This window comes from Marmota flaviventris, chromosome 9 (genome assembly GCF_047511675.1).
Source record: "Marmota flaviventris isolate mMarFla1 chromosome 9, mMarFla1.hap1, whole genome shotgun sequence".
Taxonomy (NCBI): Eukaryota; Metazoa; Chordata; class Mammalia; order Rodentia; family Sciuridae; genus Marmota; species Marmota flaviventris.
Genome location: NC_092506.1, coordinates 13,126,524 through 13,265,351, shown reverse-complemented (window position 1 = coordinate 13,265,351; position 138,828 = coordinate 13,126,524). Strand labels below are relative to the sequence as shown.

Here is a 138,828-nt window from a genome sequence, read left to right as displayed (position 1 = left end):
TGTTAAGTTTTTTGAGTTGTTTATATATCCTGGAGATTTAAAACTTTTTTTTCTTTAGCTGTAGATAGATACAATGCCTTTATTTATTTATTTATGTTGTTGTTGTTTGTTTGTTTGTTTGTTTTTTATGTGGCACTGGGGATAGAACCCAGTGCCTCACACATGCTAGGCAAGCATTCTACCACTGAGCCACAACCCTGGCCCCTATATCCTGGAGATTAATGCTCTATCTGAGGTGCAGGTGGCAAAGATTTTCTCCCATTCTGTAGGCTCTCTCTTCGTGTGCTGGATTGTTTCCCTTGCTGTGAAGAAGCTTTTTAGTTTGATAAAATTAATTGATTCTTGATTTTACTTATTGTGCTATAGGAGTCTTGTTGAGGAATTTGTTTCCTAAACTGACAAAATGGAGATTTTGACCTACTTTTTCTTCTAGTACGAAGACAGTCTCTGGTCTAATGCCTAAGTCTTGATTCGCTTAGCATTGAGTTTTGTGCAGGGTGAGAGATAGGGGTCTAATTTCATTTTTCTACATATGGATTTCAGTTTTCCCAGCACCATTTGTTTAAGCGGTTATCTTTTCTCCAATGTATGATTATGGCATCTTTGTCTAGTATGAGATAACTGTATTTATATGGGTTTGTCTCTGTGTCTTCTATAATGTAGCATTGGTCTTCATGTCTGTTCTGGTGCCAATACCATGTCATTTTTGTTACTATAGTTCTCTGGTATAATTTAAGGTCTGGTATTGTGATGCCTCCTGCTTCATTTTTCTTGCTGAAGATTGCTTTGGCTATTCTAGACCTCTTATTTTTCCAAATGAATTTCATGAGTGCTTTCTATGAAGAATGTCATCAGAACCTTAATAAAAATATCATTATCTGCAAAGTGCTTTGGGTAGTATGGCCATTTTGACAATATTAATTCTGCCAAGAACATGGGAGATTATTCCATCTTCTAAGGTACAAGGTAGGTTTCTTTCTGAGATCTCTTCTCTCTGCTTGTATGTGTATGGTACTTTGCTGTGTTCTCACATAGGGGAGAGAGAGAGAGAGAGAGAGAGAGAGAGAGAGAAGAGAAGAGAAGAGGAGAGGAGAGGAGAGGAGAGGAGAGGAGAGGAGAGGAGAGGAGAGGAGAGGAATACTACCTCCCTTCCTTTTCTTAGAAGAACACTAGTTTCATCATTGGAGCTTCACCCTGATGACTCAATCTAAGCTTAATTACTCCCCAAATGTCTCACCTCCAAATACCATCACATTGGAAATTAGGGATTTGACCCATGAATTTGAGGGGGACATAAATATTCAGTGCATAGCAAGGCATTTTTGAAATAGCACAAAGTTTAAAAGGATGAAAACAAGATATATTAGGAACTCTTAAACTGAAAGCAAAGTAATGACATCATACCAAGCCAAGTAGGACTTAAAGTGAACACATGATAAAATACGGAACCTTCCCACAAAATGTGTGACAAGTCTTCTTAACAACAGAGCACAAGAAGACAAATTATATATATCAAAAGATGATAGACATACAAAGAGACCCATAATCACAAAGGGCTCTTCCCTTAAGATGGGAAGCCAATAAACAATAAAGATAATCTGGATTTACACAATACCATTATAACTGGATTTATTTATTTATTCAGTAATCTTTTTATTATCTGCTTATTCTTTTCATCCTCTTGTTCATCTGTTTGTTTACCATTGCTGCCAATAAGGATAATGAGATGGGAACCCGTCCATAAGGAGAGAGATGGCTCAATGAGTTGGGAGAAGTGACTCACAGGACCTGCCTGCTTTGAAATTCAGCAAAGGCAATTTGGGGCACAGTAAAAGACCTGGAGTTTTGGTTTTTAGCACGAGTTAAAATTATCCAAAGACAATCCTTGGGCAGTGTAGTTAACTTGGTTCCTAATCTGTGAAACAAAAAGATGATGAAGTCAGACAACCCGATGGAAAATGCCAAAGCAGAATGCCTGCCTTTGAGCGAACGCTACTACCTGTTGCATCTCACCCAGATCTCTGCCCCAGCGCAGCCACTTCGCGTTGTCAGAGCCAGAAATGCTGCTTTGCTAGGAAAATGAAAAGCGCAGCTCTGGCTTTCCACAAAACTTCTAATATTTAGAGTGATGGTGAGACAAATTTGCCCAGAGACAGGTGAGAGGTCTTAGTTAACTGAAAGATAAGTTGACAAAAAAAAAAAAAAAGTCTGAGTCAATAAGAGCTTTAGCAACCTCAGAAGAACAAGTTACCCTAGCGGAGCTTGCAACGCGGGCATCTCCCACTCCATCCCTCCTGCCACCTAACGGGACGGGCAGCTCTGGCGGTTGTCAATCAATATTGGCCCTGCTTTTCCCTACCTCTACGTCCCTACCTTTTGCAGCAAGCCTGTCTTCTGACAATATCTAAAGACAGCGTGCAGACGACTAGCAGCACCAGGAAGTGCCTTTGGCCTGCGGCGAGCACCTGCCTCACCTGCCCTGAGCGCGGTGCTCCTGGAAGGGCGCCCCAGGAAGGTCACTGAGGGGCAGGAGGAGCCGCCAATCAGCAACTGGCATCATCTCTTGAGAAATGCAGCTCCAGGATGGAGCTGGAATGGGCGTTTTGACGAGTTCTCCAGAGGACTCTGCTGCGGAAGATTTCTGAGCATTCTCCTCGTAAGCAAAGAAGCGCTCGCTATGCTGGGTTTCTTAGGCAGTTCTGTCGCTGCCCTCACTGGATAAAGGATGCACTTAACTGGGGCTCATCCTAGACCTACAGAGCTTAGGCATTGAAATGGATTCCCAGGATCCGCACTTGTAAAATCACACAAGTGATAAGTTTGAACATTAATGTACGATCATAAACTGGCACATCTCTAACTCACAAGTAGGAGAATAGGACCCCCAAGACAGGAGGGAACTTGCTCAAGGTCACCCAGGAACCTGAAGCTATAAGTTAAACCTCACCTGGGGTGGAGTCCCTCTCCCGCCCCAATCCTGTGGCCTTGGGCAAACTATCCTGTATATTGATATGTGAAATGGGGTAGCAGGACAAGGCTCAACCTTGTTCTCCCAGAGGCTTGGGAGGCTGGGGGCAGAAGAATGGCAAGTTCAGGACTAGACTGGGCATTTTAGGGGCACCTTGTCTCAAATCTCAAGATGAGAAATAAAAGGAGCTGAGTATGTAGCTGAGCAGTAAAGGGCCCTTGAGTTCAATCAAACCCCAGTACCAAATACATACATACATATATACATATATATATATATATATATATATATATATATATATATATATATAAATGTATATATGTATTTGTGTGTGTATAGTGTATATATGTCCAAATATATATGTATGTATGTATATAAATATGTGTGTATATAATTATCCTGGAATGTTGAATGAGACAAAAAAAATGAATCCCAACTACCAAGCACTGCCCCACCATGAATAGATGTTGAATTAAAATGCGACATTCCCACCCCCCAACACACACACACACACACACACACACACACACACTGGGACCCCATCCTTCTGGGAGTTCCACTGGCTGGAAAGGGAACCACCCAGCCCACTTGGTGGCGCTGTGGGAATTTCTCTTCCTGAAGACAGAAAATTCCCAGCTGGAAGGTGGCCTCCTCCTGGGAGACTGGGGAGTCTCCAAGGAGAGCTCTGGGGGTCTACATAGAAAGGTTTAGCTGTGGGAGCTTCTGGCCAGGAACTTAGAGACAGACCCCATCCCAGTGCTCTCCCAAATGGAGAAGGATTCTCAGCAGGGGTGAGACTAGTCCTCAGTGAATTCACTATCCCTTCAAGCTTTTGAAAATCCATGCAAGCTCTGGAATAGGATGCCCAGACCCTCATCCCAAATTCATCTCCAGAAGCTAATTCTCCTTAATCCTTCCTTCACTTTTGCCTTTGTTCACAGTCCATTCTGTTTCTGTCTTCTCCTTCAGACCATTCATCCTGTACATACCAAGTCCAACTCTAAATCTCTTTCTCTGCAATAGACTCCCCAGGTACAGGCAGAGGTGCCTTCCCTTGTATTCTCAGAACAAGGTTGATTGCAACTGTAAATATAGAAGTGAGCCTGCTCAGTTAGAAGTGGAGAGCATCTCTCAGGGACTCATGAAGGAGTCACTATTCAAAAGCATTGGCCTTATCCCCTAAATCCTCCGGATCCATTTTCACTTGAGAGATGCTCAAGTCAGAAGTCCAAGAATCCTCACTGAGCTCTCCTTTTCTCCCAATTATGGAACACCCAATCCATAGCAAATTTTGTGGGTTTACCCTCCAAAATAAATATAAAATCCAATCACTTCTAACCCCCTACCACCACTATCACCAAGACCTCTGACATCTCTGGAATCCTTAGACTCCTAGTCACCCTCTCTTCCACTCTACTTTTGCACACACATGCACACCCGCCCCAGAGTTTGTTGTACACACAGCTGCCAGAGTAATTTTTAACTATATGGATTAGGTTACATTGCTCCTCCAGCTTCAAGTTCCCCATTTAGAATAAATTTCATACATCTATTAAAAAAATCCAGACTCTACTATGGCCTGCAAGGTGCTTAGTGTAGATATGTGCAAATGTTCCCTCTGTGTGGTTCTTCCCAGGGCAAGCTCTCTGTCCTCAGAGATGTCAGTCCATTTCATCTCTGTTCTGTACCATCTTTTGCTTTTCACGGCTTTCTGGTTCCTCCAGATTGTACAATGAAAAGAAAATAAGCAAGTCCCAGTGAGTAATGATTTATTCTCCACCAATGTAGTGGGTGCTAATCATGTGTGCAGCTTGCAGATGATTTAAGGAATAATATTGATTAGCAAAAGCTATCATTTCCCCTTATTTTTCTTTTAACCTTTCAATTATTTTTACAGTTATACTTCCACAGTTTTCTCTCTCCAAACTCCACAAAGCACCTGGAATTTGGGCAGTGATTGTAGCTAATCTGTAAGTTTTTATGATCATCCAACACCATCAACTTTTACATAACATCTGTTCTATGAATTACAAAAGAGTTACCGTTGTCACCTTGTTCAAATGCTCATATTTCCCCAGCTTCTCCAAAGCAGCATCTGATACTGAAGGAATTTTCTCCTATTCGAATTCTTGAACAATAAGACGTTTGCTCAAGCCCGATGTGAAGCACTTCTTTGACCCTCAGTTTGGGGACTGCTTACTCCGAAGTCCTCCAGCACGACTGTAAAGTCCTACACTTTCTAATGCTCACCCTGGGAACCAGGGATTGCAGATGTTGGCTTCTTCCTCTTGGTTGGCAAAGCCTGCTCCTCAGTTCCTCCCTCGTTTAACCCAGGCGCCAAGCCCCACTAGACCCCACGGCAGGAGCCGGCAGCAGCCCGCTGTGGGCGGTTTTGTCCTCTGAAGGCTGGGGAACTTGCAGCGCCCTGTCCCACGGGTTCAGAGCCAAGGCTTCCACGAGGTCTAGGTGGAGCTCTGCAGAGGCAACTTGGTCTTGCCTGGATACTCAACCCTCGCCACCGCCCACGCCAGCAGCAGAAGGGCAGCGACCGCCACGCGTGAAGCTACACAGGACTACCTCGGTTCCTCTCCAGGATTGTACTGTCCCCACCCGGAGACAGAGGGCGCCAAGGACTGGGGAAGGGACAGAGGGAACTGATTGCTCAAAGTTTATCCATCTGGCTATGGACTGATTGTGCGGGTAGTGGGTCGCTAGGGCAGGGCAGGGTCATCTGGACAAACAGGGTAAGGGGGGCCCACAATCCTCCTGCCCCGAGCCCGGTCCCTCTGCACATCTGAGTATGCAATGAGGTTCACCGTTCTTGCTGCTCTACTTGGTGTCTGGAGCGCCGCCAAGAACTGTTCAATGAAGACAGAAAGTCTCGGAACCTCTTCATCCATTGGCCAGAAAAAGTATCAATTCGGGGTCAGTTTCCCAGAGCGCGGGCTTGCCCTTTGCAAGGCGCGGGAAAATTCCCCAGAGAGCGGGCACCTTCTTTTTTTTTTTAATTGTTGGCTGTTCAAAACATTACATAGTTCTTGATATATCATATTTCACACTTTGATTCAAGTGGGTTATGAGCTCCCATTTTTACCCCATATACAGATTGCAGAATCACATCAGTTACACATCCATTGATTTACATATTTCCATGTCTGTTGTGTTCTGCTGCCTTTCCTATCCTCTACTATCCCCCCTCCCTTCCCCTCCCCTCCCCTCTTCTCTCTCTGCCCCCTCTACTGACATTCATTTGTTCCCCTTGTATTATTTTTCCCTTTCCCCTCACTTCCTCTTGTATGTACTTTTGTATAACTCTGAGGGTCTCCTTCCATTTCCATGCAATTTCCCTTCTCTCTCCCTTTCTGCACCGCGGGTTGCGGCAGACTCTCTCCTTCTGAGATTGGTTCTTCGGGTCTGGGAGGCACTAGGATTTCTTAGGAGGGTGACTGGCAAGAGCACGAAGCAGAAGGACTACAGCCTACAGTCAAGGAGGCTTGGGATGAGAAGATGGGCAGCTAGCCCTTGTGGGTACTCCTTGCTGCTCCTCAACTAAGAAGGTCTAGGGTTTTACTCCTGGACAGACACTTAGAGAATAGTCTAGGCAGCTTAAAAAAATCTTCTTTTTAAGAAAACAAGTTTAGAGGGCTGGGGCTCAGTGGAAGAGCGCTTTAACTGGCATGTGTGAGGCACTGGGGGGTTAAATCCTCAGCACCACAAATAAGTAAAATAAAGGTCCATCAACAACTAAAAAATATTTTTAAAAAACAAGTTTAGAAAGAATAATACACAGCAATGATAAGAATGAGATCTGAGGGGAAAAAACAAACAAACAAAAAAAAAAACACCTTAATTTATAAATAAGGAAGAAGCTCCCTAAGAGAGATGGAGAGAAGTTACCCTCTCATCTACTCTGCACTGGTTTTGGGGGTGGCTCTTTCCTGGCCTCAGGAAGCTTCCTGAATTTAACTCTGATTGTTAGGCAGTTGAATACCTCAGGGGAACCTTGTCATATATACAGAGTTCTCTCTGCCCAAGTCTCCTGCTCTGTGTCCCCTGACCCCTGACCACCCTCGTCTAAGTTCTCAGGAATTGCAACAAACTATTTGCCTTGCTGCCCTTCATGCATCCTGGCCAGGAATCTCAAAGCAACCAACTGGACTGCTTTGTAGGATGCCTTACTTGTCCTTAGCTGAAGGGTGTCCAGTTCACTGCAAACCATTGTTCCATGGTTCTTAAACTACAGGCTATACACAGTCCTTGGTAGTCCATTTTGACCAGAAGTCTAAGGTAATTACTATTTTAAAGTCCTTTATCTACGTCCCTTCTGGGTCTGTTTCTATTCACTGGTTTTTCTCCTCCTTACGGGTGATATTTTTCTGCTTTGGATAATTTTTATTGGATATCAAGCTTTGCTAATCTCACACTTTTGAGTGCTACATTTTTACTTCCTATCAATATTCCTGAGCTCTGTTCAAGTACACAATTTGTTATTTGGAAACCATTTTATGCTTTAAGGCTTGATTTTATATTTTGTTAGCTGGAAATTCAAGTTTTCCATTCTGACTGAAATTTAGCCTACGGCTCTGCCATGTTTGGATGTCAAATGCCCCTAAAGGTCCATGTGCTAAAAGCTTGGTCCCCAGGTTGGCACTGCTAAGAGCTGGTGGGACCTTTGAGTGGTGGGGTCTGTGAGAATTCCTGAGGCCACTGGAGGTGTGCCTTCAAAGGGGATTGTGAGACCCTGTCCCTATCTTCTGTCCCTTTGTTCCCTGGCCTAGAGATGTACGTGGCTTTGCTCCATTAAGAACCGCCACCATGATGTGCTTCCTTGTCACAGGCCCAAAGCAACTGGGCCACGTGATCAGCAACAGGAACCTCAAAAACTGTGAGCCAAAATAAAACTTTTCTCTTCATAAGTTAATTATCTTAAGTATTTTGTTTTACAGTGGTGGAAAGCTGACTCGCTCATCTTGTCATACTAGAGAAACAGTGCCTCTCTGAGTTTTCTACCTGATGTTTCGTAAATTATGACATCTTTTTATTCTGACTTTTGGGACAGAAACTATTTCCAGCCCTAGATGAGCTTCAGAAAATGTTCCTGAAAATGTTTAGGAAATCTGCTCATTCGGGGGAGTTTTTTTTTTTTTTTCTGACACTTAATTTGCTTTAATTTTGAGGTGTACCTACTGCAGATCTCCTAAACTCTAGTAGTAGCTGTAGCTCTGTTCTCTGTAGTGCCCCATTCTGCAAGCTCCAGCTTGTCTTCCTAACTCAGAGAAACTGCCAGGTCAGGCAGCCGTGCCCTAAGATGTGCCTTAGAAAATCTGTCCACACAGTAAGCTAGACAACTATAGGACTTACCTCATTGTCCTGCATGCCCTGGTGTCTGGTATTTGAAAGTTGTTGTTCCATATATTTTGTCTTTGTTCCTTTAATCATCCCAGGTGTGTGTGTGTGGGGGGCGCATTCCTTGTTTCTTCATTTTAGTCAGTAGTAGAAGTTAGTTGCGTTCTATTTGAACTCATGAATTCTATGAAGCCTAATGAGACAAAGTCATTCTGTGCTACAGAAAATAACCAGAGTACCAGACCTGAAGTTTTAAAAGAATGCTTTTTTCCAAATGTTCACTGGAGCAGCACTCTCTACACAGTACCATCTTTGATTCTAGGAAGAAGATAAATTCTTAAAGAATCATGTTTATAATCCTCTCTCTTGTGTTGTTTTAAAATGTATTTGGGGAGACCAAACACAGAGCAGGCCCAGCAGCCTGCTGAGGGGCAGAGCCGCCCCCCACCCCCCTCGCCTGCCAGGTAGGGGAAGGGTGACCACCGACAGAAAAGGCCCAGTGGCCCAGGGCGGGACAGAGCTTCCAATCACTCCTGCAAGGTAGGCGGGCCTGCGACCCACCGGCAGAAGAGGAGCAGTCGCCTGCTGAGAGGCTGAGCCGCCCCCTCCCACTGCGCCAGCATAGTAGAGAGAACTGGGACCAAACACAGAGCAGGCCCAGCAGCCTGCTGAGGGGCAGAGCCGCCCCCCACCCCCCTCGCCTGCCAGGTAGGGGAAGGGTGACCACCGACAGAAAAGGCCCAGTGGCCCAGGGCGGGACAGAGCTTCCAATCACTCCTGCAAGGTAGGCGGGCCTGCGACCCACTGGCAGAAGAGGAGCAGCCGCCTGCTGAGAGGCTGAGCCGCCCCCTCCCCCTGCGCTGGCATAGTAGACGGAACTGGGACCAATCACAGAGCAGGCCCAGCGGCCTGCTGAGGGGCAGAGCCGCCCCCCACCCCCCTCGCCTGCCAGGTAGGGGAAGGGTGACCACCGACAGAAAAGGCCCAGTGGCCCGCGGCGGGACAGAGCTTCCAATCACTCCTGCAAGGTAGGCGGGCCTGCGACCCACTGGCAGAAGAGGAGCAGCCGCCTGCTGAGAGGCTGAGCCGCCCCCTCCCCCTGCGCCGGCATAGTAGAGGGAACTGGGACCAAACACAGAGCGGGCCCAGCGGCCTGCTGAGGGGCAGAGCCGCCCCCCACCCCCCTCGCCTGCCAGGTAGGGGAAGGGTGACCACAGACAGAAAAGGCCCAGTGGCCCGCGGCGGGACAGAGCTTCCAATCACTCCTGCAAGGTAGGCGGGCCTGCGACCCACCGGCAGAAGAGGAGCAGCGGCCTGCTGAGAGGCAGAGCCGCCCCCTCCCCCCCGCGCCTGCAAGGTAATCGGAACTGAGACCACCATCAGAACAGGTCAGACCTGCAACCGAGAGACAGAACAGGCCCAGTGGCCTGAGGAAGGGTAGAGCCGCCCCCCCCCACGCCTGCAAAGTAGGCGGACCTGCGACCCACAGGCAGTACAGCCCCAGAGGCCTGCAGAGGGGCAGTGCCTCTGCCTGCGCCTGCAAAGTAGGCAGAACGGCGACCACCGACAGAACAAGCCTAGCGGCCCGCAGAGGGACAGAGCCGCCGCCCGCGCCTGCAAGGACGGCGGACCTGCTACCGACTGGCAGAGCAGGCCCAGCGGCCTGCCGGCGTGGTAGGCACATTGCCCCAATTGGCGGAGGGGCAGAGCCGCCGCCCGCGCCTGCGAGGGAGACTTTGCAACTATACAAGACCAATATAAATATATAGGGGGAAAATTCAATAGCACAACAGTTTCACCAAGAAGAAAGGAACGCGAACAGTATGAAGAGACAAGGAAAGAAAGGACCACAAGCATTGCAGGTCAACTCAACTTTAGAAGAGGTAATAGCTGCAGCTGATGGAATGTCAGATAAAGAATTCAGGATATACATGCTTCAGATGATCTGGAGTCTCAAGGAAGACATCAGACAGCAAAATCAGACAATGAAAGATCACTTCAACAATGAATTACATAAACAAATCCAAGAAGCAAAAGATCAACTATACAGGGAAATAGAGGTTATAAAAAACAAACAAACAGAAATCCTAGAAATGCAGGAAGCAATAAGCCAACTTAAAAACTCAATTGAGAATACTACCAGCAGAGTAGAACACTTAGAAGACAGAACATCAGACAATGAAGATAAAGTATTTCAACTTGAAAAGAACATAGACAGCTCAGCAAGACTGTTAAGAAACCATGAGCAGAACATCCAAGAAATATGGGATAACATCAAGAGACCAAATTTAAGAGTCATTGGGATACAGGAAGGAACAGAGTTTCAAACCAAAGGAATGAGCAATCTATTCAATGAAATAATTCGAGAAAACTTCCCAGACTTGAAGAATGAGACAGAACCCCAAATCCTAGAAGCCTACAGGACGCCGAATGTGCAAAATCATAAGAGACCCACACCTAGACACATTATAATGAAGATGCCCAACATACAGAACAAGGAGAGAATTTTAAAAGCTACAAGAGAAAGGAAGCAGATCACATTTAGGGGTAAGCCAATCAGGATAACAGCTGATCTTTCAACACAGACTCTGAAAGCTAGAAGATCCTGGAATAACATATTTCAAACACTGAAAGAAAATGGGTTCCAACCAAGAATTGTGTTTCCAGCGAAATTAAGCTTCAGGATGGAAGATGAAATTAAAACCTTCCACGATAAACAAAAGTTAAAAGAATTTGCAGCTAGAAAACCATTTCTTCAAAACATCCTTGGCAAAACATTACAGGAAGAGGAAATGGAAAATAACAATGAAAACCAACAGTGGGAGGTAGGACACTAAAGGGGGGAAAATAATCAAAGTGGAAAACAAACCATGTTTAGTAACATAAATAAACAAATATGGCTGGAAGAACAACCCATATCTCAATAATAACCCTAAATGTTAATGGCTTAAACTCACCAATCAAGAGACACAGGCTAGTAGAATGGATCACAAAACAAGACCCAACAATATGCTGCCTACAGGAGACGCATTTGATAGGAAAAGACATACATAGGCTGAAGGTGAAAGGTTGGGAAAAATCATATCACTCATATGGACTTCGGAAACAAGCAGGAGTATCCATACTCATATCAAATAAAATAGATTTTAAGCCAAAGTTAATCAAAAGGGATAAAGAGGGACACTACATACTGCTCAAGGGAACCATACACCAACAAGACATAACAATCATAAATATATATGCCCCAAACAATGGTGCAGCTATGTTCATCAAACAAACTCTTCTCAAGTTCAAGAGTCTAATAGACCACCATACAATAATCATGGGAGACTTCAACACACCTCTCTCACCACTGGACAGATCTTCCAAACAAAAGTTGAATAAGGAAACTATAGAACTCAATAACACAATTAATAACCTAGACTTAATTGACATATATAGAATATACCACCCAACATCAAACAGTTACACTTTTTTCTCAGCAGCACATGGATCCTTCTCAAAAATAGATCATATATTATGTCACAGGGAAACTCTTAGACAATACAAAGGAGTAGAGATAATACCATGCATCCTATCTGATCATAATGGAATGGAACTGAAAATCAACGATAAAAGAAGGAAGGAAAAAGAATATATCACTTGGAGAATGAACAATAGGTTACTGAATGATCAATGGGTTATAGAAGACATCAAGGAGGAAATTAAAAAATTCTTAGAGATTAATGAAAACACAGACACAACATATCGGAATCTATGGGACACATTGAAAGCAGTTCTAAGAGGAAAATTCATTGCTTGGAGTTCATTCCTTAAAAAAAGAAAAAACCAACAAATAAATGATCTCATACTTCATCTCAAAATCCTAGAAAAAGAAGAGCAAAACACCAGCAAAAGAAGTAGAAGGCAAGAAATAATTAAAATCAGAGCTGAAATCAATGAAATCGAAACAAAAGAAACAATTGAAAAAATTGACAAAACTAAAAGTTGGTTCTTTGAAAAAATAAACAAAATCGACAGACCCTTAGCCATGCTAGCGAAGAGAAGAAGAGAGAGAACTCAAATCACTAACATACGGGATGAAAGAGGCAATATCACAACAGACACTTCAGAAATACAGAAGATAATCAAAAATTATTTTGAATCCTTATACTCCAATAAATTAGAAGATAGTGAAGGCATAGATAAATTTCTTAAGTCATATGATCTGCCCAGATTGAGTCAGGAGGATATAGACAACCTAAACAGACCAGTATCAATTGAGGAAATAGAAGAAACCATAAAAAGACTACCAACTAAGAAAAGCCCAGGACCGGATGGGTATACAGCAGAGTTTTACAAAACCTTTAAAGAGGAACTAATACCAATACTTTTCAAGCTACTTCGGGAAATAGAAAAAGAGGGAGAACTTCCAAATTCATTCTACGAGGCCAACATCACCCTGATACCTAAACCAGACAAAGACACTTCAAAGAAAGAAAACTACAGACCAATATCTCTAATGAACTTGGATGCAAAAATCCTCAATAAAATTCTGGCCACTCGGATACAAAGGCACATCAAAAAAATTGTGCACCATGATCAAGTAGGATTCATCCCTGGGATGCAAGGCTGGTTCAATATAAGGAAATCAATAAATGTTATTCACCACATCAATAGACTTAAAAATAAGAACCATATGATCATCTCGATAGATGCGGAAAAAGCATTCGACAAAGTACAGCATCCCTTTATGTTCAAAACTCTAGAAAAACTAGGGATAACAGGAACATACCTCAATATTGTAAAAGCAATCTATGCTAAGCCTCAGGCTAGCATCATTCTGAATGGAGAAAAATTGAAGGCATTCCCTCTAAAATCTGGAACAAGACAGGGATGCCCTCTCTCACCACTTCTGTTCAACATAGTTCTCGAAACACTGGCCAGAGCAATTAGACAGACGAAAGAAATTAAAGGCATCAAAATAGGAAAAGAAGAACTTAAATTATCACTATTTGCAGATGACATGATTCTATACCTAGCAGACCCAAAAGGGTCTACAAAGAAACTATTAGAGCTAATAAATGAATTCAGCAAAGTGGCAGGATATAAAATCAACACGCATAAATCAAAGGCATTCCTGTATATCAGCGACAAATCCTCTGAAATGGAAATGAGGACAACCACTCCATTCACAATATCTTCAAAAAAAATAAAATACTTAGGAATCAACCTAACAAAAGAGGTGAAAGACTTATACAATGAAAACTACAGAACCCTAAAGAGAGAAATAGAAGAAGATCTTAGAAGATGGAAAAATATACCCTGTTCATGGATAGGCAGAACTAACATCATCAAAATGGCGATATTACCAAAAGTTCTCTATAGGTTTAATGCAATGCCAATCAAAATCCCAACGGCATTTCTTGTAGAAATAGAGAAAGCAATCATGAAATTCATATGGAAAAATAAAAGACCCAGAATAGCAAAAACAATGCTAAGCAGGAAGTGTGAATCAGGCGGTATAGCGATACCAGACTTCAAACTATATTACAGAGCAATAGTAACAAAAACAGCATGGTACTGGTACCAAAACAGGCGGGTGGACCAATGGTACAGAATAGAGGACACAGAAACCAATCCACAAAACTACAACTATCTTATATTTGATAAAGGGTCTAAAAGCATGCAATGGAGGAAGGATAGCATCTTCAACAAATGGTGCTGGGAAAACTGGAAATCCATATGCAACAAAATGAAACTGAATCCCTTTCTCTCGCCATGCACAAAAGTTAATTCAAAATGGATCAAGGAGCTTGATATCAAATCAGAGACGCGCCGTCTGATAGAAGAAAAAGTTGGCTACGATCTACAGTCGGTGGGGTCGGGCTCCAAATTCCTCAATAGGACACCCATAGCACAAAAGTTAATAACTAGAATCAACAAATGGGACTTACTCAAACTAAAAAGTTTTTTCTCAGCAAAAGATACAATAAGAGAGGTAAATAGAGAGCCTACAACCTGGGAACAAATCTTTACTCCTCACACTTCAGATAGAGCCCTAATATCCAGAGTATACAAAGAGCTCAAAAAATTAGACAATAAGAGAACAAACAACCCAATCAACAAATGGGCCAAGGACCTGAACAGACACTTCTCAGAGGAGGACATACAGTCAATCAACAAGTACATGAAAAAATGCTCACCATCTCTAGCAGTCAGAGAAATGCAAATCAAAACCACCCTAAGATACCATCTCACTCCAGTTAGATTGGCAGCCATTATGAAGTCAAACAACAACAAGTGCTGGCGAGGATGTGGGGAAAAGGGTACACTTGTACATTGCTGGTGGGACTGCAAATTGGTGCAGCCAATTTGGAAAGCAGTATGGAGATTTCTTGGAAAGCTGGGAATGGAGCCACCATTTGACCCAGCTATTCCCCTTCTCGGTCTATTCCCTAAAGACCTAAAAAGAGCATGCTACAGGGACACTGCTACATCGATGTTCATAGCAGCACAATTCACAATAGCTAGACTGTGGAACCAACCTAGATGCCCTTCAATGGATGAATGGATAAAAAAAATGTGGCATTTATACACAATGGAGTATTACTCTGCATTAAAAAATGACAAAATCATAGAATTTACAGGGAAATGGATGGCATTAGAGCAGATTATGCTAAGTGAAGCTAGCCAATCCCTAAAAAACAAATGTCAAATGTCTTCTTTGATATAAGGAGAGTAACTAAGAACAGAGTAGGGTCGAAGAGCATGAGAAGAAGATTAACATTAAACAGGGATGAGAGGTGGGAGGGAAAGGGAGAGAGAAGGGAAAATGCATGGAAATGGAAGGAGACCCTCAGAGGTATACAAAAGTACATACAAGAGGAAGTGAGGGGAAGGGGAAAAATAATACAAGGGGGACAAACGAATGTCAGTAAAGGGGGCAGAGAGAGAAGAGGGGAGGGGAGGGGAGGGGAGGGGAGGGGAGGGGAGGGGGGATAGTAGAGGATAGGAAAGACAGCAGAATACAACAGACACTAGTATGGCAATATGTAAATCAATGGATGTGTAACTGATGTGATTCTGCAATCTGTATATGGGGTAAAAATGGGAGCTCATAACCCACTTGAATCAAATTGTGAAATATGATATATCAAGAACTATGTAATGTTTTGAACAGCCAACAATAAAAAAAAAAATAAATAAAAAATAAAAAAAAAATGTATTTGGGGAGATCACACATATAAGCATTGTGAAAAGCAAACAATAGTGTATTAATCAGCAGTGCAAAATCTTAAAACACAAGATAACAAGGTAACTTAAAAATGATATCAACACTTAAAATCATTGGAAATATAGACAGGCAAAAATAATATGGGTAATATTTCCTGGGGAAACACTTTGTACCTGGACTTATGTGTGTCGCTTTTATATGAATCATCTTATTGAACAACTCAAAAAAATGTACAATAGTTATCATTATCATCCTTTTTTAAAAAAATAAGTGATGAAATTGAAGCCCAACTTGCTTCAAGTCACAAAAGTCATGAATTTCAGCACAAAGATTTCAATGCAAGCACTGAGACTTCAGATACCAGGGAATTTTAAAAAATAATTTTTATTGGTACATTATAATTATATATAATAGTGGGATTCATTGTTACATATTTTTACATGCACATGATATAATTTGCTTAATTTTATTTTCCAGGACCTCCCCTTTCCCTCTCCTCTTCCTCCCTATTGCCACCTTCCTCTACTCTTACTGGTCTCCCTTCTATTTTTATTAGATCACCTCATTTTTTTTCCTTTTCTTTTTCCTGTCTGGCTTCCACATATAGGAGAAAACATGCGCCCTTTAACCTTCTGAGTTTGGCTTATTGCACTTAACATAATGCTCTCATGTGCCATCCATTTTCCTGCAAATGTACAATATCATTCTTTCTGGCTGGATAAAACTCCATTATGCATACATACCATATTTTCTTTATCCTTTCATCTGTTGAAGTACACGCAGGCTGGTTCTATAATTAAGCTAGTGTGAATTGTGCTGCTATATACATGTAGATAGGTGTTTTTCACCAATGCATTATTTTACTCAAAATAAGCCAAATGATAATCCTTCCTCCCTCCCTTCCTTCTTTTCCATGCTAACTAAATTTGTGTTGCTTTCTTTCCTATTTCATCGGCCTAGTATATATATAAATTTCTGAGTTAAGGAAATTCAACACATTCAAGGAGTAGAAGTTTGAAATGAACATTTCAATTAAACTGTGTCTTTAGAAGCAATGATTCTGTGGCTATGAGGAGGCTTTAGCTTGTGGAGTTGCAATGCTTGCTAGTTGCAATGCTTTTTGATCCTCCAGTTAGGAACCAGGGAAAAGGAAGGAGATTTTCTGCAACACATCTCCAGTATTAATGAACTTTGGCCCCAAGCTGGGTCTTCAAATTTGCTCAACATGGACCAGATGCAGGACTTCAGATTCCACTGCCACTTGTTTTTCTCATTTTGTTTTAGAACTTAACTTTAATAAACATAATGGGGGTGTCCTTTAATGATGCCTAATGAGAATGAAAAAATAAAGTTATAGACTCAGAAAATATGTCTAACATATGATATATAAACAATTTGTATTCAGAATATATAAAATACTTCATTATGTATTCAGTATAATCAGTGATATAAAAGGAAAATAATCTACTAGAACAGTAGACAAAAAGCATAAAAAGGTAAACCATGAAAAAGGGGTTCAACCCCCATTCTATTTAGAAACAACTGATCAAACAATCAATAAAGTACCATTTCACATCCGCCATTATTAGCCAGCATTAAAAGTTGAGCAAAATATTGATGTTAAGTAATGAGAATGGTCATTTCCCACTGGTGGAAGTGAAAACTGGTACCACCATTTAGATACCACTTTGGTGGTATCTAATAAAGGTGAGTATGCATTTGTCCTTCAGTTGAGTGATTCCACTTCTATGCTCATGCCTGGCAGACACGTGTATCAGGAAGCATGTTCTAGGATATTCCTAGCAGAACTGCACCACTGTTTTTAGTAACAGAAACTCAGAAACAACTAAAGAATGCATAAAATGTTAAGTTTCTTCAATGGATTCTGTTAAAGTGAAAACAGGATTTCATCATCAAGATGAACCTCAAAAAACTAGTGAAATAAATCACAGAAAATATGTTATACAGGATGCATTTATATAAAATTGAAAACAGGCAAAACTAAACAATATGCTACCTATACTTTTTGATGTATAGGTCTCTTAAGAAATATAAGGCAACAGTAATTTTAAGACAATTCAAGATGAAGGAGGGGCACATTGGAGGCTTCTAGTGATTTTGATAAATTAGATCTTAAGCCAAAGGGTACAGACATGATGTTTATTATTGTTATAACATATACTGCTTTTTCGTGTATAATGTCTCATAATTTTAAAAACCCAGTTGAGTAAGTGAAGACACCATTATCACACAGGGAACACATGACAGGGTACAAGAGCAGAAGTCAGTTAATGACTTTGGTTTTGAAAGTTTTGAGGGTGAAATAATGCCACTAAGTACTCCCAGAGTTGGTGTCAAACAGGCTACAAAGTATTATTATCTAGAGCTCAGAAGTGAGGACAATGCTGCAAATTAGATTTGGGCAGTGATATTTGAAAACAGGAGGGAATCGGGAAGTGCCAAGAGAAGAAGAAACTCAGCATTAAGTGATTGTACACGTAAATGATATATGAATATGTATATCTGGTTTTGTCTGTATCCAGTCGTGTGCTTTATCAGTAATTTGAGTATATTTCCTTAGTGCTATACAGACCAAGTACAGGATAGAAACTAAACAAATGTTTAAATCACCTTTTTAAAAGATGATTGTTTTCTTTCCCTTTCTTCTCTCCGTCCTCTTTCTTTCTCTCTCTGAACTAGGGATTGAACCCAGGGTCATTTTACCACTGAGCTACACTCCAAATCTTTTTAACTTTTTTCTTTTTTAAATTTTGAGACAGGGTCTTGCTAAGTTGCTGAAGCTCTCACTAAATTGCTGACGCTGGCCTCAAACCTGAGATCCTCCTGTCTCAGCCTCCTGACTAGGTTATTATAGGCATGTGCCACCAGGGCCCATGTGATTCTTTAAATATCCAAAAGATATATAAGAAGTCCAGCTTCACTGGGAAGTAAATAAACACAAATTTTCAAATAGTGAAGTTAAATGGCATTTCATCTATGAATTTTCAAACATTTAAAATAATAAGGCCGAAATAGTTTTAAACCATATGTTTGGTCTCCTTGGACAACAGGAACAGGGTGAGTTGGTACTATTTTCCTGGAAAGTCATACATTGTGAGATGTATTTCTATCTCAGCAGTGGTATTTCAACTGCTTGAAATATGCTCTAGGTAACTATTAAGATGAGTAGAAAAAGCATGTTTGGAGTAGTTTTAAAAACAAGCAGGGCTGGGGATGTAGAAGTGGCTTGTTCATGTGTGAGACCCTGGTTCAATCCCCAGTACCACAAAAACAGACCAACAAAAACTGGAAACAGGGCTGGGGTTGTGGCTCAGTGGTAAAGGGCATGCCTAGCATGTGGGAGGCACTGGGTCCGATTCTCAGCACCACATATAAATAAATAAAATAAAGGTCCATTGGCAACTAAAAAAAATTTAAATAACTGTAAACAATCTAAGTATTCAGAAATAGAAGAATGGATTAAAATTATTTATTACAGTGAAATAGTATATGTATTTCCAAAGGCTGGCAAATGACATGTGAAAACAATGATATATTGCTTAGTGGAAAAGAAACTTATATGCATCACAGTATTTAAGTAACATAAGACTGGATCTGTATATAAGATAATAGAAGCAAATAAAGCATAGAATTATTATCTCTGGTGCTAGAAAAATGGTGGTTGTTTTTTTTTTCCTCCATTGCTCAGTAGCCATTATATTATCCTATTTGTACTCAAGAAAATCTATAATTTTTATCATTAGAAAACATGGAACATGTTACTAAAAGTGATTCTTACTAAGTAATCTTTTGTTTTCTTTATAAGGATACTGTCACGAAGCAGAAATGTCCAGGCACACCTATGGGTCAATGTCTGTGGACATAAGAGCATGTAGCAGCACCTCTAAGTTTGAAGCAAGGTCAACAAGCATGAGAGAGCCCAGAATCTAAATCTGAACACCAGTGAAGAATATTACTTCACCTTCATTTTGAGTAAAAGCTCAGGAAATTGGGCCATGGTGGGTTTACAACCTATGAGCCCAGTGGGAGTGTCCATTCGGCTCTGAGATGATTGACAATTTCAATGAAGGTATGGAGAATCACTTTATTTATTTTATTTTTTTTAGTCATACATGACAGCAGAATGCATTTTGACATATAATACATACATGGAATGTACATACATCAATCATATTGTCTATTCTATTCTGCTGCCCTTCCAAGAATCACTTTAATAAGGACAGTATTGTTTATGAAGAAAATGCAACAGATGGACATATATATTTAGGAATGCCTTTAAAGTGGATGCCTAGAGGTTCTTATTTTAAAATAGCATTTGGTCAAAGAAAGAGTAAGCAGGAGGAAGATGGTAAGATACCATGCCAGTGTGAAAATACAAATATCAAGGGCATTTTCATTCTTCTCCACGTTGCTGCTGTGGCAAGAGCACAGATTCTTGAACTCAATTACCCTCATTAAAGAAGAAACACACTTGCATCTATGCCTCCCTGGTAATGCTAATTAAACCACCTCACTGGTGAGATGACAGAAGGATCTATATTGTGCCAATAGAGCAGACCAGATCTGGGGACACCTCTCTGGGTGAAGAAATGCTCTTCCCAGTCTTGGTTTTGGGGTGTTGCACTCTGGTGTCCAGATAGGCCTGCAAGGGTGCTGCTTGCGCTGACCTCATGACTGGGAGCTGCTAGTCAAGGAACCCTGAGGACAGTGGGCGGGTAAGTGTCAAGGCCAGAAAGTTCATGAGGCTGAGCTAACAATGTAAAGTAAAGCCTAGGAACAAGGGTACAGGTGCCAAACTCCTTTGCTACAATATGAGGTTAAGAATTGCCCTACTGTAGAGGTATGATAATTAAATGATTTAATATTTGTAAAGTGGTTGCAACAGTACATAAAGAGGACTTTGTGTTTGTTAAAGTTAACAGTTGCCTTTACTAGTGGTCTAAATAGAATTCTCACCAGCATCATTTTGGGGTGGGGGTGGAGTGGGTAGATTGAACTCTGAGACACTTTGCCACTGAGATATACAGCTAGCCTTTCTTTAATTATTTTTATTTATTATTATGATGATGATGAGATAGTGTCTCACTAAGTTGTTAAGGCTGGCCTCAAACCTGTGATCTCTGGCCTCAGCTTCCCCAGTTTCTGGGATAACAGGTGTGCCATCACAGTGAGCAGCGTCTGGGTCATTTTTGAAAACTGCAGTTTCCTGGACCTTGCCCCGGGACCTGTAAAACCATATGACAGAATAGGTTGGCTCCAAGAAAAAGCTTTTTTTTTTTTTTTTAATGACTACCCTGTGTATTTCTTAAGGACCCTAAAAGGGGCGAAAACATAGATCTGCGCTAATCTCTTTGATTTGCAAATGAAGGAATTGAGACTTGCCAAAAGTCTCCCTGCAGGATCCTAAGAGAATGTTAACACTCCAAGGTTAAAATCCTCCCCAACAATCCCTTTCCCTTTTCAGCTATTTCCGTGTCCTCCAGCAAATTAATCTGTTATATAAAAATACGTGTGAAAGGGGTCAAAGTCACACATACTTCAAAGAAGTGGGTGTGAGGATCAAATAAGACCAAGGCCAGTTAAACACACAAAGGATGAATACGCAAACTGCCACCACCCCTTCCTCGGGCAATTCTCTCAGGCACAAGACGGAATTTTTCTTGACTGGGAGCAAATTGCGCTGTGAGGTTTTGCAAACTGCAGTACCAGGAACTGCAGAAGCCACTCAAGCCTGCATGTCCCCTACTGATTGATACCTCTGCTGCTGCAACTTGTGGCCACAACTACCCAGAGCGCTGCTGACATGGCCTTTCCTACAAAGGAAGGTCCCAGCTTGCTGTCACCCTGCTGCTCAGAGCCTCCCCAAATACCAGTGGGAGGAGTACTGCCCCTCAGAGGTCTAAGCCACGCCCCTTATAGTGGACAGAGCTCCAGCTGCTGAGCTGTAGCTCCTGGAACTCATATCTCCCAATGCCTTTGAACTCTAATTGAAATGAATACCACCTCTTCCTGGTGTCAGAAGAGTGATTTGTTACATCCCTCTTGTGGAATTAAGATATAAGGATCACAAAGAACCCATGCTAAAGTAAGATTCCATCCCTAAAAGAAAGCCATTCCCCTATTACCTAAAGCCATGATATAGTTTATTGCAAATATGTAAGGTTTCAGAATTATCTGTTCATTTTATAACCTGTCCCCCATAAACCAATACATAATTTACAAAGCCAGAAATGTTTAAAAATAAAATGTTCCAAAATATACAAAATTATATGAAGATTTCGGAAACAATGTCATAGATATTTTGCTACGTAAGTTTAGTTACACAGGTGTTAGAACAGGTTTTATGTTTTCCGTAAACCTCCTATTATCTTTTCATGAACTAACATTTTATCTATCAAAATCATTTGAATAAGATTTCCAGTGAATTTTAATTTTGTGGATTGAGAATTTTATGAACATGTTGACTTCTTAACATCCATGTTCTAGAAAGCGATGTTAAGCTTATTGTCTATTAAATCACTCCTTTGCTTATGCAGTGAAACGTAAAAATGGCAGAAAGAGAGAAATAAATTTAAAAGCCACCAGAGAAAACACTTTCAGTGGCAGGAACACATTCTTAGTGCTTTAACCACTTGTTATTCTACCCTCATAAGTCTTACTCTAATGTCTACAATCACAGGCTTCGACAATAGTGTTTGTTTCAAAAAAGACAACTTCACTTCGTTTCAGAGTGTTCTGAGCCTCTTAACTTCTGGCCAATATCTCAAAAGCGCATGAAATACTAGCAATTTAGCTCAAATGGTAGGAAGTTCTTTAGTACTTGGGACTACCAGGATAGCTCTTGAAAAGTGTCTTCAGATTGATGGACAATTACAACTTCAGTATTCTTTACCATCTCTTAATGGGCATTGAAGTTGTCATTGTCCCAGAACACAGAACCCGTGACAGGAAAAAAAAAAAAACCCACAAACCAAATCCTTATTATTTGGTAATCATGGCTTGCCTTACTCACAAGAGTGTGAAAATCGCTGAAGATTCAAAAAATGACAGTGAGTGAAGAAACTTTTATATAATTGGGGGATTTTTTTTTTTTTTTTTTTTTTTTTGATAGAGCAATCTTTCTTAAACCCCAGACCCACAGAAGACAAAACAGTCATTTTATCTACTCTGGGTGTTTGTGTATACCTTTGGGTCAGTTTTCTAAAACTCTCACAGTATTGCAGTTAACTAAACACACCTTTTAAAACTGTTACTTTATATGCATCATATATCTTTCTGTCAATTGCATAAAGAGTTGTCACTATTGTAACCTTTATTCTCTTCTCCAAAACATCATCGAGTACTTACTTGCACCTTTGAATGCAGGTCCTGCATACAGGCTGCCATGAAAGTTTTACCCAATCTTCTTTGGTCATCAGTTTTGATGCATATTTCGGGAGTCCATACCATCTTCTTGTTCAGGATTGTAGATGTCTGAACACGTTCGGAAAATCAATTTAGGACAAGGGTATTTACTCTGTCTTCATCTGTAGCTTCTTCTTGGTTTTCATATTCCTGGGACCTGTCTCTTAAGCTGGGGCTGTTGACTCCTGGGAAGGGCCCAAATAGCTCACGTTTCCTGCTTCCCACCTACCCACCCAGCCAAGTGCCTCCTGAGTGTTGGAGCAGATGATTCTGCGGTTACCCAATCCTCCTGCCTAGCCATGGCTGCGGGCACTTTGGAGCCACTTTCCCGCCGCCTACTAACCCAGCTGCTTTCCTCAAGTTGTTGCAATTGCTGGTCCAGGACAGTCCAGTCCGCTCTGCTGGCTGCCCCTGGCGACCCACGCCCTCTAAGCCCCGCCCAACCCAACTTCCCTCTAACCCCATTGGGGTCCTTTTTAATACTTCCCGAGGAACTGGGAGAAAAGAAACAGGTGCAGTAGGTAATAAAGTTATGGGGCGTGGTCATTCTGGCCGGAAAAAGTAGCGCTTAAGGAGAGAAAGGGGGAGCGCTCCCCCGCCTGACCTTGCCATCTACTCTCACCCGCCAATTACGCGGAAGCCGTGGAACAGCTCCACGTCGTGGCCAGAGAGCGGCCAACTGGCTTCCGAGGAGGCGAGTTGCTGTCTGAAAAGAGAAGACGAGCTCAGGATCTCTCTGTTCATTGGCCAGGCGCGTCATTTCTACCGGGAGAGCGCGATTCCAGTGCTGGCGGGAAAGGTCCCTTGCAGTGGTGCTGGTGAGTTCATCGCTGGACTTGGAACGGACTCTTCCTCTTAGGTATGTTACCCCTTTGGTTCTGGGCTAACTGGGAGAATTCATTGGCAGAAAAATCTCGGGCTGGTAGAGAGCAGGAGGAAAAATCCTCTATTCCTGGATGCTTGCTATCTTTTCTAGAGAGGGTACCACGTGCAGTCCCTGGAAACAAAAAGAACAGAGATGGGTGAAACGATGTATTTCTTTTGCAGTGCTTAACATGATGTGCTTGTCTTGCTTTCATCAACGTAAATTTACTGTTCCAGGCATGTTCTGCCAGGAAATTAAAAAGTTGCAAGTGTTTTTATTATTTATTCCAGTAACGTCCTCAGAGACCCAACCAGTCTTCATTAGAAGGCATCAAAGAACAGGTTGCAACTCAAGAATTCTTGAACCTTCTCCTCAAAATCCTAACTTTGGTATATCCACCAACCCTAAACTGTTATCCAATCCTATCTAATCCCCCACTCCCCAAACACACACACTAAAGACCAGGTTTAAACCAGACTTCATAATCTCAATATTAGCCCAGCTTTGCTTTACCCTCCCCAGGAAACTACCAGAATGCTGTCAAGCTATTAGTCTCCATTACCTCATAAGCAATAAGCTTGGCTTTGTCTTATCAGCAGGTTGCTTTGATGACATTTCTGAAAGCAGACATTTGCCATTCTTGAAGACCCCTGCAAGACCGAATCAGCCTCTTCCACCTTAACCAACACCCCCCAACCCAGAATCAGTGTTCCCTGCTGAGGTCCCTTCAACCTCTAAGAGCCCTCTGCCCCCAAAGCTGGGTAAAGTAGCTGTTTCATTAAGTTGAAATCCAGTTCCTTTTCGTTGTGTTTCCCAAGTGCTGAATCTATTTTGTTCCTAGGAGTAAGGAAACCTTTTAAGTAATCCTTTTGAATTATCTGCTCGGATTAAAAAAAAAAAAATCTTATGGTTGGCGAAAATCTGCCTTATTTTTTAGCAACAATGCAGTTTGTCTCTGTTATTGTAAAATATCATCATCATCATCATCATCATACTTCAGTAAAAGAAAACTTCGTGGAGAAGAGAACAGGCATGGGCTCTGATAAATGTGTTTCCCAGGGCTCGCCCTGACGACCGAGACATGCAGAAGGTTTTGTTTTAGACTGATGGCGCTGTCTGAAATAAATACAAAATCAGATGCTTCCCTGGAGAGCCACCCGAGGCCAGGAACAGCCAGTCTCCCCCTCTTCCCAGAGGTCCAAAAAAAGCAAGGAACTGAGGGGGATGGAGGTGGGAGATGGGGTAGTTTAGGAGAGAAGAGGCCTGACAGGCAGAGAAGGCAAAGAAAGTAACTAAATGGCAGGGGCAACAGCCACTCACAGAAAGGTGGGCGGTCCTTTCAAGCCCTTAGTCCCACCTCCATCCTTTCTTGTCCAATCCGAGTTTAAGTGGGCGCACTCTCATTGGCCAGACTAGCTGCCTCTCTGTGGAACCCGGGCTGCTGACGTGCATTGGCGCGGGATTTGAATGCCAGCCCTTTGGGTGTGCCAGGCGCGCAGCAGCCAGGGAGCCCGGGGAATTGGTGAGCCAGCCTGGTGGGCGAGCGCTCGGGGTGGGTGAGCCCACCAGTTGCTCCGCAGGGTGGGCGCGGGCGCGCTGGAGCCTCTGGGTCTGGAAGGGGATGAGGCTGGAGGCCCAGAAACCTGGGCCAGAAGCGTCGTCCACCTGGAGGGTCCGAGGGCTCTGGATTTTCTTAGAAACTCATTACCAGTGTTTCTTGTCCCACTCTGTGCTGGAGAGAGGAGAGACGTGGTGGACAAGGACCAGGCTCGGATCGGCCGTGATCCCAGTTTCTGGAAAGCGTGGCTGAGCCAGAGAGAAAGTGAAAGCAAGCGAGCGCGCGCAGGAGCGAGCCGGGTGCGAGACTGTAAGAGAGGGAAGCGGGGGGTGGGGGGGTGGGGGGGGAAGGTGCGGGGGGGGGGGAGGACGGAGAAATAAGAAGACGCTAGAAGTATATCGAAGGAAGGCAAAGGAGAGGGGAACGGGGAGAAGGGAAAGGAGAGGGGAGAAGAAAAGAGAATATGAGAATGAGAATTCCAGGAGAGCTGTCAGGTGGAGATGGGATCCAGGACAGGCTGTATTACTTTTATCCCTTTAGTGTAGGAAGTAAAGCAAGTCCTTTAGGTGAGTAGAACCTAGACATATCCCACTATAACACAGGGTTGGAATAGGAGAGCGGTAAAGTCCTTCACATTTTGATATAACACAGTTTAGTGTATATACTGGAACCGATGTGTGGGGCGGGGGCGGTATTGGGGAGTATTCTTAACATCTTGGCCTTTTCCACTGCAGCTGCTCATATACAAGCCAGTAATCCTAAAATTCATATTTCTTTCTGCTTGATTTGTTTTCCTTTTGTAGTGGGTGTGTTAATTACTTCTGAAGCAATTTCTTTCTCAGACATCATTAGATGAGTCATCATCAACAGTGACACCCCACCCAAATTTTCTGCCTTCAAAGATCTTACAGCTCGGCTCAGTTCCTCAATTGTTTGTCTATTTTTACCACCTCCACCCCTTCTTTGATGTTTAAAAAGTATACCTTTGGTTAAGTGTTTACTGATAATAGTACTGGCAGTAATATTTACTGGGCAGCCTATTAAATGGCATTCACTGTTCTAAAGGACACTTTTTAATCTTCACAACACCAGAAGTTAATTCTAATAATGCCCTCATTTTAGATAAGGAAAATGATACAGGAAGTAGTTAATTGTTATTTCACAGGTCATGAAACTGGGAAGTGGCAATCTTATAGTTGAGCCCAGATGTTCTTATAAATACTGTCATTGATATAGTACATTTTCATATTCATATCTTGTTTAAAACAATTGTCTCTTTTTACAAACAGGAAACTAAGGTTCACATAGGCTAACTGGATTTCCTTAGAAACTCATTACCAGTAATTGAGAAGTTCCTGCACCATAGTGAAGTGGTTACAAGAATAAGCACAGTCTTTAGATGACTTCCACTTGCCAAAGAGTGCAGAGGAGAGTGCATAAGTAAAATGACAAGGGAAAGAAGCAATCCAAGAAGTGAACATTCCACAGCTTTTCTGTCCACTTTGACAGATCAATGCTTTTTCTAGAATGAAAGAGACTTAAAAGCCATAATTAAAGGCAACTTTCATACCTCATCTGGATTTTGGGTTTAACAAATTAGTGTTGTGATTATAAAAGAAAATGTCCTTCATTTTAGAAATAGAATATATATTTTTTACAAATAGCCAAGTAATAGAGATAGTCTAGGTGTCCATCAGCAGATGGATAAGGAAAATGTGGTATATAAACACAATGGAGTTTCACCCATCCATAAAGAAGAATGTGATTATGTTGTGTGTTGGTACATGGATGTAACTGGGGAACATCATGCTAAGTGAAATAAGCCAGACTCAGGAAGTCAAGGGTTGAATGTTTCCTCTCATATGCAAAAGCTAGAGAGAAAACAAGGAATTAAAAAGGCAGTGGGGGGGGGAGGGTCTTATGAAAACAGAAGGGAGAAAAGTAGAGTGGAAGCTTATGTAAACTTTTCAGATTACTTTATGAAATCCCATTCCAAATTTCTTTTATCTTCAGGGTATTAACCAGTTCCTTTCCTACCCTTTTCCTTAAATTTTACCATCTCTCGCATCTCCATCTTAAATAGAGACCAAATTTTAACTCAAGGTAAGTAGAAGAACACACTTTTGAATTCTCCAGCTATAGATTTTTCTATGGGTTTTAATATTTGCACTTGGACAGATCTCTCTTCTCTAAGCTATCCTTTCCCCCAAGTTTAAAAAAAAAAAAATCTAGATATAACCTCTTTCCCACTGTAGTTGGGATTCGCAGTTAGAGATAATTTTCATAAAGTGTCAAGTGTAGTGACTGACACATAATGCTCTATAAAAGAAAGCTTTTATTGTTGGGGTGATAATACTTGGTGGATAAATTATTTGCTAGGTTAATATCTCTGGGGAGGGCAAGGCCAGAGCTGAAGAAGGAAGTTCATCTCTTCCTCTACACAATTAATGACAGCTATGAAGATACTGCTGTAACTTGAACCTTTTTTAAATTAGTGTTTCAGCTGAACTACCTATTTCATCTTCAAGTCATCATGAGCTGTAAGAAACGCAGGTCACAGAAGAACTTGTTTGATGTGAAAAAAAACATGAAAATAGAGAACTATTTTTCTCAGGTATGTTTGTAAATACTATTTATGTAATGAATATGCTAATGTTAGATTTAGCCATCCTTGAGTCTGTATTGCATAAATCTTCCTGCCAAGAAATCATATCATTATATATTGGAAATATTTATATAAGGTAAGACCTTTCTCATCCACTTTCTTTTTATATATATATATATATATATATATATAATTTTGGTCATATCACACTAGCCCTTAAAAAAAAACTGGTAGTAATTCCTGGACAACCATAAAAACCAAATAACTATATTAAACTTTGGATAAAACAAAACCAAAATTAATCTATTTCATAGCACAGAAATACCATGCCAAGTGTGACTGATATACTGAATCATAATAACCTACATCTGTATAGTGCTTTGCAGTTTTTGAAACAAATTATTTGCTTGTTTATTCTTACCATAACCATGTTATTTAGGTAAAAGAGTTTACCTCTAATGTGTTTCCTTGAAAAGTTCCTATATGTGCCCAAGAATACTTTGACAAGTTGGAATTCTGTTACAATGCTCCCATGGGGTACATGAGCAAGATGTTTCTGACAGCATTAGGCTTTAGAGATGCCTTTTGAAGATTTGCACACGTAAATTTACATTATCTTGTGTTCTTTTTATCTCTTTGACCCAGACTACTAGTATTTAACAAATTTACCCTATCATGCCAGTCAGGTTGCTAGGTTGTGCTACACAATGATATTAGGCCTAGTCTTTACGACAATCCTGGCTTTGTTATTCCCATTACCAGAATGTAGTCTTGCTAGCATATGACCCCATGCCTGTTCATACTCTCACTGTAATGAGTAGGACTTCAGGAAAATGTACCTTTTAGACATAGGTACATTTTCCTGAAGTCCTATTCATAAGCAGTTGCTCTTAATTTTTCATTAATTTTTTTTGTGCTGTTTGACTAATCCTCTTTAATTCCTTCCCCTTCCCCAACTCCTGGTTCTTAAGATGATACCCTATAAAAATCAGTATTATGCATGCTTGTAATCCCAGTGGTTTGGGAAGCTGAGACAGGAGGATCATGAATTCAAAGCCAGCCTCAGCAAAAGTGAGGCACTTATCAACTCAGCGAGACCCTGTCTCTAAATAGAATACAAAATAGGGCTGGGGATGTGGCTTATGGGGCAAGTGCCCCTGATTTCAATTCCTGGTATCCTGCCCCTGCCAAAAAAAAAAAAAATTGAGTATCATGAATGCAAATTTTACCAAGAAAAAATGTTTGGTGTCATGGAAAGGAATATTAGACTTAAGTGTTGGTATTCTGGCACTCACTTCATTTAGTGGTTATTACATGATGCTAGGAAAGGCACTAACAAGAAAAACTTTCTATACCTAAGTTTCTCCATCAAAAAGACAAAGAGAGGCCATATTTGTTTCTTCTCAAGTCATAGAATTTGGGGATTAATTGATGTCATAGAGGAAATAAGTTTTTTGCATGATAGGTTCTGGGTGAGTGAAGGTATTCATTATTAGAAATAACTGTTTGTATGACCATATAATTAGTTAGCTAATGAGGATTTTGTTTAAGATGTAAGGCCTAATAATAAATCATGGTGATGTATTCTTGCTGAACTTGGTATTTTTAAAAATTTTTTGTTTTAATTTTTAGTTGTTGATGGACCTTATTTTATTTACTTATTTTTATGTGGGTGCTGAGAATCGAACCCCGTGGCTCACACGTATGAAGCAAGTGCTCTACCAATGAGCTACAACTCCAGCCCATGAACTTGATATTTTAAGAACAAAATTTTCAGTGCAGTTTATCACTGTTTGAGAAAAGTAAAAATTTTACAACTGAGAATAGTAAACAAGACATGAAGTGATACTTTAAGAAAGCTGGTAGCTTTTTAAGCATGTGTCTCAGAAAAATGCACCAGCGTATCATATTAGGAGCTTATCTGACTCATGTGATGTGACAGTCTGCTCAGCTTATATTCTAGAGCTGAAGTTAAACTCAGATCTAATTATATTCACTGGTTTTTTGACTATGAGTTTCCCATAGAAATTCTGTGAATTGCATATTTAAAAAGGAAACAAGCAACAACAACAACAAACTAGGGTTCTATTCAGAGTCTCAAGGTTTTTCTTCTAACATATGTTTTTAGGTCCCAAAAGAACAGCAGAATAATTCCGGTATTATTCAAATGAAGATGCAATCTAGAAAAAGGCCAAGAGATATAACTAACACCCAGGATCAAAGTTCCCACTCACCCAGGAAAACTCCAAAAGTCCAGACCACTTCTCCAAATAAGATCATTAATATTATCTTGGATGTAAACCTTAGAAAAAACAAGAACATGAAATATATGCTCACACACAGCGAGGGGGGCAGCTTGCTGGCGGGGCTCAAGACCGTTGATGCTGTCAGAAAAGCTATGGAGACTCGGCCAGGTAAGGAAATGCTGGTGCGTGGCACAGAAGGAATTGAAGGCTTCTTAAACCTTGGAATGCCACTCAGTTGTTTTCCTGAAAACAGCCACGTGGTAATTACATTTTCCAAAAGTAAAAGCAAGCAGAAAGAAGATGGCCAAGTATTTGGCCGGCTCAACCAGGAATCTACTGACGTGGTCAAATTTTACATTCATGCAATTGGGAAGATCAGAAAACGAATTGTGAAGCGTGGGGAGCTTCACAAAGAAGGAAACAAACTCTGTGTCTATGGTTTCAAAGGAGAAACCATCAAGGACACCATGTGCAAGGATGGAAGGTTTCTTCCCTTTTTGGAGACTGACAATTGGAAGCTCATTGGTAACCTGGACTCCATTCTAGAAAACTCACAGCTGATAGATGAGTTAGAAGGTAAGCTCTTTCAAGTTGAGGCTGATCAAGTAATGAACCCTAAGGCAGCAGCTGCTCAAAACAATGAGTTAGAAGAAAGAAACACCCGTGTGTTGAAAGAGTACATTGTGGAAGAGTATCCCTGTTTGAAAAGAGAAAGTGAAAAAATCAGGGAAAACTTGAAGGAAAAAATGAAAAAAAGACAGAAGAATACTTCTCTATTTAAATTGCATAAAACAAATTTTGGGAAACGCACAAAAAACTCAACTCCAGTGAAAGTAATCAAACATCTTTCACAATTCAGTGACTCAGTGGGGTACATATTCTGGAACAATAATGGAAATGGAGGCTGTGCCACCTGCTTTGTTTTTAAGGGATTGTTCATTTTCACTTGTCGGCATGTAATAAACGATATCGTGGGAGAAGGAATAGAGCCAAGCCAGTGGGCAGATATAATCAGTCAATGTGTAATGGTGAAATTCGATTATGAAGATACCCCAGTCACAAAAGACAACTGCTTTCTCGTTGAACCTTGGTTTGAGATATCTGACACAACTCTTGACTACGCTGTCCTGAAACTAAAAGAAAACGGACAAGAAGTACCTGCGGGGCTGTATAATGGGATTGGTCCTATACCGTATAGTGGTTTGATATATATTATTGGCCATCCAGATGGAGAAAAGAAGCATACTGATGCTTGTGTTGTGATTCCTCAGGGTAAACGAGAAGAGAAATGTAAGGAAAAGATTCAGATGAGAACAGCAGCAGGTTACTATAAATCTGAGTTTATCCACATGTACACTCAAAGAAGCTTCCAGGAAATGCTTCAAAATCCTGATGTGATTACCTATGACACCACCTTTTTTTTTGGGTCTTCTGGCTCTCCGGTGTTTGATTCAAAAGGTTCCTTGGTGGCCATGCATGCTGCTGGCACCACGTGTCTGCTACTGAGTGAGAAGGCTCATATCATTGAGTTTGGCCCGGCTATGAACAGTATCCTCTCAAATATTAAGCAAAACCATGAAAGATGGTATAATGATGTATTTCTAAACCAACAGGATGTAGAAATGCCAAGTCAAGAGTACTGAGGACTGGTGAGAATTTAGTCCACTTACCAACTTTAAGGGAATTGCCTATTTTATTCCATATTCCATGGTCAATTTCATAAAACATATTAATAATCAATATTGCAGGCCACTTTCCATAAGCCAAGCATTTTTCTATCCCCTGGAGAAATAAGTTCCAAGAACCCTATGAGGAGGAGAGCTACCCCTATTTTAAAGTCAAGCAAAATGAAGACTTGATATGATTTAGCAACATTTATAATGACAATCTCCAGTAACTTGATGTTTTTTTCATTTCTTCCCCTAAATTCACTTGCTTCACAGCAGAAGCTTAGACTTGTTTACCAATTATCCCCCATATTTGACACATGGAAAGGAAATGCTTAGAAAAATGTATGGGTCAATCAGGAGCAAAATATGGCACTGTAGTTAATGTTAACTGAAGAGTTAAATGCTTGGTTAGAAATAATTACAAACAAAAATCTTTTACAATTTCTGAGATTCTCATATTATTAAATGTCAGAATACACTTGTCCTGGAAAGTCAGAAGTAATATCCACTCTTTGGTGAAGGTGTTCCTGCACCCGCTGTCTGACAGGGTCACAGTGTAGGGGATGCTGCGGCAGGGCCGCACCATCTGGAAACTGGAACCATTAGAAATGTTAAGTATTTTGTTTATGATCCCCATGATATGGATAACAGGGCATATGTCAATCAATAATAAAAGTACATATTGCCTGAGATTGCAGGAAAATTCCCAGAATGAGACTAAGGATACAATTGAGACATGCCATGAGGTGCATTTCAATCTCTCTCAGGATACAAACAATGGTGTTATTCCTCAAGCCTGAGCAAGAAGAAATATTTATCCAATGGTTAACAATTTACATTAGCCCCCCAACCCCATTCTAAAGCCACAACCTGTACAACAGCCTAGCTACAGAAAAACAATTGCTGTGCCAACAGTACAAGGACCACCGTATGTAGCTTATGGTATCCCCCTCGAGGACAAGAGGCTAATAAAAATACATTTCCCCAACCAATAGACCCTCCTTTGCCTTACACAGAAACTAATGATAAAAATGGAAAACACACAGTTAACATAAATGACAAATGGGTTGAGGGATAAAGCCTGCCCTTTAGTTAAAGATTACAAAGACATAAAAATTGGTGTGCTTTGACCAAGGATCAAAGAAGTTCTTTAAGAAAGTAGTTGAATAGATCATATGAAAAAAAGAAATTACCTTGGAAATTAGAAATAGAATAATGTAAAATTAACATAGATATATTTTAGAGGTACTTCAAAGTAGTAGGCTTTTAAATAATAGACTTTCACTATTTTAAGTGTGTTTTAGTGAGATTTTAGTTTAGAAGTAAGAAAGCTTACCAATAATCATAAGTATGCTTTAAAGTTAAAGATTAATGAAATAATTATAGGTATGCTTTAAAATCAGAAGTGAATAATAGGTCAGTAGTCATATAGTCTAGTTGCGTCGCTAGCACCTAGTGATTGAGGTGAAAACATAAAAGCTTAATCATGATTGACTAAGGTTACAGAAAAATATTTTGAACAATGTACTCAATATCTTAGGTAATCAATGTATGTAGAAAAGATTGTAATTCTTGAAAATTATGTAAATCAAAAAAGTTTCGTGCTTTGAAGCTATCCATTAACTACCTGAAAAAAACACCTGTAAAAAAGGAATAAAAATAAAGGTCCCTCCAGGGGCAGCAGAGATGTCTTCTGGAGGTTGCTCGGAACTTGCAACCTGTCGTCCCGACTCTTCTTCTTTCGACCACTCCTCCTTCAGGGCCCCTGGAACCCCACTCCCCCTGGCCGGGGCTGGACCTCGGCAACTCTTCCCATATGAACAGGCTACGAGGACAAGGGCATCTAAGAAGGTCATATTCCTTTATTCTGATTTCCTTTGTTTTAACCTAAGGTCCTTTTTTCTGTTCCAAGATCCCACCCAGTGTAGGCATCACATTTAACTTTCATGTCCGTAGGCTCCTCTTGGTTGTGACAGTTTCTCAGACTTCTTGGTTTTAAGGCTGCCCGTCTATTAGAATTTGACAGATGCTTTTCTGATGGGACCGGGTTGTAGACTGGGGAGGAAGTTTATAGAATGAAGTATCATTCTCACCCTACCAAGGGATCATACTGTCAACATGATCCATCATTGGTGCTGGCCTTTGTCCCCCGGCTAAAATGGTGTTTTATCATTCACGTATTACCCTACATGGTATTCTTTGGGAGAAAGTTACTATGCACAACCCATGTTTGTGAAGTAGAGACTTAGGTTCTCCTTCCTTAGGTAGGGGACTCCTGGAGAATCTACATAATTTATTTGGGATCATTTTGCATGGAGATTTGTCTCTTTTCCCCATTCATGAATTCCATCATCAGTATAGACTCGCAATACCCTTAACTCCATATGGATCCATAACCACATGGATCATTTTCACTCCCTCCCTTTGCCTACCTATAAATTCTCTACTCCACCCACAGAAAATAGAATTTTTATCATACCTCAGTAATTTATTTAACTGTTTGATTCTGGTATGCAGTTGGCACAGTGATGCACACCTGTAATCCCAGGGAATTGAGACACTTGGGCAGTGTAAACTCAAGGCCAGCCTGAGCAACTTAGCAGGACCCTCAGCAATTTAGTGAGACCCTGGCTCAAAATAAAAAATAAAAAGTGCTGGGATGTAGCTCAGTGGTAAAACACAGAAGCAAATTGTATCCAGAGGAGAAATATATCAACAAAAATGTGTTTGTGTGCAATTTCTTTTGCTTTTAATCTTCATACTCTATTCCTTCCCAGAGTTAAGTCAGGACCTTTTCCCTCAGCTCTTTGGCAGTTATTTTATTCATTTATAATTCAGTTATAATATAATACCTTTAGACTGGTCACAGCCTACATACATTCTTCCCTTTGATCTTTTGAACTCCTAAATGAATTTTTAAAGTTGTGTATACTAATGATTTGCTTTTTTGTGCTGTCAAATTCTATAGGTTTTAGCAAGTACATGATGTCATGTATTCACCATTGCAATGTCATACAGAGTAGTTTCTCTTCCCTAAAAATTTCCCTGTGCTTTACCTGCTTGTCCTATCCCTCCCTCCTGCACCCCTGGCAATCACTGATCTTTTTTATTGCCTTTATAGTTTTACTTTTTCCAGAATGTCATGTAACTATAATTTCACAGTATATAGCATTTTCAATTTGGCTATTTCATTTAGAAGGTTTCTCTGTGTGTATTTTATGGCTTGATAGCTCACTTCTTTTTATCTCTGAGTAATAGTCCACTGTATGGATTTACCACGATTTGTTTATTTGCTCACCTTTCAAAAGACATCTTAGTTGCTTCTAGTTTTCAGTGATTTTATGAATAAAGCTTCTCCAAACATTTGTGTACAGCTTTTGGTATGAATGTAAGTTTTCAACTCAACTGGGAAAATACTGAGTGCAATTGATGGGTCGTATAGTAAGAGAATGTTTAGCTTTGTAAGAATTTGCCAAACTGTCTACTAAAGGAACTCTGTCATTCTGCATTCCCACTAACAATGAAGGAGAGATCCTGTTTCCCCGTCCTCACCAGCATTTGGAATGGTCAGTTTTTCTTTTCTTTTTTTTTTTAAGTATTTTGTTTTCTTTAGTTATACATTACAGTAGGATATATTTGGACATATTATACATACACAGTAGTCAGTTTTTCTTGTCTTTTTTTTTAAAGGCATATTAATACTGCCTGGGATTCTTCAGGGGATACAAGATTTATTAATGAAGTTGGGAATGTCTTGGATGATCTAGGACATGGCTACAGAGTTATAATATCAGCCCAAATTCAGTCAGGAAAATGGGGCTGCTATAAATAGTTTAAGAATAAGGTATTTAATAAAGAATTAGGGTATTGCTGAGTACAGTGTTGCACACTTATAATCCCAGCAACTTGGGAAACTGAGTTAGGAGGGTTGAAAGTTTAAGGCCAGCCTCAGCAACTAAGTGAGACCCTGTCTCAAGATAAAAAGAGCTGGGGATTAGCTCCAAGGCAAAGCCTCCCTGGGTTCAATCCCCAGAATCCCCCCTCCAAAAAATAGGAAATAGAGAATTAAGGTGTCTGTGAGTAGTAGAGGCAGGAAAAGGAGTTCTGTACTATGTCAACCTAAAGCACCAGAAGGAGGAGAAAAGTTGCAGATCGAAGTGGAAATGTCTGAGGAGATGCCAGGTCCGGTCATGATGACACTAAGGAATTTACAGAGAGATTGCAAAACGTATACTAATGTTTTGCTTTTTGTGCTGTCAAATTATATAGGCTGCACCAGACCCAATACAGGTGAGCTGGTGGAGATACCACAGGATCCTTTCTGACTGCCATGTTCTCCCAAGAAATATTGACTAGCACTTTTTTTCTTACACATTTTTCCCTTTTGCAAATGCTAATCTAGAACCCTACAGGAATTCTGGGGGAAATAGCCGTCCGCTTCGTAAGGCAGTAGCGGTGGTGCCTAGCAACAGATAACTACCCCCACACCCCCAAATGCAACCCATGCACATGTATATCATAGTTTATCTTCTCATCTCTAATCCCTTCATATCCTCACTCTCCACTTGGCCATTGTAGCTGTTGTTCCAGAATCCCTCTTACCTCTCTGGATTATTCCACAATTATTACTTCTAACCCTCTGTCTCACATGAGCATATTTCTACAAGTCAAACCACTAGACACAGCACCCTCAGACCCAGCTTGTTGAAGCTCAAGTTGTGCTGACTGACCCCCAACCCCAACCCAGTTCTACCTCCTTCCTGATCACAACCCCATCATCCAGACAAAAAAAAAAAAAAAAAAATTCAGACTAGAGTCCCTGGAGGCACTTTTAAAATACTTTCCCTCATCTTCCAAGTATACATGGTCTACAAGTCTTGTGGAATCTGTGGTTTTCCTCAAATGAGAGCCATCTTTCCAATTCTTCACTTCTTTCCGTCTCTTCCATCAAACACATTACCGTGGTAGCCAACTTTCACGTAAGTCTTAATTTTTAGGGCTTTGCTAAAAGTTTAAGTAAAATATCATGATTGACCTCTGACATAATCTGAGGAGATGAGTATTGTAGTCTTCTCAATGCTACAGATGTAAGATCATCCCCAGCCAGGGAGCAGGTTTGGGGACCACAGGTGTCTGGTTTTCAAAGCCTGGAACCACAGAGCTCACTTAGTGTCATCTAGAACCTGAAAGTCTGTCCTAGATGGCCAGAAGCTCTAAGCTGAATTCTTTCTTCTGGCTTCCCTAGGGACAAAGTGTCAGAAGTGCAAATATCTGGAAACCCCTGAGAAGAAGCTGGGGTGGCAGGCCAAAGGGTGAGGAGAAAGAAGCTCATCAGTTCTCCCAATGGGGAGGGAGCCCATTTCAAGGAGAGTGCCTCATTTGATCCACCTCTCTCTCCCTCCCTTCTTTGCTGGAGGCAAACTCACCCAGGCCTTTGGGCCACTTGTTTTCCAGTGAGTAGGTCTCTGAAGGCCCTGCCTTTGCTCCACTAAACTTTGCTCCTGGCCTCCCGTCTCAGGACTTGGGACTGGAGTGCTTGCTGCAAGGAGAGACACAAGAACCATGAGCCAGGGAGGAGATCAGGTCTCGCCGCATGGTGTGGGCCTCTGGGAGTCCCTGGTCTTGAAGTGTCATGAAGACCAAGCAGGGAAGGGGACTGTTCTACTCAGGGGGATATAGGGTGAAGTGGGGAGTGGTAGTTGGAGAAGCCAAGAGCAAGTCTCAGCAGCCATGACACCCAGCTTCCTTGAAGAGAAGGGAAGGACATGTGATGAGGAAGCAACCACAGGGTCATCAGAGTGTGTCGGGGAGAAAGACTGCACTGAGTGTCAGCCAGAGCCAGGTGGCCAGAGGAACTGAGAGAAAGGAGAGGGAGTGGACGAGATGCTCCGGGCAGGCGGAGAGCAGGGACAGGACCCACACACAGCTGTGTTGATGCCTTCAGTCCACCACCAATACTGATTTATGTGCTGGGTGTGTCTTTACCAATGGCAGTAGAGAAAAGCCGGCATAGTCCTTTCCCACAATTCCCTGTCTTCTTCAGACATCTCCTAGGGTTACTGTATGATTGCACCTTTCCCCTACTCTGTGTATCATTCCCTAAAGGTTTATTCCTGGACTAAAATTCAGTTACAGTGTGATCATTTGAATAACTTATGAAGGATGAAACAGGGAAAAAATGAATACCACCTCTCAGCCTGAATATCCTCGTTATTTTCAGATTATTCCATGTTTGCAAATTTGCCTACACCCTAAAATTAATCTGTAACCTCTCAAAATCAAACACCTGTGGTGCTTTCCCTCGCTTGCAAAAATGCACAAGTGGTGGAAACTTCAAGTTGCCTGTGGCACACATTCCCAGCTGAGGTGAGACAAGACCATGTGAGAGCTAAAAGAAGTTCAGACTTCTTTTAGCTCTCATACTATACACAGCTGTCCTTGTCAGTGTATATTTTACCCTACATTCTTTGCAGTTTTTGATTGTTTGGTGATTTTGCTGTTTAAATGGCCCCCATGCATAATGTTAAAATTCTGCCTAGGGTTCTAAGCAAAAGAAAGTTTTGATATGCCTTATAGAGAAAATATATGTGTGAGTAAGGTGGGTTCAGACATGAGTCACAGCTCAGTTGGCAGTGAGTTCAATGTTAATGAATCATACCACAAATTAAATAAGTTGTCTTTTAACAGGAACACATGTAAAATTGTTACATATTGTCTGATTGATAAAAATGATGTGACCAGAGACTAACAAATTTAACCCTGTGTTACCCCAAAGAACTGTGGCCCAAATATTCTCTTCTAATTTAGTGTTGACAGCAACTTCATACAACATAACCAATACAAATAATGAGAATGGAGTGTATATCATTTCAAATATAGTTGCAAGTGTCTGATCATCATAGGGACTTAAATTTATGTGGCTTTACTGTTTGTTGAACAATTCCTGATATATTATCTCAACACCTGCTAGATAGGCAGAGCAGATGTTACTATGCGTATTTTCTGCATAAGAAGGCAGGATAACTGAGTTGTTTCCTGGTACCTAGGAAAAGACCAGGACTTAATCATGAAGTATAGTTCACTGCTCTTTCTGTTAATTGAGCTGTTTCATCAAAACAAGACACTGTTGTATCCATTACTGCATCCAAAGTACATCCACCCCCTGGCCCTCTTAAGAAACGCTGTAACCTTTCTAATATAATTAATACCTTTATCTGATTTTCTTTTTCCTATCTCTAAAAACAAGGTTAGTTGGAAAATCCAATGTCAGCCAACACCTACTACCATCCACTCTGCTCTAATTCCCAGTTATTAGAGCAGTATCCCTAGTCCACTATTGCATGCTACTCCAGAGCTCTTCTTGGCAATGAGAGAAGACTGAAGGGATGTTATTGCATTGATTCAGGGCCCCAAAACATGTTCAAGTCCTCATCCTGGGTATGCATGTATGTGACCTTATTTGAATAAAAAGGGAACATCCAGGCTTAGCTGGCCTGCCTTAAAAGTGCTCAGAACACTTACTTTAGCCTATGATTGGGCAAAATCATCTAACACTAAGTTATAAATAAGTTTTGAATGTCTTGTGTAATTTCTTGACTTCAAATCTCTATAGAGTGCAGTATTTTCTCTTTACATTCATGATTGTGCAGCTGACTGGGAGCTGCAGATCCAGCAACTCCCCAGCATTGAGAGAAAGTATCATACCCCATGTTGCTACCCGGGGTAAAAATAAAAATTCAAAATTTGAAGTGCAATACTGAATGCACATTGCTTTCAGACTACCACGAAGTCAAAACCCCATAAGTCAAATCATCATTAAGTTAAGGACCCTTTGTACAAGCCAAGGGATGCCAAGGATTGTCAGAGGCAAGGAGAGATGCATGGAGCAGGACCCCCTCAAAGTAGGAACCAACCCTGCTGACACCTCAATTTCAGACTTCTGGATTCCATTCTGTGTGTAAGGGGAATAGATTTCTCTTGGAAGCCACTAAGTTTGTGGTACATTGTTGCAAGCTTGGTAGCTTGAAAAAAAAAAATTATAAATCTATTCTCTCACAGTCCTGAGACTACAGAAGCTGAAATCTGAAGTCAAGGTGTCCGCAGAACTGTGCATCCTCCAGAAGCTCCAGCGGTATATCTGATCCTGATTTCTGGTATCTGCCTGCATTTCTTGGCTTGTGGTCACACCATTCCATTCTCTGTTCCCATATCTACATTGACCTCCTCTTCTGACTGTATCAAATCTCTCTCTGCATATTTCAAAAGAATGTTTGGGGCCCCCAGCTTATAAATCACCTATTCTTAAAATTCTTAATTTAATCATATCAGCAGAGTTTTTGCCCTGTAAGGCAGCATTTGTATGTTCTGGAGATTGGGACATAGACATATATTTGGGGGCCACTACTTATCTTAAAACATGTGCCAAGTGCTGAGGATGACTTGGGAAAATATACCTCCAAGAGTCAGGGATGGATGTCTATTTTTAATCTCTATAGTTTATGCTTGCTCTTCTCATTCTTTTTTTTTTTTTTCTAAGTTCAATCTCTTATAAATGGGAATGAAATTACACAATCTGATGGGAAAAGTCATACACGGGGCATTTGATTTTGATTCTCACCTTCCTCATTCATAATAGATGACTTCAAATATTTTTTTTCTGTGCATCAGTTTATTTTTCAACCATTGGAGGCGTATTTGCCTCTCATTTTTCACTGCACTCTTGGAATGACAAGTGCTAGGTAAAGTTGTTTGCTGTTAGCGATAGCATTGCTATGGTCTGAGCCTTTGCGCTACCCTCACCCCCACCAAACTCAGATGTTGAAGAGTAATCCCCTGTGGCAGCATTAAGAGGCAGGACTTTTAAAAGACAATGTTTTCAGGGTTAGTGCCCTTGTAGAGGAGGTCCAGAGAACTTATTTGACATAGTCACTACATGATTGTACATCTAAAAGGTTCCATCTATGAAGAATGGGCCTCACCAGATACTAAATCTTCTAATGCCTTGATCTTGGATGTCCCAGAACAGTGATAAATATCTGTTGTACATAAGCAACCCACTTTATGGTATTTTTATAGCAGATTATAAATAAATATAATATGCATAGCTGGATAGCTAACTAATTTCTCAAAGGAACAAGGAGAAAGAGGAGGAGAGGATTTCTATGAGACAGGTTCAGGAATATAAAAAGATTCCCTGGGATCTGGTAGCAAATTCTGTCACCCAAATGATGGGGGCAGCAGACATAGGGAGGGAGGATAAAGTTCCCTACATTTGAGAGGTGAGATAGAAATAAGTCTTCTAATGGTTCATGTTACTCACTCTTCTCTGGGCAGGAGAAAAAGAGATGTCATGACAACGGGCAGCACATCCATGGCCCAGCAGCAAAGCAACATGGCTCTGACTACTGAGTGAAGTAATTCCTGAAGCAGAAATAAATGGTGCCAGCAAAAAAGACCTTATATCTGATATGTAAAGCTCTCTGACATCTTGGAGTGAACTAGAACATTTTAGAAATCCATTTAGTGAAATCCTGCTAAAGCAGTCATTCAAAACTGAAATTAAGTGCATGTAGCCTATTTCTTTGCACACCTTGAACTCTCCCTTCCCCTCTACCTCAACTTTAGCGGCTTTAGGAAGAAGATAATTAAATGTAGGACTAAGATCTCCCTGTCCCCAAGGAAGACTGAAATCCATGCACACCTATGCCCTACGCTGGGGAGGGAGGAGGTTCAGGGATGGAGGGACTCAAATTTATGGCTCTGTGAGATTCAGGAACTCAGGTTGCCATCCTACCCTCTCCTATGTGAGAACAAGATACAGGGTACAGGAGTGGCCAAGCCACCTAGGACTGAAGGAGAGAGCTGAGGTGAGATAGTGTTCATGGAAGCAAAAAAAGGGTCTCTCCTGCTCACTGACACTGAGAGTTACATGGAGAGGCACAGACACTGGTGCTGGGGTGCCAAGCCCGGACCAGGGGCTAAGGGAGTGAAAGAGGTCAAGGATCCTCTGTCCCCAACCTAGCTACCCCTGCCTTGCCTCTCTGAATTCCTTGGGTTCTTGATAGCAGTAATTGTTGCAGCCTCTGGTTTCCATCATGCTCCCACAGCAGGCAAAACAATAGATCAATGAATAGGGGTTAGGTGAGATCTGCAGTGGAAAAGGAAAGTGAAACTAATCTTGTAGATGGGGCCTTTTGTGTGGGTTCAAAGTGCTGCTGTGGAGTGATCTGTGCCTGCACCTCCCCATCTCAGAGGGGATCCTCCTGTTCAGCATCTGTTTCGTGTGGGCATGTAGATTGTCCCCCAAACACATTTTCCGGCTCTGCCTGGGTAGACTAGCAATAAAAGCACAGAATCTGGAAGAAAGGGAAAGACCAGCTGTCGTTAAAGACCAAGGCTACTTGAGAATTCAGGGAGGCCTTTTCATATTTAAACGTCACCACCTGCCTGATGCAGCTGCCAAGTACAATCCTAAATGGGCAGCCTGTGGTCAAACCAGTTGAAACTGACCACTAGACCCAAGGAGCCTCTTCTATTTGGCATCTTCTTTGGGGGATGGTTCAACTGAGACTGTTGGCTAACCGAAGGAGGATCCAGAAGGCCTTGGCAGTTAAATGCAAATGATATGTTCAAGAGCTCAACAGGAATTACCAAGAATACAAATAGTAGCCTGCTGGGGGGGGGGGGGGGGAGGATTCTGTAATCCCAGAGGCTCAGGAGGCTAAGCCAGGATGATTGCAAGTTCAAAGTCAGCCTCAGCAATTTAGCTAGTCCCTAAGCAACTTAGTGAGACCCTGTCTCAAAATAAGAAATCCTTTAAAAGGGGGTTGGAGATGTGGCTTAGTAGTTAAGCACCCGGGTTCAATCCCTGGAATAATAATAATAACAATAACAATAATAAAATAAATGCTGCCAGGATGCAGGGTAGTGTTAGCGCAAAAGAAGGAAGTTCACTGCTTGATACATTTCTTTGGGTTCTGAAGACAGCACATTCCACATCTGGGCATACCCTCCCACCTATTTACAGGTGAACACAGTAGGTCGTTCACTTTGAGTGGGGCCTAAGTTAGGAAAGGGTTCCACATAAGACCCAAGCAAGGTGAAAAGAGTATTACTATTTGGACTACACAATCTGACTGACCCTTTGGTATGAGAAGGACTTGACATGGAAAAAGAGGCACTGTGGGTCTTACAGTAAGCACAAGTAGGATAATCAGAGGGCGGACTCCTGGGGTTTCAAATCAAGGCCATATGAATTTTTCAGTGGAGAATAATAAACCTCCTGAATGTTACCTCCTGTATACTACTGGGTCCTGGTATGGGTCATCTAACCATGAGATAACAAGTGACTAAACATGCAGAGCTTCTCCGGGTATGGTAAGTTTTATGAGATCTACCAAGTCATAATGTTAGGTGTGGCCCAAACCCAATTTCTTAGAAAATGGAAGTAGAACACTGAGCATGAGCAGCACAAGAGATCAGACATGACTTGCCTGAGGAAGAGGGAAGCAGACCCCATCCAAAGGCATCCATTGCTCTAACCCATGCAGCTTGTGAAAATGTTAGCTTACTAATCAGCTGACTTTAAGATAGGAAAGTTATCTTGGATTCCTGGGTGGACACAATATAATCACAAAGATCCTTAAGAGTAAGAAAAATGAGAATGAGATATGAAAGAAGTAAAGAGATGTGGATTGTATATCAATCAACATTGTATGCTATTAGTAGAGGGATAGACCCATAGATCAATGGAACAGAACCTAGAAATTAGAAATAGATCCAAGTGATTTTTGTTGTTGTTTTACTGAGGATTGAATCCAGGGGCATTTAATCCCTGAACCACATCCCCAGTCCTTCCTTCCTTCCTTCCTTCCTTCCTTCCTTCCTTCCTTCCTTCCTTCCTTCCTTCCTTTTCTTTTCTTTCTTTCTTTCTTTTTCTTTTTCTTTTTTCGAAAGGGTCTTGCTAAATTGCTGAGGCTGACCCCGAATCTGCAATCCTTAGTCTCCTGAGCTTCTGGGATTACAGCCATGCACCATCTTGCTCCATCAGATACTTTTGTTTTAGAAAGCTCTCTAACTTCCACAGTATAAAGAAAAATAGTAGAAGGCACAAACAGCCATTTGTCAAAGTGTATATACAGATGACAAAGAATCACGTGGACAGATATTCAACATCGTCAGCCTTTAAAAAGAAACAAAAGTTAAAAGCACAATGAATCATCACTACACACCTAACATAATGGCGAAAATAAAATGTACTGACAACATCAAATGCTCATGATTCCATTTGCATAGCCTTTTTAAAATGACAGAATCATAGATATGGAGAACATGGTAGCAGGAGTGGAGGAAAGAATGGGGAGGAAAGAATGAGTGTGGCTATCAAAGTGCAATATGAGGGTCCTTGTGGTGATGAAAATGTACATTGTGTACAAAATGTATATTGCACGATGTATAAAACAATGGTATTGCATCAATAAAGGAGCCACAATGTAACTATTCTGTTTCTCGACCCTGTCAGTATCAGTAGTAATAGTTTTATAAGATGTTTCCATTGCATAACAAGGGGAAAGGAGGTGAATGAGATCTGTCTTATTTCTTAAAATTGTAGGTGAATCTATTATTATTTTCAAATAAAAATATGATTTTAAAAGGCAATGAAACTTCTTCCCAACTCTTTATCTTGGGTCATAGTTTTTGGAAACCAACCTTTTGTGAAGATGCCAGTCTACAACATGGATAGGCCACCTGTGGGGACGTGAACTGATAGCCCTTGTTGAGTTACCTGATGGCATCCAGCATTGAGCATGAGAGTGTAAATGTGCAAACCTACAGAAGATTCCAGCCATCCTTTCAGTTGCTTTGAGCTAATGCTGTGTGCAAGCAGACACTAGCTGTCCTCAGATGCTCTCCTCAAATTGCAGATTCATATGCAAAAATAAATGCTTGCTGCTGTTTTTGGCCACTGGTTTCTGAGTGGTTTATTACATAGTAATGGGTAATTGCATAAAAAGGGACTTTTTGTCTATGAACATTCCACAGAAAAAGAAAAGAATCCCTTTTTCATTTAAACTTTGTGTTAAGATAGCATTTTTTGAAGTCTCATCAAATTATACCTTTGAACAGTTCAGAATTGGCTTCATTCCAGTTAGTCTCAATTAGCGAGGTTTTATTATAGCTACCATATGTCCAAATTACAAATTAGGCATGTCATTTGGTTAACAATTCTTATGCTACTTATGGGTATAGAAGGCAATTTGGAAGACATTGTTTCGATATTAAAATAGAATTTCTGCCAGGCAGGGTGGCATACACCTGTATCCTAGCACCTCGAGACTGAGGCAATAGTCACCGAGTTCAAAGCCAGCCTCAGCAACCTAGTACGGCTCTACACAAGCTAGTGAAGATGAGGTAATACTTGCCAGAGCTACGAGGGTGTGGGTGTGTGTAAGACCCTATCTCAAAAATAAAAATAAATAACAAGGACTGGAAATGTGGTACAGTACTTAAGCACTCCTGGTCTCAATCACCAATACCAAAAAAAAAAAAAAAAAAAGATTTTTAGGAATTTGTGGTATAGAATATTTGAAATTAGGATTGTCTTATGAAATCCAAGAAATGTATACACATAATTATTGTTGACATATAAAATATTTCCAAATGAGTTGCTATGAACTATAAATACATATATTCTACAATTGATGTGAAATCATCTATATATTTACTTCCTCTTGCAAATTGATCTGGCTACATATAAATACTCTCATGTGTCATTAAGTATCTTAGTTCTGCTATATAGTACACTGCTATATTTAGCATGACAGATACAAGAAGACCAGATATAAAATCAGCCTGTACATAGAAAGGTAGGAGTCAGTCTCTTTCTGCTTCTCATTCTCTTTCAAATAACCAGTTCAACATTTGTTAATAGCCCTGTTAACTGTCTCAGGTTTGTTTTACCTGGGAATTCCTGGTTTTGCTGACCAGGTACTATTTTCTTTCTGTCTTGTAAAAATATAAAAAGATCATAGGACATCATGAAAAAAATGAATGTTTCAAAAAATTATTTTGCTCCCTAACATAATTTATTTTTATTTTTCCATATCCTCTTAGATTGTAATAGAATGAATTCATATTTTAATGGTTGCAGCCTCAGCGAAACAAAATTCGTGTTCTCAGACAAGATTGTGTAATCATGACTTCAATCCATGAGCTTAAATTGAAATAACCAGCTCATGAATTAAAATAACCAGGTCTGGCTTGTGTTTGTCCTAGTGCCTCATGATTTTGGTCAGAAATACTGCAGGATAAAGTCCATTTAACCTGTCTCAATTCTTGACTCTAGCAATGCTGAAATGAGCCCCCTAAAACACATTTGCTCTACACGTGGATGGTATAAATCCATCAGTCATCAAAATTTCGCATCCCTTTGGACAGGTTCTTGGAGGAGTTTAAAGTTCAGCAGTGCCAACCGTTGTGGCTTTTGGCCGGCACGCGACGCTTGGAACCAGCAGGGGGCGTGAGAGCTCCAAACACCCGTCGGAGTAGCCAGGGGGTGTGGCTTCTGCATCCTTGACGGACAGCTAGGGATGCTAGCGAAAATGAGGTAATACTCTCCAGAGCTATTAGGGCGTGGGGGTGTGCGTGCGCGTGTGTGCAAGCATGAGTGTGTGAGTGCGTGCGCAAGCCGGAGACTGCTTGTCTCAGATTTCGCGCTGCGGAAATTGATCGTGCTGCATTAAAAAAAGAAAGAAAGAAAAGAAGGAAGATTCTATCCTATCTTTTTTGGAACAAGGCTGCAAAGTTGGGAGACGGCGACGGTGCCGGGGCCGTGTCATGGCGGGTAGCTTCTCGGCGTCAAGGAACTGGGGAAACCCCTGCAGGCGCGGGTTTGCCTTAGTGCCCTGTTTGGGAGGGGCGATTCATTCTGGAAGCGACTGAGCAGAGCCACAGGGAGGGGGAGCTCTCCCCGCGGCTGTGACTGCATTTCGTGCGGCGAAAGGGTGGGGAGGGAGGGGAGGAGTACAGAGCGTGCCACAGCGAGCGCGATCGTGAGACTAGATCCCACCCCGGCGTCTGCAGAGCCTGAGGCGCAACTGGTGCGAGGGCTCTGTCCTCGCGTCCCGGTCAGCCCCCGCTCGCGGCCGCCGGGGCTCGGGCCGCGCGCTCGCGGGGTGGCTTTGCCAGGCGGGGGCTTGTTTGCAGAGAGCCGGGCATTTGCATGAAGCCACTCAACCCCACGGAGCAGCGGCAGCAGCAGCGGACCCCGGCGGCGGCAGCGGCGGCGCGTGGTCCAAGCCAGGCGGCCCTGGTCTCCGGGCCCCGGTGGATGCGCGGCTGGGGAGGAGCCCATGGGCCGGAGCTGAGACTGCCCGCGGCGTTGGGGCGCGGGGCTGGGGGCGCGGTCGAGGCCCGGAGGCGGCGGCGCAGGAGGAAGCGGAGGAGGTCGGGCGCGCCGAGCCCGAGAGGCAGGCAGCGCAGCGACGCCGCCGCCGCCGCAGCCCCGGGCTCGCCATGCTCCTGGCCTCGGCAGTGGTGGTCTGGGAATGGCTGAACGAGCACGGCCGCTGGCGTCCCTACAGCCCGGCGGTGAGCCACCACATCGAGGCGGTGGTCCGTGCCGGTCCCCGCGCCGGGGGCAGCGTGGTGCTGGGCCAGGTGGACAGCCGTCTAGCGCCCTACATCATCGATCTGCAGTCCATGAACCAGTTCCGCCAAGACACGGGTGAGCCGCCCACCACCCTTTGGGACCCGGGAACTCCCGCCTCGTGCACCCACCTTCGTCCACACAGTGGCACTTTCGTGCAGTAGTGTCACCAAGAGGTGTTGGTGCTTCATTCCTCTTGATCCTCTTAGTATCCCACCATCATCACCAAATACACATCCATGCAAGTAATTATAACTACTGGTTATGCAAACCTAGCTTCAGCCTAGCCAGTAAGAACCCTCCCCCTTCACGCCCCCTTTTCAGCCCTTAGTCTCCCTAAGTCCTTCCTTGTAGAAATTCTGAGGCCTTCTCAGCCCATAAGCTATCCCAGCCACTTGCACCTCTTGGCTGACCCCGCTTTGCCCTCAGCACTCTTGGGCCTGCCACATCCCCCCCCCCCCAACTTTAGTGTCTCTTCTGTCCTGGGTGTGGGCGCTGGGGAAGAAGAAGAAGGGATCCCCCGGGTGGGTCCTGGGTGTGGGCGCTGGGGGAGGAAGAAGGGATCCACTAAAAGAAGGGATCCCCTGGAGGTTGCAGCTGCTGGGAAGCCTGTGGCCCTCTCTGGGAGGAGAGAAAGGAATTGGGGGGATCCCGGGGATGGAACCCCCTGGATGCTGTGGCATTCCGGAAGACCTCTGCTGGTGCACTCCAAGCACCGAAGCAACAGGCCAGAGCAGATGGAGAGGAGGGGGAGGGATGGGGCTCTGGAATGCCTGGCAGGGAAGCCTCTCCCTTTGTCCCTGGAGGAGGAGGAGGAGGCCCATTCCTAAGAAGAAACTGTCCTTAGGCTTCTGACTGAACTGTACCCTGGGTATCCCATGATGGACACCCTGGCCTCCCAGAGTGCAAACTCCTAGCTTTCCATGAGAATCAAGTTGCCATTAAGGCCACCACAACCCTACTTCCCGGCTGACCATCCTTTCCCTCTCGGAGCCAGGAAGGGTTCCTGGAAATGGAGGTTAGGGTGAGGGTGGGGGACACTGGAGGGAAGAGGAGAGCCTAGCTAAGCCTCTTCACTTGGTCCAGTGCAACCAGCCCTAATTGATGACCCGGAACAAGTCTCTGTGTGTCTCCACAGTAATCTCTTCAGGGACAAGGGGGGGGGGGAGGGGATGTTTCTGGAATTCTGGCTGGGCTTTCCCAAGAGTGTAACCAAGGAGCCTGGAGAAACAGGTGTGGTGGGGAGGGAGTAGAGAAAATCACCAGGGAGGGCCCTGCCGCCCAGAGAACAGCTGCTTGAGCAGGACATCTCTGCTTCCTTGGAAAGCCCCCACATCCTGTGTGCTAATTAGGATTGTCATGGGAAGGGGGTATCTTTCCTCCCTGTGTCCCCATCATAACTCCCAACAATCTCTTTGCCAAGACTCTGCCAACACTGGCCTATTGAGGAAAGTTTTCTGGGGAAAGGATTCCAGAAGTTTTAGCCTCTGGCTGGCCTAAATCTTGGTGGGGAAGGGAGGGAGGTGGAGCTGGGAGAGACTGGGAGGAGGGGAGAATAAGGGGGAATGTGGGGAGATGGGGAAAGAGGATTAAATGTGTGAGAGGGCGGAAGAGCCGGGTAATTGTGCTACTCTGTGTGCAGAGGCCGTGGAGGTGAGGGTGAAGGCCTCAGATTGAGGAGAGAAGAGGGATTATAGCTGTCAAGTGGAGAGCTGAGCCCTGGAGGTGGGAGCATGGACCACCCGATGGGATTCCAGACCTGCTCAAAAATAAATAAAAGCAGGGATTAGTTTTTTCTATTTCAGACTCAATCTCTGAAGTGTATAGCGAACCACCCTGGTGATATACAGGTATCCGCCCCTCTCCCATTTTTGGTAAGGGCAGAGAGGTTTAATGTGTGTTTGCGTGTTTGTGTTGTTTGTGTTTGCGTGTTTGTGTTGTCGTGACCTAAAGGATGCTTTTGACACAAATGAAGTTGTACAGAAACCTGGGCTGATAAAAAGCTACTTCCCAGGGACTGATTCTTCTGTCCGAGGACAGGTTGACTACTGCCTGGTGACTGGCAGTTTAGTTAAAGTCTGGGGGCTCTTGAATTTTTAGATCTGAGTCAGAGAACTGGCCCTGGGTCATTTTAAAGACTGCCTCCGTGTGCATTTTATATTCAGACTGCTTTTGTTTCACCCACTCACTCAGTCAGATGGTCAACCTTCCTGAACACCTCTCTGTGCCAAGCCCTGTGCTGGGTGCTGAAGGCCCTGGGCTGGATTCCCAGGAATGTTGGGTCTGTCAGGGAGCTTGTCAAAGTTAGAATAGAATCTCTGGGCTCTGAACCCCCCTTCTTCTCCCTTCCCCAACACACACATAATTCCTTTCAATATCTCACATTGATGAGACCATGATACGGTAGGAGCTCTAAGCCACCAGCTCCCAGGCAACCTCAGCCAAGCCCTGGCAATGTTTAATTAAATTACCCACCATCCCCAAGCCACAATTTAAAGCTGGGAACCAGAAATATCCCTATAAACAAAAGACCTGGAAGTTCCCTGCCTAGAGGCAATTCCTCTTTTTTCTCTTTCTTTCTTTGGTTGCCTTTTCTATGGAGGGACCTTTCCTGACTGAGAACATTGTCTTTTTAGCAGTTGTTTGCCTGGCTCCTCAGCAAGTCCAAGTCTCCACTCTGCTGGGCTCCTCACCTCCTCCAGCTGAGTCTCCAAGGAGATGGATGGGAGGTTGCAGACACCGTCTGCCCGCCTCTGTTTGCCCTGGGCCCTTCTCCTTCCCCAGACCTCCTGAGGGTTTGAGCTCATTTGCATTCTAGGCAGGTCTCCTCTAGTCATTTTGGGCTGAAGTATCTAGAAGAAGGGAAGAGATTCAGTTAGGTAGAGGGACTGTTCTTGGCTGCTTCTGAAAGCCTTTGTGGAGTCCTCTCCACCAGAAGTAATTTACCTTGACTGGGCTGCCATTTTTCCCTTGTAGGATGGTGACCAGAGTGACCGGAGAGCTTGACTTCACCGTCACTTAACCTTTATGCCCTAACACACCTAGTTGTCATCTCCAGGGTTCCAGCAGCAGGATGAGAAAAACCCAGACTGGGAGTGAGAAGGCATGACTCAGGCTCATTCCAGACTCACTGCCTACTGTGTGACCTTGAGCAAGTCCCCTGACTGCTCACCTCTCCTTTTCCCCTGTAGAGTGAAGAGTAGCCTTAAGATCCTTCCTTCCTCCCTACATGCAGATTGGAAGGAGAATGGAGCTAATGGGATGTGGCACGGTGCAAGGGAGGATTCTTAACAGTTTGGAGTTTTCTGTGCATTTTTGTCTTCTTTATGTCTTTAATGTGGCAAGAAGGGTCAGACAGAAGAGGTGGGTTTGACTACAGGATTTGACAGATGCTGATTTTTTTAGACTCCCTGCCCCATACTCCCTCCCTGGTGTGAGCACTGCTGTGAAGGAGGCAGTCATTATGGTGACCCATGGTCACTACAGTAGGGAGGATGCACCCTGTGTCGAGATCGTGCCAGGCATGCTGCCCACGTCACCTCTTCTGATCCTCACTACAATCTTTTAAACACTGCTCTTCCCAATTTAGAGGAAAGGAAACAGGTTGAAAGAGTTTCAGTTTCTCAAGGGTTTAGGCTGGGGCAGAGCTTAGATTCTGAATCAAGTGCCCCATGCCCCACTCCTTTCTCCTGTGAACAGTTATGGATCAATTACTTTGTATAAGCACTGTTCCAGGTGTGCAAGATACAGCAATAATGGGACATCCAAGACTTCATCCTCATGGAACATTCTGGAGAGGGTGGGGCAGTGCTGGTAAGAAACACCTGAAGTGCCTGCTCTATCAGCAGTGAATCACTTGCATACATGTGTGTGACATGCCCTAGACATGTCAGATCATGCCTGGAAGGCATTGCCTCCTATTTCCCCAGAGCCAAAACATCTCGGATGCTTTGAGATGCTGGTGTCTGAGTGGTCCAGGAGGGCTGGTTTTCTTTCTCTTTCTTCTTCCTGAGTTTCTGAACATTCTCTATTCCTATCCGCTTATAGGTCTTTTACTTGGTTGACTGTACCTAGAACAAGGTAGAACTTCTTTAGACTATCTATTTTAAAGCCTCATTTCTAGAAAAACTCAAGGTTAGTATATTTCAAATGGGGCAGTCTCTGAAAATAATCAGAGAGTGAAATTCCACCATCTCTCTTGTCTCAAGTCTTTGGTTCTGAGGTTGTTTACTATCTCTCTCTTTTTTTTTTTTTTTAATATTTTACTTTAGTTGTAGTTGGACACAGTACCTTTATTTTATTTTTATGTGGTGCTGAGGATCAAACCTAGGGCCTTGCCCATGCTAGACGATCGCTCTGCCGCGGAGCCACAACTCCAGCCCCAGTTGTTTACTATCTCTAACTACCCTCTAAGGAGCAACTGAACTCTGTAACTTTCTGTCCAGAAACAAGCTCTTCTTCTCTTTTATTGTTTTTAATATTTATTTATTTATTTATTAGTTTTGGTAATTGTACACAATAACTTTATTTATTTATTTATTTTTACGTGGTGCTGAGGATCGAACCCAGGTCCTTGCACGTGGGAGGTGTGTGCTCTACCGCTGAGCCATAACCCCAGCCCCAGAAACCAGCTCTTCTTGACACCCCTCTGCCTGTTAATGGCACCACCATTTTGCTACTTTGCCATGGTCAGAACCTCAGGATTCTTTGGCTCATTCTACCACTCAGAGCTTCTTAGGTACCTAATATACATAGCCTTGCAAACACGTGATCTAACAGTTGAAACTTTAGTGTGCATGATGAAAACTCGGGTGCCCAGGTCCAGGCACAGGTGATATTGCCCTTTAGTCTTGAGGGCATTGCTTAACTGGATACCTGGCAATTACGAAGTAGCGGTCCTGGAACCTCACTTGGAAAGCTTTCAGCTACTCATGGTCAGTTCCTACCCATTTCTCTTTGTAGGGTCTTTTTTGTCTGTCATCTCTTTTTCATTTCCCCAACACGCCTCTACTCACTTGGAACTAATTAATAGAGCAGCTCTGGTCTTTCCACTTCTGTTTAACAAACTTGACTCCTCATTGCCTCCAAATTAAATCCATTGCAGTTTGATGATCCAGACTTCCTGTGCCCTGGCTCTGACATCCTGTCCAGGATTATCTTCTATGTCTTATATTTTCTCAGAGTTCTCCATCCTCTTCCCCTCCCCCACAACTATTCGTAAGGTCCTGTCTACTGAAATGCTGTCCCTTAGCATTTTTGCCCATTGAAATTCTCCTTATCATTCAAGTCCTATGCCACTTTTCATCCATTTCTTCAAATATTTTCCATTCCAACATCACCTCATTTATCCACGCAATATTTATTGAACCCCTGGGACATGCAAGGCATGTGAGATAGACATAGGAGCGAACACCATGATGCCCATTATCACAAGATTGGGGCTTGAGGGAGGGAGACAGGTACTCATCAAACTAGCAACAAATAAATGTGTAACTGCACATTGAGATAAGACTTTGGGAAAAAAAAAATAGGAACAGAAACTTGATCTGGTCAGGGCAGCCCAGAATGAATTCCTGGGAAATGATCTTTAATCTGAAGGATGAGCAATAAAGAAAATGCCATATTTTTAGGAGGGAAAACCCAGCATTGTGAAGAGGCCAGAATCAGAGAAGCATAACATGGGAGAGTTTGAAGGCCAGTGCAAGGAAAAGTGAACAGAACAGGTTAGGGTGTGAGGTGGCTGCAGAGGCTGGGGGGTGGGGGATTTGGTCTCTACCTAAGGAGACATTACAGAGAGATTTAAGCAGGGAGGAGATGTGGCTAGATTCACCATGCATTTTGTTGGCATCCTTCATGTGGTATATTTTGTACTTTGTCTTCTAATGCTGTCTTAGGCTGTGCACTGCTTGAAGAATGCTTGAATCTTTGCATTCTCCATAGAAACGAATGGGGGATGATCAGCAATATGTGATCAATGATTAAATGTCACTACAGATCAGGGGTCTTCAATCAGTCACAGCACAGTGTGTGGAGCCCTTGTAACTCAGACACTGCCTCAGGCACTGGAATGCAGACAGCTGCACAGGATGTCCCTTCCCTGACTCTGGACACCTATGCAAAGTGTGAAGACACCTGTGCTCAGCAGGCCCAGTCAAGATCTGCACTTCAGACTTCCTGAGGGTGGGGCCCAGGGTGGGAGAATATCTCAAGAATTGGGTGGCAAGTGACAGAGGACCTGAAGGATAAGGAAGATTTCAGTAGATAAAAAGGGCAAAAGAGGACATTTCAGTAGAAGGGACCTATGAACGATGGGGTAGGGAGTCAGAGAACCCCGAGGGAATGCGAGAGGATAAAGGCAGCCTCTATTTGACAGGAGTAGAGGACAATACAGGGATAGAGGAAGATGAACTTGGAAAATAGAGCCCTGGCATGGCCTTCAGAAGTCCTGGTATAAATCTCAGGCATCTCCAGGTCAACAGTATTGTCAAGAAAAAAAAAAAAAAAACAGCCTGCAGAGACTATAAAAGAGTGCTGTGTAAACTCCAAAAACTTAATTTCCTCATCTGCAAAAGGTGTTTTATAGGATTGCCATGAGAATTTTATGGGCTGGCATATATGAGGTGCTTTCTAAGTAATAAAGATTGTGCAAATATGAGCCAAATAGAAAATTCTGGTCCCTTTCTCTCTTTCCCTCTAACTCACACACAACACACACACACACACACACACACACACACACACTGCATCCCTGAACTAAGGATTCCCCATAACTTCCATCCTGCTTGGACATACAATAGAAAGTCAATTACAATGATAATCCCTGTTTTATTGAGTTCTTGCTGCTTGCTATTCGTTCCTTCATTTAATCTTCACATCCACCTGTTGAAGTAGCTGCCCGGGACCCAGATGAGGAAGCTGAGGTTTATCACACAGCTGGAAGAACCTCTCCTGCTCTACCTAAAGCCACATTCTTTGTTCTTCAGCAAGTTGGTTATTAGGAAGGAAATGGAGGCTAACTAGGGAACTCCTGCCACCCCCACACCCCATCCTGATGTCCCTACATCCCCCAGCAGAGGCCCTGGTGCTGAATAGGGGATTGTTCTGCTTCTCCCTTGTGCCTCTGAATGTTGATGTTTTGGGTCATTAAGGGGCTTGGAGATGGGGTGGGGGGCAGGTTATGACCCTGGCAAAGTCCTGAATGGTCATTGTTCCTTTTCTTCCCCCCTTGAATGGGATTCTGTCCCCATTCTTGGTGTCTCCCTCTGGGTTGGAGGAGGGAGTGGGTCAGAGGCCAACGAGGGGAGCCTTTTCCCACCACTTTGATGGATAGAGCTTAAGCTGACAGATGCAGACATTCCAGCATCTTTGGAGCACTCCCCAGCCTGCTCGTCCTGCCTAGAGACAGGCGTCTTTACCCTTGACGTTGATACCATGAAATGAGCCCTGGTTGGAATGGATCTGGATTTAGGATTGGGGTGGGTAGTGAAGAAAAGGACAATAGTTCCCTTCCAAGCCTTGTTCCCTTCCAATCCTGCTGATTTGTTTGTTTATACCTTTACCTCTTCCCTGCCCCACGGTGGGACTATCAACATTAAGATGCTATCTTTAGAAGGATTCGATGTTTCTGAAAGAAAGACATTAGATAATTGTAAAATCCTCAGGCCCATGGAGAATGTTTTTGTTGTTGATATAAGATTTAGTGTTGGGAAATATGTAAGAGTTCTCTCACAGGTTACTGTAGGCTTCAGCTACGTCATTGACTTCAGCACCATTTTGTTTTTTAACTGCACCTATAAAGAGCTACTGCAAGCTCCATCACCTCTGCCTCTGAGTAGTCCTCTTGAGTGGAAGCAAAGTTGTTCCTCCATCCTGTAGGTGTCCTGTGTTGGTTTTCTGCATAGTCTTTGGCATAGGGCAACAGAGAAGAAAGAATATGATAGTCAGATATGAGAGTTAAAAGGACCTACTATGCTTCAAGGACTTTATATCCCTACATGCAATATGAAATCCAGTATCTGGCATGCACAAACATACACCTACCCAATGATAAATGAGTCACGTTTAATTTTTACAAAAAAGCAGATGAAGGAGTTATACTGTCTCAGGAGAGAAGGGTTGGTTAAAGAGTTCCATATTAGCTAGTAAGTGAATTTAAAAAAAAAAATTCTTTAAATTTTATTTATTTATTTATTAATACTGGGGATTGAATTCAGGTCCTTGCCACATGCTACCACGGAGCCACATCCCAGCCCTAAATTGGTTTGGGTGCTCTCCCATCCAGGAGGCCCCCTTGTCTGCCATCCTGCTCTGCCCGGGGTCTCCTTGGTGTTACTTCTTGCTTCTGCCCGGCTTTGATAGCAGACTCCTCAAAGGCAGGAATGAATGATCTCCTTCAGAGCTGACACCTCCGAGTACCGCAGAGCACACGGGGCTCCCCTGACGTTTGCATGTTAACGTGATACAGTTCCGTGTACACCACGCTGACCCTGAGCTCTCCTCTGTCCTCCTCTGGCAGGGACCCTCCGCCCAGTTCGCCGCAACTACTACGACCCATCCTCGGCCCCCGGGAAGGGCGTGGTGTGGGAGTGGGAGAATGACAACGGTTCTTGGACGCCCTATGACATGGAGGTGGGCATCACCATCCAGCACGCCTATGAGAAGCAGCACCCCTGGATCGACCTCACGTCCATCGGCTTCAGCTACGTCATTGACTTCAGCACCATGGGCCAGATCAACCGGCAGACCCAGCGCCAGCGCCGAGTCCGCCGACGTCTCGACCTCATCTACCCTATGGTCACTGGCACCCTGCCGAAGACTCAGTCCTGGCCGGCCAGCCCTGGGTCGGCCACCTCGCCTCCGGCACCACCCTGCTCCTGTCCGCAGTGTGTCTTGGTGATGAGCGTCAAGGCGGCCGTGGTCAACGGGAGCAACGGGCCCCTGCAGCCCACAGCGACCCGCAAGAATGTGCCCCCCTCTGGAATGGTCAAGCTGCCCCCACCACCAGGCCCTGGGGCCAAGCCACTGGACAGTACAGGCACCATTCGAGGCCCAGTGAAGACCGCCCCATCGCAGACGATCCGGCGACAAGCCTCTGGCACACCAGCTGGGGCAACTGCAGGCTCTCCTGCCAGCCCCCCAGGAGCCAACAGCAAGACCGGGAGGGTGGCCCTGGCTACCTTGAATCGAACCAACCTGCAGCGACTGGCCATCGCCCAGTCCCGGGTGCTGATCGCCTCGGGGTAGGTGCTTCCAAGGCTGCTCAGGGCATTTATTCACCTCAGGCAGAAACTATGACTGGCCTTGTGGGTCAGAGTTAAGAGGGACTGCCAGGACCTTAGCTCTGCTCATCTTGTGCTGACCCAGGCTGCAGGTGAAGGCCACATAGTATGGGGGAGGAAGGGTTAACAGTTTGTGGTCCAACAAATCTGGATTCTAGGTGGGACTTTGCCTTTCCCTTGTGGGTGCTTTGGGGCAAGATCTCTAACTTAGAGCCCTAATTTCCTCATTTGTAAATGCTGGCAATCCTATTCACATTAAAATCACTGTGAGGATTAAAGAAGTTTATATCAAGTCATAATGAGCAGCAGGAACTGAGCTCCCACGAGATTCTGGTTTGGGGTTTTTCTCCTCTCATTTAATCCTTACAACAACTCTATGAGATAGGCATTATTTTCCCTTTGTACAGATGAAGAAAATCAAAGTTCACTTGCTCAAGAGCACATAGCTAGGTTGGTAGGTTCTGAGACTCAAACTTTAGAAAGCTTGACGCTGGAGCCAGATTCTGACTCCATAGTGCTGCTTCCCTGCCAAGCATGTACCATGGTGCTGGCATGCAGTAGGTGCCAAATGTATGTTTTTCTTGCTGTTCATTGTCTCAGGTATTACAGCAGCAATGTGGTTATGTTGTGGGTTCTGTTATGATGGCCTTTTATGTTCTTGATCTTCTTGATCATAAAATGGGAGTAACCCAAGTCCATGTGCAACATCTGCAGCCTGAGCCTGCCAGCCCCTGGTTTCTTGTCAGCCTCCTACACCCAACTAATCTTCCCTTTCTCCAGAGAGACCTGGCTCTGCCAGCAGGCTCCGTGCTCCAGATGGTCAGGATGGTTTTAGGATTGCATTGGATGCCGAGTCTGAAAGTCCGGGCTGCCCTGAGGAGGCACATCAACACTGTGCTGTTTCTCTGCACACAGTGGCTTGGCACTGGGAAGAGAAAGGGAGGGAGCATACACTGCAGTGTGCCAGGAGGATCCGGCTGGGATTTGGAGGCCTGGCCTCTACTCCTGCCTCTGCCATTTGGTTTAAGCCACAGAATTTTGCAAGGTCCAATATCATTCTTTGACATTGGACTTGCCTTATCTACCATGGAATCATTGTGAAAACCTCCACAGGAGTTCACCAGATGCGCTCTTCAGCAGTATCTCATTCTTTTACTCCAATACAAGTGTTAGGCACAGGTAGAATGAACTCTCCAGGAGGTCCTCACAGCTCAGCCTGTGTGTTACAAGGAAGGTTTAGAACCCAGGATTCAGTGCCCTGGTCCACTTTTGTTTTGGCTAAAGCCCAGCTCCTCATCGAAGGCAAAGTAATTCTTAATTGGCAACATGCAAGCCAGATACAGGAGATTTTCATGACGTACTCTTAACTGGTGGAATATTTGGAGAGGGAAATAGGCACCAAAACCATGCCGTGTTTGGTTTCTCCACACTGCCCTGCAGCAGCATTCTGGGGTCCTCTAACAGAGCTTCAGGGTGATCGCTGGCTTTCAAGGGAGGTTCCTGCACTAGATAAGAACATGGCCTCCAAATCCTCACGACTGGGATTTGAGACCAGTTTCCTAGTTGTGCCACCTGGGGCAAGTTCTTCATCCTTTGCCTTTAGTGTTCTTATCTGTAAAATGGAGTGGTAATGTTACCTTCCCTCCAGAGTTCTCATGAGGGTCTATTGAGACATTCATTGTGTAGACTTAGCGGAATGTTTGACACATGCTCAGTTTAGTCACCGTGAGCTGCTACCATTATTACTAGCAGGTATCTACTGAATATATACAGTGGAGTTGTTGAAATCTATTCAAAGCTGAGCAGGTCTATCATGCCTCCTCCTCTCTGGCACTGTTGACAAGGGCCAAGTGACCTCATGCCATCATTGAGGGAGAGGCCCCCCAGTTGCTTTGAATCTTGATGAGGGAGTCGGTAGCACTTTATCTCCGGTCTTTATTCCCTGTGCCTGTCACTAGTATCCGACCTGGAGAATGGGGTGGAGGTCCGCACGGTGCAGTTTCCACAGGGCTCTAGAAATGAGTTGTTTTTCATTCTGTTCTATTCTCCTGACAAGGGAAGCCCCTGCCTACCCCTGTCTATATTCCAGCACTTTCCTTTTCACCTCCTACCACCTCTCTCACCCCACTGCCATCCTCTGCTCCTGCCTTTCTTGGTCATTTAATGAGCGTGTTTATTCCCTTTGTCTGGGATTGCCATCCACCTTCTGTCGTGTGGCCCCGCCCCCTCCTCTTTCTGCCCATGACCTCTTCAAGCAACTTTCCCACGGAAAAAAGGGAAGACGAGGGAGGGCGGGAGAAGTGGGATGAAGACAGGGGATGGGGTGGGGTGGGGGGCACAAAAGATTCTGTGAATTATTCAGAGACACAAGCAGGGGGTTTCTAAAGGGTGGGGGGGATGTGTGGTGGCAGGCAGGGCCGCCCCTCTGGCCCTCTCCTCCTCTGTCTGGGCTCCTCTCTCCAGCTAGGCTACAGTTGCCTTAGAGACAAGACCATTGTCCTGCCTGAGGATTCCTGGGTTGGTGCATAACTCAGAAAAACACTGCCTTTCACCATGGTATCTGCAGGATAGTTTCCCTGCCTCAGCCCTCTCCCCCCCTCATCTTGTCAAACCCTTTTCCTTTCTTGGTTTTATATTTTATCAATGGAAATTAAAACTTGGACCCTCCATAACTGGGAACTGGCCCAACAGACTGGGAGGGGGTCTTCTTGTTGGTGATCGGCCAACAAAGTAGTCAGCCCAGAGGCCTCTGGCTGAGCGGAGTTGCCTGGAGGATGTGACAGGCATGCCTACTGTGGGGTGGCAGTTTGATAGAAGGAGGGCCCAGGCGAATATTGCTGGGGCCCCAACAGAGTGGACAACATGGGCTGTTCTCCAGGGTTTTCCTTTCAATCAGGAACCATGGGGGTGGGGAGATCAGGTGTTGCCAACTGAGCAACCCCCAGAACTGCTCAGGGTTCAACTCTGCACCTTTACACTAGAGTCTCCCGTCCTCAAGAATCTTGGAAAGTGGGTCATCCAAGCAGGAAACGGCAGTAACTAAGCCCAATACGGTCCTTTGACAGTTGGACATAAAAGTGTAAACAGCCACCCAAATTTGCATAGGGCTCAGCTGTTTGCAAAGTATTTGACCTAGATCCTGAATCCTCACAGGGACCCCAGGACGGGATGGGGCGGGGGTGGGGGGGGCAGGCATTTGGGGTGCCCTATTTACAGCTGGGGTAACTCAAATGTGTTCAGGAAACTGCAGAAAAGCGAGGCAGCTCTACTGCAGGCACAAGCAAATCAGAGCTGAGCTGGGTTAAGATGGACATTCGTGCAGGGCTCCTTTATATCCTGCTCTGCTCCCTAAACAAATATCCCCCACCCTACCCTGGGCCCCATTGCTACCCACAGCCTGTAACAAGCCCTCCCACCACGTTGCCCCATTCCTAACACTCAAGGACAGGCTCCTCTCCCACCTGTTGGCCCCCCAGTGTCCTGTGTGTCTCTCATGTCCCACCTTCAGGCCCTCCCCTTCCTCTTTCCAGACCTTCTCCCCCACCCCCACAGTTCTTAGGCTGCTGGAGGGGGGGGGGGGTTGGAGTATTTCCTGGTTGACCAGATTGGGTGTGGAAACCTGCCAGTCCAGTTTGTGGGAACAAAGGTGGCTTTTGTCACCCAGATCACAGCTACTTATCAGCTGGAGTGGGGGACTTGGAGATGGCAAGAGGAAAAAGGGCAGGTGCAGGTTTGGGTGGCAAGTGCTGCCCTCTGGTGGGGAGCAGAGGTACAGACCACAGGAAGTGGCTCTTCTGCCCTGGGAGGGGACCCAGGGCTAAGGAGGCCACCTTCTCAGGTCCTGGGGTGGGGAGCTGTCAAGAAGGCATCCTCTAAACAAAGACCTTAGCTGTTCTACAGACAAGGACATCAAGACAGCCACGTTGACTGTGAGGAACTGTTGGCAGGGTTGGGACTGGAGTCCAGCTTTCTTGACTGTGTGTCCATCATACCATCCCTGGCCTTGCAGGGCAGGCCCCAGAGCCCAGCTGTTCTTGGCCTGTTGGCACCTGTTTTAAATTCAGCTTTCTCCTCTCTACATCCGGTTTTGCTTTATCCAGGGGAGTTTCCAAAGAAAGTGTCTTCTGGTGGCCTGTTCAGACCCACCCACTCTCACATCTTCCCATCTTTGCTGCATGTGTCTTCATTCCTGGGAGAGAACAGCGGCCCAGGCAGGCTCTGAGTACCTGAGGAGGCCCCATCTGCACTCCCATTCCTGCTCCCCACCTTCCCACCTAGTACTGGGTTTCCTTGTTACCCTACAGCATGGGGTGCTTGGGTATTGGGGATGATGTAAGAGCTCAGAGTAGTGAGTGACACAGTGAATGTCCCTGGAGCCCGATTCTGGGGTGTGATTGGTTTGTTTAGCCGAGTGACTCTGGTCATGTTTGCTGACCTGTGCACCTCAACTTCCTTGCCTATAAGACAGAGTTAACAACAGTCCTCTTCCATAGGTTGTGGTAAGGACCGATGGGTTTGTATGTTGTGAGCAGTTAGAACCGTTTCTGGAAGAAGGAGGCTCTGTGCATGTCAGGGATCATAACACAAAGATGAAGCCATGGGCTGTCCTGTTCACTGCTGTGTCCCCAGCATGGAGCACAGTATCCAGCACAAAGTAGGGCACAATAAGCACTTTTCAAATGCATAAATAAACATACTCTTTTCTCCTTCCAATTGCCCAGAATTGCTCTACCCTGTAGCAGAGCTGCTGGCTTCTCAGACTGTGTTACTCCTGGAAGCAACTGACCGGGACCACTGTCCTCTGCAAGCCAGCTGTGGAGTGTGGGTGGCAGAGGGGATGGCGTAAGCCCCAGCCCACGTGTCCCATATTTTCCTAGTCAGCGCTGTGGGCGGCCGGGCCTTTCCCAGGCAGCTGTGCCTCTCTTCTCCAGCCTGGCTTGTGTTGCTGGAGAGAAGGACAGAGAGGGGAGGAGGTTGTGCCTGATGTTTATGTCTCAGGGAGAAGGAGAAGTGACAGCTGTTCAAACAGTGGTTTCCAAAAGCTGGGCCTGGGGTTGGCGACATCTGCATCCTCTCAAGGAGCTTTGGAAAAAATGCGGCTCCGTGTGCTCCACAGGTGGAGATTCGGATCTGGGCCCAGGGCTCTCCATCTTTTTGAAAGCATCTCAGGGTGGCTCTTTTATACACTGAGATCTGAACTTGCTTCTTTATCTTTTCATCCCTTCAACAAATATTGATTGAATGCCTACGGGTGCCAGTCACTGAACAAAACAAAGACTCACTGAACAAAACAAAGATATTTGCTTACATTCTAGAAAGGAGCTGAGGAGCAACAACTTATTTTGAAAGATCATAAGTTCCATGGGGCGGGGGGGGGGCCGCAGGGAATAGAGGCTGGTCTCAAACTTGCCAGTAGGATAAGAAGGTTTGGAAGTGCCAGGGTGGTGTGGGGGGTAGGAAACAGTATTCAATAAGACCGGTTCAGGAACTTCACTAAGAAGGTAAAATGTGAGCCAAGACTGCAGGCGTGGAGGAGGAAGCTATGCAATCGCCTGGTGGAAGAGCACTTCCGTCAAGTGGAACAGCATGTGCAAAGGCTCGGAGGCATATGCTGCTTCCTCTGGCATGTAGGAGAAGCAGCAAGGGCAGAGTAAGGGGCATGTGATGAGAGGAGACCAGAGAGGAACAGAATGGAGGGTGCTGGCAAATCATGCATGGCTGTGTAAGCCTTGCTAGGACTTTGACTTTGACCCTGAGTAAAAACTGAGCTATTCTGTGTTTCAGGGTTCTGAGTGGTGGAGTAGCTCAGCACATCCGCTGCTGTGTTAAGAACCTCGCGCACCTTCAGTAGAGTTAGCACTGGTCCATTTTGTCCTGCTTCTCAAAACCATAATGTATCTGCTTTTTCCTTCCACAGGGTCCCCACTGTCCCAGTGAAAAACTTAAATGGTTCCAGTCCCGTCAACCCTGCCTTGGCTGGTAAGAGCTGCCTGGGGCTGGGGACTTGTTTGGGTAGAAAAATCAGAGCCATGAAACAGGTGGTGGGCATCTGCGTAGAGGAGAGGATTGGGATGTTCTCAGAAGCAAACAGGGATTTTAGGAACTGTCCTGGGAGGGCAGGTAGAGTTTGGGAGAGACTGGATTGCTGAAAACCAAGCACACTAGAGAATCCATGAGTCATGGGCACTCTCTGCTGGAGAGCAGGAGTCAGCTGATGGGGAGAGAGGAATTCGGGGAGTGCTGGGAGCTCATTCTTCAGCCCTTCCTCACCGTGCCCTGCCCCTTTCAGGAATCACAGGGATCCTCATGAGTGCAGCTGGATTGCCTGTATGTCTCACCAGACCGCCAAAGCTGGTCCTGCACCCACCTCCCGTCAGCAAGAGCGAAATCAAGTCCATTCCTGGCGTTTCCAACACGAGCCGCAAGACCACCAAAAAACAAGCCAGGAAAGGTACCGGCCTCTCGATCCAAGGGGATACCCACCATGAAGCCCTGGCTCCCTCCCCGACCAGGGGCACAGCTAAGGCTGTGTGCCTTGCTTTCTGTATCTAAGTGGGCCTCGCTGGCAGACTCTGATGGTTACACTAAAGTACATTATGTACGAAGCAGATGGAAAAACGTTGGGAAATTGAAATATGCGGTGCAAACATATAGAAACTAAAATATTAGGTATGGTGCAGAGAAGACATGGTAGAAGAGAAAGATCACTTTACTGTCAGAACAAAAATGGATTCACAGCCTAACTAGTTATATGATCATGTGGAACCTGTTTTCTCATCTTCATAATGGGGCAAAAATGTCCACAGCCAATTTTCAACACACATGTCCTGGAAAGTAGCCACGAGGGTTGGGACAAAGCCAGGGTCTTGTATCCACCTAGATTCTCCAGACCTTCTGGCCACTTGAATCTCCTTCAGGATCCCCTTCCTACCTGCCCACAACCCAGCTACCAAGGGGTTCATATACTACCTTCCTGGCACCAAAAGAACCTGGCATAGCTTTGTACTAGTCCTTTTGGTCTATAAATCCCAGCAACCTGAGAAACTGAGATAGGAGTATCACAAGTTCAAGGCCAGCCTCAGCAACTTAGCAGGACCCTCGGGAACTCAGTGAGACCTTGTCTCAAAATAAAAAATAAAAACGGCTGGGGAGCTAGCTCAGCGTAGAGCACCTTGGATTCAATCCCAGTGTGGAAAAAAAATTAATTAATTCTTACCAGAGAAGCAGGACAGTGGCGGGAAGGGCTGGCACCTCAGCTTTGGGCTGTTACACGATCCATTTCCTCAAACTCTTGTCCTACTTTTCCAGTCTATTAAAATTTCCCTGCTTAAATGAACTCAATTGCCTTGCTCGTGGTCTGATTGGGAGTGACAGGATTTTACACTTTCCCACTCTTCCTGCTATTATTAATAGCACATACTGCATCCTTATCTGGCAAAGTGATGAAGGGCTGTTCACCCAGGAGCCTATTAATTGTCAAAGCAACCCTTTGAGGTGGGCGCTATCAATCTTCCCCATTTTTATAGAAAAAAAAAAAAAAAAAAACAGCTTAAAAAAGTGAAGCAAGTAGCCCAGAGTGGCACTGATCTTGCTTCTTCTGTGGCTCCTTGTAAGCCTGCGTCACTCCAGCCACCTCCTTCAGGTTGGATGGTCTCCTAAGGCTCCAGCTCCCAAAGGAATCCCCGGATCATTGCAGCCTGTCAGGATGCTTCCCAGAGTCTCCCCCTACCCTGCTGCTGGGCTGTGTCTGCTGGCCCTGACAGCATCGTCCAAAACCAGTCCTAAAGCTGAGGGTCATGGCTTCCTATTTTCCCTTACAAATGTCTTACTTTGGTGCCACATTATCAACTGAGACAGTGCTTAGCGAATTGGAAGGTGAATGTGGTCAGACTGCCTAATGCTTGCTTAACACCTAACAGTGGACAAAGGGCTTTCATTTCTGTTATCTCATAGGATCGTTTGAGCTAGTCCAGGCTCTTTGATTATAAGGAAGAGAAACTCACTCAACATATGTCTGTTAAAATGTGGACTCATTGAAAATGGAGAGGAGCCCATTAGGGAAGTGGCTGCAAGGGTAAAGGCAGATGAGAACACCTCTCCCTTCCTCAAAACCTTTCTTCAGCCCTCTACAACCTGTATAAATTCTTCTTTTATTTCCTATTTATTTATTTATTTATTTTTGGTACCAGGGATTGATCCAGAGGTGCTTCACCACTGAGCCACCTCTCTGGCCCCTTTTAAATTTTTTTTTTTTTTTTTAAATTGAGAGACAGTATCTCTAAATTGCTTAGGGCCTTGCTAAATTGCTGAAACTGGCTTTGAACTTGCCATCCTCCTGCCTCAGCCTCCCGGGCCACTGGCATTACAGGTGTGCACCACCATGCCTGGCTTCTTTAGAATTCTTAAAGCCAATTACAGAACAGATTGCTCCCTTTTCTGCTTTTGAACTTGACTATAACTTTCCTCTCCGTCACACTTAGGATGGCAAGGCTTGGTGGATCCCTTACCTCTGCCTTGTTAACCCAAGGGATCCCTTTGTCCTCCCAGGTAAAACACCAGAGGAAGTGCTGAAGAAGTATCTGCAGAAGGTCCGGCACCCGCCAGAGGAGGTGAGTGCCGGGGAAGTAGGGCACGGTTCACCTTCCCCATCACCCACAGTCATTTCCTCTGTAGTAGTTTTCTGCAGGATGTGGAGGAGCGGCTCCCTAATCCCTGACTGGTACAGAGCTAATCAAGCTGGAACTCAGGCTCCCGAGTTCATGGTCAGAGCTGCAGCTGTAGCTTAACCTTTCCCCTTTAGCAGAGTGCTGATGGAGTCTAAGCTACTTTACATGACAGTTGGAATTTAGGAAAAACAGCATGCTGAGCCATGTGCACTCACTTTGGAATGGAATTGACATAGACCCGTGGTTCTCAACTGAGAAGATTTTGCCCCTGAGGGAACATCCGCTTGGGTGTTTACTGGTATCTAGTAGATAGAGACCTGGGACGCTGCTAAGCCCTCTACAAAGCCCAGGTCAGTAGCCACAGCAAACAGTAGCCACAGTAACATTCCATCAAATGTTAACACTGCTGAAGTTGAGAAATCAGCCATAAATTTATTTAAATAACAGCCTCTCCGGTATACGGGAAACATGATTCCTTTACCCAAGTTCAGCTTAAGCGAAGCTTGTCAGTGTGTCTATTCACAAGCCATTGGAGGAAGAAGACAGGGCTTGGTCAGGGGTTGTAATGTGGTTGACAAGCCCAAGTTCACATATTAACCGCTACCAGGAATTACTTCAGGAATTTCTCTGTCGTGTAAAGCAAGATTTGTAAAAGCACACCCTCCACCCCTGATTTGTCAACTTTCTAGAAGAGGAGGGGTGACAGCTCACCCAGCCTCTGCCATCACATGGGAACCCCCACAGGGGGGCCTGGGCTGCCCAAGCTGGTGATAACTGATGTCCTCTCTGCTCTCACCCCCTCATCCCCAACCACAGGACTGCACCATCTGCATGGAGCGCCTCACCGCTCCCTCGGGCTACAAGGGCCCACAGCCCACGGTCAAGCCTGACCTGGTAGGAAAGCTCTCCAGGTGTGGCCACATCTACCACATCTACTGCCTGGTCGCCATGTACAACAATGGGAACAAGGTCAGTGTACCCGGGGGCCTGCTGCCCTGCCCCTGGTAGGCTGTGGAGGACCAAGAACATGAGGGCCCTCCACATTCTTCCCCTGGCTGGTCTGAGGAGTCTTACATCTCGCCACTTCTTACTCATCCAAAAACTACCTGCATTTCAGAAGCTGCTCTATTCATCTCTTACTAGGGGAAGAGCAGAGGCAGTAAAAGGATATCGACCTGTGCTTGGGTCCTGGTTAGGAACTGAATGACCTCGGGCAAGATTGTTTTTTTCAGGCTCTCTGAGATTTCCTTTTCCATCTGGAAAATGCAGATATAACAATACCCGCTTTGTAAGCTGTTATTACTATTATTATCCAAAAGGATTCCTCTCGTGTATCATGGCTATAATGTTCCCCCTTTACCTTTACACGGCTTATTGTGTTGATGTTCCCAAAGTGCCAACCTCGAGACTTTTCTCAGCGTCCCAGACAGACAAGGTGTGGGATGCAGTCAGTTCACTGTCCTGACCCTGGCCTGAAAGCTTCCATTGGAGCCTCACATTTCAAGAGGTTACTCTGTGTTTAAAGGGCTTTCTTAGCACTTTCTTTCCTTTGGGGTTGACCGTATCCAAGAATGTCTAGTAACTATTTGCTTTTACGTCAGTAGTTTCAAAAATGTCTCTTGAGGCGCTCTCCTTTGTTCTCTTTTGCACTTACACTTGGAAGCATGTGTTTTCATTTTATCAAACACATGAGGGGAAAGGGCCTGAATTGGATGGAGCCATGCCCCCCAGGCCATGAAACAAGCTAAGGCCTCGGCAGGGAGTGGGACCCCAGCTTTAGAGAGGAGCTGACTCCAATGTGAGCTGTTCCTCTAAATGAGTAGAACTTACATGGAGATGTCCCCAAATAGCTCTTCAGAGGATCTGCATCTTCCCAAAGAGTTGGGGGAGGGACATCTGAAGAGAGCTTTGGTCCCAGCTGTGGGAAAGTCCTCTGTCAGCACATGCGTCCTTCTCCCTTCCTTTTGGGGGGCCTGGAAATAGGATTTGCTGGGGGGGGGGGCTCCCGCAGGGTTCCCCACCCTCCCTGCCACAGCACGTGGCACTTCACCAGGTTCTCCTGTGAAACCACACCCCTTCATATCTGTCTGGAAACCCCTGTGCCGCCAGCAGAGCCACTGGGGGGCAGTGCAGTGCCGTGGGGTGAGGTGGGGGTGATTTAGATGCACTTGCAGGTGTTCTGACCCTCGCTGGTGATGAGCCCCTCAGTCTTGCTGTGCCTCAGCTCCTTTATCTGTGAAAGGGGTTCATAATTCCTCCCCAGCTAATGTCAGAAGGTGAGGCTGATGTGAAATAAGCATTGTAGATTCTGTTGTAAGATTTTAAAGTATTACCATTACGGTATCATTTTCTCCTCTGGTTGTTTATGCAGAACTTATCCTCCATCTTTCTAAGCCTATTTATTCTTCAAGGGTCATTTGTTTAAAGTCGTCTTTATTTTCTCCAACACAGTGCTCAATTCATCTTTTCCTAGCAGTAGGTTCCAAACCTGAGTTTATTAGTCTTTTCACAGAAATCATGAATAGACTGATAATACTTAGATATGCCACTTGCAAAACACGTCCTATGGATGATCTCATATAATATCTAACAACCCAGTGAGACAGATACTGTTGTTTTTCTGGCTCTCTAAAGAAACTGAGACTCGGAGAGGATAATTGATTTGTCCAAGATCACACAACAGGTAGAAGGCAGAGTAAATCCAGACAGTCTGACTTAGGAGTTCACATTCCAAACAGACTACACTTTGCAGTCGCCCAATTCTGATACGGTGGGCCTGGTGTGGGGTCCAAGCATCTTTATTTTTAAGAAGCTTTCAAATGATTCTGGTGGTCATCAATTGGGAAGTCGCTGCTCTTAAGAGCTTGCTATCTGTTCTACCCATTTGAGGCTTAGATATTAGATGATGGTTCCCTTTGTGGGCTCCCTGCCCTAGTTTCCTGGCCTCTTCATCAATGACAGGGGCGTCCTTTCTATGTTCCTTAGCATGGAGCCTGAAGCTATTTGTAGAATTTTCTTTCTGTTACTTTGGAGATAGCAGCCGTGGCTTACGTAGCTAGTCAGGATTTCAGGTCTAGTGTGAGGTCGGATCAAGTTTTTCCCCCTTGCCCTTCATCTCTGGTACCTTTGAGGTTGGGTGGAAGGTCATTAGGTTTCCCAGGTTGGCTATTTTGACCTTGTCTCATCAGGATGGGAGTTTGCAGTGTCCAACCTGTAAGACCATTTATGGGGTGAAGACAGGCACCCAGCCTCCAGGGAAGATGGAGTACCACCTCATCCCCCACTCCTTGCCTGGCCACCCAGACTGCAAAACCATCCGGATTATCTACAGCATCCCCCCGGGCATTCAGGTGAGCTCACCCTCAGCAGTTGCCTTTTATAGTTTTAAGTTTAAATGTTTGCATTCGAAGTGTTTTATGCTATGAAAAGTCTCCTTCCCACCCTTGTTCTCCCTCTACAGATCTAATCCCCCATCCTCTCCCCCTCCACTAGCATTGTTCTTACTTTCTCATGTACCCTTCCAGGATTCTCTGTGCCCAGGCAACAGAAATTGTATCCGCCCCTCCCATTTTTACACAATGATTGACATTTAGGGACCTTGTTTCATACTCTGCATTTTTTCAATGAACAATATAGTTTGTAGGTTTTTCAGTACAGAGAGAACTTCCTCTTTCTTTCTTATGTCTGCACAATAATCCATCATGTAAATAATTTAATTCAACAGTCTCAATCAGATGAGAATACATACGGATTATTTCCAATCTTTTGCTACAACGAATAATGTTGGGATGAATAAACTTGTACACATATGAACCTTGCCTAGTGTGCAGCCCTGTACCTGTTTATGTGTAGAATAATTTTCTAGAAGTGGAATTTCTTTGTCAAACAGTAACCTGCATTTCTAATTTGATAGCTACATGATCACACTATTCGATAGCTACACTACTGGCTTTGAGTTTCATGGGCATTTCTTTCCTCTTTGGTTCTTTTAAATACAGTTCCAAGGAACAAATCTGAACAATATTCCTGATGGCAGATGTAAATTTTGTGGCCCTTCTTCCCACAATGAAGCTTTATCAAATGTGCTAGGGTGCAGACTGGATCCACTTTTAGCAAATGTTGATTCGTTTACCTCTTTTATTCCCTCCTATTTGTCTTTTTACATTTAATAAATATCTGCATGTGAATTAGGGACCACGAATGCCCTTGGCAGTAGAGAAGGCGGGTGCAGCCCTGATAGGATCCTTTCTCCCTGAAGTCCCCATTCTGCTGGGTCCAGGAAAACCATAAAGCAAACAGACAAACGGGTGCTTCCAAATAGTGATAAGTCGTGGGGAAATAACCAGGCCCATGTAATAGCCTAAAAAGAATTAAGTAAAACATGGTTCTTCCTTGGGGGATTTACCAACCCGTCAGGAAAAGATAAGTGAACATCACCAATTAATTTAGAGAGCAAAATTGGGTGTGCACCATTGATAGGAGTTGTGCGAGGCAGAGTGAACAAAGAAGAACTGCAAGTCCTTCAAAGTCTGATCAGCCTGGTTCTAGTTCTTGCCTCCATTGTGCATGTGTGTTTGGGTGGGGGGTGCTGAGGATTTAACCCAGCATCTCCTACATGCTAGGCCAGCACACTACGGTTGAGCTACACCCACAGCCCTTTGGGTTTGTTTGTTTTGTTGTTTTGGTTTCGGTTTTTCTGTGTTTGTTTTTGAGACAGGGTCTCCCTAACTTGTCCAGGTTGGCCTGGAACTTGGCAATCCTCCTGCCTCAGCCTCCCCAGTAGCTGGGATTACAGGCGTGTGCCCTGGCTGAGTGTTTACTTGCTGGTGACTCTGGGCCAGCCACCTGATCTTTCCAAGCTTAACTTTTTCAGCAGTGTAGCTGGGCACCTAACAGGCAGAGGTGTGTAAGGGTGAGAGACGTCTGTGTGTGCACCTGGGGCAAGGGCACAATACTAAGGTGCTCAATACCTGGTGCCATTATTATTGAGTATCCTACTCATCCTGGTAAGGACAAGGGCTTGTGTGTGTGTGTGTGTGTGTGTGTGTGTGTGTGTGTCTGCAGCTCAGAGGGGACTTTCTGGTGCAGGTTACTCTCTATGGGAGCCTGGGAAATGTGAAGAAATGGAGGAGAGCATTTTTAGTTGGAGGGTATAACAGTTGTGGAGGAGAGAAAGTAGGGGGTGTTGAAGGCAATAAGGAAGAGTTGAATGGGGGCCTAAGACTTGCAAAACGGGAGGGAGCACGACAGAGATGTTGAAGACCAGGCATTGTTGGAGACTGGCACCAGGCCACAGAAGGCCTGAGCACTAGGGCTGAGGGTGAGGACCTTCCTCATTAGGCTGCAGGGAGCCCCTGAAGATTGCTGTTTGTGATTAGATTTTGGAACATCATGGGGTTGAGTTTGTGCTTCAGGAAGGACAGTCTGACGTAAGCACAGAGGACAACCAGAACAAAGACCCATCAGGAGACTACTGCAGTAGTCCAGGCTCTGTAATGGGGCCTCAGCAAGGGAAAGGCCAGAGCAAGAGAGAAACAGCTGGGTGTTGCTTGGGGGAGACTCCTGGGATGATTCTGAGCCAGCCAGTCGGGGTGGTAAGGACATGAGTGAAAATATGGGGGTCTGGAGGAACAGCAGGCAGCTTGGGTTAGGACTAGGGTCAGGGTTAGGGCTAGGGCTAGGAAGAGCCTGTGCTGTGGTTTTAGAGATATCCACGTGCTGCTCTGCAGACCCCCGGCTCCTCCAGGAACACCCCAGCTCATCTCGAGAGAAATACATGTCTTGGTGGCCATCCTGTAGTCTCAGAGTCTCAGGATGCTCAGTGCCGTCTCTTCAGACTTCAGGGGCCACATAGGTGTGGGCCTCGGTGAGGACTCGAGACTTTCAAGCATTACCTTCACTGCAGAGAAAAATTCCCTATGGGAGAAACTCTGGGCCGGAGTGAGGCTGAGTCGTGACTGCTCTGCTTGGCGACGGGCCCAGAGCACACAGGCTTGCTGGGTCAGTGCCAGGTGGACTCTGCATTGGACACACAAGCAGCAGCCCCAGGAAGGGGAGGAGCAGTCATAGCCCGGTGCTTGGACTTGGCCCCTCAATCAGGCGGCCAGGCTTAGTGAAGTAGCAATGTCTTTGAGTATGGAATTGGAACCATCAGGTCCTGCATCTTCAAGAAGACATTGTTGGGGCTGGGGATATAGCTCAATTGGTGGAGTGCTTGCATTGCATGCACAAGGTCCTGGGTTCAATCTCCAGCACCAAAAAACAAAAAACAATTTAGCGCAGGGAAGTGTGCCTTTCCCCAGACCCCAGTACAGTCCTCACACCCTGCAGATGGCAAAATCAGAAGTGATCTTGAACTGTGCTTTCAGAAAAATTAAAGCAACAGAATTTTTGATCACTGTGCATAAAGAGACAAAATGAAAAATCTGTATGCTCATTTGTTCCTTCACTCACTCATTTATGCAGCCAGGACACACTTGCTGATCATCTGTGGGAGAGCTGTTGTTAACAGCAGCACAGAATTATCTTTTTTTTTTTTTTTTTTGGTACTGGGGATTGAACTCAGGGGCACTCGACCACTGAGCCACATCCCCTACCCTATTTTGTATTTTCTTTACAGACAAGGTCTCACTGAGTTGCTGAGCACCTTGCTTTTGCTGAGGCTGGCTTTGAACTCACAATCCTCCTGCCTCAGCCTCCTGAGACACTGGGATGACAAGCGTGCACCACCACGCCCAGCTACTGATATTTAATTGGTTGTATCTGGAAGGGGTTTTTAAATAGGGTTCCATCCCTGCAAGGTTTAGGGTTGCTCCGAAATTATGCACAGACATTTGAGTGAGTGGAAAATATATGCATTGCTACTGAGAAAAAGTGCATTGCTTCTCATGAGTTGCACAAAGGGGTCAATGAACCCATTTGGCCTCTGATTAAGAAGGCTGATGTCTTAGTCTGTTTTCTGCTACAGAGTACCTGAGGCTGGGCATTTATAAATAATAGAGATTCATGTGGCTCACAGTTCTGGAGGCTGGGAAGTCCAAGATTGTTGTTTGCATCTGGTGAGAGGCTGTTTCTACTCAAGGCAGAAGCAGAAGGACTACTGGACATGTGGAAGTGGGAGACCATAAGGAGCAACCTTGCTTTAGAGCAACATGCTTTCACAGTACTAATCCAGTCCCTCAAGAGAGAAAGGAGAAGTTCTTTTAGAAAGGCATTAATTCCTCTCCCTAGTCACCCCACAGCCTCTCAAAAGCCCCATCTGCCAACACAGCTGCAATGACTGTGCAATTTCATCATGAGTTTCAGAGGGGACAAACCACATCCACAATTGTAGCACCTGGATCTGATTCAATCCTGCTTCAGTTTTTTTGTTTTGTTTTCCCACCCAGTAGCCTGAGACTGGGCTTTAAATAGGATATTGGCCAACCACAGCTAAAATATCGTTAGAAGATTTTTAGTCCTGAGTCTCCTGATCCGTATGCTAAACAAGAAAACCCACATAAATTCATGATGACAAAGGAGAATCCATGGGAATCATTCAGGCAATTCTGCTTGCAGGGTTCATAGCTCAAGACACTTTGATGATTCTGAGTAGTTCAGAGCTAAAACATGTAGACCACAGACCTCAGAAAAACTGGGCTTAATTTTCAGCAAAGCCGCTAACATTATGGAAGCATTTAACTTTTCTGGGCCGCAGTAAAACAGTAGATGATGAAGACAGGGATGTTTCAGGTTTACTGGGCTCTTACCATGCACCAGGCACCGAATGCGTGTAACATGTGAAACAGCCTCACAAGGTGAGTATCCCATGTCATTGCTATCAAATCGATGGGGATCAAAGGCCCCAGAATTGGGCTCCAGCACATCCAGCTGGGAGGTAGCAGCTGGGTCCAAACCCAGGCCCAAGGATGCCCAGTCTGTGTGCTTAATGATTCCTCACACTGCTTTGGGGGTCTGTTCTGTCTAGACTCTATGGCCATTATGCTCTTCATCATTATTTAATGAGTACCAGCCTGCACTCCTTTCTCATCAGAATTATGTTGAAAACCCCTCTTTGTTTTCTTTCTTTCTGCTTGCAGGGGCCAGAACACCCAAATCCTGGCAAGAGTTTCAGCGCCCGTGGCTTCCCACGACACTGTTACCTTCCAGACAGCGAGAAAGGGAGAAAAGTAAGAGTGGAAATTTCAGAGTAGTTCTGGGGACTTTATTTCTCAGGGCCTCAGGTTTTGCTTCCTACAATGCAAAGACCAAAGAGAACTGGTTTTGTTTGTTTTTGTTTTTTTCCTCTTGATATATATAGTAACAAGGTCCTATCTGAGTCAACCATAAGTAAAGTTGGATATGATTAGAAATTTTTCCTTTTTTTTTTTTTTTGCAGGTGAATGAGGTGGGGCTTTTAATTTGTTCCTCTCCAGGATATTATTGGCAATAATTCATCTATTTTAGTATTCTTTGTTTAGAGCGATGCTATCTAAAGGCAGGTCCTGGGAATAGCACCAGTGGTAATATACAGGAACTTGAGAGAAATGCAGAACTATAACCTATTTCAATTTAGCAAGATCCCAGCACATGCTAAAGTATGAGAAGCACTGATCTGGGGCATGGATCTTAATTGGTGGGAGATTATTTTATACTTATATATTCTTAGACTTGTCTCCAAAAGGGCAGTGGGAACAACCTTTGGGTTCCTGGACTCCTAGTAACTCATCATCAGGCTCCCATGCTTCTATGAACTCTCATTAGAATTTTTAAAAATCTACATTTGTTTTTCTGTGGATGAGGCCATAAAAATCACTGGACTTTCAGAATCTTTCCTGATCTCAAGAGCGTTAGGAACCACTGGTCTAAGGGAGTGCTGGAAAAACACAGGCAAGAGGTGTGTTTTAGTGGGTTTTCTCTCCAAATCTCAGCAGCCTCCTTCCACAGGATGCCAGTGGCTGTGTGGTTGCTGTGGGTCAATGTCTCCGTCTATCTGGGTGGTTATGAAAAAAATCCCACAGACTGGGTGGCTCAGAAACAACAGAAATGAATTTCTCTCCATTCTGGGGGCTGGGAATCCAAGATCAAGGCTCTGGCAGAATCTGCATCTGGCAAGACCCACTTCCTGCTCGTAGACAAAGCCTTCTCTCTGTGTCCTCACATGGGGAAAGGGGCAAGGGGACTCTCTCCCAGGACTCTTTTGTAAGAGCATTAATCCTATTCACTGAAATTCATTTCTATGCCTTAATCACCTCCTAATACTCTGTCACCTTGGGGGTGAGTGGTCATCATTTGAATTTAGGTGGTAAATAAACACTCAGCTCCAGGGTGCTCCATTTGTCTCCCTGCTCTGAAACCCTGCCCTTGAAGGAACAGCCTTTCTGTTGAAGGAACAGCCCTTCTGTGGTCCATGCTCTTCCTTCCTAGGGTGGGGAACTGGAGAGAGAAGGGAAAGAGGACTAAAGAGAGAATCCAAGAAGAAGTGTGGAATCCCATTTAGACCTCCTGGAACCTTTTTTCCTTCTCTCGCTTTCCATAGGCCCTATCAAGTTATGGACAGGCCAGGAGAAGGATGGGGTGGTGAAATGCCCATAGGGAGACCCCTCAGGTCTCATGGTACATGGTATGGCTATGTCCTCATCCAGGGAGGAAGGAGACAGTTTGGAACAATGAAAGAACCAGCTATATCACAAGATGTGCCAGTCAAGTGTTCCCAGATTAAGAATCAGGACTAGGCCTGATGCCTGTTTTTCTTGAGTGTCCAAATTTTTGTGCCTGAGCCTGAGATCTGCATCTCAACAGTTGGCTAAATGTCTCTACTGTAAAGTCCTGCTGTTCAAACTAGAACCATGTTCCCCAAAGCTGCTCTGCCTGCAGGACTCTCTTATGTTGACGACATATCCTGAATTCCCAGGAGCCAGAATGGACACATTGGTCTTCTTGGGCCCTCCCTCTTATCCACCACATCCACTTAGCTCCCTGAACTGCCTTCTAAACCACTCGATTCCTTTTATAAACCTGCTACCACCAACCTAGTTAATGCTTCTTCATCTTTCAATGCCACCAGTTTAGTCATCCCAAAACATAATTCCCAGCACCAAACACCTTTGTTTAAAAGAAATAAGATTGAAACTGGGTACAGTGGCACCTACCTGTAATCCCAATGTTCCAGAATCTGAGGCAGAAGTGGAGTGCAGTGGCACATGCCTGTAATCCCAGCAGCTCTTGAGGCTGAGGCAGGATGATCTCGAGTTCAAAGCTAGCCCCAGCTTAGTGAGGCCCTAAGTAACTCAGCAAGCCCCTGTCTCTAAGTAGAATATTTTAAAAGGGCTGGGGATGTGGCTCAGTGGTTAAATGCTCCTGGTTTTAATCGCCAATACCGGGAAATACCAGGGGAAAAAAAAAAAAAAATAGAAGATGAAGGATTGCAGGTTCAAGGCCAGCCTGGGCAACTCATAGAAACCTTGTCTCAAAATAGAAATTTTAAAAGGGGCCAGGGATGTAGCTTAGTGGTAAAACACCACTGGGTTCAATCCCCAGTACCTTCCCCCCCTCCAAGAAAAGAAAAAAGAAATAAAATTCAAACAGTTGTTTCTTCTTCACAAAGAATACTCCTCTCCGCTTGACATAAAAAGCCTGCTGTAGTGTGGTTTTACACCTTCCTGTCTCTCCAGTTGCCCACCCTTGTCCTTCACGAGGGTCGCATTGGAGACTGAGACACAGTAAGAGCTCAGGCTTTGGAACTAGACCGGCCTGGGTTCCAGTCCTAGTTCTCACACGCATAGCTGCAGAATCTGGTATTAAAGGCTTCACATCCGTATGACTTGTTTCCTCATCTGTCCAGCAGTGGTGATAATTTCTCTGTGGACAGGATGTTGTAGGAATTCAGTGAAAGTAGCCTTAGTAAAATGCGGTGGCAGCTGTTGTTGTAATCATCCATGCCTGGGGCTCCTATTTACTTACCGTGTCTACACATCCTCTCTGTTAACATACCTCCGATCCTCCCTTCCGCTGAGACTCTGCTCAGAAGCAGCCTCCTCCTTGAAATATATGCTGATTCCTATCTAAAGTATACTTTGGACCCTGGGCCATGGAGTCAGGCAGCCCTGAGGTCCATCTCCAATACCCACCCTGCTTCCTGTCACTAGCTATAAGACCAAGGCAAGTTTTTATTTTTTTATATCTTCTGAGCCTGTTTTTCTCATTTGTTTAAAAAAAAAAAAAGGTGACGGGGGTGGGGGTGTGTGATGATGAGAGTATCTGAATCCCAGTTATTGTGATCACTGTATAACTCAACACCTGGCGCTGAGTAAGTAACCTCTCAGGAAAGGGTAGCTCCTGTTTTCGAGTTTACTATTGTGTTCCTTGGCTTCGCTTCTCTGTGACAGAATACCTCAGAGCAATCAGCTGAAAGGGGGAAAGATTTGTTTTGAGTCATGGTTTCAGTCCCTTGTCACTTGCTCCTGTCACTTTGGGCCTTGGGTGAGGCAGAACATCATGGCTGGGAGCATGTGGTGGAAGGAAACTGCTTACCTCCTGGTGACCAGGAGGCACATAGAGAAAGAGAGAGGGGGAAGGGGAGGGACTGAGGACAAAATAAACCTTCCCAGGGTGCACACCTCCAGTGACCTACTCCCTCCCACCGGACCCCAGGGACTAAGGTTTCTCCGATCTCCCAACAGCACCATCAGTTGGGGACCAAGCTTTTGGCACACAGCCTTTAGGGGACATTTAAGATTCAAACTGCAACAACTACTGTTATTACTGTTATGATTCCCCAACCGTCAGCCTGTACCATGTTTGGAAGAGTTCATCTTCCAGGTGTGGACAGTACTCCGACCAAGACTGGGAATAGGATGTTAGTCTCGCTCAACCAAGATTTTGTTGAATTTAGATGAATCAGAACATTCTGCAAACCCTGACACAGGCCACAGCTTCCTCGTCTATAAAATGGGGATAATGATAGCACTTGCCGTGGACCTGGCTGCAAGTGTGGTGTGAGGACCAGATGGGAGATAAATATGGGAGAGCCTGGAAGAAGTCAGAGGGCTTTTTAAGATGTCCCTGGAGAAATATTTCACAGTCTTAGTTGTTGGTAGATTAATTCCACCTCGAGGTGGTGCTGGTGAAGGGCAGAAGTTTAGAAGTCCTCAGATCATAAGCACTGCAACTCCTAGACCCTAAGTTTTAAAATACAACTATTATGCTGATAGCTGACCTTTTTAAAAAAAAAAAAAAAAAAAGTATTGTACTCCAGGCACTAGTATGAAAATGCTTTTCTTGTAGTGTTCCATAAGATGTCCACAACCTTTGAGACGGATTATACCATTGCCACTTTATAAATAAGGATTTTAAGCATCAGAGAGGTGCTATGATTTGTCCATGGTCACAGTTATTCATCGACAGAGCCAAGACTCAAGCCCTGACTCCAAGTCCAAGACTCCTTCTCTTTCATTGAATTGCTTAGGACTTCCTGACGCAGGGAGATTGGGACCCTTAAGAGGATCCTACCACCCAAGGGACAGTGTCTGACCAACACTGAAGTCCGCCCTCTGTCTCTTTCCTTTGCTCCACAGGTTCTCAAGTTGCTCCTCGTGGCCTGGGATCGCCGTCTCATCTTTGCCATCGGTACCTCCAGCACCACGGGCGAGTCTGATACGGTCATCTGGAATGAGGTGCACCACAAGACAGAGTTTGGCTCTAATCTCACCGGCCATGGCTACCCAGATGCCAATTACCTGGATAACGTGCTGGCCGAACTGGCTGCCCAGGGCATCTCTGAGGACAGCACTGCCCAGGAGAAAGACTGAGGCTGGAGAGGCGTTGGGGTGGGAGGGGCTGTGGGACCACAGGGCAGGAACAGGGAGAGTCAAGGTGGAAGTTGGTGCCATGCCCTCCCTACTCCCTCATCCTCCCTCACCCTGTCTCTAGACTGGGAGGGGAGGCAGATTGCATAAGGTGACATAATTCATAAACCTCATCCGACAAAAGGGGACATGGGGTGATGGCCATCCTGGGTCTGTTCCTGTTGAGTTTTCGGCGCTGGGTAGGCAAGAATCCCCACCCCCTCCATCCCTCAAGTGGGGGGCACGGTCAGCACACTCGGGTGTGGACAGTGCGTGGCACTGCACACCCTGCCTTGTGAAGCTGAGGTTTCTGGCCTCAGCTGGCTTCTAGCTGCTTCCACTCTGCTTTGAGAGCGGAGTTTCCACTTTTCTCTCCTCCACTGAGGCAGAGAGCTCTCACTGTGCAAGGTGGGTGGGGGGCACCAAGGGGTGGACCGCTAAACTGCTGTGACATCAGATCCTGGATGCCTTGGTGTGGGGCGAGCAAGTGCTTCTTGCTGACAGGGTCAGAGAGGCAGACGCCTCTGGGAGCGGGTTCAGCTCTCTCCATCGTCCTCTGGGCTTCTCTGGGCCCTCTCTTCCCCCTCACATCTGTGACCTGTCCAAAGAGGCATCTGGTTCTTTTGCATGGATGGATGGACTCTGGGATTCTTCTCTGGGACGGCATCCTGTGATGCTGTTTCCAGCCCCTCTCTGATCAAACCAGAGCCTGCGTCCCACTGGGCATCTGCACTGTCCTCAGGGAGAGGAGCCCACAGCCTTCTTCCCAACTCATCCCAGACCAGCTCAAAGATTCCACGAGTTTCATGGATTCACTGTGAGTGGGGCCCATGCTGGGCCCTGTGCCATCTGTGTATGAGCCTATGTGTGTGTGGGTGTGTGCGTGTCATGGGCCACGTTGGTGGACAGTCCATCCCATCATGACCCTGAAATCTACTTTGCAAGATGCCAAACCCCAGTTCTGAGGGATGAAACTGCCAGGGTGTGGTCCCTGGACTTTCCTCTTTTTGCCAACCCATCTCATGATCAACGTGGAACCTGATGGAAGTAGAATTGTGCTTAGGGGATGTGTGGAGGTGAGACCTGGACCCACACCTTTTTCTATTTCTGTTCAAGATGGAATCAGAGCCAACCTCCGTCCAATCTTGTTTTCATGAGGGTTTCAATCTGTACCCATGCAAATTTGCTAGGTAAGCCCAGAGATGGTGCTGGGCCCCTCATCTGTCCCACAGAAGGACCTCCCACAAGGTGAAAGCCTCTAGTTCATTCCTAACAGGGTTGGGACCACATTATGTTCTGGTCCGAAGTGCATCCGGGTTGTATCCCAAGACCCTGTCTATCTCCCCTCAACATCCTCTTGCCTTTGGCTCCAATAATGGATTGAGGATCAGGGAGAACAGGGGTTCTCAAGAAGGGAAACCCAATTCTCCTTTTTGAAAGTGGGTTCTTTGAACTATGTGTTTGGGGGAAGTTCCTCTGGATACTAATTTGAATTTATATACCTCATGTTTTGGGGGTTTGACGTATATATATATATATGCATATATATTTCATAAAATTTGGAAGATTTTTGATGCTGGAAAAAAAAATGAAACAAAAGAACCTTCCACAGTGGTACTTAAGTTAGAACTGGAGGCCAAGGTTTCATAACAGCAGCTCCACAGCTGCTTGCTGTTAGCCCTGCAGCCACTTTGACATAAGTGTGTCTAGTGGATTCACCTGTCACCAGTTCCTTGGGACTTGCTGGTGCTGAGTCTTTCTTTACTCCCATTTGGCTACAGGGACAATAATTGGCCACATCAGAGGGAGCTCTGAGAGGAGGAATTATTCCTGCCACCCTTAATCCAGTCTCTCCCAGCAGTGGGAAGCTATTTTGCAGATGAAAAGACTGGTCCTGAGTTCACTGCCCCTTGGGCCCTACTACAGTCAGGAAGGAAACATTAGAACTAAATGACAGAGATGTCCCTGCAGAGTGTAATGTCACACTGCCAAGTTATCACATGCCAGAGATCATCCTTTGGGCTCTCTGGGCCCTCTCTTCCCCCTCACACCTGTGACCTGTCCAAAGAGGCATCGGGTTCTTTCGCATGGATGGATGGACTCTGGAATTCTTCTCTGGGGTATCGTCCTGTGGTGCTGTTTCCAGCCCCTGTAAGCGTCATACCATTGCCCTTGTCAAGTATCTTCTGGGCTTCTAGGCCACAGGGATGAGGAACAAGACCGAGGACCTGTGTGTAGGAAAATTCAGGAAGCTCGAGTGGAGAAGAAATGAAGACCTGCTCAGACAACTGGAAATGGGCAGTGGGGCGACACTTCATCAGGCAGAAGGAAAAGGACTGAAGATGATATATAAGGGAGTCAGGAGGCAGTGGCAATACCACTTGGAGAGGGAGTCTTCATGCCTTCAAGTCCCCCACCCCCACCCCACCCCAGGTCTTCGATGTGTTTGTGCCCCATTTCTCGTCCTCTCTGAGGAAGCTCAGTAGGGGCTACCTCACCCTCAAACTGCTCTTCTTGTTGAGCTTTCTGGGCAGAAAGGATCTTAGATTTCCTTTCTAACACTGTGCTAGGCAAGGCAGTGGGGGGTGGGCATTCCCTTGCCCCTTATCTTGTGCCAACATGGAAAGACAGAGTCTTGGTTTCAGTGAGAAGCCTGCCAGCAGAGCCCCGTGTGCCCACTACTGTGAAGCAGGGTGTTTCCCACTAGAATCCCTACTGTGCTCCCTGGGCCCAAGCAGGGGCTCTCACGCTCTTCTCTTCATGGGCTTAGCACCAGCCCCAGTCTCCAGGGCTGACCAACGGGATCAGAGACAAACCTTCTCAGATGCTCATCCTTTAAAAGGTTATGTGGTGTGTACATGGTTGCGTGTGCCTTTGTGTTTTCATTCCCTTACCCTTTTTGTAAAAAAACTGAACATCTCTGTGGTTTTATACTTGGTCAAAAGTGCTCGTCCTGGTATTGCACTATTGTGTGCATGAGAGGACTGGGGGAAGGCCTATGTGGTGCAAGAAAGGCCCCCGGCCCCCTTTCCTTGTCTGTGATCACTGGCATTTGAGTGGGGGGTTCTGGGAGAGACAGGTGAATGTCCAAATGTAATTGTTGTGTTTGTAAACTGCTGTGTTTTGAAGTTCTTTGGTATTACTCTGAGAGGACATCGCCACCTGGTGCTCATGAGGTGTATGTGCAGAAGAATAAATGGCAAATGAACAACCACAAACAGTTGTTACTGGGAACCTTCTGCTTTTTGCCGACTAGTGCACCTGGGAGGTATCTGGGTCACTTCCTCAGTCTGTAACCAACCACAAACCCTTCCACAAAATGAGGGGAAAGTCTCTTTTCTCTAATTTTCTTTGTCCACTTCTTTTCTACCCACACATTTGACCTGACTTGACTCCTTGCTCCCCCAGAGAAACAGACCACATGGCAAGGGAAATGGGAAGGTGAACTTGTGGGAGAAAGGTCATCTTTGAAATCATGAATGTTGACTTCTTAAATGTCCCTCCACCTGACTACAATACAGTGTGTGTTTTAATCATTTCTAGACTGCCGTTTTTCAAATAAATGTGTACTATTAATCATTCCACTATTGATAAGAACACAAAAATAAAATGCAAATGCAGAACCACCAATGTCACCAAAATCTGTCTCCATCTCTGATAGTCCATGGGGTGTGGTGTTCTTGGAAGTCAGGACTGGTCTTTCTCCAGACTTCAGACTCAGATCATCTGTTAGGAAGCTAAAACACAGCAGAGCCTGTGGGTGTGAGCCCTGCACCCAGAATCTGACTTTGTAAAGCGATTTGATGGATGTGAACAGCACAATCCCACGTTCTGATTTCATATGGATGAACAGTGTTGGACAGTGTTCCTTAGTGCCTATTTAAATGCACATCTCTGTGTAGTTTTGTTCATAGAAATATAAGTTTGTAAAGAACTTTGATTTCAATGGGCAGTTAATGCATTTAAAGTCTGGCAACCTTTGGCTGTACTTTGCCATTCTGATGGTTAATTGTTAAAGATTTCATAAAGTCAATATTTTCAGGAAAGAAGTTAGGTTAGCTGAAACATACAAACACCCAGGTATTTAGAAACATTTTAATGCTTAAGGGGCAGGGTAAAGGGAAGAGGTTACAGAGATTGGTGTCCTTGAATGGACAGTCAGGTAAGAGGGGCTCAAAATCTGTTCTCTATCTCAGTTGGAAACCAATTGAGTTTTCTTACTCCCACCTTCCCACAGTCTGAGACAACATGCTCTTCAGAAAAAAAGCCTGCTGTCAGCTCAAACCCTTCATTGTGAACATCAACAAGGAGAGAACAAAGTATCCTTCATAGAAGATAACTCACTGGCAACATCTGATATGGCAAATGTATGTGTAATTTTTTTTTTAATGTGGAGGAGCATTGATGTTGTGGAGGTGACTGCAATTAGACAATACTGGCGTTCAAGTTGAGCAAAGCCCCACACACTTCCAGGTGGCAGTCATGCATCCTGCTAGATGCCCCAGGAAACTCAGTCTGAAGCTGCTCTAAATGTCACAAGTGGCTCTGGATGCCTTTTTCAGTTCATGTAAAGACAAAGATTGGATCACCTCTGTCCCTTTTCTACCAGGTAAAGCAGTTGGTGCTTTCTACAGTGTTTTGGTTAGGGAGGAAATGATACTTGGAGTGGATTCTTGCTTACTGTTGGAATGTGGTGTGTCTGTGCACATGAGCCCCTGCACCCAGGCTTGTGATGGGAAGACAGGAAGGGTGCAGGCCATCCACAGAAGAGGAAGGGGGTATATTTTGGTAGCACAGAACACAAAATCATAATGTTTGATCTATGAAATCGACATCTCCCCTCAGTGCCTCATCTAGGACGATCTCGAGGAGGACATCAGTTAGCTGGTTGGGAATAAGAATCCCAATTTTCCCTGAGCACCGGAGTATTTTGCAGTTTTTTTTACTACATGTGTCCCTGTAATCTCTTCACCCATGGCCTCTTAGTAGAAGTCTATAAGTTGAAATATATTCATAGGACTTGTGGACACTAGTCAGAAGTCCAAGAGTGGTCTGGTCTCAGGAAGTCCTAATCCTAAGGCAGCTGGGAGAAGGGACATTGATTTAGGCAACATCTTTCCTTTCAGATGAGCTGGGGGGAGATAGTAGCCCATTGACCCAGAGCCCTCAAAGCTGAAATCAGTGGCCAAGTGGGGTTTCCTGTGTCTCTAGGGCTCTGTCTGTCTCTAGGATCATAAAAAAAAATCAAGACAGCTTTTTAAAATACAAAATAGAGATGGTGCTTTATAGGAACTCTGACAGCTCCCAGATTGGAAACCACTGCAGACTTCAGACGAAATGCATAGATTCCAAATTCAGACATCTATTTTCTCCCTCCTGTCTTGTGACACATGTACAAATATGGGAAAAGACACTTCCTCTCCATTTTAATCCCCGGGGTAGCTTTTGCTTAGTGAGAGTCAAGATTGCTCCCTCTCCCCACCTCCAATCTCGTTCTTGTAGCTCATTGCATTTCCTGGCTCAGAGACCTAATTAAGAAGTCACAAAGTTATACCTGCTTTTTGTTCCATTGACACCTCAATACTTAGGAAGGCAAAAGTGGAGAGGGAAGACATGACAGACGTGCGCTGAAGCTGTGGTCAGAGATGACAGCACTGTTTCCCCAGGAAGATTTAAGCTGGGCTTTGCTGCAGCTCTGAGGCGGGGAAGTCTTCGGGGGGTAGAATCTCTGAAGTCAAATTCCTCCTCTCCTCCTCGAATAACTGGTATTCCCTTCTCTTGTATTTCCGGGTGCCATAGATAGCCAAGGCAATGACAGCTGCCAGGACAGTGGTGACTCCCACTGTGATCCCAGCTGTTGCCCCTCCCGACAGGCCTTTGCTGTTCCCATGGATGACTTTCATGGCTCTGCGCAGCTCCAGAGGTTCCCCCAGCCGCCATCGGTGGGTCTGGGAGTCTTTAATCCAGGATCTGGCAATTTCTCTGTTTGTCACTAAGACAGTGTTGGTGCTCTGACTTAGGAGGGGTGGCCTGGTGAAAGGTGGGAGCCTGGCAGGGGGCAGGGACCCACCCGTGAAGACCCCAGCCTTGATGCAGTAGGACACTTGGCATCCATCGCTGATGACAGCTAGGTGTTGGCTAAAGCCCTCGGGACACTTTTTCAGGGAGGGTACCCCCTCTGTGGATACAGAAGATTTTAACAAGGGGTTCCCAACTGCACAACTGAAGAACCCACCAAAGGGGACAGAAAACTTGTATCCCATCTCATAGTCCAGAGAAACACAAACGCTGAGGCTTGCAAAGAGGCTCACTGGGATGTAGCCAACTGGGCAGGACTGTGAATTTGTCATCGGGTTCACGCTCTTACTGCTGAAGAGGCCCCCAAAAAGAAGTCCTGAGTTTGCAGGTACTTGGTCCTTGACCATGCACCAAAAAACCCTAAATTGAACCTTTGACACCTGGAATACATCTTCACACACCGTACTGCAGAAGATGACCCAATAGCACTTCTCCTCACACTCCAACTGACTATAGCCCTCCTCATAGACCTGAGTCAGCAGATGGACTGGAGAGTAGCCAGCAGGGCAGGAGAAATTACCAGTGAGTGGATTCTTCTGCTGCAACTTTTGGCAAAGGAGAGCACTCCTGCTCCCTGTGAGTTGAGTGCATTCTTGATAAATCCCACCAAAGGAGAAGTTGGTCATTTTCCCCTCACAGGAGCCATCATCTGTATTGGCATGAAAATTGAAGTTGGGTGAGTTGATATCAGTACACCCGGGGTAGGTGTTGAAGTTGTAATACTGTCTCACAGCAGTTTCCACCGTTTGTGACAGCTTACTCACCAAGGGACCAGGCAATTGAGGCAGCGTGTTCGGCTTGATGAAGAAATGCAAGGGCAGGCCAGCACGATCTATTGCCACCAGGTGGTTGGTGGTACTCTGCTGCCAGGTTTGGAGGGTGATGCCTGGGTAAAAGGGAACCCCTCCAATGCTCTGAACCCTGGAGTTGGTTCGGTTTGCGAGGTAGCTCTTGGTCAAGTCATCCTGGTAGGTGACATTCACGGATGCTTTGAAGTTCACGGTGTTTAAGAAGGAAACTCCGGCAGACGCGGTCACACCTATATGGTTGCTCTGACTGTCCTGGAGGAAGGAGGACTTGATATGGTCCTCCTGCATGAGAATAGCTCCAGCTTCCAGACTAGTGATGACATGGGTGCCATAGTTGAGGACCAGGAGCTCTGCCAGGTAGGTGGCCATTCTTGTCTGATTGTTCGATAGAAAGTCAGAGATGTCCATGAGGTCCTTCATAAATCCTGAGCTGAGTTTGGAGGCTGGGTCGATTTTGACTGTGTAGATCAGGTTTCTTACCTGAACACGAGTCGTCGCAGCTTGGTCCCTCACTTGAAGGGTCTTCATCCTCTGGAATTCAGTGGAGAACTTGCCATTGACCTTGGAAAAAACAGAGATCTCCATGTTGATGGAAGAAGAGATGCTGCTCTTGTAATTCATCCAGGATTCCAGGATTTCCGAGTTCAAGTCCAGGTTGCTCTGTTTCTGAGGAATGGTGAAAACTTCATCGGGGATGATGTACTGTCCATCCTCTGTGGTTCTGCAGTCGGTATAGTTCAACTCTATCACCCGTCCCATGTCCACGTTGCGCAGATTATCCCAGCCCCCTCCGGGGAGGACCTCCAGCACAGGGATTTTCAAGGCATTCTTGCATCTTTGAACTCCAGTCTCTTCTTTCTCTCCTAGAGGCGGGTCTGTTTTAGCGCAGGCCACCACAGCCCAGAAGACGAAGGCAGCCCTGAAGCTGCTCATGGTGCTGACAGCCCCGGCCCCACAACAGCTTGAAGCAGCAGCCAGCGAGCACCCTGAAAGATGGAAAAGAAAGCAGTGGCTGAAACAGAAATTTCAACTGTTCTCCTCAAGTCAACGGTTCCTCTTTTAGTTTAACGCCATTGCAAAACGGGGAAATGAAAGTTGGTTGGAATATTGAAGTCTATTAAAACTTTGCAAAACTTATGTTCTGCCAGTACGCAAACAGAGTCCTGTGCTTCAAAGTTCACTGCCCTGTGTTCCCTATCTGCAGCTGGTTACTCTGCAGCAGTAGTGGGCACCCAAAAATCGTGACTCCGTGGCTTACCACTTCCCCACCCAAAGGCTCTGGATTGGGTTGTTTGTTCACTGTCTTGGACTTGATGTTTTAAATTTTGCTTGACTTCTCTCTCCTGGGACTCCAGGGACAGTTTCCTTTTACTGGAAATGCAGAGGATAGTGGACATATCACCCTTACTGAGATACCCCGCCTCCACCCTACCCACTCAGACTATAGGGAAAGCAACTGCGGAATGTTGAAAATTTCATTGGGGAAATTAATTCCACCATTAACCTGATGGTGAAAGTCCACAGATAAACACATTTATCGTTGTAAGTGCTGATAGTCCTGGCTTTGGAGATGGAGTTATCTGAACCAGAGCTTAATGTGCCCACAAGGATTCTGTTTGCTGTCTGCTGGGAAACCTCAGTCTGCATTGTTCTAAGCATTCAGAGTGAGGGTAGGGAACCCCCACACTGTGTTGTTATTTCCTTTCAGTTAGAAATGCTCAAGCAAAGACAAACACATGCTATAATCTAGACTTTTGATGTTTTAAAATTGTGCTTGACTGATTTACCCAAAGATTCTGATTTACAAAACACACAGTGGACAAGGATTATATGTACGTGTGTATATGCATTTACATAATCTTCCATGTGCATGCAGTTTGCAATAAGTTGTACCTCTGGTATCTCTTATGCCTTTTTATCCTATTTCTAAGTGCATATCATTGGCACAGGTGCATAAAAAAGGATGTGCCTCTTTATTTGTTTTAAAGCAACAATTCTTTTTTTATATATCATTAGGAAAACATATGTCATGAATTTCCTTTTGTGTGTTGATGCCAGGTCAGTTAGACCCCATAATATAGAACAATGTCTCTTGACCCATTGCTCTAGTTCCAGGATTAATTGAAGCCCAGCTCAATTAATTCTTTGGGATAATTAGAGTGGGTCTTAGTACCATTAGTGGTAGCCAGGGAATCCAGAGCAGTTAATGAAGCAAGCTCCCAATTGTACCCTCCTGTTTTCAAAATCAGACCATAAACCAGGTGCTGAGGCTTCAAGCAGTCATGTCTCAACCCAGGAGTATCACTGTGCTGTCACCTAAGAAGCAGGTTCCAAGGAATCAAGTTAACTAGGGCTGTCACTGATGCAGCCAAGAAGTGTTTTAGAAAAAGATGAGGCAAGCTGCCTAGCTTCACAGGCTGAATTTCACTAGTGATAGTTTTAAACCCCTGATGGCGATCTGTAAATACAGAAATACCACATTCTGGGGCTATTCAGGCCACAGTTATCATCCTTTGGGGAATTGACTTACACTAGTCACTCAAGAAGGCTTGACTTATGAACCAATGTCTAGTCCATGCTTGGCTAGAGTGCCAAACATCTGCACAGGATATTCTGGCTAAGTTGTAGTCAGTGAGTTATAAGTTTACACCTCAGCAAAGATCCCAGAATTAGAGGAATGACAGTTCAGCTCCCTTGAGTACTTTCAATAACTCAATATCTGCATGCTTCTTTTCAAATGTTTTAGGGATGGTTCCTGAGGATGGGAATATTCTCCTTCTTACACTTGGTTGGAGGTGTGCTCACGATTCTTACTGTTTTCTCTTTGCTAGATCCTGTTGAGACCTCACTCTTCTGCAATGAGAATCCAGGCAAGGTGAATATAGACAACTCTATATTCAGGTGTTACTAAATATTTAAATAGCTAGTCATCGTCTTTTTTTTTTAATTATTATTTTGGTTTTGTGATACTGGCAATTGAGCCCAGGAGCACTCAGCCACTGAGCCACATCCCCAGCCCTTTTTATTTTTTATCTTGAGACAGGGTCTCATTAAGTTGCTTAGGGTCTTGCCAAGTTGTTGAGGCTGATCTCGAACTTGCAATCCTCCTGCCTCAGCCCCCAGAGTTGCTGGGATTATAGGCGGGTACCATCATGCCTGGCTTTAAAAAATTTTTCTTTTGTTTTTTGCTGTAGCCTTCCTCTTCAATTAAAAAAAAAATTGAAGATAGAGAAAAAAAGCCAACAAGAATGAAATTATATACTAAAATATCATAATTATTTTAATAAGTGAGAGATTCTTATGTCACGATGTGGTGATAAAAGGATGATACACATCCAACTTGACCCCAACTATGTAATATATGTGTTATAACATATGTGTGATATGATAGTTATAACTGTAACTAGAGGAATCTGTATACCAATCAATTGACAGTGATTATATCACATTGTTAGGTTTATGAATAATTTGAATTCCCCTCCCTCTTTTCTCTGTTTTACTAAGTTTTCAACAATGAGCATGTCTTACTTATTTAAGAATTTCTTGCTGAGAATCTACCAACTTCCAAGTAGCAATAGTACAAAAAAAAAATCATTTTTGTATTCAGGAAAAAAGTAACCCCTCCCCCGAAAATACCTATATTTTTTAAAAAGAAAAATTATTTCTGGAATTTTCATAAGCCTAAAATGGTCCAAACGGATGGACTCTGCAATTCCTGTGCTCAAAGAAGTTCTCTTTGACTCAGGGCCAACAAGGAAAGGAGAAGTCGAAGGATGGGAAATTTGGGCTCAACCGCATTGGGCCTGCCAGGGGCAGGAAGAGTTTCCTGTACCCGCAGAGTGTGAGGAAGTGGGCTAGGGAGAGCTGGACCCAGTGTCTCACCTGCACCCTTTCCTGTCTTAATCCTTCCACAAAGAAATCATCTTTTTTATTTTCTATTTTTTTTTTTTTTATTTTTACCGAAACGCATATGCAGTCACATATGCTCACCAGATGGCCACCCGGGAGGAGTAGGGGCTGTGGCAAAACGCTGAACTTTGACCTTTAACAGAAAGAGGCACCTCTTCCACAAAAGGTATATATCTGCAGTGCTGAAAAGCAATTTCACTTCCTCCAACAAGAAGCAAGAGGGAAGTCCCATGTCTGCCTTCTTTCTCAGTTTGAACACGTGCAAACTTCTGAAACCATCTCATGTGGCTCAAAACCGTGATTCACGTCTGAGGTTCAGTTCTGCATGGGCTTGGAAATGGTTCAGGTTCTGCCTACTTCTGCATCTTGCCTGTGCTCTGAAACAGTCGTGTTTGCCGGGACCCTCCCACTTCTTATTTGCAGCAGGAATCTAGAAGACTCATCAAAAAAACCAATAATTGCTAAATGGATCCGTGGAGCACTAGGACTTCACAGACTCTGAAGTTTTATAAGCTTCATTCTGGAAAAAAATCTCAGAGGTGTGAGTAGCTGAGACTGAGTTCTGGAAATTCAACAAATCAGGATCAGCCACTGGCCCCAAAAACCAAACAGAAAAGGTAATGGTGAAAAGCACGAATTAGTCCTTAGCCCCATTGAGTTCTGCCCTCTGTGTGGAGGTGCGGGGTGGAAGGGCTTCAGAGGCAGGCAGTCATGTCTAAGAACCCCATCTTTGTAATGTGTCAGTTTTGCAGGACACAGTGGCCCACACCTGAAATCTCAGCAACTAGGGAGGCTGAGGCAGGAGGATCCCAAGTTGGAGGTCACCCTGGGAAATTTAGCAAAATTTTTCTCAAAATAATTTAGAAAGGGCTGGGGGCTCAGCTCAGTGGTACAGCATCCCTGGGTTAAATCCTCAGTACTACAAAAACAAGTTGATCAATTAATTAATTAAAAAAATAACTTTCAGCTTTACTTATTTCTGGTAAGGCTGACACAAGTGCACATCTCAAGTTACATTTAAAAGGACCACTGCCTTTCTCTTTCAATTGTCCTGCATGGCTTCCCTTCGGCTTTTTCTCTACCCTCATAGTTGTACATTTGTCTTTGGTCATACTTCCCTGTTGGGTGTTTGAGACCAAGCAGATGACCTATATTTTGGCCAAAACCTAACCTCTTTCTTTTCTACTGTTAAGGTCAGCTGAGACTCCTCAGGGGTTATTTTTAGGAACTTGTGAGGAGCCTCTGGGCTCCTTCACTTTTTTCCTCTTCTAGTTATGCCACCTGCCAGAATGGGTCAGGGGCTTGCTGACCACATGTGGATTCCTTTGTAAACGCTGCAGACATTTCCTTCTCCAATGACCCTCTTCTTTGCACCATGCACAGGTTAGCTTCCTGTTTTCTAGGGTCCTCACAATCCCGGGATCAGAAGGTTGGAGGACCAGAGTTGCAGGACCCTTAGAGGGCTCCTATTATTCCTTGGGACCTGGCTGACTTTGAAGGACAAGAACCAAAATATTAATTATATTTTTCTTAGCCATTTTATTTTCAGATTTTGGTCACTGTGTCTGTTGTTGAACACCCCCAGAAGAGTTCCACCAGCCTTAAAAGGGGAATAGTGGGTCTTAATTTTAACTTTTGCAATTTTACAGTTTTTCCTCTTCTATTTAATTGGGGTCAGTATCAATACAGAGAGCCAGTTATATCCTATCTCTCCTATAGGTGATGTCCTAGTATTCCAAATTGACTCAGGTTATTCTATTAGAAGTACTTCTACAAAATACTAACAGGCAACTGTTATAAAAAAAAAATTTTTGTTTTGAACTGGGGATTGAACCTAGGGGTGCTTCATTACTGAGAACATCCCCAGTCCTTTTTATTTTTTATTTTTGAGACAGGGTTTCACTAAATTGCTAAGGGCCTTGCCAAGTTGCTGAGGCTGGCCTCAAGCTTGCAACCCTCCTGCCTCAGTCTCCTGAGTCAACAGTTATAAAGTTTTAGAGGGAAAACACAAAATTAATGAGGCAAAACCACATTTCTTTGTATAATAGTTCTGAACCAAGAAGCATAATTTATAATATTAATATACCTTTGACATCTGATTAGCATCCATAAAACCTATAATTTGTCAAGTCGATCACATATAAACCTAAATCAAATAGAAAGACTATAAGATAAGAGCACTTAATTTCCTTTTTTAGACACCTATCAAACATTTGCAAGCAAAAGTGAAGTCTAAGTCCTTGTTACAAATATGTATTTTTATATATGTAATATATTATATGTTATATTTACATGTTTACAAATACGTCTATATAATATATACACATATCTATCTGTGTAGCTAGAGAAAGAGATCTTATAGAATCAAGAAACCAAGAATACATGAACTTATATATAAAATTAATGGTTATTATTTTAACTTACAAATGACTCATATGTTTATAAATGTTTATTCCATTTACATCTACCTTAACTGCCCATTTTAACGGCTATGTTTAGATTACCCATGAGTTGGGCATGGTGATGTACACCTGTAATCCCAGCAACTCAGGAGGCTGATGGATGCAGGAGGATTTCAAGTTTGAGGTCAGTCTGAGCAACTGTCTTAAAAACAAAAACATAAACAAACAGACAGACAGAGCTGGGGATGCAGCTCAGTGGCAGAGAGCTTCTTGGTTCAACCTCCAGTACCACCACCCTACCACCACAGCCAAAGCATTTATCCTAATACTGGCCACCACCACCACCACCCCTGCCAAGATAAAATAAAGCAAAAACAGGTTGGGGATGTAGATCAGTGGTGGAGTGCATGCCTGGCATGCTCATGGCCCTGGGTTTGATCTCCAGCACCACAAGATAAAGAAAAGAAGAAAACTTGCACATGAAAACCAATATCAGACAAGTATAGTTAACATTTTAAGCTATTCTTATTGTTGTTCTAACAGTGTCCACATTATGCTTTGAATATAGCCCTTGCTGCTTTGGCACTGAAAATTATTTTTAAAATGGGTATGTTTCTTTCTCTACCTCTCTCCCCTGCCCTAATCTCGGAGGAAACAGGATTACCTTTTTTCTCTATTTTAGGTAGATTTATCTGTCCTGGAGTACACAACCACCATAGGAAATAAGTAATCTAGACTTTGGGGATGGTAGCAGAAGTTCTCAGAAATGACTATCTCCAAATGAACAAGTGAATTACAACTCCAACAGAGAACCTGTGGAATGGAACTTTGAATCACCTCTTTAGAAGGCCCCAGTTCCCGGAATATCTCCTGTGCTAGCAAAGCAATAAACCTTCTTTTTTCTTTTTTCCAAAACCATGTCCTTGTAGTTATTTCAGCTTCTGGGACAAGAACCCAGCTTTTGGCAACATTGTTGTTGTTACTATTATTATTTTGCCAAAGAAAAAGTCTAAAAGCAAAGGAAGTTGCACCTTAAGCATCTTAACAGAGAAAAATACAGTTCTGATTGGCAGATAACCTGGGCAAAAGAACAACAACAAAATAGTGTGTTTTTATAATTCTAAAGATATCTTTATTTTATCTTACTAACAAATTTATATTAACTTTATTTTTTTTTAAAGATTTACCTAAGTAATGTAAACTAAAAGGCATTTGGGGTTATGTCTTTAAATTTGTAAGTGCTTGTTTCTTGATAAGCCAATTTCATACAATGTAGAAAAAACACACAATACACACATGTACACAAACATAAGAAAAAGTAGAAAACAAAGGTTTTATAGCTTTTGTTTAGATTTATCATTGACAGTTTTTAAAAAGTTTGGCTGCTGATATTACTATAGCTCTAAGCAATCCTTAATCTTAAATCTGCATTTCCAAAGGTGTGACTTAGTGAAAACAAGGTAGAAAATTTACATCTCAAAGACACAGAAATTAATACGAACACCTTTCAGTAGGGCATAGATCAAGCCCTCAAGAAAGAAAAAGTTTTAAGAGTGAGGCTCAAGCAGACCTAAGTTAATATCTTTTCCTATTTTAAGAGTTAATCAAGCCCAGTGGGGAGGCGAATGTCCGTAATCCCAGCAACTGCTAAGGCAGGAGTTTCCCAAATCAAATTCAAGCCCAGCCTCAACAGATTAGGGAGGCCCTGAGCAATTAAGTGAGACTGGGCCTCAAACTTAAAAAAGAAAATAAAAAGGACTGGGGACTTAGCTCAGTGGTAAAGAATTCCTAGATCAATCCCCAGTACAAAAAGAACAAGAAAAAAATTCATCAAGACAGGGAGAAACCCTTACAAAGGGAAATTTCTTTTGTATAGCATGAGAGAAATCATATTTTGGAGAACTATCTGGTTGATCAGTGTGCAAGAAAACCAATTTTGGAATATTAAATGTCCATCATTTTTTTAAACATTAGGCCCCTTGGTCATTGAATGTAAAATTGGCTGGAGTGCCAGACAGGATTTGTCTCCAAATGCTTCCCTCCATCCTTGAGTTGATTTCCCATTTTGGAGGAAATGTCACTTCTCCCAAAATTTCAGCCTTCTGAGCTAACGGGTGGATCTGTGTTTTGGATTCAAAGGGGCAAAGGTTGCAATGACCAGGAGAAAAAAAAAAAGACAAAAAGCAAAAAGGTAAATTTATGTAAGGGAGAGATATAGGAGAAAAAGACCAAATAAATGCTAATAAGCAACGTTCTGATAAGGGTTCTAAAATAGAGGATATGCAAACCAACCAGCCTAGAACAAAGAACCATTTATCAAGTAAAATAACTTTCCAGCAGGGATGGTGGCAGCCAGCCATCAGATTCTTTTGGCCTTTATCATCAGTCATCAGAAGCAGAGTAACAACCTGACTTACCGACAACTGATTAAACCAGAGTGCACTTCCAGGTACCCAGGACATGCTGCACTACAACAGTAAGTCACCTTTTAGGTTTATAGCTATAATTAAATCAGAAAGCCAAAATTCTCTCTAGGGGACAACTTCACAGAATTAGTGTTTTCCATTCTTATGCAAGTGACCAGAGATCTCCTCAAACCAACCTTGTTTCTTGTTTCTCAGAGAAGTTTAAGTTCCTTTCTTGCTATAGAATCCACGGATCAGAATTCAAACTTCCCTGTTAATCAAATGGCACAAGTCCAAATCAGTTGAAAAGAAGCCACATTGGCACAAATGAGCCCCAAAGACAAGGAAAAAAGGGGGGAGGTTCAATGTGCCGTGTTCAGGAGAACTTACCAGGGGTCAGATGTCCAGAGCTCAGAGAGTTCAAAAGTTTGTTTCTCCGCATCAACAGATGACGGTAAAAAGCAGCCAGTTCTATCGCAAAGTGGAAAGAAAGGGAGAGATCCTGAAATAAATATAATTTCAGCAGCTGCTTGGGTCCCTCCTTCTCTGCCCTTTAGGGTTGAGGTCAGCTAATTACAAGTAGATAATGCCAAAGGGCATGCTTCCTCCTGGTGGGGCTGTTACCAGAGTCCTAGGCCAGAGGTCTGACCCTGGGCATCCAACAGATCAGGTCCAGCCACTTGTCCCCAGAACCAAACACAAAGGTAAGTGAAAAAGCATGAAAGGCATATTAATCAGTGCAGCTACACCCAGAAGATAAGGGGACCCATGTCCTTAGCCCTGCCTTCAAGGGACTGACAATGATTTTGAGGACTTATAGAAAGGGGAAGGAGGGTCAGAAATGGGGGTTTACCTAGCTGGAGACGTCACACGGCTGCCAAAGCAAGCGATCTTGGTCAATTGTGGTCCATCCATTATCATCTCAGGATGGGTCAGGTGATGCCTTGTAGGCAAAAGAAAGTACTCTAGCCTGAGGGGTATCTTCCACTAGTCACAAGACTTTGGTTGATCTGACCTCTCCTTTCTGGAATCCAAGGTGACCAGGAGCAAAGGAGACTCCATGCAAACTGGAGGCAGAGAGGCCTGGTCCTTAATGCTCCTCTAATCACTCATGGGACATTTGCAGGCAAAAGTGAAGAGACTTTTGAAGAGTCCTTGTTACAGTAGCAATGAACAAAGTGACAATATATACTTTTCTGGACAGTTGTTTTTCCCCCCTTGGTTCTTTTTAGTTTTACGTGACAATGGGATTTATTTTGACATAATCATAAGAGCATAGAATGTAATGTGTTCTAATCAGCGTCCAAGTGTAACAGTGTCCATTTTATGCTTTGAATACAGCAATTGCTGCTCTGCCACTGAAAATTATTTTTAAAGTGAACATGTTTCTTTCTCTTTCTCTTTCCCTGTTCCTCCCTTTTCTCCCTCTCTCTATCCCCCTTTCTCCCTCTCCCCCTTATCTCAGGGGAAATAGGATTACTTATCTTCGCCATCCTAAACAGAGTTATCTGTTCACACCCACCACAGGAACAATGCAAACCAGACTTTGGGGATGGCACCAGAAGATCTCAGAAATGATTTATCTCCCAAATTAACAAGTGAACTCCAACTCCAACAGAGAACACATGGGAAGTAGCCTTTGAATCACCTCTTTGGAAGGCCGCCTGTTCCTGCTGATGGGCAGAATCACAGCCTCTGGGACAGGAGTCCCCTGTATTTCTCCTTTGCTAGCAAAGCAATAAATCTTCTTTTCCCTTTTTCTCAAAATCACATCCTTGTTATTGAACTGGCATGGGGGACACGAACCCAGCCTTTGTAACACCAGTATTTCCCCTTCTCCTCCCCGGCCCCTGCTTTCCTTCCCTTTACTCTGCTGATCTCTTGGCTACTTACTTATAGTTTGTTTTTGTTTTTGTTTTAATTTGTGTCTTGTGATGAGCAGGACAGTGAGATTCACTGTGGTCTATTGATACATGTACATAGGAAAGTTAGGTCAGATCCATTCCACTGTCTTTTCCCTTCCCGTCCCTCCTCCCTCCCCTTCATTCCCCTTTGTCTACTCCACTGATCTTCTATTCCTCTGTTTTGTTTTGTTTTTTTTACCCTCCTCCCCAAATTAATTTTTAACCCGATGATGCACACTTATAATCCCAGCAGCTCGGGAGGCTGAGGCAGGAGGATTTTGAGTTCAAGCCATCCTCAGCAACTTAGTGGGATCATGTTTCAAAATAAAGCATAAAGTTGCCCTAAGCAACTTAACGAGATTCTGTCTTAAAATAAAATATAGGGGCTGGGGTTGTGGCTCAGTGGTAGAACACCACTCGCCTAGCATGTGTGAGGCACTGGAGTCTATTCTCAGCACCACATATAAAAATAAATTAATTAATTGGGCTGGGGATATAGCTCAGTTGGTAGAGTGCTTGCCTCGCATGCACAAGGCCCTGGGTTCGATCCCCAGCACCACACAAAATAAATAAATAAATAAATAAAAATGTAGAAAAGGCTGGGGATGGTGCTCAGTGGTCTAACATCCCTGGGTTCAATCCCTGGTACCAGGAAACAAATTAAAACAAAACCAACCTGATAACTTGATATTTTGAGAGCTGTTTGTCAGCTCCTTCTTCCATGCTGTTCTTCCCATCAGGATTGTCAGTCTACTAATCACAAAAACAACAGCAAGGTTTCATGGTTCCTTCTACTATGAAGGGGAAAAACCAAAGGCCCGTGGGAAATTTTGTATATTCCCATTAAAAGCTAGGCCATGGTTTGGTAGCCTAAACCATGTTATTCTCTTGTTTCTTAGGGCTTTCTACCTTCCTCTTTATTTTATGTGTGTGTGACGCCGGGTATTGAACCCAGGGCCTTGGGCATGATGGGCCAGTTCTCCACTATGGACTTACACCTCATCCCTGAACCAACCTAGATGCCCTTCCATAGACGAATGGATAAAGAAACTGTGGTACACGTACACAATGGAATGTTACTCAGCATTAAAAAAGAATAAAATCATGGCATTTGCAGGTAAATGGATGGAGTTGGAGAATATCATGCTAAGTAAGTCAATCCCAAAAAAACCAAGGGGCTGAATATTTTCTTCCTTTCTTTCTTCCTCTCACTTTCTCTGACTTTTTTTTTTTTTTTTTAAATATTGCTATTGACTACTCCCTTCTGTTCTTTTTCCTCCTTGCCACTTGAAAATTTGGGTTTGGAACACAGTGTAACTGAAAGCGATACTTCCATTGTGCAAAAAAACTAAAGAAGAAAGAGCCCACCTCCCATTACACAGACTTTGTTTGACTTCCCTCCTCCCACTGTTTTTGTTTGTTTGTTTGTTTGTTTGTTGTTCTGGTACCGGGGATTGAATTAAAGGAGTGCTTTACTGCAGAGCTACATCCCCAGCCCTTTTTATATTTTTATTTTGAGACACCACGCCTGGCTTGGTTGCCATTTCTACCACCAGATCGTCAGATGGGCTTTTAACTGAAACAAAGTGAATGTTACTATCATTTTTTTTTCTTCCTAAAACCACCCTGAACACATTAAATAAAGGCAAGTGAGTTCATTGAGGTGGTTCCTCCATCACAAGATTATTTGGAGTTGGGTGCTTCAGGCCCTCTACCGAAATATTCCTCTTGTCTCTTTTAATTTTTGGTAATCTAAATATGAGATTAAAAGCCTGGACTGCACCAAGTATGGTGGCACACATCTGCAATGCCATCTACTCCAGAGGCTGATATAGGAGGATCCCAGGTTCAAGGCCAGCCTCAACAATTTAGCAAGTCCCTGTCTCAAAAAAAAAAAAAAAAAAAAAAAAGCTGGGGCTACAGCTCAGTGGTAAAGTACTTCTGGGTCTAATCTCCCAGTACTGAGGGGGAAAAAAAATTCTGAACTGGGTTGTGAAAATATCCAGTCCCCAGATTTTGTTCTGCTTCCCATTGTCACTCAAGTATCTCGCTAGCCTGACACACAGAGATGTGAAAAGTGAGGTTCCAGAATACAGGCAGCATCCTGACTCCTACTGTGATGTCGGGCAAGTTCTGGAGTCTCCCTAAATTTTCACCTCCTCCCACTGTGGACCAAACAACAGCATAGACTTGTATTAGTAGATAAAGTTGCGAAGAGGATTGACTGCAGCCTTTCATGAAAATGTCTACACAGAGCCCCAGGAACGCAATGCAGTTCACCTTCCAGCTTTGCTGAGCTTACTGTTGCCATCTCCAGGCTGATTCTGTAGTTCAATCCTTCTAAAATAGGAATGGGGGAAAGAGCATGTCACAGCATCTCAGGAACTTCACATTCCCCTGGTCCATGAGGGCAGAGTGGAAAGCCACGTGAAGTCAGAAGGGATGCCTGAATATTTTCTCCTAATAACCTCAGCAAAGGCATGTATCACTTTAAGAAAAACAACCTGGTCTCTATGGGTTCATGACACAGGTAAATTAGAAACGATTAATGACACCTTCACATCCTTTAAAACAAGTGGACAATTTTTTTTTTTTTTTTTTTTTTGGTATAAATGATCAGCTAAGTGAATATTTCAGGCTTTGCACCCAAATGATTTCTGTGTTTCCTTAGCCGTGGTGTTAGGTTAAAATTGAAGAAATTAGGTTACAATTTTGCATCTTGTGATGCAAAAGCAGATGACCTGTAAATTGGAACGCATCATTGCGTTCCAATAAATAGTTATTTGCACAAATGGATGGGCTGGATTTGGCTTCAGATCTGTAGTTTACTGAATCCCAATTTAAAATGATAGCATCATAGACTCCCTCGATGAGAAAGGAGCTGCCCCCAGCCAGTGCTTGAGTCTTCGCTAATACAGCCTCATGAAGCGGTTATTCCACTTTTGCTTAGATTCCTCCTGGACATGGTGGCTTTCTACTTCCTGATGTGGACAGATCAATTCTTAAATTCTTATTTTAACTGATCTCGGATTGTCTGTCTGATCCTCTGGTGGTTGGTAGCGCTTTTCTTTATTGAGGTGACCTTGAGAGTGACACTGTCAGTGATCCAAGCAAGAGAAGTGATTGGTTCTGATGTCCACAGAGAAAGTCGGGTGAGGACATGACTACGTTGACCTTGTTCACTAACAGCAATGTATGAAGAACACAGTCCAAGGGTCCCAGGAGTCCTCTGCTCTGCTAAATATTTCTTTATTACAGATCATGGGGAATTCAGTTGTTTCCAGGTCAGGGATCAAGACGGATAGAGCAATTGGTGATTTTGGAGAAGCACCTGTTAACCTACAAGGAAAAACTTTTTAATATTTCCACACATCTTCCCATGGGGATTGTGAAAAGTTTCTATAAGACTGAGAAGAATCCCATCCTGTATGGTAACTTCAAGGCACGAGGTTCCCAGGAGAGTTACGAGGTCTTCTTCAATTTTAACCTAACATGACCTGGGCATGGTGGTGCCCACCCAAAATCCCAGTGACACGGGAGGCTGGGGAAGGAGGATTGCAAGTTCAAGACCAACCACAGCAACTTAGGGAGGCCCTAGCAATTTAGGGAGACCCTGTCTCAAAATAAAAAATTAAAAGGGCTGGGAATGTAGCTCAGTGGTTAAGCACTCCTGAGTTTAATCCCATTACTGGGGGTTAAAAAAAAAAAACTTTTTGTTTTTTTCTTTTTAACCTCACATGAGTGTGAAATATTTACAAGCTTGAGGATTGTAAAGTATGTAAGAACATTTTGGCAATGTGAATTGGAGGCAAATTCAAATGGAAGAGGTATGTTTTGAGATACATGTAGGCTAATAGGTAGCTGGAGGCAGTTACTCAGCCCTGAAGTGCTCTTTCTACCTGCACGCTGGGCGAAGCATGCTGTTTATTCAAATCAGCTACTTGCTGAGGCCGGTTCCTGCTTGCTCTTTATATTTCCATTTAAATATGATTTCTTCCTAGAAACCTCTGAATCCACAGACCTATCAATCAGACTTACTTTATGTCCCTCCCCAGACTCTTCCAGCAGTGCTAGCCTCCCAGGTTCTGGGCTAGGATAATTCCTCCCCTGGGTTGAAGGATCCCCATCTCTTCACCTTCAAACCATTTGCCCCTTCCCTAGGAAGAGGCTGCATTCTAGCAGAGCTTCCTTCACCGGCCCAGCAGCTTCTAACTCAAGCTCAGCTAGAGTAAAGTTGCTAGATTTCACAAATTCAATTACAGGACAACCAATCAAGTTTGAATTTCAAATAAATGAGGACTTACCCGGTACATTGGTACATGCCTATAATCCCAGCCACTAGGGAGGCCAAGGCAAGAGGATCACAAGTTTGAGTCCAGTCTCAGCAACATAGTGAGACCCTGTCTCAAAATAAAAAACAAAAAAAGGGCTGGAGATATACCTCAGTGGTAAAGCACTCCTGGATTCAATTTCCAGTATTAAAAAAATAAAAAATCAGATATATGATGACTAATGTTTTTTTTAACAAAAGCATGTCCCGTGTATCATTTGGAGGATGCTCATACTAGAAATCCTCAATTGTTTACTTAAACTTCAAACGTAATCGAGCATCCTGTCTTGTATCTGCAGATCTTAAACAAGAATGACCTCGAGACAACCTATTTTGTCCCATCTCTTCCAGAGTCAGCTAGAGCATGGAACCCCTGCATGTGGCATCTGGCTTCTCCAGTGGCTGGCCAGAGGAGCTGGACATAATTCTGTATGGCTGTGAACACTGATGGATTAGAGACAAAAAGTGCACAAGATCTAGCAGGAAATTTCCTCTTAGTCGTCCAATGGATGGATCTGAGGCCTGGTGGCTTCCTGCAGTTTGTATGGAGTCATTTTGAGGATTAAACAACTGTTTGAGGGGGCTGGGGAATAACTCAATTGCTGGAGTGCTTGCCTCACATGCACAAGGTCTTGGGTTCAATCCCCAGCACCACATCCCCCCCCCCACAAAAAAAAAAAAACAAAAACCTTGCTTGTGCTTATGCCCTTATAGGTTTGTTCATCTCCTTCCACATCTAATCTCCCCTTCCCCCCTCACATTTCCTGCCCTTCGAACTGCACCTCCCATTAAAACAATAATTGATACAGAGCATTCACTGATAGATAGCATGATGCCTTTCTTGATTTTTTTTTTTTTTTTTTTTTTTTTTTGTGGTACTGGGGATTGAACCCAGGCCCTTGTGCATGCCCAGCAAGCACTGTACCAATGATGCCCTTCTCGTGTGCTCCAGGAGAACTCTCTCCATTTATTACTCTGTATGATAATCCAGTTTTTGTTTGACTCTCTCCTCTGGGCAAGGAGTGTGTCTTTGGTTCATTGTTTTCTTGTTGGGACATGGGACAGTGTTTGGTACATAGTTGAGATTCAACATCTCTGCTAATATTTAATCAATATCTGCTAATAATGAATGAATAGAGCAGTGAATAGAACAAACAATTGTGACAGTATATCTCAAATATTTCACTGGAAAAACTGGCCATGTCTGGTTGGGAATAAATCCTCAAGCCCAAGTAGCATGATTATAGGACTTTTATTTCAATTTATCCCAATATTTGGTAGTACATTCTGAGTCTAGTGGGGTATTTTTATTATTATGGAAGAATTTGATTTTCTGGTCTGAAATTATAGCCTTGGTGAACTTGGAACTTGTAAACTTGATATCTTACATCATAAATAAAATATAAGAAGTAGCATGGGGGGTTCTATGTACCAAAGGATTTTGCCATATTTACATTTGTTCTGGTCTTCAAGGCCCTGGTCCTGCAGGATTGAATCCATGACCATCTTCCATACACACTGTGCTCCCCATTCTGGATGGTCATTTGCCCAAAGATAATCATTCTCACCCCTCTCCCTCTTCCCAATCCTACCACATAGGTGCATAATCATGTGTTGCTTGATAATGATGATAAGTTTGAAAAACGCATCATGAGGCAATTTTGACCTTGCATGTACATCCTAGTGTACTTAACCTGGAAGACATAGCCCTTCATAGTCCTTAATCAATTCAATTTCATCAGTCACTTGGCATGGCCTCTTATTGGCAGCATTAGCAGTGGGTGGATTTCATACAAGTAGGAGCCACAGTGAACAAAACAACAGGAGATTCAACCTAGCACAAGAGAAAATGTTGCAATCAAGATGTGTGAAGCTGCTGCTGGAGAAACTTTGCCTACTGAGTCACAGTAAACTTTAATTTTTATTTAGTTTTGTTTTTCTTCCTTTGGTGCTAGAGACTTTACCACAGAGCTGCTTCCCCAGCCCTTTCTATTTTTTTTTTTTTAATTTTGAGACAGGATCTCATTAATTTACCCAGACTAGCCTCGAACTTGAGATCCTCCTGTCTCAGCCTCCCGAGTAGCTGGGATTACAAGCATGTGCCATAGCACCTGCCCCCCCCTTTTTTTTAAATAAAAGGAAACTGCTCTAAAACAATAATTTTAAAAGTAGGATAACCTGGCATGGCGGCACTTGTCTATAATCCTAGCATTTGGGAGTCTGGGGCAGGAGAATCACAAGTGCAAGGCCAACCTCAGCAATTTAGCAAGATCTTGTCTCAAAATAAAAAAAATTTTAAAGGTTAGGAATATAGGTCAGTGATAGAACATCACTAGATTCAATCCCCAGTACCAAAAAAAAAAAAAAAAGAAAAGAAAAAGAAAGAAAAAAGGAATAGTAGGGTATAGTAAATTCATTAACCAGTAATAGTCATTTATTCTCCTTAGTAAGTATTAATATCATATACAACTGCATCCACTGTATTCTTTTTTTTTTTGCACCAGGGATTGAACTCAGGGGTGCTGAACCACTGAGCCACATCCCCAGCCCTTTTGAAAAATACTTTACTAGAGAGAGGGTCTCACTGTGTTGCTCAGGGTCTCACTAAATTGCTGGGGCTGGTTTTGAACTCACAATCCTCCTGCCTCAGGCTCCCAAGTCACTGGGATTACAGGTGTGTGCCACCAACCCTGGCTCCACTGTACTCTTAGGGAATCACTGTGGCCTATGTGGCCCATCGTGACCTCATAAGCGGTGTGGGGCGGAGGCTGAGGAGAAAAGAGGAACCTGGCTTGCTCACCTGGGTAAGGATTCCATCATACTGTAGTCAGAGAAGGACTAAGGAAAGGAGGGGATTATAGGAAACAGGAACAGACCAGGGTGAGCAAATAAAAGGAGGTGCTACCTTGTGCGTAAAATTCCTAGCATCAGAGCTTGCTGATGAGAAGCTTCCTCATTCTGGGTAGGCTACCTGTCCTGTATTTCTCCTGGTCTATCTTGAAGTGAGGCTTCTAGTTTCTGCCTCCGGAAATGAGGGCACCAGAGGACAAAAAAATGTAGCTAGTTAGGAGTCTGGAGACTCGGATTCTATTCCTCATTCTGCCACTAGCCAGCACGGTGACTTTTGGCAAGTCGCTCCCCCCTTTCTGAGTCCGCCCCCTAACACAGGGAGGTTTGCCAGGGCCTTTCCTGAGTCTGCCTGATGCGTGGTCCACGAATCTGCCGTCCAGTACAGCAATCTGCTTCGACTAAAAGCTATGGCTCTGATGCTTCCCTAAAGCAATCGAAGAATATTTTCTTACATATCGGTCATGACATGCAAATCTCCCCCCTTAGTTATTTCTGCTGATGCGTCCCCTAGGTGCCAGGTTTCCTTGAATGGTTTGTGATTTATGAGTCTCCAGCTTGTTCTCCACCAGAGTGGTTTGCTGTGGGGGGTGGTTTGCTGTGGCCTGCGCCATTGTCCTATCAAGGTGATTTTAGCTTTTCTTCTGCTGAGGCCTGATACTCACACTGACCCAGCGTCTAAGTTCATGTCTTGGTTTGGGTCAATGTGAACAAAGACCCACATCTGTGTGGACACAGTCATCTTGACTCCTAGGATAATTCCAGCAGCCCTGGAACGCTGGACACGGGACCAGTGGTCTGCCCCCCTTCCCCCAGCCCTTAAAGCCCTAGTACCCTGCCATTAGGTCTATGAGTGGCTCAGAAAGCCCCTGAGGCAGGGGACTTCAGGACCCACTTACTGCTCTGATTTTGAGTTCTCTTTCAGCTCTCAAACGTTTCCCTTTCTTGGTTTTGAGCTTGAATCTTTGTGTTTGAATAAATGTGTCTGTGCCTGAGAGTGGGTGGGGGAGTTTCCCTGGGTTAGTTCAACCAGAGCAATTCTCTTTTCTTAGCTGTTTTATTTGGTTATCATTTTCATAGGTAAAAGAGTGGGCACACAGTGCAGTGTCAGTTGTTGACACTTTCCTGTTCTCTCTCTCTCTCTCTCTCTCTCTCACACACACACACACACACACACCTCCCCCCATACACAAAGCCTGGATGGATGGTCTTTCTAGAGCCACGAATTCCATTTCCTAGGAGGAGCTCTCACGGCCAATGCAATCTGCCCATCCCTCTCCCTGCTCCCCTGGGAAGGTGAAGAACACCCATTCTCACCAAGTGGTGAGCACACAGGGCTTTTCTTGAGAGTGGGGAGAGGAAAGGGGGAGGAAAGCTGAGGGCTGGGGTGGAAGAAGCTCTGGAAATAACCCTCCTAGCAGCAGGACATTAGCAGGGGCCAGGTCTTGCTCTTCCCCTCTGCTCCCCTGGTGTGCAAGGAGATGTGAGTGGATTCTGAGCAAGGAGCAGAGTGCAGTTAGCACATGGGAGAGAAGGCAGTCGGAACTCAGTGTGAATTCTAACTCTGTCACTCTTGCAAATTGCTTCCTTTCTCTAGCCTTTAATTTCCTCATTCACAAAATTAAAGGATTGGATTAAATGTGTGAGTTATAAGCATTTTCTCAGCAGTGGAATCTATGTTTTCAAACACAAGTTTCTGTAGAACTAATGTATAAAACATAAAAGAGCAGCTTCTTTGGTGGAACAGGGGTCAGACTCCAAAGCCCAGTGGCTTGAATTCCTTTTGACCCCTCAGGAGCCTGTGCAGAACCCTGGGGCACATTCATGTCATAGCTTCTCTCTCCTTCTCTCTCTCTCTCTCTCTCTCTCTCTCTCTCTCTCTCTTTCTTTCTTTTCTTTCTTCCCTTCTCTCTCTCTCTCTCTCTCTCTCTCTCTCTCTTTTCCAGTAGAGGCATTATAGTTGTGATGAGAAGGAAAAAAGTCTCTGTAGCTATAAAATTCAAGGGACAGAGCTGAAGAAGCATAATGTCTCTGAAAATAGGAAGTTGACGTTGCTAAGCTACAAAGCAAAGGTTCTCAGAACATACTACATTCTTCCTTCTGGAACTTTTCACCTCCTTTCAAATAAGCTGTCAACAAGCTTCAGCCAACTGTTTTGTGATAAGTGGAAAAATTGCTGGGCTGGAAAGGACTTCTTTCACTAGCCAGCTGTGAGATATTAGCAAATTATTTTACCACTTGGAGCTTCGATTCTTTCTTTGTAAACAGGAGAATGGATGTGCTTTGCCACAAGGAAGCCACTTAGAGCTCTAGAAATGTTCTGCAGTGTAGTCAAATTAATAGTTTGCTACCCCCCAAAATTTATTGAGCAAGTACTATGTGTCAGGCGCCACTTGCTTGGTAACAGGAAGACAGACATTGAACAAATGTCATTATGTGAACAGGAAGTGCACAGTGGAAAGGGAACACAGAGGGGAACTTGATCCAGCCCAGGGATCAGGGTGGCTCTAAGACAGGGAGGGAGAGAGGGGCAGGGAGAGAAACAAAGACTGAAAAAGGCAGAGACACAGAGAGACTTAGAGATGAGTCAGAGTGAGAAACATAGAGGCAGAGGAAGAGAGAGACTGAGAAAGCGACAGAAAGAGGCAAAGACAAAGAAAAATAGAGACAAAGACACAGGATGGAGAGGACGATGAGGAAGAAGTTTGGGCACGTAAGAGTGCGAGCTCGATGTATCTGCAGAGGTGAGTGATGCAGGTATAGGTTTCATCGCGTACTGTACCCATTTTCTATTACTATAGGAATAAATAACTGCAAATTTAGTGACTTAAGGCAACACAAATCTACTTTCCTAGTGTGTTGGAAATTCCCTCTGGAGTCTTCAGAGGCCAGTCTATTTCCTTGCCTTTTTTAGCTCCTAGAGGCCAACCACACCCCTGGCTTGTCCCCTCCTGCATCTCACTGCAGCGGTTTGCTCCCGTCACCACATCCTCCAGCTACTGACCCACTTTTACATCATAGAAAGTAATGCATTTTTAGGTTTTGAAAATTGACATCTGGGGGGGGGGGCTATTTTTCAGGCACCATGATCATTATTATTATTTTTTTAATCCAATAGTGTATTTATAAGATTGTACAGCATGATCCAATGGGATTTATGCCCGAGATGCAAAGATGGTTCAACTACTATGAATCAATTAATATAATATGGCAAATTAACATAATGAAGGTTAAAATTACATGACCCTATCAATACATGTAGAAAAAGCATTTGATAAGATATAATGCCCTTTATTTGTTTATTCATTTTTTATTTTTTATTGATTTTTAAAAAATAAATGATGCGGAATGCGTTACAATTCTTATTATACATATACTGCACAATTTTTCGTATCTCTGGTTGTATATAAAGTATATTCACACCAATTCATGTCTTCATACATGTACTTTGGATAATAATGATCATTTTGTTCCACCATCCTTGCTAACCCTTTGCCCCCTTCCTTCCTCTCCAACTCCTTTGTCCCATCTAGAGTTCATCTATTCCTCCCATGTTCCCACTCCCTATCCCACTATGAATCAGTCTCCTTATATCCAAGAAAACATTCAGAATTTGTTTTTTGGGATTGGCTAACTTCACTTAGCATTATCTTCTCTAACTCCATCCATTTACCTGCAAATGCCATGACTTTATTCTCTTTTATTGCTGAATAATATTCCATTGTGTATATATGCCACATTTTTTAATCCACTCATCTACTGAAAGGCATCTAGGTTGGTCCCACAGTTTAGCTATTGTGAATTATGCTGCTATAAACATTGATGCCGCTGTGTCCCTGTAGTATGCTGTTTTTAAGTCCTTTGAGTATAGACTGAGGAGAGGGATAGCTGGATCAAATGGTGGTTCCATCCCCAGTTTTCCAAGAAATCTCCATACTGCGTTCCATATTGGCTGCACCAATTTGCAGTTCCACCAGCATTGTATGAGTGTGCCTTTTTTTTTTTTTTTAATTTTTTATTTGTTTTAATTAGTTACACATGACAGTACAATGACCTTGACTTTCTACTTCTAGCCTGAGGCAGTCAGGATTACCAGCCCATAACTTCTCCAGATCTTCAAATTTGCACATCAGAGGGGGCAATGTTGGTTCCCCAGGGCAGTGGTGCAAGTCTAAAGCTTGACAGACAGGACAGGGTTTAGACCAATTCTTGCGATGATGGCAGGGTTGGGGGTGTTCGTCAGAGCAGTTAAACTTCAGATATCAGAGGCAAGGGACACCAACCTCTCACACAGTGTCCTGGAAACAACCTCAGAGAGCTCACTGTACATAAAATATTGCCTCTAATTTGCTCCAAATTATAGGTTCCGGTTCTCCCAGCGTTCTACTTCCTGGTACCTCTAGCTTGGGGTGAGAGCAACATAGCTCAGAAACTACTGGTATCTGAGCCCCATCAAGGGATTCTGATGTTGGAGTCTGGGTGGGTCTCAGGAATGTGATATGATACAGAGGTGGCCTTTCATATCTGTGGATTCTGCATTCATGAATTCAGTCAACCTCAAATCAAAAAAAAAAATTTTTTTTAAGTTCAGAAATTTCTAAAAAGCAAAAATCGAATCTGCTGCACACAGAGCACTATGGTAAATCCACTCGAATGAAGTGACTGGTGTGTGAGGACATACGTGCTGCCTCCCACCTTCACCTCTCCAGCGCTCATTAACTGATCATTGCTCTCCTTGAGTCTCCTTCCTGTACTGTGAAATAGGCCTTCTATGGTTGCATCTGTACTGAACACGTACGGATTATTTTTCTTGTCATTATTTTTTGAACAGGAGTATAGCAAGTATTTACATAGTCTTTACATTATATTAGGTATCTGTAATGTAGAGATGATTTTAAGTCTATGGGAGAGGAGCCATAGGGGAGATACCAGGGGATGAAATTGACCAATTATATTAGGTGCACATAGGAATATGTAACAACGAGGCACACTATTATGTACAATTATAATGCACCAGTAGAAATTATCTTAAGAAACAAAGAAATTTAAGTTGAATAGATAGATAGACAAAACTTAAAAATAAAGTCTGTGGGAGGATACTATGCCATTTTATTTTTTTATTTTTTTTATTTTTTTTTTTAAAGGTCGAATTTAACTTTTTTTTTTTTTTTTATTGTTGGCTGTTCAAAACATTACATAGTTCTTGATATATCATATTTCACAATTTGATTCAAGTGGGTTATGAGCTCCCATTTTTACCCCATATACAGATTGCAGAATCACATCAGTTACACATCCATTGATTTACATATTGCCATACTAGTGTCTGTTGTATTCTGCTGTCTTTCCTATCCTCTACTATCCCCCCTCCCCTCCCCTCTCCTCCCCTCCCCTCCCTTCTTCTCTCTCTGCCCCCTTTACTGACATTCGTTTGTCCCCCTTGTATTATTTTTCCCCTTCCCCTCACTTCCTCTTGTATGTACTTTTGTATAACTCTGAGGGTCTCCTTCCATTTCCATGCATTTTCCCTTCTCTCTCCCTTTCCCTCCCACCTCTCATCCCTGTTTAATGTTAATCTTCTTCTCATGCTCTTCGACCCTACTCTGTTCTTAGTTACTCTCCTTATATCAAAGAAGACATTTGACATTTGTTTTTTAGGGATTGGCTAGCTTCACTTAGCATAATCTGCTCTAATGCCATCCATTTCCCTGTAAATTCTATGATTTTGTCATTTTTTAATGCAGAGTAATACTCCATTGTGTATAAATGCCACATTTTTTTTATCCATTCATCCATTGAAGGGCATCTAGGTTGGTTCCACAGTCTAGCTATTGTGAATTGTGCTGCTATGAACATCGATGTAGCAGTGTCCCTGTAGCATGCTCTTTTTAGGTCTTTAGGGAATAGACCGAGAAGGGGAATAGCTGGGTCAAATGGTGGCTCCATTCCCAGCTTTCCAAGAAATCTCCATACTGCTTTCCAAATTGGCTGCACCAATTTGCAGTCCCACCAGCAATGTACAAGTGTACCCTTTTCCCCACATCCTCGCCAGCACTTGTTGTTGTTTGACTTCATAATGGCTGCCAATCTAACTGGAGTGAGATGGTATCTTAGGGTGGTTTTGATTTGCATTTCTCTGACTGCTAGAGATGGTGAGCATTTTTTCATGTACTTGTTGATTGACTGTATGTCCTCCTCTGAGAAGTGTCTGTTCAGGTCCTTGGCCCATTTGTTGATTGGGTTGTTTGTTCTCTTATTGTCTAATTTTTTGAGCTCTTTGTATACTCTGGATATTAGGGCTCTATCTGAAGTGTGAGGAGTAAAGATTTGTTCCCAGGATGTAGGCTCTCTATTTACCTCTCTTATTGTATCTTTTGCTGAGAAAAAACTTTTTAGTTTGAGTAAGTCCCATTTGTTGATTCTAGTTATTAACTTTTGTGCTATGGGTGTCCTATTGAGGAATTTGGAGCCCGACCCCACCGACTGTAGATCGTAGCCAACTTTTTCTTCTATCAGACGGCGCGTCTCTGATTTGATATCAAGCTCCTTGATCCATTTTGAATTCACTTTTGTGCATGGCGAGAGAAAGGGATTCAGTTTCATTTTGTTGCATATGGATTTCCAGTTTTCCCAGCACCATTTGTTGAAGATGCTATCCTTCCTCCATTGCATGCTTTTAGCCCCTTTATCAAATATAAGATAGTTGTAGTTTTGTGGATTGGTTTCTGTGTCCTCTATTCTGTACCATTGGTCCACCCGCCTGTTTTGGTACCAGTACCATGCTGTTTTTGTTACTATTGCTCTGTAGTATAGTTTGAAGTCTGGTATCGCTATACCGCCTGATTCACACTTCCTGCTTAGCATTGTTTTTGCTATTCTGGGTCTTTTATTTTTCCATATGAATTTCATGATTGCTTTCTCTATTTCTACAAGAAATGCCATTGGGATTTTGATTGGCATTGCATTAAACCTATAGAGAACTTTTGGTAATATCGCCATTTTGATGATGTTAGTTCTGCCTATCCATGAACAGGGTATATTTTTCCATCTTCTAAGATCTTCTTCTATTTCTCTCTTTAGGGTTTTGTAGTTTTCATTGTATAAGTCTTTCACCTCTTTTGTTAGGTTGATTCCCAAGTATTTTAATTTTTTTGAAGATATTGTGAATGGAGTGGTTGTCCTCATTTCCATTTCAGAGGATTTGTCGCTGATATACAGGAATGCCTTTGATTTATGCGTGTTGATTTTATATCCTGCCACTTTGCTGAATTCATTTATTAGCTCTAATAGTTTCTTTGTAGACCCTTTTGGGTCTGCTAGGTATAGAATCATGTCATCTGCAAATAGTGATAATTTAAGTTCTTCTTTTCCTATTTTGATGCCTTTAATTTCTTTCGTCTGTCTAATTGCTCTGGCCAGTGTTTCGAGAACTATGTTGAACAGAAGTGGTGAGAGAGGGCATCCCTGTCTTGTTCCAGATTTTAGAGGGAATGCCTTCAATTTTTCTCCATTCAGAATGATGCTAGCCTGAGGCTTAGCATAGATTGCTATTACAATATTGAGGTATGTTCCTGTTATCCCTAGTTTTTCTAGAGTTTTGAACATAAAGGGATGCTGTACTTTGTCGAATGCTTTTTCCGCATCTATCGAGATGATCATATGGTTCTTATTTTTAAGTCTATTGATGTGGTGAATAACATTTATTGATTTCCTTATATTGAACCAGCCTTGCATCCCAGGGATGAATCCTACTTGATCATGGTGCACAATTTTTTTGATGTGCCTTTGTATCCGAGTGGCCAGAATTTTATTGAGGATTTTTGCATCCAAGTTCATTAGAGATATTGGTCTGTAGTTTTCTTTCTTTGAAGTGTCTTTGTCTGGTTTAGGTATCAGGGTGATGTTGGCCTCGTAGAATGAATTTGGAAGTTCTCCCTCTTTTTCTATTTCCCGAAGTAGCTTGAAAAGTATTGGTATTAGTTCCTCTTTAAAGGTTTTGTAAAACTCTGCTGTATACCCATCCGGTCCTGGGCTTTTCTTAGTTGGTAGTCTTTTGATGGTTTCTTCTATTTCCTCAATTGATATTAGTCTGTTTAGGTTGTCTATATCCTCCTGACTCAATCTGGGCAGATCATATGACTTAAGAAATTTATCGATGCCTTCACTATCTTCTAATTTATTGGAGTATAAGGATTCAAAATAATTTTTGATTATCTTCTGTATTTCTGAAGTGTCTGTTGTGATATTGCCTCTTTCATCCCGTATGTTAGTGATTTGAGTTCTCTCTCTTCTTCTCTTCGCTAGCATGGCTAAGGGTCTGTCGATTTTGTTTATTTTTTCAAAGAACCAACTTTTAGTTTTGTCAATTTTTTCAATTGTTTCTTTTGTTTCGATTTCATTGATTTCAGCTCTGATTTTAATTATTTCTTGCCTTCTACTTCTTTTGCTGTTGTTTTGCTCTTCTTTTTCTAGGATTTTGAGATGAAGTATGAGATCATTTATTTGTTGGTTTTTTCTTTTTTTAAGGAATGAACTCCAAGCAATGAATTTTCCTCTTAGAACTGCTTTCAATGTGTCCCATAGATTCCGATATGTTGTGTCTGTGTTTTCATTAATCTCTAAGAATTTTTTAATTTCCTCCTTGATGTCTTCTATAACCCATTGATCATTCAGTAACCTATTGTTCATTCTCCAAGTGATATATTCTTTTTCCTTCCTTCTTTTATCGTTGATTTTCAGTTCCATTCCATTATGATCAGATAGGATGCATGGTATTATCTCTACTCCTTTGTATTGTCTAAGAGTTTCCCTGTGACATAATATATGATCTATTTTTGAGAAGGATCCATGTGCTGCTGAGAAAAAAGTGTAACTGTTTGATGTTGGGTGGTATATTCTATATATGTCAATTAAGTCTAGGTTATTAATTGTGTTATTGAGTTCTATAGTTTCCTTATTCAACTTTTGTTTGGAAGATCTGTCCAGTGGTGAGAGAGGTGTGTTGAAGTCTCCCATGATTATTGTATGGTGGTCTATTAGACTCTTGAACTTGAGAAGAGTTTGTTTGATGAACATAGCTGCACCATTGTTTGGGGCATATATATTTATGATTGTTATGTCTTGTTGGTGTATGGTTCCCTTGAGCAGTATGTAGTGTCCCTCTTTATCCCTTTTGATTAACTTTGGCTTAAAATCTATTTTATTTGATATGAGTATGGATACTCCTGCTTGTTTCCGAAGTCCATTTGAGTGATATGATTTTTCCCAACCTTTCACCTTCAGCCTATGTATGTCTTTTCCTATCAAATGCGTCTCCTGTAGGCAGCATATTGTTGGGTCTTGTTTTGTGATCCATTCTACTAGCCTGTGTCTCTTGATTGGTGAGTTTAAGCCATTAACATTTAGGGTTATTATTGAGATATGGGTTGTTCTTCCAGCCATATTTGTTTATTTATGTTACTAAACATGGTTTGTTTTCCACTTTGATTATTTTCCCCCCTTTAGTGTCCTACCTCCCACTGTTGGTTTTCATTGTTATTTTCCATTTCCTCTTCCTGTAATGTTTTGCCAAGGATGTTTTGAAGAGATGGTTTTCTAGCTGCAAATTCTTTTAACTTTTGTTTATCGTGGAAGGTTTTAATTTCATCTTCCATCCTGAAGCTTAATTTCGCTGGAAACACAATTCTTGGTTGGAACCCATTTTCTTTCAGTGTTGGAAATATGTTATTCCAGGATCTTCTAGCTTTCAGAGTCTGTGTTGAAAGATCAGCTGTTATCCTGATTGGCTTACCCCTAAATGTGATCTGCTTCCTTTCTCTTGTAGCTTTTAAAATTCTCTCCTTATTCTGTATGTTGGGCATCTTCATTATAATGTGTCTAGGTGTGGGTCTCTTATGATTTTGCACATTCGGCGTCCTGTAGGCTTCTAGGATTTGGGGTTCTGTCTCATTCTTCAAGTCTGGGAAGTTTTCTCGAATTATTTCATTGAATAGATTGCTCATTCCTTTGGTTTGAAACTCTGTTCCTTCCTGTATCCCAATGACTCTTAAATTTGGTCTCTTGATGTTATCCCATATTTCTTGGATGTTCTGCTCATGGTTTCTTAACAGTCTTGCTGAGCTGTCTATGTTCTTTTCAAGTTGAAATACTTTATCTTCATTGTCTGATGTTCTGTCTTCTAAGTGTTCTACTCTGCTGGTAGTATTCTCAATTGAGTTTTTAAGTTGGCTTATTGCTTCCTGCATTTCTAGGATTTCTGTTTGTTTGTTTTTTATAACCTCTATTTCCCTGTATAGTTGATCTTTTGCTTCTTGGATTTGTTTATGTAATTCATTGTTGAAGTGATCTTTCATTGTCTGATTTTGCTGTCTGATGTCTTCCTTGAGACTCCAGATCATCTGAAGCATGTATATCCTGAATTCTTTATCTGACATTCCATCAGCTGCAGCTATTACCTCTTCTAAAGTTGAGTTGACCTGCAATGCTTGTGGTCCTTTCTTTCCTTGTCTCTTCATACTGTTCACGTTCCTTTCTTCTTGGTGAAACTGTTGTGCTATTGAATTTTCCCCCTATATATTTATATTGGTCTTGTATAGTTGCAAAGTCTCCCTCGCAGGCGCGGGCGGCGGCTCTGCCCCTCCGCCAATTGGGGCAATGTGCCTACCACGCCGGCAGGCCGCTGGGCCTGCTCTGCCAGTCGGTAGCAGGTCCGCCGTCCTTGCAGGCGCGGGCGGCGGCTCTGTCCCTCTGCGGGCCGCTAGGCTTGTTCTGTCGGTGGTCGCAGTTCTGCCTACTTTGCAGGCGCAGGCAGCGGCACTGCCCCTCTGCAGGCCTCTGGGGCTGTACTGCCAGTGGGTCGCAGGTCCGCCTACTTTGCAGGCGTGGGGGGGGGGGGCGGCTCTACCCTTCCTCAGGCCACTGGGCCTGTTCTGTCTCTCGGTTGCAGGTCTGACCTGTTCTGATGGTGGTCTCAGTTCCGACTACCTTGCAGGCGCGGGGGGGAGGGGGCGGCTCTGCCTCTCAGCAGGCCGCTGCTCCTCTTCTGCCGGTGGGTCGCAGGCCCGCCTACCTTGCAGGAGTGATTGGAAGCTCTGTCCCGCCCTGGGCCACTGGGCCTTTTCTGTCGGTGGTCACCCTTCCCCTACCTGGCAGGCGAGGGGGGTGGGGCGGCTCTGCCCCTCAGCAGGCCGCTGGGCCTGCTCTGTGTTTGGTCCCAGTTCCCTCTACTATGCCGGCACAGGGGGAGGGGGCGGCTCAGCGTCTCAGCAGGCGGCTGCTCCTCTTCTGCCGGTGGGTCGCAGGCCCGCCTACCTTGCAGGAGTGATTGGAAGCTCTGTCCCGCCCTGGGCCACTGGGCCTTTTCTGTCGGTGGTCACCCTTCCCCTACCTGGCAGGCGAGGGGGGTGGGGGGCGGCTCTGCCCCTCAGCAGGCCGCTGGGCCTGCTCTGTGTTTGGTCCCAGTTCCCTCTACTATGCTGGCGCAGGGGGAGGGGGCGGCTCAGCCTCTCAGCAGGCGGCTGCTCCTCTTCTGCAGGTGGGTCGCAGGCCCGCCTACCTTGCAGGAGTGATTGGAAGCTCTGTCCCGCCGCGGGCCACTGGGCCTTTTCTGTCGGTGGTCACCCTTCTCCTACCTGGCAGGCGAGGGGGGTGGGGGGCGGCTCTGCCCCTCAGCAGGCCGCTGGGCCTGCTCTGTGTTTGGTCCCAGTTCCCTCTACTATGCCGGCGCAGGGGGAGGGGGCGGCTCAGCCTCTCAGCAGGCGGCTGCTCCTCTTCTGCCGGTGGGTCGCAGGCCCGCCTACCTTGCAGGAGTGATTGGAAGCTCTGTCCCGCCGCGGGCCACTGGGCCTTTTCTGTCGGTGGTCACCCTTCCCCTACCTGGCAGGCGAGGGGGGTGGGGGGCGGCTCTGCCCCTCAGCAGGCCGCTGGGCCTGCCGAGTGTGCCTTTTTCCCCACATCCTCGCCAACACTTATTGTTGTTTGTATGCATAATAGCTGCCATTCTGACTGGAGTGAGATGATATCTTAGAGTAGTTTTGATTTGCATTTCTTTTTATTGTTAGAGATGATGAACATTTTTTCATATATTTGTTGATTGATTGTATATCCTCTTCTGAGAAGTGTCTCTTCAGGTCCTTGGCCCATTTGTTGGTTGGGTTATTTATTTATTTATTTATTTATTTTTGGTGCTTAGCTTTTTGAGTTTTTTATAAACCCTAGAGATTAGTGCTCTATCTGATGTGTGATGGGTAAAAATTTGCTCCCAGGATGTAGGCTCTCTGTTCACCTCACAGATTGTTTCTTTGGCTGAGAAGAAACTTTTTAGTTTGAATCCATCCCATTTATTGATTCTTGGTTTTAATTGTGCTATAGGAGTCTTATTAAAGAAGTTGGGGCCTGATCCCACATGATGGAGATTATGGCCTACTGTCATTATTGACAAATGACAGTCAGAGGCTTGAGTACACATGCTATTCGTGCCTTGGGAAACGCAGATGGTAGGTTTTCCTGTGATTCTTTCAGATGGCACTGATACTGCCTGAGGATGAGAATGAACAGGAATAGTTTCCTTAACCGTTCTCTAAGATCTGCCAGCTCATGCCACATCACTTACGGAGCCCATGTCATATTCTTGGCTATCACTATATGTGCTTCTTCATTGTTAATAAAAATCACCCTGCGGGATATTCTGTTTCCTCAACAATCTGTGGGAATGGTGCAGTGTGATGTTTAAACCTCGGCACACAGAACACCAGTAACTCAGCTTTTGTTTTACCACAGTTTCATTATTTCCTGGCTCTACTCTGCATGTCTAAAGGCAGCCAAATACGTTGGTTTCATTGAAGATAAAAAGTATTTGTGCAAGCCGGGCATAGGGGCACATGCCTGTAATCCCAACCATGAGGAGGATCACGAGTTCAAAACCAGCCTCAGCAAATTAGCAAGACCTTAAGCAACTCAACAAGACTCTGACTGGAAATAAAAATATAAAAAGGGTGGGGTGTGGCTCAGTGGTTAAGTGTCTCTGGGTTTAATCCCCTGTACCAAAAAAAAAAAAAAAAGTGTTTTTCAAATTCTCTTGCATTGATTTTGAGCAATGGATAAAGGGGCAAGGATCTTCATGACAATTTGATTTTATGCTTTGATTTTAGGATGGGTTCAAGCACTTGGCATTTTGAAGCAGGTATTAGAAAACAAGTTTGCTGACTTCCATTAAGAGTCATCCCCATAAGTTCTCTGGTTTTAGCAATTTATTTTTTTTTTACAGTTCTAGAAGCTGTATAACAGTAAGGAAGCTGTGCTCTTATTAGAACTATTATAAATAGAATCACTAGAGTTAAAATAATAAAAGGGTATTTCCATGTTACTATGGGCGAGTTGCTGCAAATCAGGTTAGGTCGCTGTTCTGTGGCTTCCTTTGAAAAATTATTTTCCTTTGTATCCTGAGTCCAAGAAATCATTACATATAGATGCAAAACAAAACCCAAGGGTTTGCTTTATATATATTAGGGAACCCATTCATTTTAAAGTTTGCAAAATTTCTTTTATATGTATTATTGAGTCTGAGACTCACTCAAACCTATAGAGATCATTTGTACCACAGAAGAACAGCTATTAATATTGTATGAATTATATCCACACAAAGACACATCATTTGAGTAAGACACTACAGCACAATTCTTCCAAGTCCTAAGCTTTTGAAAATTGGCATTTATGATTGCTTTCCCTCTGGTAGCATTGAATTGAGTTTTCTGACATTTGTGATCAAAATAACTATAATCCTAATTAAATTCTGAATGTATTGTCCTCATAGATAAAGCAAAATTTTGTCATTTTTATGTTCTACTTTACTCCAAAATGTCGAAACAAGTAACTTTCAAAAATATATAAAATAGCCAGGCATGGTGGCACTGTCCTATAATTCCCAGCTACTCAGGAGACTGAGATGGAAGCTAGCCTGGGCAACTTAGCAAGATCCTGTTGCAAAACAAAAAACACAAATAAAAAGGGCTGGGGATGGAGTTCAGTAACTAAAGCATCTGGGTTTAATCCTAGTACAGGGGACAGGAGGAACACACACACACACACACACATACACAAATTAAAACAACAGTGAAAAGAATAGAGATGCAGAATTGAGTCACTAATGAGGATAAAAATGATCTCCAGTGTGACCTAAATTCTTGCAACAGATGGGCCACAAATTTTACTCAAAAATTTCCCAGTGACCATGGTGTGAAGAGTTCATCTTTCCATGTTCAGTGATATAATTCAGTTTTGAGAATGTGAAAAACAGAAAAAAATGTTGTCAAAGAAGGCAACTGTTACGGAATGGATTTCTTCTAGAGTCCTCTGGCTTAAAGGATTCTTTGTGGATGCAGATACAATATTGAATGTAAAACCCAACCTGTCTGGTTGATGGAGGGTTAGACTTTTGAACATCAGCCCCTCCCCTCAGTATCCTGCTACCACACCCACATATTGATAAATTGTTGTACATGGTTGCTCAAGGCTGTTGCCAGTTGCTAGGTCTTTGAGAGCTGCTTGACATTTCTTCTGCTGAATGTAGGTGCAATAGCTATTAACTGGGATTGAGCCTCCTTATTATGCTTAGTTTCGTGAGGCATTATTAATCCAACATTCATTCAGTTTTGTTTTGTTTTAACATTTTGGTTCTTCCTTGTTTCACGATCATTTATGAATAAAATCACTTATAAAAGTGTTCCATTAAGAAATTCATATTTAAGCCAGGTGTGGTGTTGCAGACCTGTAATGCCAGCAACTTGGGAGGTTGAGGCAGTAAGATCACAAGTAAAAGGCCATCCTGAGCAACTTAGCAAGGCACTAAGCAATTAGTGAGATCCTGTTTCAAAAAGGTGGTGGTGGGGTGCTGGGGATGTGGCTCAGTGGTAAAGCACTCCAGGGTTTAATCCCCAGTGCCACCCCCCAAAAGAAATTCATATTGAATAATGCTACTTTAAATAAACATCACTCCTGCTTACTAACTTCAATGATGATCATGTTGAAACTAATCCCAGAGAACGAAGTCAGTTCTCCTTCCTCATTTTGCACTTAAAATTGTGCCTGACTTGAGAAAATACTTAAGCAGCTTTTCACAATTTGCTTCAATGTTTTCTCCTTTGTCTCTGATGTGAGAATGTGCATTTTCAGCTAATGACTTTGGTGTCATGTAGACAAATATTTAGGATTTCCTTAATTTGTCAATATATGCCCCTTGTATATGTTGCTTAGCCTCTTTCCTGAGTTTTACTAATCCCATTCCAGACAAAAATGATTGAAATCCTTTTCTTGGAATGATGACTGTAACAAATAAAAATGCCTTGTGTATTTCAAAATTGCTAGAAGAGTAGATTTTTAAATGTTTTCGCCATACACACAAAAAAAGATGAGTATGAGGTGATGAATTTGTTAATGAACCTGTTTCAATCATTCCACTTTGTAAACATTATTCAGACATGTTGTTCTCTATAAAGACATGCAATTGTTATTTATCAATTAAACATAAATTAGATGATTTTAAAAGTTTTTAAAAATCTCTAACAGCGAGGCCATGAAAACTAAAAGAAACACTGTACAGAGAGCATCTCTGTAGTATACAGTATGTTGTATGTAAATGAGGACAATAAATAGCCCAATCTACCAGGGTTCTTGAAAGGATTAAAAGAATACCTATAAAAAAACTCCCCAAAAGGAAACAAATTTGTTGAAAAATATTATCCGTTGCCAAGGGTGTGAAGAAATAGGCACCCTATTACATTGTAGTCTGTTCCCTAAAAACAACAGTTCAACTTAGTTTCTACCATAAAATTTGCATACCAGCATGACACAGCATGTACAAACACGAATATTGCAACACTTTTAATAAACTGGTAAAACCTGGAAACCACCTAAGTGTCCATCAATAGGTATAAAAAGGTGCTTACCTTTTGGTATATAAGTTCTATGAAACAACGAAAAAGACTGAGGTAGATCTATATGTACTAACCAGAAAAACTTCAAAAAATAAAGTTGAATTAAAAAAAGTATAGTGAGCATTTGGTATGACACCTTGTATGTTAATGCATACAGCCACATAAAGCAGTGCTGTGTATTTTTTAATTGATATATATATATGTGTGTGTATGCATTTTAATACTCAAAAGAATGTAAACTTTTTAATTAAAATCTTTATTTCTGGTAGCTCATCATTGAATAAATATGTTCATGAATATGCTTAACAGGTATTAATATAATACTATGTTGATGACATTGGATGTGAGGTTGTGGGGCAATATTCTGAATTTTATGTAATTTGAAAATTAAGTAATGATTACGAAAGCACCTAATATCACCAGCCAGTGGTTTACCTTAAATTCTTGCTATTTGATTGTCTTTATTTATTTATTTATTTATTTACTCAACATAATTTCTTCCAGTTCCAACCACATTACTGCTTTAATTGACACATAATCATTGTACATAGTTACAGGGTACAGTATGATAATTTGATGCATGTATATAATGAATAATGATAAAAACATGGTCATTAGCATTTTGTCTCTGTAAGTATTTATTATTTCTTTGGGTTAGGGGTTTTCAAAATTATCTTTTGTAGTTTTTATTGATGTTATTGTGTTTTTTGTTTGTTTAGTACTGGGGATTGAACCCAGGAGGGCTTAACTATTGAGCAACATCCCCAGCTCTTTTTGGGGGGGGGGGACTGGGGATTGAACTCAGGGGCACTCAACCCCTGAGCCGCATCCCCAGCCCTATTTGGTATTTTATTTAGAGACAGGGTCTCACTAAGTTATTTAGCACCTTGCTTTTGCTGAGGCTGGCTTTGAATCCACAATCCTCCTGTCTCAGGCCCCTGAGCCTCTGGGACCCAGCTCTTTTTTATATTTTGAGACAGGATCTTGCTGAGTTGCTTAGGACCTTGCTAAATTGCTGAGGCTGGCCTTGAACTTGTGATCCTCCTGCCTCAGCCTCCCAAGCAGTTGGGATTACAGGCATGCACCACCACACCTGACTCTTTACTAGTTATTTATAAAATATGTAATAAATGATTATAATCCATAGTCACTACTGTGCTGTAGAACACTGGAGTTTATTCTTCCCATCTATTATCTAACCTTCCTCCACCTTCCCTTTCCCCCTACTCTTCTTGTCCTCTAGTGGGAGGCACTCTACCCTCTACCCCTGAGATCAGCTGTCTTTCCATGCCTGGTTATTTTACTCAACATAATTTCTTCCAGTTCCAACCACATTACTGCTTTCTTATGGCAGAACAATATTCCATTTGTGTATATACCTCACTCTCTGCATCCATTCATCCTTCAGCGGACACCTTGGTTGTTGACTCTATTTCTTGGTATTAGAAATAGTGCTGAAATAGACACGTGAGTGCAGGTCTGTGTCTTCCATATACTGAGTTCATTTCCTTTGTATGCATGCCAAAGCATGTGGGAGAACTAGATCATTTATAGATCTATTTTTAGTTGTTTTTTTTTAAGAACATCCTTACTTTTTTCTTTAGTGACTATAGGGAAAAAAATGGAAATTTACATGCCAACATGTGAGAGTCATTACCTTTTATGCAGTACTGAAAAAGACTGAAATTGGGGGTTATGGTTAGACAAGACTTTATTTTTAACCTACAGTGTTTGAATTTTTATTTTCTTAAATTTTTAAATTTTTTTTTTAAAAAAACAAGGAATCTGTGTATACATTTTATCTTTGAAACTCAACTTTTAAAAATTGCTATGCACAATAACTGGCATGTTATAAGCATCCAGTAAGTGTTAATTCCCTTCCTTTAGCATAACATCTCTAAATCATCTACTAAGTGGACTTGGACTTATTCATTCATTTAGGAAACAATTATTACTGTTTATTATTATTATTATTATTATTATTATTATTATTATTATGTACATAGTTTGCCCCAGCTCTGTACTATGTTTAGGAAGGGAATAAAGAAGAGGTTATTAGCTGGGCCTATAGCTCAGTTGGTAAGTTCTTGTCTCACAAGCACAGGGCCCTGGGTTCAATCCCCAGCATAAATAAATAAATAAAGTTTAAAAAACAAAAAGAAGGGGATATTAACAACTCAGGAAGAAGACAGTTTAAATAAGAAAAAAAAAATCTCTGAGGTGTGCTGGTAGATGAAATAGAGGATCCTCTAAGAATGCACTGCTGGAGCACTTAACCTGTCTGAACAACTCCAGGATGAAGGAAGCTTTACAAAGACGTGTATGTCTAAGCCACAGTCCCCACCCCATCACTGCCAATAGTCCAGGTGGTCACAGTATAAATCAATGATCTATCATTGCAAGTGGATTAAGGCAGAATATGTATAGCCAAAGTAAATATGATTCAGGGTTGCCTGTCATAATTCACCACGGCTGAAACACATAAGAATTAAAGAAACCACACTTGGAAAATGTTCAGTTTTTTGCTCAAGAACTATCTTATAAAGTAGAATCAGAGAGCTGGGCATGGTGGCACATGCCTGTGCCACCACCTACTCAGGAGGCCCAGGCAGGAGAATTGCAAGTTTGAGGCCAGCTGTGACAATGTAGTGAGACCCTGTTTCAAAATAAAAAGAACTGCAGCTGTAGCTCCGTGGTACAGTGCCCTTGGGTTCAGTCCCCAGTACCAACAACAAACAGCAGCAGTTCCAATGCCACCGTCAGTTCCCTGCCCACCCCTGACTTGGCTGTCCTGTCTCCCATCATGTTTGGAGTGGGAACCCTCCTGAGGGGACGCATGGAAATGGAAACAGCGATGTCAGGGTCATAGCAGAGCCTGAGGTCCAGGGGGACATCAGACAGGGTAAAAATGTAGCACGTGAAGTAAGACTCAAGCGAGGTTGCAATGAGAACCGCAGGAGTCAGAGAGCCATGCAAGGCCAAAAACCAAGACTGGTCTAGGGAGCAGGTGTGGAACCAGAGCTTGCCGGGAGGCTTCTCTTCCTGACCAGATGGTAACACCCAGTCACTAGCGGGTTTCAGACATGGAAAGCAGGCTCCTGGTATTCTACTGGCCCTCATCCCTGCTCTTTGTTCACTATGGCTTCCTGGCTTTGGAGCCTCTGGTTTGGGCTCCTAATGTCTGATCCAAGTGGACTGATGGCCCTACAGATGTGACCCGTGGCTGTTCACAAACATAGTTTAGAGCCACCCCATGGCTCTGAGTACCCATTGCTGACCTCATTGCAATCAGGGCTCTTGGGTTTCTAAGCCAGCATTGGCTTTCTAGCAGTCCTTGGGTAGAGTTGGAATCCAAGGCAAGGGAAACAGAAAACTTGACCCAATGGGTTAGTGGACTGGTAGCAGCAATGTTGGATTGTAGAGATCTTTGATGAGTGTGGTGGTTCTGGGACCATGATCCATCTGGCCCCAAGACATTGTGTCCTGAACAGCACCTGATGCTCTACAGCTAAGGACTGTTATAGAGAAGCATATTTATTTCCTATTGCAAATGATCAAAATTTAAGCAGAACTAGTCCACGACAAGAAAGCAAAGCTCTGTTAAGCCTAATTGTCTAGTAGACACGTTAGGTTAGAGATTTTCTTTGAAACAGTTTCTTTAATGTATAATTCAGATTCTCTGAGCCACTTATTTTTATCTCTATTTGGGGAAAAAAACAATGCTTATTTTTAACTCAAGGAACGATGTGCTTTTTCCTCTTTTTGAGTTTTTTCAATGAATCTTTGATCTCCTTGTTTCACAGACTATAGATGCTGGGGTTCAGCATGGGGATCATTGCTCCGTAGAACACAGATGCCACCTTACCTTTGTCCTGTGAGTAGCCAGCACTAGAGTGGAGGTACGAGAAGAGGCCAGAGCCATAGAAAAGGATCACTGTGGTCAGATGGGAGGCACAGGTGTTGAAAGCCTTTATCCACCCCTGGGTCGAACGGATCTTCATGACTGCAGCAATGATGTGGCCATAGGACACCAACACGAGAGGAGCTGAGGTCCCACCAACTGCGCACACCATGAGAACATTCAACACCTGGCTGAGGAAGGTAGGGGAGCAAGACAAGGCCATCAGGGGTGGCAGGTCACAGAAAAAGTGGTTAATGACTCGCAGACCACAGAAATGGAGCTGGAATATGGAGCTGGTTTGGACCAGTCCCGTGAGGAATCCTCCCGCATATGCTGTAAGGGCCATCGTCACACAGATGGCAGGTGACATGAGGGCTGGGTAGAGCAGAGGCCTGGTCATATGCCATGGCCGACAGGAGACAGCACTCAGTGCCTCCCATCCCAATGAAGCAGAAAAACTGAGCAGCGCAGCCCACAAAGGAGATGGTCTTCTGCTCCCAGAAGAAGTCCCAGAGCATCTTAGGGGCTACAGAGGAGGTGTATGAGATGTCCACAAAGGACAAGTTACCCAGGAAGAAATACATGGGCGACTGGAGGTGTGGATCCATCCTGATCAGGACCATGAGACCCAGGTTTCCAGCCAGAGTCACGAGGTAGATCCCCAGAAACAACAAAAAGAGGACAACTTGCAGTTGTGGATGCTCAGAAAATCCCCAAAGGATGAAATTGGTCATGGTGCTGACGTTCTCTCCCACAGCCATGGAGCTGCTGCCTTCAGAGCCCCAGAGGAGATTCCTGCGGCAAGGAAAACCCGGGGGAAGAAACCATTTTGCTCATGGAATCATAGATTCCCAGAATCAGAGGACACACTGTGAGGCAAATGTCCTGTCTGTGCTGCAGAATTACCCTCTAGAGCAAGAGAATGTATTGGGTCTCTCATGGAGACAATTGTCACTCTGTCAACATTGTATTTGTTTATATAAAAGTGGCATGTCCCTGAATAGACCCTCTGCCATTTTTACATTCTCTGCATCGTCACCTTCTTTGTCAATAGCACCAGCTTCCTGAAGGGATTTGTTAATGCTACTTGGGCCAAATACTCCTGTTTTCAGTTGCCCCAAACATTGCAAGTCGATTATTTAATCAGTCAGATTTAGACTATCTGATCTTCTGTTCTCATGAAAAGAAATATCTCAAAACTCAAAACGCTTAGAAAGACGATTTGGTGTTTCTTATCAGGGTAGTTTGTTCTGACCAGCTTTCATGGGGTCATGGTGTCCCCTCCACGCTCTTTTGAGCAGTGGAGCAAAGTACACAGATCTGGGGAAACCTGGCATCCCCACTAGACACTGAAAAGGGGTAGGGGAAAAACAGGTTCAACACTGAGAAACCCTAATGCTCGTCCTGCCCAATCGGTACCCACCCATCAAACCTCTTGCGTTAGTATTTGGCAGAGCTAGATATTGATGATGTAGAAATTAACACATCATTATTATTAAGTTCAGACTGCTCAACACAATACATGGGACAGGCAGAAAAACAGGTCAGTATCAGCAGAGCATGACCAGTATGCTAAGAGAAGTATGTACACAGTGTCCCTGAGCCGAGACACAGCAGGTGGCGTTTTCAGAGAGGATTCCAAAGAGTAAGGAGATACCAGGATTAGAATTCAGGGTGTGGAAGGGTTGAGAAGTGGTTCAGAGATCTTTATATTAAACGAGGGAGAGGAGAGGGAAGCATTTGCAAGAGTCCAGGAAAGTGTTCGAGGAGCATCAGAAATACCAACAGGACAGGAGCACAGTGTAAATGGGATTAAGAGAAGACAAAAGAGGTGAGTGCGATGGTAATCCCAGCAGCTCAGGAGGCTGAGGCAGGAGGATCACGAGTTCGAAGCTAGCCTCAGCAACTTAGTGAGGCTCTAAGCAATTTCGTGAGAACCTGCCTCAAAATAAAATATGAAAAAGGGCTGGGGATGTGGCTTAGTGGTAAAGTACCACTAGGTTCAATCCCTGGAATCAAAGGAAAAAAAAAAAAGAGAGAGAGGGATGAAGCAAGCAAATAAAACTAAATGTGAAGTGTGTTGAGTATTACGAAATAAGCCAGCACATACTACAAAGATAGGCAGTAATGTAAGTACAGGGCACGCAGTGATGGGGGCGTAGCCATTGTTTTCATGCTCCTGCCTCATCAGCAGGTGCAGTGGAGAGTAGAGCCTGGGTCAGGAATGAAAAGACCTACGTTCAGTGCTATCATTGGCTAAGTCATAAAATTAGTTCTTTTTCTCCCCCAAAGTTTGCATTTGTTATTTTCAACAGTTAATCCTCACAGTCAGTGGAAGGGTCCTATTATTGTCTCATTTTATGGTGGAGGAGAATCCTAAGAAGAGATGTAAGAGTGATGTGTCAGCTTGTGCAAGGGCCCAGAGCTGGTGAGTCATGATGCAAGGACCAGAGACCAGCTCTATGTGATGTTCAAACCTTGCTTTGGAGGACACGTAGGAGGATCATGTGAAGATGTTGCATCAATGGAAAATAAGTGGTGGAGGTTCTGAGGCCATGGAACTATAAACAAATCAGTATTAAAAGGAAATGTCTATGGGACATAATCCATTTCTATGTACTTACCTTCAGATGATTCTGGTAAAAATAACCAGGCTATTTATGTAGCAATCATGCACAATAATTGGCAACTAGCTTTTATCATACTCTAAAATGTAATAGAGTAGAAATCATAGATTCTTGGAGATAAGATAGAAAAGAATCATAATGAATCTTGCTAGAAAATGTGTAGAAATGTTGGGGGTGGGGTGTCACCAATTGCTCTGCTCTGATTGCTTTGAACTTGCAATCCTCCTATCTCAGCCTCACCACCTGCTAGGATTATAGGCATGCATCACCACACCCAGATCTTCTATGTTTTCTTAGCATAAGCTCTGGAAGGGCATTATAACCTCAGTGCTTTTTATAGGGAATGGTACATGGTAGACCTGAAACAATATTCTGAATGATTTCAATTTGAAATTCCAAAAAATCTCATATTACAGACAAAAAAACTATTGAAGTTATGAAAGATCAGCAAGTTATTAAGTGTTTAGGCTAAGATTTTAAACTTTCAGTTCCTTGACTTTAGAGACTGTTCTCTTTCCTAAATGCTAGGAAATCACCTGGCCATGGGTCTGAGCAATTGGTAGGACTATATTACAGATACGACTGCAATAGATATGATCCTTCTCCCATTCCAACTGACTGGTTAGGACAGATGCTACAGGACCTGAGTTCTGAACATGAAAATGGAAAGTTTTCTTACCTCAATCTTGCCAAGGCTGTTTACATTGCAACAGGTTCAAGTATATATCACGATAAAGAGGAATGTGATAATTCCCAAACAAATAACGTAGTTGAAGTACAGTGTTTATTGTAATTCAGATGATTTTGTAGGTCTGTTGAAGGAAACCTGGAAATACTGAAGTGAGAGAGGGAGATGCTGTCTACACTGATCATTAGCCCACCACCATCTGTCTGGGTGCCCTGCACATGACAGATGTCCAATGAGTATTATGTTCACTGGCTAAATAGTTATTACAGAGACACTGTAAACTTGCCGTATTCCAAGACCACTGGACTTGGCTGGTTTTAAGTGATGTCCTGATGTCTGAAAAATTCAGAGAATATATCTCTAATATTGAAATAATAAAATATCAGAGCTAGAAGCCAGGTAGGCTCAATTTTCCATTATAGATAATAAAACTAATGCCAAAAGAGACAGAGTGAACATCTGTACAGTGGATTGGTACCAAAGGTGATGACAGAATCAATATCTCATTCTGTAGTAGTTCTTTCTGCTCTTCCTCATTCTAAAACACGAAGTCTCAAAGGTAACTAAAGAGGACTCAAAGAAATGCAATCTTTTTTTGAAATTTCAGACACACTCATGCTCACACCCATGAGTCTACAATAGCAAAGAAAACACTAGGTGGAATGTTAAACAATGTTGATTCAAGGTCTCATTTCTCCTACTTTTTTTTTTTTTTAACTATGTGACCTTTGGAAAAATAATTTGGCTTTCTGAATCTTAATCTTCCTAACCTCTGTATATGCAACAAGGGGATTACTTACACCAGTGTTCTCTAACTCACATATTCTGTCCAATTTCTATTTGTAAACAATAGAAAACTTTTCAAGAAACAAAAATCTCAGAATTCTAGAATGCAAAATAGGTGAAGCCCAGCTCCTTTCAATAAGGTCAGAGCAGTACTGTAGAGGGTCTCAGCATCTTTCCTGCTTCACCTTCGCCACCTTCAGAGGCCTCTCTACTCTGCCATTCTGTGATTTTAGGATTCACTAGTAACCAGTGTGAGAAAGAGAGAAGGGCAGACTCACTTACAACACCTAATATTCTGAGCTTCAGGTAGATGACTAAGAACAGACTCTTGGAGCAAGAACAAAACCCATCTCTGCGAACACCTGGAGCCCTGGTCTTGACCAAAGGGGTAAATAAGGTTTGGATGTAGCCACCAAGAGAAGGACTCACTGGGGCTTTAAAAGAAAGCCAGTTCTCTCCCAGGTTCCACTCAGTCTCTGTGGATAGTTGGGTATGGTGTGTCCCAGAGAGCACCAGCGGACAGCTTGGCTGGCTGCCTGGGCTCAGGAGTAAAGAGACCGGCTTTGGACAAAATTGATTTCCATTGGCCCTGCTTCCATTATATTCCTGGCCCCTGATCTGGTTCCAAAAAGATCTCCCTGGAGTCAATGAAATCCAACACTTGTTTCTAAGATAAGTAGCAATTTCAGACAATCGTTTTGCCCTTGTAAAGCCATGGATATTTTAAAGAACCTCTCTGAGTGACTCCAAGGGTAGAAACTAGAACTAGGTGAGAAAAAACTTGGGTGGGAGGGGGGCAGCAGTTAGGGAAACAATAGCACAGCCTAAAAGGTGAATGTATGTCCCAGAAAGAAGTAGGTTCCCCATCATTGGAAGTGTGCAAACAGAGATAGTTCACTTGACTGTGAAGGAGTTTAAGATTTAAAAGAGAATCTGAATTAGGTGACCTTATATGCTCCTCAAAATCCTGGGATTCGGCAGAGCGCAGTGGCACATGACTTAAATCTCAGCGATTTGGGAGGCTCAGACAGGAGGATCACAAGCTCAAGGCCAGTCTCAGCAATTTAGTAGGGGCCAAAGCAACTTAGTGAGACCCTGTCTTAAAACAAAACATAAAAAGGGCTAGGGATATGGCTTGGTGGTTAAGCACCCAATTGCCTGTACTGTTCTTGGGGGGAGGGGGGCGGAGAAGATTCTAATTTGGTGAAATCAAGAGAAAGAGGAAAGGGCATAGAGAGGTGCTAACATTTTTTAATTCTGGGGATTGGGCCTCTTGTACATTTTATTTCATAATGTCCTCAAAGGAAAACATTCTTAAAGCCACTTTTAGATAAGAAGGAATGTTGGAGAAGCTGATTGCCACAGGTCCCAGAGATCTCCTGGTAAAGCTGGAATCTGAACTAAGTTCGTCCAGCATCAAAAGCCCATGCTCAGTCCTGCACATGCCACAACAGCCTGAAAAATGATGGCAACAGGGGAAAACAACAATCACACGACAGCCCTTGTCTTTCAAAAGATCTGTGTGTTGGGGGGGGTGGTGTTTAAAAGAAAAATAGCCCCTTGTTGTTTGACTAGGGTCAGATTTCCCCCATATACATGCATTGTTTTTGACCTATCAAGTATTCAACTGGAAAAGAGCTAAAATGTACTTGTGTGTCTTGGGGAGGGACACAGAAGGAAGTGGGCATTGTGTAAACCAAGGGGACACTGGGGCTTCTTTCAAGGATCTGTGAAAGGCGGCAGCCACACCCTGTTTGTGTTGGCAGCAGTTCAAATTGCATCCAGATGAGAAAAATCGAATGCAGCTTCCTTCTCCACCCACAACCCCACCAGCCTCTCCTCTGCCAGGCCAGAGTCGCCGACTGTGGAGCCCAACAATCACACCCCTCCTCCAACCCCAGATCTTGGTGCTACGCCTACATTCTTGGGGTCTCCTAAGGCTTGATGCTGGGGGAAGGATCGCCATGGTCAACCCAGTAGTTTGTATGTAATTAATTCTTTTCTAGGAAAAGAATAATTAAACCCAAACCCCATACCCAAACAAGCCTCATGTTTTCCTCTTCTCATTGAATGACAGGTACAAGGATGGGGTACCAGAAGACGGTGGTGCTTTATAATCCCTGCCTCCCATCTTCCCTCCTTCAGAAAAGATTCTCTGGTGTTTCTTGGAGATTTAAAACCTTGTCAGTAGAATCAAGGAGGCCTTTTCTTGTGCTATCTCCACAATTTGTGCAGAGGGTTGGTCAGGCAATTTTAGCCTGCTTTTTTTACAGTTAACCACAGTTTTCTAACTGGTCTTTTGTTGGTGGTGGTGTTGTGAGTGCATTTTAATTACACCCGATAATGGGTTTCATGGTGGCCTATTTGTACATGCAAATAACCCTTGCTGATCTTTTTTCTTTTCTTTTCTTTTTTTTTTTTTTTGCCTTCAGACTCCCTCCCATCCAGTCCCTCCTCCTTAAGCTGCAGACAGCCTTCCCTAGTTGTGTCATTTCTTGCTAAAAAATGTTCATTAGTTTGTTGTTGTCCTGATTCTCAAAGACTCAACATCCAGTGATGACTGAGGATATCAAAGAGGAAAAATGACAAGATCCTTGGACGTGGCAAGAAAGATGGCAGATCTGGTCTTCCCAGCGCAGTTTCAATAGAATGGTGAGAGTGGATGGAGCCCATCAGTCTCAAAGAACATCTGAAATCAGGCCTTGGAGGGAATTCAAGTAAAGCCAGGTACTAAAGAAAGCCATAGGCCCATTTACCAGTGAAAGAAAAGAGGAAAATGAATCACAGGTACAGTCGTTGGCCATGTCAAGTGAAGACGTTCTTGAGGTTGGGGAAACTGGAACTGAGGCAAAGCTCATAGAGACAGAAACTCAGGTTCTCAGCGTTGGTTATTCACCAGACTGATAGACATCAGATAGGCATGAGTGATAGGAACGTGAAGGTGAGGGAATAATTCTATAGACTGGGCCTACGTGCTGGCCTTCCACATATTTTCGTTTAAAAAGCAATTACCCCAAGGCCATTTTGGCCCTGCTCTGCCTTAAGTCAATAGATATTACATTCCTTAACACACAGCCTGAAAGGACACCTTGGTGATCTTTACACAGACTAGACTCCAAGATTCAGGAAGACAGGATAACAGAAAGCAAACCCTAACAATCATGAAATCTGTAAGAAGGAATTTCTAGTAAGGAACCAATCAGCATGGGCCAAAGTGACCAAGGGTTGCCTTTAGATCTTCAGCGTGCCATTTTAATCTCATTTTAATAATAAAATTCCCACCCTATGGGTTTCACTTGAGTACCTGTGGGTAAAATCATGCTCAGTAGGGACTGAAAAATCTGATACAATCCTACTGTCAATCAAAAGTTGAGAGGGGGTACCTGGGCAGGACTCTCTAGAGACTTCCTAAGACCCTGATACAGAGGCAGGTGCAGTGGCACACACCTGTAATTCAGCAGCTCAGGAGGTTTAGGAAGGAGGGTCATGAGTTCAAAGCCAGCTTCAGCAACTTAGTGAGACTTTGTCTCTTAAAAAAAAAAAAAAAAAAGGCTAGGGATGTGGCTCAGTGGTTAAGCACCACTGAGTTTGGCCAGTTAAAAAAAACTAAGGCTGCCTAAGAACAGAGGCCAGTGATCATGAGAAGAGCAGGACCCCGGGATCAGAATGAGGTAGGTTTAGAGTAGGAGGAAGTGACATGGAGGATAAAATCACAGGCCATTACACTTCTGCTTAAAAATGGTCTTGTCTGTCTTTGTAAATTGCTGTTTTAATTCACTGAAAATAGTATGAGGCCAGGTGTAATCCCACCTGTAATCCCCGCAACTCAGCGGTCTGAGGCAGGAGGTTAGCAAGTTTGAGGTCAGCCTAGGTAACTTAGTGAGACCCTGTCTCAAAATAAAAAATAAAAAGGGCTGGGGATGTATGTAGCTCAGGGGTATAGTGCTCCTGGGCTCAATCCCCAGTACAAAAAGAAAAAGAAAAAAAAAAAAAAAAAAAGAAAGCTTGTTTATTTATTTTTGTGGTACTGGGAATTGACCCCAAGGGCACCCTATCTTTTTGTTTTGAGACAGGGATTTGGGCTTGCAGTCCTCTTGTCTCAGCCTCCCACGTTGCTGGGATCACAGGCATACACAACCATCCTGGATCATTTATTTATTTTGCTGGATCCAGGGAAATTGGGAGAAAGTGTTCTCCGAAATTTTTTTCTGAGTCTTAGAATAGATCTATAAACCAGCGTGGTGAAACCCACAAAATAGTTGCCCAACCACATCTGTGGGGCATCTGTGACACTGTGCAGACTGTGCCCATTGTCGATTCTTTGAAGAGACTCTTGATTTTCTGATCCCCTTCTGGGAAGCCACCATGCCACAATGCCCCCCCCTGCTGAGGGAGCCCACCCCAAGCTTTTCTTTTTAAAGCATTTCTTTAAAAAGCCTTTTTTTGGGGACCAGGAACACCACCGGCAAATGTGAAGCTATTGGGAATCCTGCATTCAGTGGGCTCTCAGACATGGCAACACGGAGCTGTCCCCTAAAACTCTGTCGCAACTTGGGGAAAACACAACCACTTTAAACTCGTTTCATCTTAAAAGCAGCATTTTGTTGGCAGGACTCAATTTTAAAGACAAGAGGCAGCTGTTACTGGAGGCAGGCAGTGGGTTGAGTGTTTACTCGAGAGGATGCCCAGCTGAGCCCAGATGGTAGGAAAGGCCTTGTCTATGGGAGGTCATAAAAATCCAGTCAAACAGAAGATACTTTGTTGTATGTGAATGTTGATGGTTGGGGAGGTGGGAGGGGAAGAGAGGAGGGACTACAGGGTATCAAGCATTTGGTTGTTCGGTTGACTTTTAGTACTTAAGTACTTAGTACTGAAAATATAAAATTCATCTTGAAATTCTCTCAGCCAGGAAGGGCAGAGAGAAATGTATATATTTATTTTGTTTATATATTCTTTCCGTGCCCTGCCTATGTTATATCTTTGATTGAGGTCTTAAGATATTAGTCTTCCAAGTTGATCACCAATGTTTGGGGATCAGCTTCGAAGCAACCACACCCAGCAAGGCATGGCCAGAAACGACTTCTGGCTCATTCATTTAAGGCTTCTCTTCAATACCAATGTTCAAGCTCAGTAATGCAGGAAACATATCAAGATTGACTTCACCTCCCTGTGATGATGTCATTTTGCCCTGAGTTTTTCAAGTAATACTTATTTAGTCCCCTATGTTTAAGGGCTCTCTGACAGGCCTGGGGACATCCAGAAAGATAACTCAGATGGTAAATCAGATTCCCTGACTTTATACTGTCTTGACCTCTCCTCCACCAACTCAAAATTGCACTGCCCCAAGCCACATGGTTTGGTGGCCCCATTGTTAGAGCTCACCAAACTGGGAAAACCGCGTAAATTTCAAACTCTTGACTTTGCTCTTCACCAAAACGTCCCATTTTTCTATTTTGCCATTGTCAATGAATCTACTTCTGATTTTCATGACTTCTTGTTCTTTTAGACCTTCCCAAATTTCTGGACTCATCATCATCGCAGCCCTAACTGATGCCTATCACCATCTCTCACATTTTCTTCTCCTTTTCCCGGTGATGTCCACAAGCTTGGTCAGGTTGCCATGGGCTGACTGTTTAAATGTGGCCCCTCATCTCACCCAGGCATCCACTGCCTGGTGACAGTCCTCGGAGCCTCTTGGGGATTCCACTATCATATTTTCCAAAGCCACCCCAGGATCCCCTTTCCTGACACCCTCAACCAGACATGATTTCTCTCTTCTAAGCTGTCATAACTTATGCTAATCTCATGGCTCTCATCTCTCTGCCTCAGAAGAGCTGGGTCTACTTGAGCCATTTCACTTTCACATCTCTTCGGATTGAATTCATTCATCATTTTATTTTGGTGCCCAGTACACAGGGCCTGGGGTACCTGACATCAAATAGATGTCCAGTGACTAGTTCTTGAATTAAATGGGACAACTTTTCAACAAAGAAACTCTTTTTTTTTCCTTTTTTCTCTTTGGTGTTGCTGGTGATTGAATCCAGAACCCCACACATGCTAGGCAAGCACCCTAGCCCTGAACTACACACCTGACCAAAGGAAAAACAAAAATTTTTTTTGAACCAACAGTTTCATCAGGTGCAAATTTGGAGGGAGTGGTTTTACAGAAAAAGCATAATAAAATGTGCAATGAGTGTTATTAGTTTTCTATTGCCGAAAAAATTGCATTGACATACATTTAGCGGCTTAAAACAATAGACATGTATTTTCTCATAGAACTGTAAGTCATAAGCTCAGCACAGCTTAGATGGGTTCTTTGCTGATGACATTCCTCCTGAACAGAGTCAGAAAGGATATAGGGGTTGTTCGAGGGCCAACCTTAAGCAGCGTGCCATCCTGTGAAGTAGGGAGGAAGGTAATTTTACTGTCATCTTTGCAATGGGAAGTCATAGCTTGAAGTTACTTGGGAAGTTTGTCACTTACTTCCTAGAGATATTTTCTTTATTAGTCAGAATTTTTAGTATTTTTTGAAAATGTATGTATGCTATATCTTACATATTTTTATATTTATCCAAAGGTAAAAGGGATGAAGAAGTTGTGGGCCATCAGGATGAAGAGAACTTCTAGGGCAGAGCACAGAGAGATTTATCCAACCTCTATCAGAAATGCATGTTAAAATATTTGTAGAGATAATCCCATCGGAAGTGGAAACTATTTAGGAATATGCAGATACTATTTGGGTCATTGTGGAAGCAGTGCTAACATTCTGTCCCTTTGGATGACACCTATGCACATCTGTGTCTGTCCCTCATCTGTGCCTCATTTGCTAGGTTAAGTTGAGCTTCTGCTTCCTCACCCATAAGGTGAGGGGCAGACGGGTATAATCTTTAAAACATTACACACGTGAAAGTCTGTACAGCACTGTCACGACTCAGACCCTGGCCCTGTCTATGAACAGTTATGTTAATGCAGAATCTTGGGATGGGCCTCCCTCTACTGGTTAATGAGGGCCTAACATTTTGATGTCTCCTAGTGACAGTGTCAGATAAAAGAGACATAGAAGACTTACTTCCATTTTACATGCCATTCCATATTCGTTGGCTTATTTAGGCTTCTTCATAGCTATATGATGTAATCTTGACAGTCAATAGGAAACCTGAGTTGGTATAAGTCAGGCTACTTGTTTGTTTTTTTTTTTTTCTTGAGACAGGGTCTAAGTTGCTTAGCACCTGGCTAAATTGCTGAGGCTGATCTTGAATATGTAATCCTCCTGCCTCAGCCTCCAGAGCCACTGGGATTACAGGGCATATACACCACGCCCAGCTTCAAGACATGTTTTAAATTTCAAGGGGATCTATATTCAATCTCTTCATTCCTACTTCTAACCAAAGGGGCTGCTCCTCTCTTCTTCCTTCCTTCCTCATTTGGCTCTATGCCAAGATAGTTCCTCTTGGTGACATCTAGTCCACGTCATAGCACAACAGAAGGGGGGATTGCTGAAGCCCCAGCTGCATTGGTCAGTTATGGCTCTACCAAAGCTTGAGGTCTGAGACGGTGCAGGGTTAGCAGGGATCTGACAAAGGTGTTGGGCTTGAACATTTTACCAGTCTCTTAGTTTAAGTGTGTCCTCTTCTGTTGGTAAAGGAAAGAGCAATTTCATTTGTATGTGATTCACTCCGAAACAGAGAAGTGCTGTTATTTTGTTTGATTTAAATTTTTTTCTTAGGACCTTGAATTTCCACGGCTTACATCTTTTTTTTTTTTTTTCTTTTTTTCCCTTTTATAACCAGATCTCTAAGGCATATCCAGCTCAGAAACGTGCCTGCACCATTTCTGAATGTCATCTGTGGTCCCATGTATGCTTAAGTACCTTCCTTTCTCTCTCCCACCCTTCCTTTTTACTGCATTGAGGTCCACTTTGCACAATATAAAATCCATCGGCTTAAAGTGTGTGGTTCAGTGGCTTCTAGTTTATTCACACTTTTGCAACCATTGCCATTCTCCAGTTTCACAGATTTCCATCAAGAGAAGCCCCACACCTATTAATACTTTGTCCCCATTCCTCTCCACTCCCTCAGCCCAAGGCAACCACCAATCTCCCTTCTGTCTCTGCAGGTCTGCCTGTCTTGAGCACTTCATGAAAATGGAGTAACACAGTAGGTGGTCCTTTGGGACTGGCTCTTTCATTTAGCGTGGTGCTTTCAGCTCATCAATGCAGAGGGCGTCAGTACTTCACCGCTTTTTATGGCCAAATCATGTCCTGTTGTACAGGATGGTACAGATGGACCAAGTCTCTCCATTTTGCTTTATCAGTTTTCAGTGCTCCAAGTCACCAGACCTCTGACTTATTCTTGGTATTATCCCCTCAGGAGAGAACATATTTCCCTCTGGGAAAGATTTTATCTGTGTTTCACCACAGCTGGTCCCAACTTATTCTTTTTAATGATAATTCTGATATCTGAAGACTTTGGACATTTGTTTTTCTTCCTTGCTAGTTTTCAGTTATGGCAGCTTGATTCTGCATATTGTAAAAAAATTTTTTTTTTACTATGAACCATTTTTCATTTGTTTTCTTAAACATGATCTGGGAGAAATCTTACTTCTTTACACTGAGAGTATAGCCTTGTTGGTTTTCTGTACAATCACCTTTGAGACCCCAGGACATAACCTCACCCTGGCCCATCACCACCCAGGGTGGTCTCCATAGCAGAAGCTCAGGGCCTGCTACTTCAGCTGGACTGTCCTCAAGGAAGACATGAGGGCACTTGTTCACTTCTCTAGTGTCCTGGTTTCACTTCACTCCGGGATTACTTATTGCTCATTTCCATAAAGTAAATGGAAATACATATAAAAATGATTTCTATTTTAAAGCCAGCATTTCAATTATTTCAGACATGTTTTATTACCCTAGTGCCACATGCAGAAACCCTTGGAAAACTTCATTTTATTGTTCTCTTAACTGTATTTTCAATCCCCCCTTCTTTTAAAATATCATTACCATTTATTGCATATTTCAAGTGAGATAATCGTTGTCCTCGAGGTCTTTTAGGACCTAACATTGCCATTCTTCTTGTGTTTTTCTAATCCCCATTTCCTGGTGTATTTTGAGGTTTGTGTAAATCAATTTTCATTGAAAGTTTATTTGGAAGACTTGTTTAGAGTCTGGGTTTACACTATCTCTTAAAATCCTTAAAAGAGAACTTGTAATTGGTTCTGGCTAGTTTGGACTTGAGGACACTTCCTACCTGGCACTGCTTTAAATTGTCACTGAAAGATTCCGTGACCTCTATAGATAGTGTGAATTCAGACCATCAGCTTCCATTAGGGTGCATGGTCACATATTCTCAGTTTACTGAGATAGTCAATATTTTCTTTCTTGTGAAATTGAACTTTTCCTTTTAATTTCCTCTTGCACTGAGGAGTAGTCCCCTGGACTCTCAGATGCATGTCTAGGTCTCCTGTCAGACTTCAGGAAGTCCCTGGGTTTGTCTCCCTGTTGCAAAGTTTCATGGGTCTGTCAGAAAATAGGCCAATATTTCCAATGTGAAAGACATCTTCAGGGCTGCCGTTGCTTTCAAGATTCCTGATTTTACTTAATACATATTTGCATACTAAACAGTTTCTTTCTTTTCTGACCTGCTTAGAAAAGTATTTTAAGATATTTCCTAAAAATATATTTCATCAGCCAGGCACAGGGGCACATGCCTGTAATCCCAGCTACTGGGGAGGCTCAGATAGGAGGATTGCAAGTTTAAGGCAACTTAACAAGACCCTTTCTCAAAACGATATATGTAAATATTTTCAATATATATCATTGTTTGTAGCATTGGGTACATTTATACTATCCAGTCTGCCATAATAACAGAAATGTAATTTTTCAATATACGGTCTGAGGGATTCCTTCTTTTCTTTTTATTTTAACTTTCCAAGGACTGGAGAGTACCATAAAAATTCCTTTGTTTATTCACTTACAAACAATCCCTATTTTAGTTCTAAAAATAAAATACAAAATAAATAAATAAATAAATAAATTCTAGACCAAACTCCTTATGACATATTTCCTTGGCAAAGATGTTAGGTCAAAATCTAAAATTACACTTCTCTCCACATTCCTGCCTCAACTGATTGGAATTTGCCTAGGCACCCTGCGCGTTTGAAGTCTGGAACAAAGTAGTCATTATACTGCTTGTGATGTAGTGCATGAGAAAGACCAACGACCTCGTGTTCAGTCCCATTTCCTTTGGCCTGAAATCTGAAGTTCCAAAAGAATGTGCGAGGGTCAAAAACCAAAGAACTGAAGGTTGCCGCTTTATACAAATTGATATACTAACTGCCTTGTAGAGTTCTTGCTGGTGTAGGAGAGGAGAGTCAACTGTCAAGACGGAAAGCAGCCATGGGATTTACATGGCTCTGAGCCAGTACCAGAGTTAGATGGGTTGACTTGGAATTCTGCCATAGCATCAGTGAGAGGGCATCACATTAAATGCATTTCCCTTGCATAGTCTAGAATCTTCCAGTCAGCAGGGTCATTAGTCTACCAGACTTTGAATTAACAGTGGCCATGGAAAAACACTTTCTTCTTCTTACACCTCTTAATAGCATCTTTAATTTCCTTGTTCCTCAGACTGTAAATCAAAGGATTCAACATGGGAATCACCACTGTATAGAAGACTGATGCCATCTTGTCATAGCCCAGAGAATCATCAGAGCTGGGATGCATATAGACAAAGAGACCTGATCCAAAAAAGAGAGTAACTGCTGTCAAGTGAGAAGCACAGGTATTGAAGGCCTTGGATCTGCCTTCCACTGAGCTGATCTTCAAGATGGTGGCAATGATATAACCGTAGGAGACCATGATGACTAAGACAGATGTCACACCAAAAATCACTGCTATCACAAACTTCATGATATGCAAAGAAAAGGTTTCAGAGCAGGATAGGACCAATAACTGAGGCAGGTCACAAAAAAAATGGTTGATGACATTCGGTCCACAGAAATTGAGCTGAAGTAAAGCACACAGTTGGATCAATGAACCAAAGCTGCCAGTTACATAGGCTCCCACCACCATCTGCACACAGAGAGTGGGGGACATGACGGCTGTGTACAGCAGGGGATTGCAGATGGCGGCGTATCGATCATAAGCCATGGCTGCCAGAAGACAGCACTCAGTCAGACCCAGGCTGGAGAAGAAGAAGTACTGCATGGTGCACCCCAGAAAGGAGATGGATCTGTGCTTCTGGAAGAAGCCTGAGAGCATTTTGGGAGTCGTGGAGGTAACGTAGAAGAAATCTAAGAAGGATAAGTTGCTGAGGAAGAAATACATGGGTGTATGAAGGTAGGGGTCCAACCTAATTAGGACGATGAGGCCCAGGTTCCAGACCACTGTTGAGAGGTAAGTTCCCAAGAAGACTATAAAGAGAACAGTCTTGAGCTTGGGAAAATCTGAGAATCCCAAAAGAATGAAGTTGATTGTTGTATTATTCCTTCCTCCAGCCATTATCTTGGAACTTCTTAAATCTGCAGAAAGGTTCTTGGGTTAAAAATGCACTATTTTAATATTATGGAACATCCTTATTTTAACATAGTTTCATAGATTTAGACAAACATTTATCAACATTCAAGCTAACCTTGATAATATAGAACTTATTTTTAAAACTATTGGAAATTCCATTTTTTACCTACTCTTGATAATTTGGGTTGTAGTCTTGCAATTTTTTTTCTATACACACAAACATAGAGATGTTGCCAAAATTCTGTCTAAAAGTTGATACCAATTTACAGTACTATCAAGATTTTTTGACAGTATTTCTTGCCAACCTGTTATCAGCACAGCCTATATTATTTAGTATTAACCTTTGACAATGTTACAGGTAGAAATTATTTCATTGTGTTTCATTCAC

The 138,828-nt window shown here is 43.4% G+C and overlaps 4 protein-coding genes and 1 pseudogene across 7 annotated transcripts; 2 read left to right on the top strand and 3 right to left on the bottom strand.

Annotated features, from left to right (window-relative positions):
* Positions 1–23,729: 23,729 nt before the first annotated feature.
* Fam111a (FAM111 trypsin like peptidase A) lies at positions 23,730–33,616 on the top strand. 3 transcript variants are annotated; one of them, XM_027944577.2, is made up of 4 exons: positions 23,730–23,814; positions 25,559–25,687; positions 27,874–27,992; positions 30,112–33,616. In XM_027944577.2, the coding sequence occupies exons 3-4, from the start codon at positions 27,912–27,914 to the stop codon at positions 31,870–31,872; spliced, it is 1,842 nt and encodes a 613-aa protein (XP_027800378.2). In that variant the 5' UTR covers positions 23,730–23,814; positions 25,559–25,687; positions 27,874–27,911; the 3' UTR covers positions 31,873–33,616. The 3 variants fall into 3 exon arrangements, with proteins under 3 accessions (XP_027800378.2, XP_071472235.1, XP_071472236.1); XM_071616134.1 differs by lacking the exon at positions 23,730–23,814 and adding an exon at positions 25,174–25,342; XM_071616135.1 differs by lacking the exon at positions 23,730–23,814 and adding an exon at positions 27,462–27,481 and having other exon boundaries at positions 25,435–25,687.
* A 13,774-nt stretch (positions 33,617–47,390) lies between these two features.
* Dtx4 (deltex E3 ubiquitin ligase 4) lies at positions 47,391–81,939 on the top strand. Its single transcript, XM_027944613.2, has 9 exons — positions 47,391–47,623; positions 56,061–56,784; positions 62,741–62,802; positions 63,113–63,274; positions 65,371–65,432; positions 66,306–66,458; positions 68,678–68,839; positions 73,568–73,657; positions 78,044–81,939. The coding sequence occupies exons 1-9, from the start codon at positions 47,413–47,415 to the stop codon at positions 78,275–78,277; spliced, it is 1,860 nt and encodes a 619-aa protein (XP_027800414.1). The 5' UTR covers positions 47,391–47,412; the 3' UTR covers positions 78,278–81,939.
* Positions 81,940–82,394: 455 nt separating this feature from the next.
* Positions 82,395–94,403, bottom strand: Mpeg1 (macrophage expressed 1). 2 transcript variants are annotated; one of them, XM_071616133.1, is made up of 3 exons: positions 94,307–94,368; positions 94,114–94,187; positions 82,395–86,186 (listed from the first exon to the last, which is right to left on the bottom strand). In XM_071616133.1, the coding sequence occupies exon 3, from the start codon at positions 86,131–86,133 to the stop codon at positions 83,986–83,988; it is 2,148 nt and encodes a 715-aa protein (XP_071472234.1). In that variant the 5' UTR covers positions 86,134–86,186; positions 94,114–94,187; positions 94,307–94,368; the 3' UTR covers positions 82,395–83,985. The 2 variants fall into 2 exon arrangements, with proteins under 2 accessions (XP_071472234.1, XP_027800028.2); XM_027944227.2 differs by lacking the exon at positions 94,114–94,187 and having other exon boundaries at positions 94,307–94,403.
* Positions 94,404–122,606: 28,203 nt separating this feature from the next.
* Positions 122,607–123,588, bottom strand: LOC114099790 (olfactory receptor 5A1-like; annotated as a pseudogene).
* Positions 123,589–137,477: 13,889 nt separating this feature from the next.
* Positions 137,478–138,425, bottom strand: LOC114099827 (olfactory receptor 5AN6-like). The gene has a single exon (XM_027944340.1). It carries the CDS (start codon positions 138,423–138,425, stop codon positions 137,478–137,480), a length of 948 nt encoding a protein of 315 aa, XP_027800141.1.
* Positions 138,426–138,828: the final 403 nt, after the last annotated feature.

Excerpts from the sequence above, each read along its gene's own strand:
- LOC114099827 (XM_027944340.1), bottom strand. The coding sequence starts at position 138,425 with ATGGCTGGAGGAAGGAATAATACAACAATCAACTTCATTCTTTTGGGA.
- Mpeg1 (XM_027944227.2), bottom strand. The coding sequence starts at position 94,358 with ATGCGGAGAAACAAACTTTTGAACTCTCTGAGCTCTGGACATCTGACC. Across the intron at positions 86,187-94,306 it reads CTCTGGACATCTGACCCCTG|GGTGCTCGCTGGCTGCTGCT; the intron begins GTAAGTTCTCCT and ends TCCATCTTTCAG.
- Fam111a (XM_071616134.1), top strand. The coding sequence starts at position 25,288 with ATGCCAGCCCTTTGGGTGTGCCAGGCGCGCAGCAGCCAGGGAGCCCGG. Across the intron at positions 25,343-25,558 it reads CCAGGGAGCCCGGGGAATTG|AGAGGAGAGACGTGGTGGAC; the intron begins GTGAGCCAGCCT and ends TCTGTGCTGGAG. Across the intron at positions 25,688-27,873 it reads AGCGAGCCGGGTGCGAGACT|TGTTTCAGCTGAACTACCTA; the intron begins GTAAGAGAGGGA and ends TTTTTAAATTAG.
- Dtx4 (XM_027944613.2), top strand. The coding sequence starts at position 47,413 with ATGCTCCTGGCCTCGGCAGTGGTGGTCTGGGAATGGCTGAACGAGCAC. Across the intron at positions 56,785-62,740 it reads CGGGTGCTGATCGCCTCGGG|GGTCCCCACTGTCCCAGTGA; the intron begins GTAGGTGCTTCC and ends TTCCTTCCACAG. Across the intron at positions 63,275-65,370 it reads CAAAAAACAAGCCAGGAAAG|GTAAAACACCAGAGGAAGTG; the intron begins GTACCGGCCTCT and ends TTGTCCTCCCAG.